Source organism: Lissotriton helveticus, chromosome 1_1 (assembly GCF_964261635.1).
Source record: "Lissotriton helveticus chromosome 1_1, aLisHel1.1, whole genome shotgun sequence".
In the NCBI taxonomy this organism is placed as follows: Eukaryota; Metazoa; Chordata; class Amphibia; order Caudata; family Salamandridae; genus Lissotriton; species Lissotriton helveticus.
The window spans coordinates 87,792,089-87,936,267 of NC_136057.1; the positions used below are offsets into that span (position 1 = coordinate 87,792,089).

Here is a 144,179-nt window from a genome sequence, read left to right on the forward strand (position 1 = left end):
TGGTATGAGTATTTTAGATCCCAAAATTGTGTCGCAAACCGCCAGAGTTACTGCTCCCGCAATGAATCTTCACCGGATATTCGATCAATCCAGGGGCTGTTTGCCAATTCAAACACAGCTGTAACAATGGACAGAAACGTTTTAAAGACAGCATTGTACGCACTTTATAGCGTGGAAAGACTAGAAAGGGAATTGAATAAACAAACGGTCGCAAAATTTATATCCATTGAGTACCCGGAGCATTGTCTACCAAGTTATATTGCACTACCGATGTCCCAATGGGAGAGAGGCCTCCTATTCCGTCTAAGAGCTGGGAAAGTAAGATATTTGCTTTGATTTCCCTATGGGTATACCGCAAAACTTGACTCCCTGCCATGTCCATGTGATATTCACAACCGTCAAACACTTTTACACTTTTTATTCTTTAGTAAATAATATATGAAGTATGCACGATGGTTGTTAATTCCGTATTTTAAAAAATTGTCACCTATTAATTTAACAGACGCTCTTGACTGCATATTTAAATTGGACAATGTTGAATTGATCTTGCGCATTGACACCTTTTTGAGAGTAGCTACGGGTGCACAGAAATCTATGTGCGATCTATGAAGTCGTTCGTATTGTACTGTTCAGGATGTATGACATTACAACGCATGCTTTTACTTCGCATGCTTTTACAACGCATAACATTACAACGCATAGTGCTTTGGGGCGCTGTATAGTGAATAGTTTAATTTACTATTCCAACTCCAGTCTCCGTGAATAGTAGGCAAGGTGTTGGACAGTAAATTAAACCTATTCCCTATCCTAGAGCGCCCCCCAGCGCAATGCGTTGTAATGGTTTGCGTTGTAAAAGTTGCATCATAAAGGCACTGCGTGGTAAAAGTTGCATTGTATAGGATGTTTCCCATTCACAATATGCGCTTTACCTAGGTTTACTGTATTTTGCTACATTATGGATTGGACATTGCTATCTATTTATATTTCTAATGTTTTTTTATCCTGTACATGTGTTACTTTTATGGATACGTTGCTATCCGAATAAAGTCTTTTGGATTGGGATTGGATTAGCTACTTTCAGTCCTCTCACTCTTGAATGGGATTAGAAGTGTTTCTTTAAGTTAGCTGCTGCGTATGGCTTTCCCTGACAGTGCTCTGTGGATAACTCATGTTCCTGCAGCTAGCAGATACTTAATTTCCAAGTTCAGGAGCACTCTGAGAGGCACAGCGACAAGAGCTGGCTCACAACCTTGTGTGTATTAAGTTCATGTGCAGGTCAGTAGTGTAACAAAACTTGAGCCCACTCCCCCCCTAGCAAAAAACATGGACGCCCTCCTTCCCCTAGACTGTCAGGACCTCTCGGGCCAGAATTAATTAAATGAACGATGTCAAGTATTCATATTGTAACCTCGAACTTCATATTGTTTTGTATTATCATGCTTCACATTCTGATCATGGCAAAGTGTAATATTGTTTTGAACCTTCTTTGTCTAAACAATATAGCAATGTAACTTGCTTTTTATGCGCAGACTTTCATTCACTGCTCTGGGTAAAAGCAGCTTGTTCTGCTAATCCTTCCCTAACTTTCCAGAAGTGTCGGAGGTAGACAGGCTCACTGAGTCATTCTTGGTTACTGAGTGAGTCGGTTAAATTTTTGCAACATTTCTTCCGTGAGTCTGTTTATTCTTGAAATGCATTGTGACAAGAGGCTCAGATAAGATGTTTATGTATTTGTAAGGTGCATAGCTTCCCTTAGGCTTCCCAACGCTAAGAGAAACATAACTATGGTGATTAAGTCAAGTTGCCTGAGATCTGGAGTTTTTAGGGAAAGAGCAATGTTTTGACTCTTTTCCTGAATGCTAATTCGTTGGTTATCATGCGCATGTCCCTGGGTAATGTGTTGCACATTTTAGGAACCAAGTGCTTGAAGGACCTTCCTCCCCATCTTGCTCTTTTTATTCTGCCCTGTTGCGTAAGAAGAACCTCTAATGACCTTAGGGTCATACCCGGTGTATAGTGCGTAACCAATTTTTTGATTACGACCGGTCCTCTGTCATTCATGGCTCTGTGGGCGATACACAGTGCCTTGAACTAGATACTCGTCTGGACTGGAAGCCAGTGAAGTGTCTTCAGGGCTGCCCTGGCTGACTGCTATTTCGGGATTTGTAGCAGGGTTCTTGCTGCGGCATTCTGCACTACCTGCAACTGGTTAATGACGTATTTTGGTGCGCCCAGATACAGCGAGTTCCCGTAGTCCAACTGTGACACGATTAATGCTTGGATCACAATTCTACAAGATTGTTCAGGCAGGATGGGGAGAATTTTACAAAGCATATGGAGTAAGCCGAAACATTTGCCTGAAAGTTTCTTTGCTTGGGTCTCCATGCTTAAATGTTTGTCTAGCCAGATTCCCAGGTTGTTGATGGCAGTCTTGGGGGTTGGTGGTTCTCCCAACTGAGTAGGCCAGCTTATAGGATTCCTGGGGACTGTTTTGTTTCCCAGGAACATAAGTTCAGTTTTATCCCCATTCAATTAAAGGAACCATTTACACATCCATCCAGCTATTCGTGTCATGCAAGGCCCTAGGTTGTTGTGTAGGGAGTGGGGGTCGTTCGTCACTGATAATACAAGTTGTGTATCGTCCATGTACGACACTATGGATAGACCAAATTCTTGTACTATCCCTGTAAGAGGTTGCATGTAAATGTTAAAAAGTGTGGGGCTCAGTGCAGAGCCCTGTGGGACTTTGCACGGTAGTTGGAGGGTATCGGATATATAGTTCCCTTCCAGCAACTGGAATGATCTGTCTTTCAGAAATGAAGTGAGCCACTTTATTGCTGTGCCTGTGATACCTTCTTCCTTTAGCCTATTGATCAATGCGCAAGGGTCCACCGTATCAAATGCGGCGCTCAGATCCAGGAGCAGGATGGCCGCAGTGCACCCCTGGTCTAACACTTTTTTAGTTCCTCAGTTACCACCAACAGAGCTGACTCTGTGCTATGTTGGGGACGGATACCCATCTGTGCTTGGATCATCTCCCTATGATATTGTCTAATACCTGCCTTATATTGACTTTTGATGGAGGGATCATAGTTTTTTCTCCACAACCTTTCCATTCTTTTACATGATTGTTTTGTCAGAATTAATTGCTCATTGAACCATGGGGCTTTAATCCTAACATCAAGTTTATTTTGTCTGGTTTTCTGTGGGTGTTGGGCTGCAACTTTGTTGAGCCAGTCAGCCCAATTCTTGTTGTCCTCTTCTACGTCATCTGTCAGGCTTGGTCCTCTAATTCAATCCTTACGTTGTCAGGTAGGGATTTGGGCCATTTATTCTTAATCCCGGTTACTTTGTGACTGGTGTGTCGAGCCTGTGGATTTTCCAGTATAAACGGGATGAAATAATGATCCGACCAGGGCATTGGTATAGGGATCCCTACTTTTAGCTTAGGGTCATTTGAAACAAGCATTGGCATAAGCAATAGGTCTCGCCTTTGGGACCTTATAAGTGTTTAGCCATGCACAAGTTGATGCTGTTGCACCAAGGATATTGTGCTGCATTTCTAAATACTTACAAGGTTCCAAAAGCGAGACCTATTGGCTATGTCAATGCTTGTTTAGTGTTGCACTGGTGTTTCCTTTAGTGCAGTGCTATACACCGTATTTTAAAATGGGGTTAATACATATAATCAAATAAACGTTGCCTGTGAAAGATCGTTTCCTACTGTTTTTGTAGTGTTGCTCTGGTGTTTCCTTTCTAATTATAAAAAAATGTTTTTGTGTCAAGGATCAGAGCGGCAGTGGAAATATACAGTGAATCATGCCCTCTAATAGTGGGTGTAAAAATGGCATCAATGTTGTGCATTGACATGCTGAAGGCACCATCTATGCATGTTTGTAATTCTGAGGAGATATGATATTATTCTATTCTGACTCGTGTTACAGGCGAACCCTAGTACGAGTCTACACTAACTGTTCATTGCTCATTTTAAACTAATAAAGATTTTGAATTGGAGGATTCTGAGACTAAGACTTAGACTGCCACGGACGAGACCTCTCTGGTTGTTTACTGGGAAGCAGGAGCAAATCTTGCAACAATACCTGAACTCCAGACAGTCATCTTCAAAAGTCTGAGTATAAAACAAGCTTGCAAAAACTATTTTCTTTACCGGTGCTTGTTGTTTTCCTAGATATTCATGTATGCATGCGTATCTGTGGTGGCTGTCCTTAAGTGGCATTTTGTTAACTATTCAAAAGTGCACTCAAAGAGAGCTCTGGCTTTATGCTTGCGCATCCACGGAGCCATTGTTGAATGAACAGGTTTTGATTAAGTAAAGCACATTCAAATATTGTCCCTGTAGATGTGCGTGCATCAGTGGTAGGAGCGATCTTTGATGAGATGTGTTAACCCTATCCATGCTGATGACGGAACCGCTCCGTCATCAGCCGCGGTGGCGCTGTGCTGATGACAGAGCGGTTCCGTCATGGCCCGGCCGCAGCGCCTGCGTGGCGCTTTCTATTAAGCGGGCGGGGCCATGACGGAACCGCTCCGTCATGAGCACAGCTCAACCGGGGCTGGTGACGGAGCGGTTCCGTCACCAGCATGCGCCCGCCCTACGGCCCCCCGCCCCCTTAGCACTGCAGCGGAACAGCCGCCGTAGCGATGTGGTTAAAGCAAGTGCCATTTGAAGATGCAAGTAGTGCATGCATGCACTTGCGGCACGTTAGAATGTCAGCGTGCGTGTGCACGCAGTCAGCTCTTTTTGGAAGCACATACTCGGGCTTGTGCCGCACCCCTGCTTGCTCCCGCAATGCGGATGCTGCCACAAGCACAAGTATGTGCTTCCAAAAAGAGCAAAGCAATGGCTAAAGGTCCTTCTATGCAGCGCATGCGCACTGCGTATGCGAGACCTAAAAATGGCATCTAGTATGTTACACGTTACATGGGTGCTTGTGTTTATCAGTTGTTTTAGTTGCATGGCCTCCATGTCATGAATTATTCTAACTGCTGTGGTAATATAAGGTTCATCCAGATGGAAGTTAAAGTCCCCCAATAATGTAATGGAGCTCTTGCTGGCCACCATATCTGCTATTAAGCTGGAAAATTCCTCTAGGACTGGAGTGGGGGATCCTGGGGGGTCTATAGAGCAGTGTCCCTGAAAACGAGTTATTAGCCGATGTTTTAGGCTGAATTGTACAGTTTCACTGTTGGTGGTGGCAACGGACGATATCATGCATTCATAGTTGTTTTTGCAAATGATTGCTACCCCGCCTCCCGTTTTTCCCATCCTATATTGTCTTTGGATAAGGAAATCCGGAGTTAGTCCTTGGATTATGTCAGGGGCGGACCAGTCTTTCAACCACGCTTCAGTAACGAAGAGAATGTCAAGTTTTTCATTCTCTATTAGCATTATGATTTCTGTGGTGTGTGCTGGCAAGGTTCTACTGTTAATAAGTCCCATTTCCCATTGCTCATTCCTTGTGGGCCTATCTAGTTGTAGTGGCCCTTCAATCTTGCCTGAGTTAAACTTAGTCTGGCAGACAGGGCATGACATCTTCTTCCCTATCAAGCTTGTTGGTGCTAAAGTCATCTCACAATGGGCTCTACCCGAGTATCTCAATGAGAGTAATACTGCTCTATCATATGTGATGAGCTTACCGTTTTCTGGGACGAATCCGGGATGGTTCCTACCCCTTGACCGTGTCCGGACGCAGGCGGGCTAGCCTTAGGCGCGCCAGCAGTGTGCCGCTGCGCGTCCGTGCTGTGGGCACCATAAGTAGGCTTTTGCTTAACTACTAGAGCGCTGACTTGTCCCTCACTCCCCACGAGGGCGAGTCCTCTCAGCTGTGCTCACTGGTCCTGCCCCGCCCAGCTCCCATTCTACTATTCAGCGTAAGTCGGGCTTCCCCACAGTGAGTAAGCATTCAATTCAATTTCAGTTTAAAAAAAACATTTGTTTCAAAAAGCTTTAAATTTAAAATGCGATTGCCATAGAAGCGTTCAAAGTAATTTTAAAAGCGATACATTCAATCATTCAATATACTCTGGTTTAAAAGACTGTGCAAAGAAGCAAGTTCTCAGTTAGTACTCTCTGGTACCGTGTGTCATACCTGTGTCAGTTCTCTGATTCTTCCTGTTTCTCTTGTTAAGCCATGGCAGCTTCTTGAGCTGTGCAGGGTGTGAGCATCTTGAAGGGCAGCCCCAGCTCTACCCCTCCCACTTCCCCCAAAGGACGCGCGATGGCTTAGCAAGAGAAACAGGAAGAATCTGATCTGGGCCTCTTGTCACCATACATTAGGAATAAACAGACTCGCTGAAGAAATGTTGCAAAAATGTAACAGACTCGTTCAGTAACCAAGAATGACTTAGCGAGCCTGTCTGCTCTGAGACTTCTGGAAAGTTAAGGAAGGATTAGCAGAATGAGTAGGTTTTACTCCCATGGGACAACCGAGAGCAAAGGAGATACAGCGGCCACTGCTCTACCCCGCCCCCTTATTGAAGAACATGGAAATACATATGTAGCTGGGACCATTGCCAGGGAGGATCTAGATCAGTGATACTCAAAGTACGGCCCGGGGGCCAGATAAGGCCCTCCAGGTCATTACGTGCGGACCCCCGGTCAGCAACAGCACTGGACTGCCGTTTACTTGACATGAAAAAGAAACGTACATATACAGCAAACACTTATTTAAAGGTCAATTGCAGTTAGGAAAAGGAGGTTACTAGGCCTTTAACTTTAGGAACACCTTAATTCTTAAGGGCATCCACGAGATATACATGCTTTGTTTCCCTATGGCGACTTTACACCCCGCTGGCATCAGTGCGGCCGTCGGTCACACCATAGACCAAACTTTGCGGCCCCCGGGAAAATGTTTATGAGTACCTGTGACCTAGATCAACAAAAGGCGGAAGTAGTTAGACTCGAGAACATAACAGAAGCATGCATCTCTAAAAGGCACCAATAAAAACAAGCATTGGCATAGCCAATAGGTCTCGCCTTTGGGACCTTATAAGTGTTTAGTCTTGCAACAGTTGATGTTGTTGCACCAAGGATATTGTGCTGGATAACTAAACACTTATAAGGTCCCAGAGGTGAGACCTACTGGCTATGCCAATGCTTGTTTACCTGATGGGCATTGGCTGACCGCTACCTGGTGACTGAGGCCCTAGTGAGGTTGAGACATATTTGGGGTTGTTTTAGCCTCATCAGATGATGCTGTGCAGGCCCAGGTGCAATGAGGCGCATCGGTGCTGCCTGGTGACTGAGGCCCTAGTGAGGTTGAGACATATTTGGGGTTGTTTTAGCCTCATCAGATGATGCTGTGCAGGCCCAGGTGCAATGAGGCGCAGTCGGTGCTGCCTGGGAGTGTGTTCTTTCACTTTCGATTGGCGGGGCGGCCCCCCTGTACTCTGGTGAAAGCCACAAACGGGATTCTGGGTTCGAGTCTCGGTAACGACGCCAATAACCCCCTGTGATTCTGGGCAAATCACTTAATCTCCCCGTGCCTAAAAAAAAAAAAATGAAAGTGTGTCTGATGAAGCAAAGCTTCGCATATTTTGCGGCTTGCCGAAATCAAGAACCTCGTTTATGTGTAATAAGGTAACAAAAGTGTATGTTTTACTAACATTTATTTTGTTTAGGCAAAGTTCCCGAAGCTTGCCTATGTGTATTTCTAATGAATTAATCCGTGTCCCTAAAAATGGCCGCCGCTTGTATTTTAGTTACTGCGCATGCGTCAGCCACACTCACGTGTCCTGACGCGTCTGCAGAAGTGGAGGGAAAGTTATGCGCATGCGTAATTCATAGCTGTGCTTATCATGTGGTACTGCTCGTGCCACTGCTCTTGTGTCCGTATCAATGTAGCTAACATTTAGATGCAATAAGTTTATTTCTTGATGATGAGTTAAAAGTACAAACCCTGTGATGTGTTTTCATAATGACATTATTATGTATTAATTTGTTTTCGCTTACTTTTCATGTACCGCGGGAAATGGGGGTCTGAGTGAGAGGAGAGCCATATTGGAGGTCCCTTCTGCGCCTGTGCGACATTCGGCAGCACGAGGGACCTTGGCTGATGGAACATAGCCAGTTGGCAGTGATGGGCGAGATGCTCCTGAGAAAGTCACCTCTGCCCTGCGAGAACAGCGAATGTGGCTCCTCATATGATACATTGTTAAATTGTCATTGTGTTTCTGCACAGTTTCTCCTGGGAACCCCAAACCTGCTAGGCGGTACCCAAATATGTTAATGAAGGCTTCAAATCGTGTATTGTGATTGGTGTGTTACCCAAACCCTACCTTAGGACCAATCGAAATTGAGGGATTCTGACACTTTGCAACATTGGGGGGTGGTACACTGTCCCCAAACTGTATATCTACCCTGGGTTCACCTAGTGAACCGTCCGACTTGTCTGGTTTAGCTGACCTGTCACTGACCCAACGCACTCAATAGGTGACTGAAGATACAGAGCGCTGCGGAGCACTCTGTCCGAATTTGACTATAGACTAAGGTTCTACTGAACCTTAAAGTGCTGGCAAGGCACTTAGCTGGGAGTTCGCTGACCCAATCGGGGTCTTGATCGATAGCTGCAGAGCGGGTGGAGCGCAGGCGTTGCTTCCGAACTGTGGGTTCCGGTCCTGTCCTGAAGAGGGTCCTGTCCTGAGGGTTTGCTGTCCTGTCCTGAGGGTCCTGTCCTGATTCCTATTCCGAGGGTATCCTGTCCTATCCTGGGTGTCCATTCTGCACCTGCTGTCCTTTGAGGGGTATCCTTCCTTGAGGGTTTCCTGTCCTTAACTGACCCGTGGCCAGGGTTTGGTTTCCACACCTTCCTAGGTAAATATTGCTCTGAACCTCTTGAAATTCTTGCACCTTCTGAATTTCTAACTTTTGCTTTAATAAAGTTCAACATTGCATATGTGATATTTTCCATGCCTTTCTGCAACTATTGAAAGTCATTTATAATTTTTGCAAAGTTATTCCTATGCCTTCTCATTTGTTAGAAATTATATTTTGCATAGCAGTGTGTCATTTCCTGATATGGTCTAGAACTTCGTTGCCTAGATTGTTCAAAGGCCCCTTCACCTTAAGTGAAGCGTGTTATTCATTATAAGCTCTCCTATAGTCACCCACACTTAGTCTATCCCTGTCTAGATAATACTGACTTGCATAGTATTTTCTCGCTACATTTTATTTAGTACCTTGATGATTACTCTGTCATTATTTCTTCATGCTTATGTGATTTACGTTATCTTGGTTATTGATTGCCTTATTTTACTGTACCTCATGCAAGAAATTATTGAACTTTAGATAAACATTTTAAAACTTCCAGTTGTCCGTGGTCATTTAAACAGTATTTGAATGTTATTGTTTGGGTTTGTATTTTGCTGCCTTTCTTTTACAGCTAGCTCCCTGATTCATTGTGGTCATTAGGCACCCACATCGGTGGATGGTAAGTCGGGTGCACCAAAATTTGGTAGCAGGGAACACACACACACTCAACCTGGTAGAGCTCGTGAAGTCACCCGATCGATGTATATGGTGATTTGGAAAGTATATGGGCCCTGAAGCCGGAAACGGCGAAAACTATTGGCCGGGTGGCCTCGCGCGCTCTATCAGTTTTCTGGTAGCTAGAGGATGGTTAGGGACTAGTTGAGAGTAAGGCAGGGATTAGTTGGACTAGTTAAGTCGGAAGCTGCTATTATATTAATGCTGCTATAAGAGCGGCTGTTGTGAGGGAACTGATCACTCTCTTGTGAATACGCTGCTGAAACTCATGAATTTTTGTATTTGTTATTATTCTTGTTCTTATATTGTTATATGTACTAATCCATGCATTTGTAAATCGAATTGTTAAGTGTTGTCCGAACTCCCCGGGGAATTGAAAGGGCAAGTGGTGAATAGAATCCATTGTCCTGAGGTCACAGGTTCGAGGAAAGTTAGGTGCAGGTTAGGATAACCGGGAAGCACTAACTAGGGTTTTCTGAATACATGTGTGAATAAATGACAGTAACGGGGTTCATTGGCAAAATTCCCATAGTGGCGTAACCTAGTAAGGGTCACATCGGAAGAGTAGCAGGTTCCTCGGAGCTAGCGTGAAAGCAGAGGGGTCCGCTGAGAAACCTTAAACTCGGAATATATCCCGGAAAGAAGTGGATGAGTTTAGGGGAATAACAGGTTCACCGATGCTAGAGTGAAGGGTAGGCGGAAGAGATCTGCCCGCAGCGAGTGAAAAGTAAATGGAAGTAGTTTACTTGCAGTAAAACAATTCTTTCTCTGTCTAGACACTTGAGCACTGTGGCGAATGTGTATTTGTTGTAAAATAACCAAGCACTGAGCACTTTAAAAGAAAGAAAGTTTCCGTTACCTTGTGAAGGGAGGGAGTCAGTCGCGAAGCGCCTCTGACGTCACTCTGTGCCGCGCTGGGATTGGTAGAAGCAGCGGGCGGGTAGCGGAGCTGAAATTGTAAAGGAGGGGTGAGCGCCGGAGCGTGGGAACTGTCTCACGATGGGGTCGCGCACCTATTGGCGGAGCTTATTTTGTGTCGCGCACCCATTGGTTGCACGAATTTCTGAAGCGCGTTCTGATTGGAGGTAGTTTGTAAACAAAGTTAGCGCAGAAGTCGTATGTGGCACTCGCAGACTACAGAGACTCGACCTGATCCAAGGCATCTAGGGTTTGAAAGGGATCAGTGGAAGGCTAACAGATACGATATTATGTACGGAACCAAGAGAAAAATGTCCCTTGTAAGTAAGGTGAAAAATTATTTTAAAACGGACAAACCGATTAAATCTAGAGAAGGTGTTCTTGTCCCAGCACCCAATACTCCCGCCTCATTCATGATGTTTGACCGAGGGTACAATACCTGTGTGTGGCTGGAGAATTGGGTGAAGTACACAAAAGATGACGGAGTATTGGCTTTTCCGTTAGATGGTACTTTCAATGGTAGGATCTTATTTAATTTAAGAACCCGAATGAATGAACTGCATCCCAGACCAAGACTAACGCAGTATGAGGCATTAGAGGAATGGGAGATTGAGGCTTTTGAAAGAGAAAGACCCCGAATGGACAAGGGTTTGACCAAGTGGTACCCCAGGCAGAAACAGGAATCCAGGGATAAAAGGATGAAACAGTGGAGACAGAGCATGATTGTTGAGGGTCTGTTTCCCATGATGCCGGCATGTCATAACATTGGAGCGGGTGAAAAAAGTACTGAAAAAAGTAAGCATTGGGGGGCCCTGGGGGATTCAGATGATGACCTAATAGATGACATCTGTACCAGAAGTCCGCCACCTTACAATGAGGGAACCCGACCTTCCAGTGTAGGAGATGTTCCCCGACGCCACTTCCTAAAGGAAGAAGACAGGTCCCTGGGACTGGGAGGGGGTGGTCAAGTATTGCCCTATCCTGAAAAACCCGAACTGACGGAAACAAGGGATATATATCCCAAAGTGCCCGCAAGTCAGGAAGAAAAATATTCACGTACGAAAACCTTTTTTCCCAGAACCTTGTATGAAAGCGAAGAGAAACCCTCGAATTCAGGACTGCCTTTTGTTCAACCTCCATATGGGGAAGAGCGCAGGTCCTTTAATACTGGAACTTTATTCCCGAAACCAAATTATGGGGGAGGACCAAGTGAAACGCATCCTACAGCCCCGAGTTTTACTCCTCCATTGACCCCCCAGATATTACATGACACAACTCTAAGAAGGGTACTAGTGGAAAAGGAGCAAGAGGCTCTAGCTAGACAAAGAACAGAAATAATTCAGAAAATTTCTCAGTTAAATACCAGTCCTGAGGCATTGACTATTCCAGTAACTATTGGACCGGTGGTCCCGTTATACGGAAATGGTCAGGGAAATCCGAATACTCCAGTTATGACCCCAGTCATGGCAACCCCGAGACAGGAACCGATCATCATAGATGATCAGTCCAGTGAGTGCGAGTCTGAAGTTGCGTTCTTGGAATTACCAAACAAACAGACTGGAAAGGGAATACAGCAGAGGCATAACCCTTTTAATACAAAAGAAATTAAATTAGAGACAGCAACAGGTACTAGGAATGTCTCTCTGGTAACTCCGGATGAAATTGAGAGTTGGAGTCGTGAATTAGAGAAACAGACTCCGCAAACAAAACCTTTAGACCTCTACAAGCTGAGGGTCGAAATAGAAGAATTAATGGCAGGAAATGTGGGGTTGGATCGATTGAATACCTACTCTGAAGAAGAATTGTCGTTCATATGTAAAAGCTTTACAAGGAACACCAGAGTGCTCCACGAAAAACTGACCGAAACAGCAGTTAGTATGGGGGTAGATATCTCAAAATCCAAGCCCTTACAGAAACCGTACAGAGCAGACTTCTCAGACAAAGATATAGAACACCTGAATGTGGCAGGGAAGAAGTTGCAGATTAAAGAATTAATGGGGGTACTGCAGAAATGGGGAGATGTGGAAAGATGGAGAAGCAGGTGGGCGAAAAAGAGGGAAGAGGTTCGCTCCCGACAAGTGACTCCCGAGTTTGCTTTAAGAGAGGTAGAAAAACCTGAGCAGCTATGCCCCATGCGCGAAGTTCCAGGAGGGAAATATGTGCATGTTCCCTGGTCTAGGCAGGATATTGTGTCCTTCACGAACGATTTTCCAAAATTACGAGAGAAACCAGTTGACTGGTACAGGCAGGTGGAAAGATTCGTGAAGGTACAGAAATGTCTGTGGAAAGACCTGGATGGGTTTTTCGACATTGTGGTTCCAGTAGATTTATGGACCCAGTGTAAAATAGCCATAGATTGGCCCAGTGAAGAGTATCCCAGAAACAAGGAAACAGGGGAGCCATCAAAGGATGTCATGCGAAAATATGAGCAGGTAATTCAGCACTTGAAAGAAAAGGTGCCCGCAAAGGAAACTGATTGGACAAAAATAGATAGAACAACACAGGAAAGGGACGAGACAGTGCACTCCTTCTATGAGAGGTTATTGCAGGTATTTAAAACATACAGTGGTATTGACAACATCGACCTGAAGGATATGACGCACTTTATTTACAGGTTTGTAAATGGTTTAAGACCTGAAATTTGTCAGTGGATAAAAGACAATAAAATCTGTTGGCATACTAAGAAAATGGATGAGGTCCTGCGGTACGCTAAGTACTGCGAGGACGAGATGGCAGAAAAGAAAAAGGCCCTTAAGGAGAAGGTTATGTGGGCTCAGGTGAAGCTCGCAGAACAACAGGAAAAACAATTGAGTAACATGGTTAAAAATGCTGAGAACAAAAGTCCTGGGGGAGGGGGTGGAGGAAAGCCCCGGCCCAAATTTAGCAGGGAAGAGGCTATGAAAAAATTTCCCTGCCATCAGTGCGGCGAAATTGGACACTGGCGAAACGAGTGTCCCCAATTAGTCGATGTTAATGAGAAAACTCCTGATTTAACTCCACAGACGCAGAAAGAAAGACCAAGAAAGACTCAACCCCAGGTAAAAACAGTTCAGGTGCCTCGAGCACCCAAGCAGGTATACAGGGGAAGACAGGCAGAAAATGAAGAGATAGAGGTTTGGGAATGCGGGGAGAACAGAAATACAGCAACTTCGCAGTATCTGCTGAATGATACCTTCCTTTGTAATGATCAGGACTGACGGGGCCTGAGAGGGGAGGACGAGGAGTGCGTACTTGGCGCTTCCTTGCCGGTAGACCAGTCTGGACCATATATTGAAGGAAAGGTTGACGGAAATGATGTCACCTTTCTGTTGGACACTGGCGCTACCCGTTCTACTGTAAGAACAGTGGACGTTCCAAACCTACCCCTCTCGGGAGAAAATATCCAAGTAGTAGGTGTATCTAATCAATTGATTAGTACTCCTGTTACCGAACCAATGGAGATTTCAATTGGAAATTTTAAACAGATGCATAGATTTGTCGTCTGTGACACCAGTCCAGTAAATCTACTGGGACGTGATTTGCTGTGCAAAATGAACTGTACCATCTTTTGCACACCAAAAGGTGTTGAAATACAGACCCCAGATGAAGACGGCATTTATAAATTATTGTTGCTTAGACCTGACTCAGAAATTAAAAGATTGACCCTGCAGGACTTGCCCCAAGAACTACAGGATGCACGGTAGTTGGAGGGTATCGGATATATAGTTCCCTTCCAGCAACTGGAATGATCTGTCTTTCAGAAATGAAGTGAGCCACTTTATTGCTGTGCCTGTGATACCTTCTTCCTTTAGCCTATTGATCAATGCGCAATGGTCCACCGTATCAAATGCGGCGCTCAGATCCAGGAGCAGGATGGCCGCAGTGCACCCCTGGTCTAACACTTTTTTAGTTCCTCAGTTACCACCAACAGAGCTGACTCTGTGCTATGTTGGGGACGGATACCCATCTGTGCTTGGATCATCTCCCTATGATATTGTCTAATACCTGCCTTATATTGACTTTTGATGGAGGGATCATAGTTTTTTCTCCACAACCTTTCCATTCTTTTACATGATTGTTTTGTCAGAATTAATTGCTCATTGAACCATGGGGCTTTAATCCTAACATCAAGTTTATTTTGTCTGGTTTTCTGTGGGTGTTGGGCTGCAACTTTGTTGAGCCAGTCAGCCCAATTCTTGTTGTCCTCTTCTACGTCATCTGTCAGGCTTGGTCCTCTAATTCAATCCTTACGTTGTCAGGTAGGGATTTGGGCCATTTATTCTTAATCCCGGTTACTTTGTGACTGGTGTGTCGAGCCTGTGGATTTTCCAGTATAAACGGGATGAAATAATGATCCGACCAGGGCATTGGTATAGGGATCCCTACTTTTAGCTTAGGGTCATTTGAAACAAGCATTGGCATAAGCAATAGGTCTCGCCTTTGGGACCTTATAAGTGTTTAGCCATGCACAAGTTGATGCTGTTGCACCAAGGATATTGTGCTGCATTTCTAAATACTTACAAGGTTCCAAAAGCGAGACCTATTGGCTATGTCAATGCTTGTTTAGTGTTGCACTGGTGTTTCCTTTAGTGCAGTGCTATACACCGTATTTTAAAATGGGGTTAATACATATAATCAAATAAACGTTGCCTGTGAAAGATCGTTTCCTACTGTTTTTGTAGTGTTGCTCTGGTGTTTCCTTTCTAATTATAAAAAAATGTTTTTGTGTCAAGGATCAGAGCGGCAGTGGAAATATACAGTGAATCATGCCCTCTAATAGTGGGTGTAAAAATGGCATCAATGTTGTGCATTGACATGCTGAAGGCACCATCTATGCATGTTTGTAATTCTGAGGAGATATGATATTATTCTATTCTGACTCGTGTTACAGGCGAACCCTAGTACGAGTCTACACTAACTGTTCATTGCTCATTTTAAACTAATAAAGATTTTGAATTGGAGGATTCTGAGACTAAGACTTAGACTGCCACGGACGAGACCTCTCTGGTTGTTTACTGGGAAGCAGGAGCAAATCTTGCAACAATACCTGAACTCCAGACAGTCATCTTCAAAAGTCTGAGTATAAAACAAGCTTGCAAAAACTATTTTCTTTACCGGTGCTTGTTGTTTTCCTAGATATTCATGTATGCATGCGTATCTGTGGTGGCTGTCCTTAAGTGGCATTTTGTTAACTATTCAAAAGTGCACTCAAAGAGAGCTCTGGCTTTATGCTTGCGCATCCACGGAGCCATTGTTGAATGAACAGGTTTTGATTAAGTAAAGCACATTCAAATATTGTCCCTGTAGATGTGCGTGCATCAGTGGTAGGAGCGATCTTTGATGAGATGTGTTAACCCTATCCATGCTGATGACGGAACCGCTCCGTCATCAGCCGCGGTGGCGCTGTGCTGATGACAGAGCGGTTCCGTCATGGCCCGGCCGCAGCGCCTGCGTGGCGCTTTCTATTAAGCGGGCGGGGCCATGACGGAACCGCTCCGTCATGAGCACAGCTCAACCGGGGCTGGTGACGGAGCGGTTCCGTCACCAGCATGCGCCCGCCCTACGGCCCCCCGCCCCCTTAGCACTGCAGCGGAACAGCCGCCGTAGCGATGTGGTTAAAGCAAGTGCCATTTGAAGATGCAAGTAGTGCATGCATGCACTTGCGGCACGTTAGAATGTCAGCGTGCGTGTGCACGCAGTCAGCTCTTTTTGGAAGCACATACTCGGGCTTGTGCCGCACCCCTGCTTGCTCCCGCAATGCGGATGCTGCCACAAGCACAAGTATGTGCTTCCAAAAAGAGCAAAGCAATGGCTAAAGGTCCTTCTATGCAGCGCATGCGCACTGCGTATGCGAGACCTAAAAATGGCATCTAGTATGTTACACGTTACATGGGTGCTTGTGTTTATCAGTTGTTTTAGTTGCATGGCCTCCATGTCATGAATTATTCTAACTGCTGTGGTAATATAAGGTTCATCCAGATGGAAGTTAAAGTCCCCCAATAATGTAATGGAGCTCTTGCTGGCCACCATATCTGCTATTAAGCTGGAAAATTCCTCTAGGACTGGAGTGGGGGATCCTGGGGGGTCTATAGAGCAGTGTCCCTGAAAACGAGTTATTAGCCGATGTTTTAGGCTGAATTGTACAGTTTCACTGTTGGTGGTGGCAACGGACGATATCATGCATTCATAGTTGTTTTTGCAAATGATTGCTACCCCGCCTCCCGTTTTTCCCATCCTATATTGTCTTTGGATAAGGAAATCCGGAGTTAGTCCTTGGATTATGTCAGGGGCGGACCAGTCTTTCAACCACGCTTCAGTAACGAAGAGAATGTCAAGTTTTTCATTCTCTATTAGCATTATGATTTCTGTGGTGTGTGCTGGCAAGGTTCTACTGTTAATAAGTCCCATTTCCCATTGCTCATTCCTTGTGGGCCTATCTAGTTGTAGTGGCCCTTCAATCTTGCCTGAGTTAAACTTAGTCTGGCAGACAGGGCATGACATCTTCTTCCCTATCAAGCTTGTTGGTGCTAAAGTCATCTCACAATGGGCTCTACCCGAGTATCTCAATGAGAGTAATACTGCTCTATCATATGTGATGAGCTTACCGTTTTCTGGGACGAATCCGGGATGGTTCCTACCCCTTGACCGTGTCCGGACGCAGGCGGGCTAGCCTTAGGCGCGCCAGCAGTGTGCCGCTGCGCGTCCGTGCTGTGGGCACCATAAGTAGGCTTTTGCTTAACTACTAGAGCGCTGACTTGTCCCTCACTCCCCACGAGGGCGAGTCCTCTCAGCTGTGCTCACTGGTCCTGCCCCGCCCAGCTCCCGTTCTACTATTCAGCGTAAGTCGGGCTTCCCCACAGTGAGTAAGCATTCAATTCAATTTCAGTTTAAAAAAAACATTTGTTTCAAAAAGCTTTAAATTTAAAATGCGATTGCCATAGAAGCGTTCAAAGTAATTTTAAAAGCGATACATTCAATCATTCAATATACTCTGGTTTAAAAGACTGTGCAAAGAAGCAAGTTCTCAGTTAGTACTCTCTGGTACCGTGTGTCATACCTGTGTCAGTTCTCTGATTCTTCCTGTTTCTCTTGTTAAGCCATGGCAGCTTCTTGAGCTGTGCAGGGTGTGAGCATCTTGAAGGGCAGCCCCAGCTCTACCCCTCCCACTTCCCCCAAAGGACGCGCGATGGCTTAGCAAGAGAAACAGGAAGAATCTGATCTGGGCCTCTTGTCACCATACATTAGGAATAAACAGACTCGCTGAAGAAATGTTGCAAAAATGTAACAGACTCGTTCAGTAACCAAGAATGACTTAGCGAGCCTGTCTGCTCTGAGACTTCTGGAAAGTTAAGGAAGGATTAGCAGAATGAGTAGGTTTTACTCCCATGGGACAACCGAGAGCAAAGGAGATACAGCGGCCACTGCTCTACCCCGCCCCCTTATTGAAGAACATGGAAATACATATGTAGCTGGGACCATTGCCAGGGAGGATCTAGATCAGTGATACTCAAAGTACGGCCCGGGGGCCAGATAAGGCCCTCCAGGTCATTACGTGCGGACCCCCGGTCAGCAACAGCACTGGACTGCCGTTTACTTGACATGAAAAAGAAACGTACATATACAGCAAACACTTATTTAAAGGTCAATTGCAGTTAGGAAAAGGAGGTTACTAGGCCTTTAACTTTAGGAACACCTTAATTCTTAAAGGCATCCACGAGATATACATGCTTTGTTTCCCTATGGCGACTTTACACCCCGCTGGCATCAGTGCGGCCGTCGGTCACACCATAGACCAAACTTTGCGGCCCCCGGGAAAATGTTTATGAGTACCTGTGACCTAGATCAACAAAAGGCGGAAGTAGTTATACTCGAGAACATAACAGAAGCATGCATCTCTAAAAGGCACCAATAAAAACAAGCATTGGCATAGCCAATAGGTCTCGCCTTTGGGACCTTATAAGTGTTTAGTCTTGCAACAGTTGATGTTGTTGCACCAAGGATATTGTGCTGGATAACTAAACACTTATAAGGTCCCAGAGGTGAGACCTACTGGCTATGCCAATGCTTGTTTACCTGATGGGCATTGGCTGACCGCTACCTGGTGACTGAGGCCCTAGTGAGGTTGAGACATATTTGGGGTTGTTTTAGCCTCATCAGATGATGCTGTGCAGGCCCAGGTGCAATGAGGCGCATCGGTGCTGCCTGGTGACTGAGGCCCTAGTGAGGTTGAGACATATTTGGGGTTGTTTTAGCCTCATCAGATGATGCTGTGCAGGCCCAGGTGCAATGAGGCGCAGTCGGTGCTGCCTGGGAGTGTGTTCTTTCACTTTCGATTGGCGGGGCGGCCCCCCTGTACTCTGGTGAAAGCCACAAACGGGATTCTGGGTTCGAGTCTCGGTAACGACGCCAATAACCCCCTGTGATTCTGGGCAAATCACTTAATCTCCCCGTGCCTAAAAAAAAAAAAATGAAAGTGTGTCTGATGAAGCAAAGCTTCGCATATTTTGCGGCTTGCCGAAATCAAGAACCTCGTTTATGTGTAATAAGGTAACAAAAGTGTATGTTTTACTAACATTTATTTTGTTTAGGCAAAGTTCCCGAAGCTTGCCTATGTGTATTTCTAATGAATTAATCCGTGTCCCTAAAAATGGCCGCCGCTTGTATTTTAGTTACTGCGCATGCGTCAGCCACACTCACGTGTCCTGACGCGTCTGCAGAAGTGGAGGGAAAGTTATGCGCATGCGTAATTCATAGCTGTGCTTATCATGTGGTACTGCTCGTGCCACTGCTCTTGTGTCCGTATCAATGTAGCTAACATTTAGATGCAATAAGTTTATTTCTTGATGATGAGTTAAAAGTACAAACCCTGTGATGTGTTTTCATAATGACATTATTATGTATTAATTTGTTTTCGCTTACTTTTCATGTACCGCGGGAAATGGGGGTCTGAGTGAGAGGAGAGCCATATTGGAGGTCCCTTCTGCGCCTGTGCGACATTCGGCAGCACGAGGGACCTTGGCTGATGGAACATAGCCAGTTGGCAGTGATGGGCGAGATGCTCCTGAGAAAGTCACCTCTGCCCTGCGAGAACAGCGAATGTGGCTCCTCATATGATACATTGTTAAATTGTCATTGTGTTTCTGCACAGTTTCTCCTGGGAACCCCAAACCTGCTAGGCGGTACCCAAATATGTTAATGAAGGCTTCAAATCGTGTATTGTGATTGGTGTGTTACCCAAACCCTACCTTAGGACCAATCGAAATTGAGGGATTCTGACACTTTGCAACATTGGGGGGTGGTACACTGTCCCCAAACTGTATATCTACCCTGGGTTCACCTAGTGAACCGTCCGACTTGTCTGGTTTAGCTGACCTGTCACTGACCCAACGCACTCAATAGGTGACTGAAGATACAGAGCGCTGCGGAGCACTCTGTCCGAATTTGACTATAGACTAAGGTTCTACTGAACCTTAAAGTGCTGGCAAGGCACTTAGCTGGGAGTTCGCTGACCCAATCGGGGTCTTGATCGATAGCTGCAGAGCGGGTGGAGCGCAGGCGTTGCTTCCGAACTGTGGGTTCCGGTCCTGTCCTGAAGAGGGTCCTGTCCTGAGGGTTTGCTGTCCTGTCCTGAGGGTCCTGTCCTGATTCCTATTCCGAGGGTATCCTGTCCTATCCTGGGTGTCCATTCTGCACCTGCTGTCCTTTGAGGGGTATCCTTCCTTGAGGGTTTCCTGTCCTTAACTGACCCGTGGCCAGGGTTTGGTTTCCACACCTTCCTAGGTAAATATTGCTCTGAACCTCTTGAAATTCTTGCACCTTCTGAATTTCTAACTTTTGCTTTAATAAAGTTCAACATTGCATATGTGATATTTTCCATGCCTTTCTGCAACTATTGAAAGTCATTTATAATTTTTGCAAAGTTATTCCTATGCCTTCTCATTTGTTAGAAATTATATTTTGCATAGCAGTGTGTCATTTCCTGATATGGTCTAGAACTTCGTTGCCTAGATTGTTCAAAGGCCCCTTCACCTTAAGTGAAGCGTGTTATTCATTATAAGCTCTCCTATAGTCACCCACACTTAGTCTATCCCTGTCTAGATAATACTGACTTGCATAGTATTTTCTCGCTACATTTTATTTAGTACCTTGATGATTACTCTGTCATTATTTCTTCATGCTTATGTGATTTACGTTATCTTGGTTATTGATTGCCTTATTTTACTGTACCTCATGCAAGAAATTATTGAACTTTAGATAAACATTTTAAAACTTCCAGTTGTCCGTGGTCATTTAAACAGTATTTGAATGTTATTGTTTGGGTTTGTATTTTGCTGCCTTTCTTTTACAGCTAGCTCCCTGATTCATTGTGGTCATTAGGCACCCACATCGGTGGATGGTAAGTCGGGTGCACCGAAATTTGGTAGCAGGGAACACACACACACTCAACCTGGTAGAGCTCGTGAAGTCACCCGATCGATGTATATGGTGATTTGGAAAGTATATGGGCCCTGAAGCCGGAAACGGCGAAAACTATTGGCCGGGTGGCCTCGCGCGCTCTATCAGTTTTCTGGTAGCTAGAGGATGGTTAGGGACTAGTTGAGAGTAAGGCAGGGATTAGTTGGACTAGTTAAGTCGGAAGCTGCTATTATATTAATGCTGCTATAAGAGCGGCTGTTCTGAGGGAACTGATCACTCTCTTGTGAATACGCTGCTGAAACTCATGAATTTTTGTATTTGTTATTATTCTTGTTCTTATATTGTTATATGTACTAATCCATGCATTTGTAAATCGAATTGTTAAGTGTTGTCCGAACTCCCCGGGGAATTGAAAGGGCAAGTGGTGAATAGAATCCATTGTCCTGAGGTCACAGGTTCGAGGAAAGTTAGGTGCAGGTTAGGATAACCGGGAAGCACTAACTAGGGTTTTCTGAATACATGTGTGAATAAATGACAGTAACGGGGTTCATTGGCAAAATTCCCATAGTGGCGTAACCTAGTAAGGGTCACATCGGAAGAGTAGCAGGTTCCTCGGAGCTAGCGTGAAAGCAGAGGGGTCCGCTGAGAAACCTTAAACTCGGAATATATCCCGGAAAGAAGTGGATGAGTTTAGGGGAATAACAGGTTCACCGATGCTAGAGTGAAGGGTAGGCGGAAGAGATCTGCCCGCAGCGAGTGAAAAGTAAATGGAAGTAGTTTACTTGCAGTAAAACAATTCTTTCTCTGTCTAGACACTTGAGCACTGTGGCGAATGTGTATTTGTTGTAAAATAACCAAGCACTGAGCACTTTAAAAGAAAGAAAGTTTCCGTTACCTTGTGAAGGGAGGGAGTCAGTCGCGAAGCGCCTCTGACGTCACTCTGTGCCGCGCTGGGATTGGTAGAAGCAGCGGGCGGGTAGCGGAGCTGAAATTGTAAAGGAGGGGTGAGCGCCGGAGCGTGGGAACTGTCTCACGATGGGGTCGCGCACCTATTGGCGGAGCTTATTTTGTGTCGCGCACCCATTGGTTGCACGAATTTCTGAAGCGCGTTCTGATTGGAGGTAGTTTGTAAACAAAGTTAGCGCAGAAGTCGTATGTGGCACTCGCAGACTACAGAGACTCGACCTGATCCAAGGCATCTAGGGTTTGAAAGGGATCAGTGGAAGGCTAACAGATACGATATTATGTACGGAACCAAGAGAAAAATGTCCCTTGTAAGTAAGGTGAAAAATTATTTTAAAACGGACAAACCGATTAAATCTAGAGAAGGTGTTCTTGTCCCAGCACCCAATACTCCCGCCTCATTCATGATGTTTGACCGAGGGTACAATACCTGTGTGTGGCTGGAGAATTGGGTGAAGTACACAAAAGATGACGGAGTATTGGCTTTTCCGTTAGATGGTACTTTCAATGGTAGGATCTTATTTAATTTAAGAACCCGAATGAATGAACTGCATCCCAGACCAAGACTAACGCAGTATGAGGCATTAGAGGAATGGGAGATTGAGGCTTTTGAAAGAGAAAGACCCCGAATGGACAAGGGTTTGACCAAGTGGTACCCCAGGCAGAAACAGGAATCCAGGGATAAAAGGATGAAACAGTGGAGACAGAGCATGATTGTTGAGGGTCTGTTTCCCATGATGCCGGCATGTCATAACATTGGAGCGGGTGAAAAAAGTACTGAAAAAAGTAAGCATTGGGGGGCCCTGGGGGATTCAGATGATGACCTAATAGATGACATCTGTACCAGAAGTCCGCCACCTTACAATGAGGGAACCCGACCTTCCAGTGTAGGAGATGTTCCCCGACGCCACTTCCTAAAGGAAGAAGACAGGTCCCTGGGACTGGGAGGGGGTGGTCAAGTATTGCCCTATCCTGAAAAACCCGAACTGACGGAAACAAGGGATATATATCCCAAAGTGCCCGCAAGTCAGGAAGAAAAATATTCACGTACGAAAACCTTTTTTCCCAGAACCTTGTATGAAAGCGAAGAGAAACCCTCGAATTCAGGACTGCCTTTTGTTCAACCTCCATATGGGGAAGAGCGCAGGTCCTTTAATACTGGAACTTTATTCCCGAAACCAAATTATGGGGGAGGACCAAGTGAAACGCATCCTACAGCCCCGAGTTTTACTCCTCCATTGACCCCCCAGATATTACATGACACAACTCTAAGAAGGGTACTAGTGGAAAAGGAGCAAGAGGCTCTAGCTAGACAAAGAACAGAAATAATTCAGAAAATTTCTCAGTTAAATACCAGTCCTGAGGCATTGACTATTCCAGTAACTATTGGACCGGTGGTCCCGTTATACGGAAATGGTCAGGGAAATCCGATTACTCCAGTTATGACCCCAGTCATGGCAACCCCGAGACAGGAACCGATCATCATAGATGATCAGTCCAGTGAGTGCGAGTCTGAAGTTGCGTTCTTGGAATTACCAAACAAACAGACTGGAAAGGGAATACAGCAGAGGCATAACCCTTTTAATACAAAAGAAATTAAATTAGAGACAGCAACAGGTACTAGGAATGTCTCTCTGGTAACTCCGGATGAAATTGAGAGTTGGAGTCGTGAATTAGAGAAACAGACTCCGCAAACAAAACCTTTAGACCTCTACAAGCTGAGGGTCGAAATAGAAGAATTAATGGCAGGAAATGTGGGGTTGGATCGATTGAATACCTACTCTGAAGAAGAATTGTCGTTCATATGTAAAAGCTTTACAAGGAACACCAGAGTGCTCCACGAAAAACTGACCGAAACAGCAGTTAGTATGGGGGTAGATATCTCAAAATCCAAGCCCTTACAGAAACCGTACAGAGCAGACTTCTCAGACAAAGATATAGAACACCTGAATGTGGCAGGGAAGAAGTTGCAGATTAAAGAATTAATGGGGGTACTGCAGAAATGGGGAGATGTGGAAAGATGGAGAAGCAGGTGGGCGAAAAAGAGGGAAGAGGTTCGCTCCCGACAAGTGACTCCCGAGTTTGCTTTAAGAGAGGTAGAAAAACCTGAGCAGCTATGCCCCATGCGCGAAGTTCCAGGAGGGAAATATGTGCATGTTCCCTGGTCTAGGCAGGATATTGTGTCCTTCACGAACGATTTTCCAAAATTACGAGAGAAACCAGTTGACTGGTACAGGCAGGTGGAAAGATTCGTGAAGGTACAGAAATGTCTGTGGAAAGACCTGGATGGGTTTTTCGACATTGTGGTTCCAGTAGATTTATGGACCCAGTGTAAAATAGCCATAGATTGGCCCAGTGAAGAGTATCCCAGAAACAAGGAAACAGGGGAGCCATCAAAGGATGTCATGCGAAAATATGAGCAGGTAATTCAGCACTTGAAAGAAAAGGTGCCCGCAAAGGAAACTGATTGGACAAAAATAGATAGAACAACACAGGAAAGGGACGAGACAGTGCACTCCTTCTATGAGAGGTTATTGCAGGTATTTAAAACATACAGTGGTATTGACAACATCGACCTGAAGGATATGACGCACTTTATTTACAGGTTTGTAAATGGTTTAAGACCTGAAATTTGTCAGTGGATAAAAGACAATAAAATCTGTTGGCATACTAAGAAAATGGATGAGGTCCTGCGGTACGCTAAGTACTGCGAGGACGAGATGGCAGAAAAGAAAAAGGCCCTTAAGGAGAAGGTTATGTGGGCTCAGGTGAAGCTCGCAGAACAACAGGAAAAACAATTGAGTAACATGGTTAAAAATGCTGAGAACAAAAGTCCTGGGGGAGGGGGTGGAGGAAAGCCCCGGCCCAAATTTAGCAGGGAAGAGGCTATGAAAAAATTTCCCTGCCATCAGTGCGGCGAAATTGGACACTGGCGAAACGAGTGTCCCCAATTAGTCGATGTTAATGAGAAAACTCCTGATTTAACTCCACAGACGCAGAAAGAAAGACCAAGAAAGACTCAACCCCAGGTAAAAACAGTTCAGGTGCCTCGAGCACCCAAGCAGGTATACAGGGGAAGACAGGCAGAAAATGAAGAGATAGAGGTTTGGGAAAGCGGGGAGAACAGAAATACAGCAACTTCGCAGTATCTGCTGAATGATACCTTCCTTTGTAATGATCAGGACTGACGGGGCCTGAGAGGGGAGGACGAGGAGTGCGTACTTGGCGCTTCCTTGCCGGTAGACCAGTCTGGACCATATATTGAAGGAAAGGTTGACGGAAATGATGTCACCTTTCTGTTGGACACTGGCGCTACCCGTTCTACTGTAAGAACAGTGGACGTTCCAAACCTACCCCTCTCGGGAGAAAATATCCAAGTAGTAGGTGTATCTAATCAATTGATTAGTACTCCTGTTACCGAACCAATGGAGATTTCAATTGGAAATTTTAAACAGATGCATAGATTTGTCGTCTGTGACACCAGTCCAGTAAATCTACTGGGACGTGATTTGCTGTGCAAAATGAACTGTACCATCTTTTGCACACCAAAAGGTGTTGAAATACAGACCCCAGATGAAGACGGCATTTATAAATTATTGTTGCTTAGACCTGACTCAGAAATTAAAAGATTGACCCTGCAGGACTTGCCCCAAGAACTACAGGAAGCCGTAAAGCCAGAGGTGTGGGATTTCACTGGAAAGGATGTGGGGTTGATGAAAGATGTGGACCCCATACAAATAGCCATCAAGGACAATGCAGTATATCCTAACACTAGGCCCTACCGAATGAATGCTGAGGTGAAAGCAGGTGTCACTCTGGAAATACAAAAATTATTGGAAGGAAACATCATACAGGAAGTGATGAGCAGCCCATGCAACTCACCGATTATGGGCATCAAAAAGCCTAGTGGCAAGTATAGGGTAGTGCAGGACCTGAGAAAGGTTAACAAAATTGTAGTTCCTTGCTGCCCTATTGTCCCAAACCCTGCAGTGATATTATACCAGATTCCTTGGGATGCTGAATGGTTCACTGTGATTGATTTGTGTCATGCCTTCTTTTCGATACCCCTGCACCCCGACAGCAAATTTCTTTTCTCATTTGCTTTTGAGGGTCACGTATATTGTTGGAACAGGGTCCCTCAGGGGTATACAGAGAGCCCCTCTATCTTTAATCAGATCTTGAAAAAATGTCTAGAGACTTTGATCTTACCTGGGAACTCTGTGTTAGTGCAGTACATAGACGACCTTCTACTGGCGTCTAAAAGTCACCGGGACTGTGTGGTTGACACCATTGCCCTCCTAAATCATCTGTGTGAGAAAGGGCATAAAGTAGCCCCTGACAAACTACAGTTCTGTGTGAAATCTGTAAAATATCTGGGACACCAAATAGAAAAGGGTGTCAGAAAAGTCACATCAGAAAGAGTGAGAATAATTCAAAAAATGCAGTTGCCCCGTACTCAAAAAGATGTCAGAATGTTCCTGGGTGTATTAGGGTACTGCAGGCAGTGGATTCTGGGATTTGCAGCCTTAGCCAGGCCCTTGATAAAAATGACCACGAGAGGAATGCCAGATGTTGTACAGTGGGACGATGAAAGTCTAATGGCTTTCACAAGATTGAAGAACTGTCTGTGTACCGCCCCTGCGTTGGGAATGCCAGATTATTCCAAAGAGGTTGCCCTTTTCTGTGACACTCGCGATAATTGCGCATTGTCTGTCCTGACTCAAGAACATGGCACGACCAGAAGGCCTGTGGCTTATTTCTCTGCCACACTGGACCCAGTAGCTGCTGGGTTACCAGGCTGTCTGAAAGCAGTAGCTGCTACCTGTGCAAGTTTGGAACAGAGTGAGTCCATTGTCATGGGACATCCTGTGACCGTGTATGTTTCACATGGAGTGGTAATTCTATTGACCAGAACTAAAACACAGTATCTCACCCCTAGTCGGCTGACTAAATACGAGAGGATTCTTGTGGGTGCAGCAAATGTAAGCATTGTTAGGTGCGGTATTCTGAACCCTGCCACCTTACTCCCCGACCCCTTGGAAATGGAAGGTGGGGATGATGATGAACATGATTGTATTGACCTAACAGAGTTCAGTACCAAGCCACGCCCAGACATAAAAGAAGTACCATTGCCTGAGCATGATAAAGAACTATTTGTGGATGGTTCCTGTCTAAGACATGAATTAGGAGGCTTGAGTGCTGCTTATGCAGTAGTGTCTTTCACAAAAATTGAACAAGCAGGTTACCTATATAACATCAAGTCTGCACAAGTAGCCGAATTGATAGCCATGATAAAGGCTTGCAAAATTGGGAAGGACTTACGCATAACAGTGTATACTGACAGTCAGTACTGTTATGGCGTTGTGCATGACTTTGGCCAATTATGGCTACAGAGGGAATTCATGACTTCCTCAGGTACTCCCATTCGGAATGCAAAGGTTGTTCATGACCTTTTAGAGGCCATCCAGTTGCCCAAAGAACTGGCAGTGGTAAAATGTACTGCTCATCAAAGGAGCATGGACAGAGTATCACTGGGAAACGATTATGCTGGCTCAATGGTGTGCCAAAGATCGGTATATTGTAAATCCAAAACGAGGGGGGCCAGGAACCAGCTGCCAGCTTCAGGTGTTTGAGGAAGTGCCTACATGGGATGAGGTGAGAGAGTGGCAGGAGTCGGCTCCTTGGCAAGAAAGAGAGAAATGGAAGGAGGATGGGTGTAGACCGAGACGTGTGGATGGTGTGATTTTGGGCCCAACTGGTATGCCTGTGTTACCCCGACACTTGCTTGGCACAATGGCAAGATTAATACATGAAGGATCACACATTGGTAGGGATGCCATGATTCTGGTATTTCAACAGACTTGGTACAGTAAAAAGTTCAGGAAGGTAGCAGAGTCCCTCTGCCAGAGGTGCCTGTCATGTCAACAGATGAACCCAGGCAAGAGGACAATGGTTGAACTGAGCAAGATTGGGAGATCAGGGGGTCCCTTTATAAGGATACAGGTTGATTTCATCACCATGCCCCGTTGTGAAGGGAAACGATATGTCCTTGTCATTGTTTGCGTATTTTCAAAATGGGTAGAAGCTTACCCTACTCCTCAAAGTGACGCACTGACAGTAGCGAAGTGTTTACTAAAAGAACTGATACCTAGGTTCGGAATACCATGCATTATTGAATCAGATAAGGGTGGACATTTCCAGAATGACATACTGGCTGAACTCTGTAAGGCCTTCGGAATAAGGCAGAAACTCCATTGTGCATACCACCCAGAGGCTTCTGGAATAGTGGAACAAGTAAATGGAACTATCAAAAACAGACTAGCAAAGCTGACAGATGCTACTGGCATGACCTGGGTGAAGGCCCTGCCCCTGGTCCTGATGGGACTGAGAAGTGTTCCAGACCGCAAGACAGGCCTAAGTCCCCATGAAATCATTATGGGAAGAGTGATGAGACAAGCATGGGTGCCAGGAAGCAAACTGTTGAGTATTACTGATGATTTGGTGCTTGAATACTGCAGAAGATTGGGTGACCAAGTGCGTTCTATCTCTCGCCAGATTGGAGACGACGGCATCCTCAATCCAACGACTCCTCTCCACAGCTTGGTTCCAGGAGATTGGGTCAAAATAAAGAAGCACACTCGATCAAGCTGTCTGGCACCAAGGTGGGGAAAGAAACGCCAAGTAATCCTGGTGACAACCACTGCAGTGAAGGTCGCAGGTGTTCCTCAGTGGATCCACGCTGGACACACCCAGAAGGTATTGCCAGACAAAGGATTTGAAGAAGAAGGGCAACCAGCAGAGGACCCTGAAGGAGCCAGACCAGAAGCAACTGACAACGAGCAGCCCAGCACCAGTCAGGTTGCAGGAACAGCAGACGTTGGCCCAGGAGTAGTTGACTACGAACTGCCAAGAATCCAGCCTGCTGAAGAGGTCCAGGAAACTGAGCCAGGAGTAGCTGAAGACGAGCTGCCAAGCATATGGCCAGAAGAATGGATACCGATGATTGATCTGACCGAAGATCCTATCAGAACAAGAGAACGACTTAGTGAAGGTAGAGAGTGGACTAGTCAGGAAAAGCAAGGCACAGGCGAAGAACCTCAGCCGCTTGAGATTCAAATCAAAACTGAGGAAGGAGAAGGTCAGACAGGGACAGAGCAGGTATTCGATACACCACCGCGAACACCTGATGCAGATAAGGGAGAGACTAGAAACAGAGTGATAGTTCGAGCAGAAGAAGATCAAGAGATCGAAGTGCTTGAACAGGATCAGAAAGGGTTAGAAGAACGGGTTCAGGAAACAGAAACAGAAATAAAGACAATCGAAAGCCAAAAACAAAATATTCCTGAACAAGGCCAGATTAGCAACCAGGCAGAAGAATTTGATGCTAGCCCTGGAACTAGCCAGATAAGGGAAGTAGGAGAAGAACGTGGAGAAGAATTACCACAAGATAGAGAGAACAAGAGAATAAGAAAAGAAAGTGAAGTCCAAGTACCGACTAAGAGACTAAAGAAAAGAAACAACCTTGAGCCTAGGTTTGTAAAAAGATTGAGACTAAGGATAAAGACTGTGGAAGAAAAACGTGCAGAAGCAAGAAGAAGTGCTCGAATAGCAGAGCAAGAAGAAGACTCTTCCAAAAGAAGGAGTGAGCGAATAAAAAGACAAAACAAAAAGTACAAGTCTCCTGAATGGACACTGGTTTTGGAAGAACTTGAAGATCTTGATATAACTGACGTGAGCGACGGAGAGCCTGTCCCAGAGTACTCAGCTGAAGAGGAAGACGAACCACCGTGAATTTGCACAAAGTAAGCTAGTTGTGTAAAAAAGCTAAAAAGAGGGGTGAGAACACTCCTTCTGAGCTAAAATGTCTGATTCAACAGTGAATGGTAGACCTAGTTGCAGCCGTTTTAAGACGTGTTGCAAGGTGTGTATATGTAGTGTAGTAGTACTGATAGTTATTTGGATAGGATTAACAATTTTCATTCCCTTTGCTGTAAGTAAAGATACTAACATTGTCCCTACTGAAGTTGTAAATACTGACAATGAGGAGCTAACAACACAGAGTGTAGAAAGACATGAGAGAGCATTGAGACAAACTAAACGAGACTTAGAAGCATCAGATGAGGGAGGACTACATTATCATGGAATGAAGAACAGGACACATTTAAATGTTTTCGCAAACTTGTTAATACACTATGTAGAGACTATGGAAATTGAAGATTGCTATGTCTGCATGAAGCTACCTACTTCGGTGGCTGAAGGCGTGACATACCATCATCTGCCATTGACATATGGAATTTCCTGTAGCATTTTAGCTAGTTTATTTTACAAAAGGGGACCGTTACAGTATTATTACTCTAACAATGACGTGATCTTTTCTGAACTTCCTATACGTGGGAACTTGAATCCTGTACATACCAAAACTGACACCATAAGATATATGGGAGACTACTTTCTGACTATAGGTAACATTGACATAGCAGACGCACACAGAGATAACTTGACTTGTTCTTTGCGTGAGCAGGAAAAGATGTTCCTGAACATGGCAGAGAAAAGGAGAATTAAAATTCAGAAGAAGGCTAATGACGAAAGTCAGAAAAAGCCAAAGTGGGCAGAGAACATGGAAGGCACCTCATCTGGTGGAGCGGGTCCTGCTCTGTTGCTGGATTTTGAAAAGAAAGGCAAGCTATGTCTTCACCGCGAGAAGACTAGCTATTATAATAATGTTTTCATTGGTTCCAGTGAATGCGAACATAATTACAAGGTAATTGGAGGTTGGGGTTTCAAAAATGGGTCAGAGCCTGTGTTTCCTGGAATTTATTATATTTGTGGGGACAAGGCTTATTTCAAATTGCCGGATCACTGGTATGGAAGCTGCTACTTTGGCATTGTTTTCCCGAAAATATACCATGTGAATGGAAAAGCTGGAAGCAATGAAGATACTAATGGCTTAGTGCGTAGTAAAAGAGAGAGTATAGGTGAAATTATGGGTAGTATTTTCAGTGCACTGATACCTGGAGTGGGAGTGGTTCTGAACACTCACAGAATTTGCAAATTGTCTACTATAGTAGATGTGCTGTCTACTGAAACAGCTCATGGATTTCTGCTGGTCAATACCGAAATGGTTGCGATCAGATCAATGGTTTTACAAAATCGACTTGCTCTTGACACCTTATTAGCGAAAGAGGGCGGAGTCTGCCGGATGTTGAAGGCGCAACATTGTTGCACTTATATTCCGGATAAAAGTGTACAGATCAAAAGATATGTGAAAAACATTACTAATTTGGCAAAGGAACTCAAACCACTCGAGGTTGATAGTGCCTGGAAGAGACTGGTAGATGGTCTCTCAAATGTAGGTCATTGGCTTGCTAGCATAGGTAAAAGCTTATTATTCAAAATTCTGATGCCAATTGGTATTATAGGTCTTATTATACTTTCCATTTTCTTATGCTGTAAATACCGCAAGCGCACCAAAAAGCACGAGGTAAATGCAAGAGGAGTGAAACGAAGTGTGGATGAGATTGAATTAGAGGAAGTGAATGATCAAATATACAAAAAGGTGAAGACTTCTCACCCGGCTAAAACTGAAAGAGAAAAGTTAGAACGGTTGCTGGAAGAAATAGAACTTTATAAAGTGTGAAAGAAAGTTGGCATCTGGTTCCATTATAATTTGTGATGATAGTAGATATCATCAAAGAGGGGATTGATGAAGCAAAGCTTCGCATATTTTGCGGCTTGCCGAAATCAAGAACCTCGTTTATGTGTAATAAGGTAACAAAAGTGTATGTTTTACTAACATTTATTTTGTTTAGGCAAAGTTCCCGAAGCTTGCCTATGTGTATTTCTAATGAATTAATCCGTGTCCCTAAAAATGGCCGCCGCTTGTATTTTAGTTACTGCGCATGCGTCAGCCACACTCACGTGTCCTGACGCGTCTGCAGAAGTGGAGGGAAAGTTATGCGCATGCGTAATTCATAGCTGTGCTTATCATGTGGTACTGCTCGTGCCACTGCTCTTGTGTCCGTATCAATGTAGCTAACATTTAGATGCAATAAGTTTATTTCTTGATGATGAGTTAAAAGTACAAACCCTGTGATGTGTTTTCATAATGACATTATTATGTATTAATTTGTTTTCGCTTACTTTTCATGTACCGCGGGAAATGGGGGTCTGAGTGAGAGGAGAGCCATATTGGAGGTCCCTTCTGCGCCTGTGCGACATTCGGCAGCACGAGGGACCTTGGCTGATGGAACATAGCCAGTTGGCAGTGATGGGCGAGATGCTCCTGAGAAAGTCACCTCTGCCCTGCGAGAACAGCGAATGTGGCTCCTCATATGATACATTGTTAAATTGTCATTGTGTTTCTGCACAGTTTCTCCTGGGAACCCCAAACCTGCTAGGCGGTACCCAAATATGTTAATGAAGGCTTCAAATCGTGTATTGTGATTGGTGTGTTACCCAAACCCTACCTTAGGACCAATCGAAATTGAGGGATTCTGACACTTTGCAACATTGGGGGGTGGTACACTGTCCCCAAACTGTATATCTACCCTGGGTTCACCTAGTGAACCGTCCGACTTGTCTGGTTTAGCTGACCTGTCACTGACCCAACGCACTCAATAGGTGACTGAAGATACAGAGCGCTGCGGAGCACTCTGTCCGAATTTGACTATAGACTAAGGTTCTACTGAACCTTAAAGTGCTGGCAAGGCACTTAGCTGGGAGTTCGCTGACCCAATCGGGGTCTTGATCGATAGCTGCAGAGCGGGTGGAGCGCAGGCGTTGCTTCCGAACTGTGGGTTCCGGTCCTGTCCTGAAGAGGGTCCTGTCCTGAGGGTTTGCTGTCCTGTCCTGAGGGTCCTGTCCTGATTCCTATTCCGAGGGTATCCTGTCCTATCCTGGGTGTCCATTCTGCACCTGCTGTCCTTTGAGGGGTATCCTTCCTTGAGGGTTTCCTGTCCTTAACTGACCCGTGGCCAGGGTTTGGTTTCCACACCTTCCTAGGTAAATATTGCTCTGAACCTCTTGAAATTCTTGCACCTTCTGAATTTCTAACTTTTGCTTTAATAAAGTTCAACATTGCATATGTGATATTTTCCATGCCTTTCTGCAACTATTGAAAGTCATTTATAATTTTTGCAAAGTTATTCCTATGCCTTCTCATTTGTTAGAAATTATATTTTGCATAGCAGTGTGTCATTTCCTGATATGGTCTAGAACTTCGTTGCCTAGATTGTTCAAAGGCCCCTTCACCTTAAGTGAAGCGTGTTATTCATTATAAGCTCTCCTATAGTCACCCACACTTAGTCTATCCCTGTCTAGATAATACTGACTTGCATAGTATTTTCTCGCTACATTTTATTTAGTACCTTGATGATTACTCTGTCATTATTTCTTCATGCTTATGTGATTTACGTTATCTTGGTTATTGATTGCCTTATTTTACTGTACCTCATGCAAGAAATTATTGAACTTTAGATAAACATTTTAAAACTTCCAGTTGTCCGTGGTCATTTAAACAGTATTTGAATGTTATTGTTTGGGTTTGTATTTTGCTGCCTTTCTTTTACAGCTAGCTCCCTGATTCATTGTGGTCATTAGGCACCCACATCGGTGGATGGTAAGTCGGGTGCACCGAAATTTGGTAGCAGGGAACACACACACACTCAACCTGGTAGAGCTCGTGAAGTCACCCGATCGATGTATATGGTGATTTGGAAAGTATATGGGCCCTGAAGCCGGAAACGGCGAAAACTATTGGCCGGGTGGCCTCGCGCGCTCTATCATGTCCTCATGTAACGTAACTGGTGCTATGTAAAGCGCTCTGATAACTGATTCAGTTCGGTTCTAGTTCGCGCTATATAAAACTCCCCCCAAAAAAAAAAGTCGATCTTCTCATCACACAGACTTGTCACTGTAAAGATGACCCAACAGGCAGGTAAGTTGTAAAGTCTTTATTGTAGTAAAGTCCTAACACCATGGTACGTCTCACTGCAGTCACCACTCTGAAGTAACTGTCATCTCTAAACTGTCAACCTGCCGGTGGTCAGGTGGAACACCCTGACGTCACAATGCACCGGCAGGTCGCGCGTGCAAAGAACGTCGCGTGCATGCAATACATTAGATGAAGCCACACGTTTAATAAACATAACAGTCACCGTTTGCTGAGGCTTCCAAAAGAGCGACCCAACTCCAGCAGTGAGGGCCAATGAGCATTGTTGATACAAAATAATGATCGATCGATGCAACAACAACAACAACAGATGAATCCCGTACAGCAGGCTCAAGACCCTCCAGCACCCGACAGTCTTTGTATCGCTTGACCTCACCTGGTCCTGTGGTCCCTGCTGGGGTCGGGCCTCCTCCTGTTGAGCCTGAGGCCAGGACTGAACCATGAGCGCGGGGTAACTCCACCAAGGAGCACGAGGCGCCTCGCGCAACAGCACACGCTGAGATTTAAGTGCAAAGCCCCTCGGTTCGGCTCCTCTGGGGGGGGGTGTCTCTCCTCTGCGCAGGCGCAGTGACACTGTCACAGGGCACAGGTCTGCACTCCAAACAAGGTCCTAACTCAGCGATAGAAAGTAGTGTCTTCGCTCCGCACATGCGCAGCAGTGACGAGCGGCCCTGCGCGTGCGCAGCCGTGAGACGCAATGTTTTGTTCGCGCTTGTGGCTCGGCGTGAGCGTGCGCGTCCTCCGGGGCCAATAACACACCGGGAAACACTCCTCACAGGCAGCCGGGCCCCCGGACTCAGCGGGGCTGCCCCCATCCCTCCCCCAGACCCTGCTGCCCCCACTAAGCGGTGCACAAGGAGAGGTGAGGCACTTTAATCCCCGTTCCAAGCTCCATTGGTACTGTACTCTTTGCGCGTGCTGGAGACAGTGTCTGTTTTCCGCGCATGCGCAGTTGCACGGCGCGTGAGACTGACCATTCTAAGCCTGGCTGCAGTCATCCCTGATTCTAAGGTGCATTGGTGTACTACCCTTGAGCGCAGGCGCAGTTGCACGGTGCGTGAGACTGTTCATTCTAAGCCTGGCTGCAGTCATCCCCGTTTCTAAGGTGCATTTGTCGCTTTGTATCTGGGACATTTAAACAGCCACTGGGGCTGGGAGAAGTTTGGAGCTGCTGCTCCCAGGCTCCCAGTGTGGCCATGGGACGGGCGGGGGGAGCATTGAAGTGTTGAAGAAGCTGAGTCAGTCATCGGTCACTACTTGTACAGACCCTCCGAGGGATCATAAGAGGGTCAGTAATTTGATGGTTTTGCAGATTAAGTTTTCTGAGGAAACCAAAGCCCCCTGCAAGATGCCGCATTTGTCATACACCAGCAGAGCTTCCAGGGTTATTGATTGCTATGTGTGAAATGTTCTTTATTTCAGTGTAATTGTTAGTGACATTTAAACCACTATGAGTGTCACTTTCTCACAAGCAAAATCAAGCAATGAAGACGAGGGAAACATACAATTATAAGAAATGACAACCTAGTGCCCTTGTAATCTGTTCGGTCAGCGGTCAAAGACTCTCCGCATCAGGCAAGCCTCAGGAGAGTGAGACTGAGGCACACATAAGTTACAGTCAGCCAGGCTCACTGCTGCTCTCAAGCCTGTTAATACTGGACGAACGCTCAATCAACAGTGGAGTCACTAAGACAGGTGGTAATTCAATTCAGTTGTATGACTTTGGCCATTGCAGAAGAGCACTCGCCTTGTTGTCAGCTGTACGTATATTATTATATCCAGGGCCGGCTTGTTTGTTTGCTGGACCCCCAATGACCACCTTTTCTGCGGATTCCCTTACTACCACCCCTTTAACAGTCCCCTCAATTCTCCACAACCACTGCAGCTCGGATGCATTTAACTAGGGTTATAGCGCCACTCATACCAGTGTAGGGTGTTAGAGCACTTTACATCACACACATACACTCATTCAAAATGTGTAAATCAGTGTATAGAAATGTTACTTAAGACAGAGAACTACAAGCATCCATACTGATAGACAGTATAGTTTAGGAGGACTTGGTCTGGAGAAGCAACAAACTCATAATTCAACATCTTACTCTGTGGTTGGGGGGTTTTCTTTAATAATAACTCCAGTCCTGTCAAGTATCACGAAACGGGTGTGACACTCATGCATTTCAGTGCGGTGTTCCGCATCACCGCACTGAAATGCATTGTCACGCATTTTGCCGAATCTCGCCAGCTCTCGCCACTGGCGGCACCTGTGTACGTCTCCTGCTTCTCTCCGAGTCCGAGAGCGTGCTGCAGCCTGTGCCAGCACTGAGCAGGTACTCTAGTTCATTATTAGCCTCAAGTCACAATCACTTGCGAGAATACGGATGTGAAGGTAACCTGCCGTCAGGCCCGAGGAAGTACTGTAGCACACTACTGTGAGGCAGAAAGGCGGGCCACTCAAATCTAGTGGGAGTCCTCGCGTTGGTAGGGGCTGGCGTGCTGCACTGTCTCATGCGCAGCTGTGCACCGGCCACAAATAAAACCGCGCTGGCCGTCGGCATTGCCGAGAGGAGCCCTGGCGGGGACTGTCAGTGACCCCCCATGACTCGCTCACTCGCCGCCGGCGCCCGCCGTACCGCTAGAAGATGCATTAATGATTGCGGGTGTTGCAGGCGGCGCAAACTAAACTGCGGCCAAGTCGGGACGACTCACAGCAGCCACTGGGTCGGCAAGACTGATGCTGTCCCTTCCGGCAGAGTGCATGGTGCTCCAGAGCAGTCAGTGCTGCAGCTGAGCTGTGCGGCCACAGCAGGGGGTCCCTGTGTGCCCGTGGCCTCCAGACGGACCGGGAAACCTTTCTAAAGTTGACCACTTCAAGTAAGTTATAATATTATTATACTAACTACATCACGGCCGCCATGCTCCGGTGAGCTACCGGTGGTAAAAACAGTCAGCTTTTGGGCATATGCCATATGGGGTGGCCCAGGAAGGGCTGCACTCAGAGGAGGCTCGGGGGAACCTGGAGAATAACGGCGGGAGTGGGGTGAGCCAGTAGAAGCGGCACCCGCCATTAAAGCTGAGGAAGAAGCAGGCGCACGAGCAAGAATTCACGTCAGGGACGCACCCCTGTCCTGGGGTGCGTAACCCTAACACTAACTCCACCATAGCCTGATTGCCCGCTTCCTGCCTGCAGTGCTGCCCGGGCCAGCAACCTCAGAGACACAATGGGGCACTATATAGGTCTGTGGGGCCGAGGGGATATCAGGAAGTGCTGGTTCGAAATTCACCAAGAAATAGGCATAACCACTTAATGAGCAATCTAGAGCTGCGTATGGCCTGGGAGCACGGACTTAAGCTGAAGTGGGAGCATGCCCATGCAAGACATGTTTATTCCCTGCAGTTTCCTGACTGAACCGTAAACCGTTTGTGTGTGTTACTTATTGTCTGTCTGTTATTATTGTTAGTTTTAAATCCTCCACTTCTTCTAGGTGCTGTGGGCGTATTCTGTCTTCTCTTGAAGGGGCTGTCTGTATCTAGGAAAGGGGTTGGGCGTAAGGAGCAAAAACGCAAACCACAGCGCTACCAGTTGCTTTTTGCCTGAACTTCATTTATTGCCCTGCCTCATATTAATGTTTTATTTGGAATTAATATTTCCCAACAAGATTATGATACCCTTTTGTTGACTGTATTTATTTTATTTGAGAACTTTTTATAGCGCTGTGTTGCAAGCTAAAATGCATCTGGGAACTTTTTAGTCTAATTTGGAAAACCTGGAAATTTGACAAACCATTGGTCTGCAGAGCTGTACAGCTCTCCACTACCATATATTCTATCTTTTTGAGACTATTAAAGCAGTGGGTGGGGCAGGTAGGTGCGCTGCTTGGTGCAATCGCAGTCTCACACAGAGCCAGTTACTGATGGGATTTCTCAGCGGCACTAGTGCAGCGGTATAAGATCTTTATAGTTTCTGGTTGCACAAATGGGTGTCATTTCTGATGTTTATGTTGCCCTCATGTTCACTGCTTGAGTTTTTGCTTGTGAGAAAGTGTCACTCATAGTCATTGAATGTCACCTATAATTACACTGAATTTCTGAAAATGTCCCACGTAGCAATCTGAAACCTTGGCAGCTATGGAACTGTTTATTTTTTTTATCGAAATGACCCCTTTCTGCAACATTATAATAATGAAAGACTGAGGGAGGATCATAGCGCCCTTATCTGTACCTTCCAGTTTATTTCCAGCTCTTTTATGACAGTTATTAGTTCCCTGTTCTAAACTGGGATTTTAACTTTTACACTTCAAGTAAAAAATGACCTCTCTAACTAAAGCACTGACCTATTTTCCATATATGCCTCCCTGATCCGCATGGATCGCGTATTTTGCAGTAGGTATATTAATCTGCTGTGCTACTTTGTAATGAGTCAAAACTTCCACTGGAGAAAATGATCGTACTCCAAGAAGAACATTAATCAGAGTTATTGTGCCATTTTTATTGTTGTATGAACATTTCAGGAGGAAATGAAAGCGACAGCAGGTGCTTCTTAAACTTAAATACTTACAAACATGGTGATCACTACTTGTAGTTATCATTAAGATATTTGCTCAGAATAGACCGTAATCGTGCTCCATTGACCAAGTGCTGCCATCCACAGTTACCGTCTAAGAGCTCGAGCCTTGTAAACACTAGAGTAAAAGTCTCATACATTAATGGATATTTAGATATGGCTCTGAAGGCGCCCGAGGGTATCTTCCAGAGGCCAAGAGACCAGAAAAGAGGAACTCTGAGGAAAAAGCAGAGACTAGACAATTCAAAATTTTCAAACATACGTGACAAGAATTTTCAATTCTATTAAGGACAAGGAGGTGAGGATTATGCTTTCTCATTTCTTTAATGAAATGCTCAGCAGCCAATAAAAATAACCAAAAACTACATTTCCCATGAACATTAGGGAATGACCATAGAGACTACAGTATAAAAGGTCCCAACATTAGTCCTTCTTCCTCTTTCTTTGTTGGGTAAACAGTTCAAGGTCAAAATACAATCCAATGTAGAATAACAAGAACAACTCCAAACACGCCGCAGAAATCCAAAGGATCTGGAAGCAGGCAGTAGAAGAACTCTGGGTCCATGAACCAGGAGAAAGACGAAACTCAGGAGGAAGTCGGCAAACTCTACTTCGGGTCTGAACCTGAAAGAGATACAGAGCCGTAACATCCAAAAAAATGCCAGAGAGTCAAAAGCAATCCAGTGGGGGGGGGGGGGGGGGGGGGGGGAAGAACAAGGAATAAGAGATTTGCAATAACATCAAAACAGATTACAGAATATAACAATGCAAATCAAATACAATGGGTGGGATAATCCTCGCCTCCTTGTCCTTAATAGAATTGAAAATTCTTGTCACGTATGTTTGCAAATTTTGAATTCTATGTCAGGACAGGAGGCTCCGATTATGCTTGTTCAAAGCTGTTCCACCACCACAGAAGGAATACTATCAATTGGTTTGTAATAAAACGTTTTGAAAACTGAATCAGAAGACCAATCTGCGGCCTTCATAATGTCAAAAAGAGTAACACCCATGGAAAAAGCTTTAGAAGCCATAGCTCCACGCGCAGAATGTGCACCAAACACAGATACATCAATGCCCGCTTCGGACATAAGCCAACGCACCCAGCGCGCCAGAGTAGCTGGAGTGACAGGGCAAAATGGTTTCTGTAAGGCAATTAACAATTGACCCTGCATGTCTAAACGTAAAGAAGCAGTACTTACCTCATAATCCTTAAGGCATTGCACAACACAAAGGTTGGGATGTGCGGGAAAAGATGGATAAGTAATGAAAGTAGTATTAGACTTAGTCCGTCTGGAAAGGCGAAAAGAAACACCCTCAGGCGGGAAACTGCGACCCGCAAGATCTAAAGCGCGGACATCCGACACACGTTTACAAGATAGAAGGCACAGCAACATGGTCAACTTAGCGGACAATTGTTTACGGGACAAAAACGGATTGGAAGGCCAGGCCTCCAAGAACCGTAGGACAATGGAAACATCCCATAGAGAGACATACTTAGGAGTGGGAGGCTTCGAGAGATGAATACCTTTAAGCAATTTGGAAATGAAGGGGTGCTCACCAGCAGGCTTGCCATCGATCTGGATGTGGCCAGCTGAAATAGCGGAACGAAAAGTATTGACTGTCCTATAAGCCAGACCTGAAGAGGCCAGGGACGCCAAAAAGTTAATGATCAAACAGATATCCGCTGAAACGGGATCAACTTCCCGTTGAGCACACCAATCACACCACCGCTTCCAAGCACCTTTGTATCGTTTGTGAGTATTGGGAGACCATGCCTCACTAATGAATTTGGAAGCGTCGCTAGAAATGCCCGGGTTCGTCCAGCGATCCCCGAGATCCGCCACGCCAGCAGCTGGAGAGAGCCTGACAGAATTAGGGGATGCAGATCTTCGAGAGGATCCAGCAAAAGATTCCACTTCTGGGGAAGAAGGAGAGGAGGCTCGCAACACATTTCCAGGAGAACCGGGAACCACGCTTGAGCCCTCCAGAGCGGAGCAATCAGAATCAGATCCGCTCGAAACCGTTTGGTGTAAGAACTCTGGGGAGCATCATGAATGGGGGAAACGCATAGCACAGAGTCGACGGCCAAACCTGGAGAAAGGCATCCATGGCTAGAGCCAACGGATCCGGTCTCCAACTGTAAAATTGCGGAAGTTGCGTGTTGAGGCGAGAGGCAAACAGTTCTATGCGACACTGACCCCAACGCCGAAGAATGGAACGGAACACTTGAGGGTGAAGCCTCCAGTCGCTGAAATCCCGAAGATGTCTGGAGTGCCAATCCGCAATCTGATTGTTGCGACCCGGAAGATACTCCGCAATAACAGTGATCCTCTGCTGCAGGCAAAAATGCCAAAAATCCTTGGCTATCTCCGCCAACACCTTGGACCGAGTCCCGCCCAGCTTGTTGCCATAGCGGACTGCGGACACGTTGTCCATCCGGAGAAGAATGCAGCAACTGCTTTGAAGGGGAGAGAAACACTTGATCGCAAAGGAACCCGCTAGGAGTTCCAGACAGTTTATGTGGAGAGACAACTCCTGAGGGGACCAACGACCCCCCCGTCGAGACAGGTCTGCAACGGGCTCCCCAACCCCATCGACTGGCATCGGATTCTAGCACCGAATAGGGCTCGACCATTCCAGGCCTCCATGTGGTCTAGCCACCATTGCATCTCCCACCTCACTTCCTCCGACAGAGCAATCTGGTCCGAGTACCCGAGACCTTTCCGGAGATGTTGGATCTTTAGACGCTGCATTGCCTGTAATGTAGAGGACCCGGAAAGATCGCCTGAATGGAAGACGCTAACAGACCGACCACACGTGCCAACGACCTGAATGACACAGTCTGTCTGGAAATAATAGATGTCAATTCCCTCTTGATGTAACGAATCATTTGGCCGGGCAAGAGGAGTTGGCAAGCAACGGAGTCTATCTTGAATCCCAGAAAATCTATAGATTGAGTGGGAGTCAAAACCGATTTCGGAATGTTGATCAGAAACCCGAGAGACTGCAAAAGACCGATGGACCACTCCAGATGTTGCAGAAGCCGGAGCGGACAATCTGCCATAAGGAGAATATCGTCCAAATAAATAATCAGTCTGACACCCCGAGCTCGCAGATGCTCCACAACTGGTCTCAGTAGTTTCGTGAAGCACCATGGTGCCGACGAAAGGCCGAACGGGAGAACCTGATACTCGTACCAAACTCCTTGCCACTGAAACAGATACGCGTCCTTGAGATCCAGGCGGACCATCCAGTCCCCTTCGCGAATGAGATCCCGCAAGAGATGGATGCCCTCCATCTTGAAGTGCCGGTAGACCACTCCGCCGTTGAAGTCTTTCAGGTTGAGAACTAGGCGAGATCCGCCTCCTTTCTTCTCGACCAGAAAGACTGAGCTGGCAAACCCCGTCGGATGACGGTCGGTTGGAAGAATCGCCCCTTTTTGGAGAAGAACATTTATTTCCTCGGAGAGGCAAGCCCGATCTTGATGGGAAAAACTTAAACAAGGGGGAGGACGGGTCTGATGCATAGGGTGATAGAACTCTATCTTGAACTCTTGTACGGTTTCTAGCACCCATGCATCGTTGGAGATCATGCGCCAGTTGTCAAGGAAAAACTGTATTCTGCCCCCCAAAATCACATCACAAGCATGAATCAGGCTCACCTGCAGAGTTGGAGTCCTGGTAATGGCCCTGTTGTCCTCCGGAACGGCCTTTGCCATATTGTCCTTTTCCTTTACGGGAATGGTAGAAGTTCGCTCTGGTGGAGTAGCCGGAGTCGTGTCCACCACCACGCTGAGAGGAAGCACCTCGCTGGGACTGTTGTTGCGACCCATGGCCGAATGAGCGTCCACGATTTCGTCCGGCCCTGGCAAAAACCGGACGCATAGCCCGGCGTAAGGAAGCCTGCGCCTTGTCAATGCCACTGAATGGGAGACAAACTTTGTAAGTTCCTTCAAGAAAGGTTGTCCGAATAAAAGACCTTGTGCATCAGGACCAGACTCAGAGCTGGCAAGCTCCGCAAGTTTCGGGTCCAACTTTAACAGAATGGAGCGACGCCGTTCAGCTGAAACTGCACAATTTGCGTTACCTAATTGGCAGATAGCCCTCTGCGCCCATTCTATCAGCTCGTCAGGATCAACAAGAGCCGAAGCCTCCTTTGCTTGAAAGCCCAGATCCAAAACTTTAGTCAGAGGACCAAGCATATCCAGTAACTTGTCTTGGCAAGACCTCCAAGACCGGTCAAGCCCCTTTTTCGGATCTTTCGCATATTTCTTTAAGTAGGTGACCATCATGGGGTCAACTTCCGGGGTTTCCGCTAAATGATCCGCGAGATCAGGCCTCGGGCACTCAGAGCGGAGTCTGGCTCTAACCGCGGCATCAAATGGTTGACGGATATGAGCCTGAACATAAGCTGCAACAGCAGGCGAGGGCAACCATGAAGAAGAATTAGGGTGGACTATATCTGCCGGCTCAAAATTCAAAACCGACGGACGTTCAGGGGCGTCAACAAAATGCTCCTTGCGAGCAAGCTTTCTGGGCGGGGGAGAGTCCCGTTCCGAAACAGAAGTATGACCATCATCCGAAATGTCGGTGTCCTGAGGCGCAGAAGACTTCGAAGCCTCAGCCGCCAAAGTTTTCGCCAATTTCTGGAAGTCAGATTTGTGGGGATTAGAAGGTGATTTAGAGGTTTTCTTGGTCGAAGGCAACCAACCCTGTTGCCGCGCATATTGATTTAAATGACGCTTAAGTGGGTTAATGGCACAAACTAATGCCCTATTAACAGAATGTTGGACACCCTTGTCCAATTCCTCCACCAAATTATGCTCCAAGGAATCTTCCTCCTCATCCCCATAATAATAGTCATCATCTGCGTCGTAGTATTCAGCCATGATACACAAGTGTATACAAATAGTGCCCACAAGATGACTATAGAAATAAAATATGGAGTGTCAAGGACACAATGCAAGGGGGAGTGTGAGAACCCCACAGCAGGCCAAAAGCAGGTTGAAACAAGCATTTGCAATGCAATAGGTCTCGCATTAGGAAATTTTGAGCTAATGGTATTGTAAATGACACATTTTTTATTTCTGTGTTGGTTTTGAAAATAGCTAAATTAATAGCTTTGTCATTTACAATGCCAATAATTATAACTTTCGCAAATGTGACACCTATAGCATTTGTAATGCAATATGTGTTGTATTTACGTGTCTTAGATGTATTGCTATTACAAATAACAATGGCTTTTAACTTTTTTTAAATAATGTATACTTAAATAAAAGTTATTGTAATTTATAATAGCAATAGCTTAAACTTTTGTATATAACTTTTGTGAAGATTGTGTTAAGTGTATTTTATTGTGACGAAAATCCAAGAACAGAAGTGAAATATTAACATCTTTTTTTGACATTTGTAATGAAGTTTGAGACATTGAGAGAACATATTTGAACCAGTTGATAGATAGAGTGAGGGCGATAGATAGATAGTGAGGGCTATAGATAGATAGATAGATAGATAGAGTGAGGGCGATAGATAGAGGGCGATAGAGGGAGTGCGATAGATAGAGGGAGTGCGATAGATAGAGGGAGTGCGATAGATAGAGGGAGTGCGATAGACAGAGGAAGTGCGATAGATAGAGTGAGGGCGATAGAGTGAGGGCGATAGATAGAGTGAGGGCGATAGATAGATAGATAGAGGGTGATAGATAGACAGATATAGTGAGGGCGATAGATAGAGTGAGTGCGATAGATAGACAGATAGAGAGAGGATGATAGAGTGAGGGCGATAGATAGATAGAGTGAGGGCGATAGATAGAGTGAGGGCGATAGAGGCGATAGATAGAGGGAGTGCGATAGATAGAGGGAGTGCGATAGAGGGAGTGCGATAGATAGAGGAAGTGCGATAGATAGAGGAAGTGCGATAGATAGTGAGGGCGATAGAGTGAGGGCGATAGATAGATAGAGGGTGATAGATAGACAGATATAGTGAGGGTGATAGATAGATAGAGCGAGTGCGATAGATAGACAGATAGATAGAGAGAGGGTGATAGAGTGAGGGCGATAGATAGATAGAGTGAGGGCGATAGATATATAGAGAGATAGAGTGAGTGCAATAGATATACAGAGAAATAGAGTGAGTGCAATAGATAGATAGATTGTTGTGTGTGGGGTTGAGTGTGGCTGAGTGTGGTTGTGTGCTTGTGGTTGTGTGTAGTTGTGTGGGTGTTGTGTGTGTGTGGGTGGGGGGTTGTGTGTGTGGGGTGGTATGTGTGTGGGGTTGTATGTGGGGGGGGTTGTGTGTGTGTGGGGTTGTGTGTGTGAGGTTGTGTGTGTGTGAGGTTGTGTGTGTGTGAGGGTGCATGTGGGGTTGCGTGTGTGGGGTTGTGTGCGTGTGTGGGGTGTTGTGTGTGGGGGGTGTTGTGTGTGGGGTGTTGTGTGTGTGTGAGGGGTTGTGTGTGTGTGGGGAGGGGTGTGGGGGGGTTGTGTGTGTGTGGGGGGAGGGGTGTGGGGGGTTGTGTGTAGGGTGGGTGTGGGGTTGTGTGTGGGGGGGTGGGGTGGTGTGGTGTGGGTTTGTGTGGGGTGTTGTGTGTGGGGGGGGTGGTGTAGGTGTGTGTGGGGTGTTGTGTGTGGGGGGGTGGGGGTTTGGGTGAGGGGGTGGGTGTGTGTGTGTGTGGCGTTGTGTGTGGGGTGTTGTGTGTTACTGGGCATTCCACTTTATGTGTGTGTGCCTCGGAGACTCCCTCTGCCAAAAGTGACCGGATTGGGGAACAGGGTAAACAACGGTATTAAAGCGCTGTCTGAAACAGAACGGTATTGAAGCGCTGTATGAAATTGAATGTTGTTTATCTGGAGAGCAACCACAAACCGGTAAAACGATGCACTTGTTACGAGTAGACAAGTGGTGGAAGGGAAGAACTGATATAAGTGCACTAAAATCTTAAGTTACCAACTGTGACATGAAAGTGAAGCCGATTAGAATATATAAAGAGGGCTTTATGAAAGAAATCTGTTAACATTAAGTTTCACAGTACTCAGTTTTTTCTTATTATTATAAATAATTATAGACGAAAACAATGTGTTTTCCATTTTGTGTTTTTTTTACAGGACAGGTACATAAGATTATTAGTCCTTTGAGTGACTCCCCAGGATGTCTGTCTTAGGTACTGATGATAATCTACGGTGCCATGATCCGCCGTTTACAAGCATCCAAATTAATTTGTCACTATACCCACAATTCGTAAGACTACCTTTTAAATCTCAATATCTGGACCCTGGGCAGCCCTGTGCATACATTTGGCGTACAGCTGAGGAATGCTACTGGATCGCTGTCCCTAGGGATGGTTGTTGAAAAGACATCCGGCCATTTGGGTGCCTTTGCATGCCGTGCATTTGCAAGCAAAGGAGTCACTGGCAAAACAGCATGTTCAAAAATACATCGACTGGGCACATTTCACGAGTTTGGATGTCTCTGAATCCATGTATGTTGTGGTGGCAGTCACAACCGTGCATGTCGCACACAACTCATGAATTCAGCAGAAGCTGTATACATTCCTAAGGGCAGTTAAATGGATATAATCCACCGATCTATTGAAACGCGCTTGTGGTACTCGAGTAAGCACAAAGAGGAGTCTAAATAATGCAAAACACGAGGAAATTAATTTTAATCTTAAAACACATATATCCTGCAACAAAAGCCTTTAAATTAGAAAGCTCTGAATAATTATCTTGTGCGCTGTAGTAATATCCGGTCTAGACTTATTGCATGCAGGTAAACAGGTCGATGTTATTTTTTGTGCATGTGCGTAGGCATGACAGACATGTCTGTGGGCAGGCGCTACATTCAGAACGGAGAAAAGCAGCCGAAGCTCTAAGCAGGAGGCAGCACATGATTAATTGTTGGGACAGATGGCGAGTTACTATACCTGCAGAGAGCTTGCGCACACAGCCAAACCAGACAAACACATCACATCCCGGGCATGCCGGCAAGTATCTACTTTTCACAATGCAATGGAGGGAAGGATCACCCCTCAAAGAGGTTACAGGCCAAGGCAACATTCCTGAATGCCTCACTTCCTAGGGCGTGGGAGAGTGGGGTGAGAAAATACAAAGCACATCACCGTGCCGCAGCTCCTCACAAACTGCTGGGCTGGGAGACTGGAGTCCGCGGAAGCTCCTAACACTCCGGGCACCACACTCCCAGCAGAGCCGATCGCTCCGCAATCAGCCGCAGCCAACACATCAGTAATAGGTATATTGGGTATTATAATAAATATTATGGAATGTAAACCACAATGCTCGAACAGTGGGCATGGAGGAGGGGAATGTGAAAATACACGGAATGCTCACAAAGGCCACCCGAGCTCAACTCGTTAACCGGCAGCTGGAATGGGTGGAGAATTAAAGGCAGCCTATTTTTTGTGGTGGGAGGGAGGACCTCCTACGGGGGGATCGAGTTTTGAAGATAAAAGCACAGCGCTCATAAAATAGGTACGCGCTGAATAGGGAGATCGAGTTTTGAAGATGAAAGCACAGCACTCATGAAATGGGCACTGCGCTAAATAGTGTAAATGAAATTGGCACCGCAATTAAAAAAATACATAAATAAATAAATCCCGCCTTCGGGTAAAGTCCGCGCTATATAAAAATGCATAAATAACGAAATAAATAAATACCGCAAATCACCGCCGTCACTCTGCCGGCCTGCGACCAGGAAGTCAGGCAGGCCGGCGCGACAACCGGAAACAGGAAGTAGGAGGGCGGGAGCCTACCCCGCCTCCCACGGAAGAGCCGCGATTGGAGCCGTGTCGGAAACAGGAAGTAGGAGGGCGGGAGCCTACCCCGCCTCCCACGGAAGAGCCGCGATTGGAGCCGTGTTTGGAGCACCGGAGCAGGCAGGAGCCTACCCTGCGCCCCGGTGCCGAAGGAGAGAAGAAGAGTCCTGCTGCCGGGCCCTGCAGCTGAGGAGAGCCGCCGCACGAAGGAAGCCGGTGAGCGGGTTGCGGGGGGGGGGAAGCATGTGTGCGCGCGCGCGCGCGAATGCGGGGGGGGGCGGGCTGTGTATGTGTGCGTGCGTGCGTGTGTGTATGTGTCTTGGAGTGCGTGTGTGTGACTGTGGGGGAGGGGGGTGTGTGTGTGTGAGCGAGTGTCTGTGTGCCATGTGCCTGTATGTGTGCCGTGTGCCTGTATGTGTGCTGTGTGCCTGTATGTGTGTGCCTGCGTGTGCATGCGCTCGCCTGTGTGTGCGTGCGTGCATGCCGAGGGGTGGGAGCTGCCTGCGTCTGTGTGAGCAAGGGCTGAGTTACTCTGCGCATGCGCGGGTCAGACGCGCGCTCCCGCGGTGAAAACTGCAAAGGGAACGCTCGTGACAGATTGGTGTCCACATTCCCATTAACAGGCAACATTAGGTCTGAGAGCAGACACTCTCAATGCTCACGCATTGAGAGTACGTCTGCTCGACCTAAAAACCAGTCTCTACAGATATTAAAGTGTGGAGGGAGATAAGCCTGCCAAGCCAAAACACACTCTAGGCAGAGCCTATGCAAGAAATCACTACCGAAGCCCTTTCCCAGACTCCAGCGTCACACGGGGTTAAATTTCAGCAGGCTGTGGGCATGGCGTGAAGAACACGACCTTTTCAACTCAACCGGCGCTGAAGAAACGAAAAGCCGGAAATGAAGCAGCGCGCATGCGCTACACTGCCGCCTGAGAAATTCCGCCGGCTCGAGAGCGCTCGCGCTCTCCGCGTGAGCCAGTAACCCCTACTCCCACTCCACAATCGTTCCTGGGCAACACACCGGCGCCCGGACACCAACGGAGGGGCACACACGCTCCTGGAAAGGAAAGGCAACCGAACAGGCAATATCAAAAACCGAAGCGCAATACAGAACGGCCGGAGCCGTAGCGTTACACAGAGGCGGCAAACACAGCGCGCAGCACAATGCAAAGACTTGAACACAAGTAAGTGCAATAAATGTAACTAAGATAGCAAGTACACAGAATATACAAGGCAAACAGATAAAGTCACTTAACTGGCTGCGGAGCAGCAAATAAAGAGGAAGAAGGACTAATGTTGGGACCTTTTATACTGTAGTCTCTATGGTCATTCCCTAATGTTCATGGGAAATGTAGTTTTTGGTTATTTTTATTGGCTGCTGAGCATTTCATTAAAGAAAGGAGAAAGCATAATCGGAGCCTCCTGTCCTGACATAGAATTCAAAGCTTTATCGGACACACGAGCTGTTCGCTTGAAGCTGGTACTGTTAGATATGTGCGTTTCTAAACAAAAGTGTTTGCTCCGATGATACCAGGCATGTTTAGTAAAGTAGCAATGATTACCCCAACACTATCCAGGACATTTGGTAAAAAATTCTTATCACTAAATAAGACACCCCTTGCAGGCAGAGGCTCTAAATTATGGGAGCCTCAACATTTGTTATGCGTCCAGGAATTGCCTTCCGCATATACTTACTTAATTATGCAGTGATGGCCGAGAGAGTACAGCTGCATTTTCCATGTCGGCCTCGCTTGTCTGATGCCTGACTGCCCGAGCTTGCTTGGACCAGCTCAGTGTCAGCTGAGAGCTACAGACAGGGGTGCCGATCCGGTGCCCCCCGTGGTGTCGTCCATGGGGGTCGGACTCATGCTTAATTGCAGAACCACAGCAGTCCTCATTTCACAGTGAGCGGGCTCAGTGGAGAATTAACTGCTGCCCGCCCGGTGTCTACCAATGATTTGCGGAAGTAGCTGTGACGTCAGGAAAGTGCAGAATGTGCACGGCTGCGCGGTGATTATTTCAACAATCGAATGCATGATGTGGGCTTACCCAGGCCGCCCTCTAAGTGTGTGGAGCTGCACATGCTGCGCGGCCGGCTGCTATACCTTATTAGTAATTAAACAGGCCAGGGCTCGACCGCAGCCCTTGACAGCTGAGGACCACAAGCCCTAATATGCGTAACCTCGTATTTCAGTGCGGTGATGCGGATCACCACACTGAAATGCGTTAGAATCCCGCCTGATGCGTGATACTTGGCAGAACTGCACCGGATACTCCTGCAGTGCAATTAGGATGATGATACTAAGATATGGGCTGGATATGTGCCTATACCTGCGTAAAATTAGTGTAATTTAAGCAATACATATTCGAAGGGCACAAATGTGTGTTTGTCGACATGGCCAAACATACTATTAAGTGGACTAATAATTACTGTATTGAGTTAGTCTTTCTCTTAACTATAATACACTTGCACCGATTATATGGGGCCCCGGACTGAAAGCTGGATATTTCCGGTTATCATACCAGATTTGGGCACACATACTCATCCAAAATGTCGGAGTTTACTAAACCGGCGAATCGGGTGAAACGGTCTAGCTATTGCACGGTTGGCACTCTTTTACAGTGCTTCTGGCATCCGGCTCTGAACTCTCGACCATACTGAGTTGCCGGGTGACGAGTGAGGATCACGGAGGATGCCGCATACAGGTTAGAAGTGACGCCGGTTAGAGTTAACTCGCACCACGCGCCCTTTTTCTTCCTATATATAGCTGTTTGCTCGGATACTAATGGTAGTCCCCGTTTGTCCTTTGTATTTGCCTTGTAGCATCCAAGCACGGACTATAATACAGTTTGCGAAGCAGCACGCTTACCAAACCATGCTTTTTGAAAATAGAAGGATCTTTACAGCACGCACACATATCGCGCGCTGATTTTGGGGTAAGCCTCATTTCTGCTTCTAATCAATACACACAGTGTAAATAGGGAAGGTGAAACCCTCTGTAGACTAATGATTTTCCGAGCACGTAATTAAAGCCACAAACCCCAACACTAGAAGTTGATGTATGTCACCGGATATGAGCACTTACCATATACTCACATAATAGTTGCTATACAAGTAGGATGCAAGGGCTAAATTTACACTTGTATAATAATGATAGTACCCATCATCTTTGTACAGAGAATTTAACAAGATTGACGTTCAAGATTACGTTTATTACCCAGCCGATCTTAGGCTGGGTTGGAACTATAACCAGCCAGAAGGTATGTTTCTTACCTCCTGGTACTAAATAAATTCACAATCTTGGGATAATGAGCAGTTACTAAATATGGTCACATCTGGCTACCCTCTTTGGGCATACAAAGAGAAGTTGTACTTTACAAGGTAGGCCTGAGCTTTTCTGCTCAGTGTGTGTTTGGGATAGGACACAGATGAGTGTATTCTCACTGACGTATATTATTAAGTATAGTAATGCGCTTGACCCTTCCTACACTTTCCACCACGAGCACCATGGTTTTTCTTTGTGATGTTCTTGATCTGTTGCTTATAGTTCAACCTTTAACCCTTTAACCCAGGATATTTGGGGCTTTTGTCTCTTCCTGTCCCTCACCCTTTTTTCCCCCATCTACTACCTCCAAGTGCTGGTTGGATTTGTGATGTTGTATCACAACTTTGGAAATGTCATAGCATGGATTCTGCTAAAGTGATTTTAATGTAACAATGCCCGAGGAATTGCGGGATTACGTGATGTTTTCTGTTTTTCTTTCCCAGCCCTGAGGAAGTCGTGGGCCCTACCCCATACGACGAAACACTTGTTGGCTGGATTCTGAGCAAGATACTAACATTAAAAGCATCTTGTCTAACTATTGTGCTCATTCTGTAACTTGAAAGTAATTTAACTTGAAAAAAATCTGTACTTTGGTGTGATAGGCCTTTACGTGTGCTTTTGAGATCTGCGGATCTATTTTAGGGGATTTTGGATGATTGCCCCTCCCTAAGCACCCAATAAAACGAATAATCTCCAGTAACCCAATATTGCCGAAAGATCTGAGAGTGCCATAATCCATCCTGGATAAAATCATCCCAGCTTTTCTCATAGAAAGTAGTAGTCTACCTTTGTGTGTGGAAATGGTAGGTCATTCACCAAAGATTCAAGCCACAGGCTTTGATTCCAGCAGTGCTCTTTCAATGACGAGGCTTCTAATTTGTTACTGTGTCAAATCCATTGGGTCTGGGAACGAAACTAGAATATCTGCAAGAAATGTGAAATACATTGATTGCAACTGCTGTATGTATTCAGAAATTGCTGCTGCCCATCGGAATTAAGACACACATGTACATCAAATAATGCGGCTGGTGATACTAATGTTTCTGCGGAGAGATTGGACTTTTGTTGTCTATTGGCAGTTTTAACTGACCAACATGGCTAGTAGCTCTGATTGTAAATTATTCAGCTCCAAAGAATGCGTACCAGGCTTTTATCACAGAAATGACTATTTTATGAGGATTATAGCAATGAGTTACTGGTTTTGTCATAGAGATCCTTTTGCTATTCGTGCAATGTCTGGTGCACTACAGCACCTAGCACTGAGCTGGGAGAGTGGAGGGTCAGGTGCTGTATATTCAGAAATAACATGGGTTTAAAACCACCTGCTGACGAATTCCTTGTGTGTCCAAGAGTTCTCAGGCAACAATAAAAATGTAAAGATGCCTCCTGTGAATAATGTTCCTGCTGGAGAGAGAGAGGCATTTTGTCTAGTGCCTGTTTTTCCTCATCATGAAGTAGCGGAAAGGGTTAATGTGACTATTGCAAAGAACGTGTACTATGCAGACCACTTAACGGCATTTTATATGGCTAGCTCAATGAGTTACAGCTTGTCACAGAGGTCCTTTTGTTACTTGCATTTCATTAGTTACAATCCTAAAATGGCACAGTTAGGTATGCACTGTCTTCAAGAACCTGCATTCAAACTGTGTGTTATAGGTTAGAACATTCTTTTCTCCCCCAGTCTTTCATTATCCTAATGTTGCTAAAAAGGGTTAGTTTGCGTAGATGAGCATTCTTTTTACTTATGCCAATTACTGTTTTAAATCCTGAGTTTATGCTTCTCCAGACCATACATTCTTAAAATATACTGCATACTAGTATCTATGACGTGATTCCTACAACTTGCAATCCTCACCGTCACATGTAACATTTCCTATAGACTACATTTACACAGATATGATTCATTGTCTCTGTATAATGTGTGGGTGATGTATCGATCTCTGACACTCTACACTGTTATGATCAGCTCTATAAAACAAATAAAACGTATATGAGAAGGTAAGTACCCTTTCATTTTCATAACTTAATTTTGATAGCGAGAAAGTGTCACTCTAAGTGTCACACATTTGGTCGTTGGAAGTCATTCATAAGTACACTGAAACTATGAAAATGTCACACATAAGCAATCTGAAACCTTGGCAGCTATGGAGATTTAGTGTGCCTCAGTCACATAAATGCACGTTTTGCATCAGAGAGTGATTGACACTGCCAGGATTCTGTTCCAGTGTTAGCCAGCTAGGTGTTCGCTTGGGAACATTTAGGGGATGCTACTACTATTATGATAGTAGTATACCAGGGGTGTTAGCGTCTTCCTTGTGGCTTTATGTAGCTCATACAGTCCTAATCTCCCTGATGTACGTACTGTACTATGCAAAGGGAGACCAACTTGGCCCATCAAAAGAGGTTGGAGTAGCAAAGATCATTCATGGTAATGAATTAATAGTTTAAAATGTAATTTTAGAGTAGGAATCTAGGAATAGGTTATTTGATTTAAAATAATCAATACTGTGTCTGTCAAACTGTTTTTTGTAAAGAGAGTACCACCAATCATTGTTCTTTTTATCTTTATTCCTTTCATAAGTACCCAAGGGCAAGAGGGAACCTTAATAAGCAGCTGCCACCACCACCAGCGCCGCGGAACGTTTGAAGACAACCACAACCAGGTCGACTCCCACCACCAGCTCTGCAGCCTTGGCAGATGGTTCTGCCGACCCCAGTAAATCGTGTTTATTATTATTTCTAACATGTAACTATTCCCACTAGTAAAAGTATGGCCTTGTACATTTATACTATTTACTTTTCTTCAACTTTACTATCTAAGGTTTTTTATCCCTTCATTTTCCAGTGTTTTTCTATCTTGTGCGGCTGACTTTCTCCTGTCTGTAACTTATTTTCTGGTCCCCTGTTAGGTTTTGCATGGACATCGATTCACCAAAATGCCAGGGGTATCAGAAGTGACATCACACAGCCTTTGACCTTAATGAATCATAATTTCAAAAAGGGGGTGGTGATGGACAGAGTATCTGAGTTAATCAGAACACTCCTACCCAGTCAACAGATCAGGGCTTGATCCATCACCGTTTTTTTAGCTCACTGCACCATCCCAGTTCAGAACCTGGCTATATGCAAATTAGTCTGTCCCTGGCCCAGTGCATCATGGGAACAGGGCAGACCAAACTACCAAGCCAATTCTTCACTGGAAAGGAAACAAGCTTCCAGGGACCGGTTTCTGGCATTACAGCCGTCTTCGGCCCAGCTTGCTTGAATCCTGATGGTGCAGTGAGCAAGGTACTCACATCTGAGCATACCCTTCCACACTTATGGTGGCCAAAATAATTTCAAAAAGGGGGTGGTGATGGACAGAGTATCTGAGTTAATCAGAACACTCCTACCCAGTCAACAGATCAGGGCTTGATCCATCACCGTTTTTTAGCGCACTGCACCATCCCAGTTCAGAATCTGGCTATATGCAAATTAGTCTGTCCCTGGCCCAGTGCATCATGGGAACAGGGCAGACCAAACTACCAAGCCAATTCTTCACTGGAAAGGAAACAAGCTTCCGGGGACCGGTTTCTGGCATTACAGCCGTCTTCGGCCCGGCTTGCTTGAATCCTGATGGTGCAGTGAGCAAGGGACTCACATCTGAGCATACCCTTCCACACTTATGGTGGCCAAAATAATTTCAAAAAGGGGGTGGTGATGGACAGATTATCTGAGTTAATCAGAACACTCCTACCCAGTCAACAGATCAGGGCTTGATCCATCACCGTTTTTTAGTTCACTGCACCATCCCAGTTCAGAACCTGGCTATATGCAAATTAGTCTGTCCCTGGCCCAGTGCATCATGGGAACAGGGCAGACGAAACTACCAAGGCAATTCTTCACTGGAAAGGAAACAAGCTTCCGGGGACCGGTTTCTGGCATTACAGCCGTCTTCGGCCGGCTTGCTTGAATCCTGATGGTGCAGTGAGCAAGCGACTCACATCTGAGCAATCGTTTTTGGCCACTATAGGTGTGGCAGGGTATACTCAGACATGAGTCCCTTGCTCACTGCTCCATCAGGATTCAAGCAAGCCGGGCCGACGACGGCTGTAATGCCAGAAACCGGTCCCCGGAAGCTTGTCTCCTTTCTGGTGAAGAATTGGCTTGGTAGTTTGGTCTGCCCTGTTCCCATGATGCACTGGGCCAGGGACAGACTAATTTGCATATAGCCAGGTTCTGAGCTGGGATGGGGCAGTGAGCTAAATAATGGTGATGGATCAAGCCCTGATCTTTGGACTGGGTAAGAGTGGTCTGCTTAATTCAGACACTCTGTTCATCACCACCCCCTTTTCTGAATCGTTTTTGGCCACTATAGGTGTGGCAGGGTATACTCAGACATGAGTCCCTTGCTCACTGCTCCATCAGGATTCAAGCAAGCCGGGCCGACGACGGCTGTAATGCCAGAAACCGGTCCCCGGAAGCTTGTCTCCTTTCTGGTGAAGAATTGGCTTGGTAGTTTGGTCTGCCCTGTTCCCATGATGCACTGGGCCAGGGACAGACTAATTTGCATATAGCCAGGTTCTGAGCTGGGATGGGGCAGTGAGCTAAATAACGGTAATGGATCAAGCCCTGATCTTTGGACTGGGTAAGAGTGGTCTGCTTAATTCAGACACTCTGTTCATCACCACCCCCTTTTCTTAATGAATCATAGCATTTGTAAAGCGCACTACTTACTCGGGTTTATAGACGAGGGTTCCTCTGAGAGTGGTATTGGGGTCGGTGTGGATCTGGAAGTGGAGATGTTCGGTGGTGCTGAGGGCTTCGTCGGTGTTGGGTGATTCCTCCTCCTACTCCGTTGGTGCAGTCCCTGCTGGTGATCTTGTAGCCTTCTGGGATGGCTATGGCGATGTCGGGTGTCGAGGAGGGGTTCAGCTAGGTCTCCGTCAGGAAGGTGACGTCTGGGGTGGTTGAGTCGAGTAGGTCTCAGAGTTCAACGGCATGTTTGCGGACAGAGCGGGTGTTGAGAATCAGAGGAAGTTATATCATATGACCTTTAATCCTGAGTCTTTCCAGGAGGTGAAGTCATATAACCTTAATCCTTAGGACATCACAAGCATTGACATCACTAACTTTCTATAATAACTGCATCATTATTATGAAGATACAAGTTAAACAAATGTCTGTTTTAATTTCCACCTGTATTATGGTGCTGATATGATCTTCGAAAGTAGTGGGCATTTGATCATGGCTGCCCCGCTCCCATATCCCACTGTTGTGCTCCCATATGCAAAGACTTACCTCCAATGTGCAGTAATCATATCTACAAAAGCATCAGCGAACACATACAGAGGAAAAACCCTTTAAGTGCAGCTAGTCAATCATCAGTCTTAAAAAGGCATCAGCAAACACACACGGGGGAAAAACCATACCATTGTAATGAATGTGGAAGTAGTTTTCATGACTCTTCCGCATTAAGGATTCATCAGCAAAATCACACAGGGGAAAAGCCTTTCCAGTGCAGTGATTGTGTGAAAAGCTTTAGTCAGCTATCAATCCTGCAGAGTCATCAGAGAACACACAGGGGCAAAACCATTCCATTGCAGTGAATGCGGAAGTAGTTTTAGTAACTGCTAAAACCTAAGGATGCATCAGAGGACACACACGGGGGAAAGCCATACAAGTGCACTGAACGCAGGAAAGGCTTTAGTCGCTCATCAGTTCTACACCACCATAAGCAAAAACGCACCTTCATTGAACACACATGGAAATAATCCAAGAGATGCAGAGAATCTGGCAAGACCCTAAACACATCAACAATAATACTGACCCATTTGTGGACACACACAGGAACATAAAAGTGCAGTTAGTGTGATGGAAGACTTGACTAGAAGGAAAGAAATAAAACGGAGATATTTGTGGTATTATGAAAGTGTCTATTCTCAGCAAATGTTCATTTCTCTACATGGAGGAACAACCAAGAAGTACCAGGAAGCTTATTGGGAGACTAGCATAATGTGGAATAAAAGAAAAGAAACATTGTATCTTTTCGAGTGAAACAGCCAGAAAGAAAAGCATCCAAGCGCAACTGATCACGCCACTGGTTAAAGCAACACTATGAACAATACTTGGACTCATGGGTATTTTCAGCGAAATTTATGGATTAGTGATAAAACCCGATAAGCCATGAACCCAAAACAAATGTACTCCCATGGAATGCTCATCCAAAAGTCAAAGATAGTTCCTAATAGTGAACAGTGTAGTATACACGTCATCCAATCTGAAGGATGGGAAAGAGGCTTTACTCCAGGGGAGTGACAAGCACAAGAAGAGCCAACACAGGCTGACGCACAACATGCAAAATAGGCAAGCTACTGACAACATTTATCAAACAATATCCTAGGATAAAAGCTAGATATGAGCATAGTTTTTGTTCTCTGCACTAAATAATACAAACAACCACTTACTTAGTACATGCCGTTCACTCGTGTCTCTCTTTAATGAAGAGTGCTGTTACCATCAAATTTCCTGATACTCATTGTACGAAACATAGATGGAAGAAAGGCTGAGTCAGTCATACCGAGCTGACTGGTGTTCTGCCAGTTTATATTTCTATAAACCCTACCTTGGGAAGGCAAGAATAACACTATTACGCTATAAACTCTAAAGTAGAAAATCACTTGTGGGAGGGAGGCAGCAACTTGAGTCAGTCACACGTAATAAGAGAGGCACATATTTCCCCTATTGGAATTTATATCATAAGACAAACATATATGTTCAAAATCTGACTCAATGCCGATGAATATAAAAGATATTTGAAAACTGTAGACTGTATGAAGTGCTTTTTTAGTGTCATCACTGCCAGACGTGCATGGGCATGTGGCATTATTAAGAAATCGTTTTGGTGTAATAGTGGAGGAAGAAGGTGTTAGACAGATGCTGATAACAAAACATATAACAAATCGAAATTGATCAGCATGTGGGGGCCATCGGTATATGTATTACACTGAAAGCTGGACTACCTGATCAGGATTTTAGTTTTTTGTCCTCATCTTGCCAACTCTCTTGCTATGGTTGATCTTACCCCACAAATGTCCGGGAGGGGACGGAGTACATCTCTGCAGAAGAATACTGCTGGTTCCACTTCCAACTCCTTTACGAAAAGGGGACCACAACACAGGAGAGGCCAGGACCCACATCATGTTTGGCTTAATCATTGTACCCACTGATGTTTTCTCTCCAATTTACCAACATTGTCCAGATCTTATCCTGACTCCTTGGGTCACAGGCCATATCAGACTGGCTCGTATAGATGAGAATTTTGAGGCACTCAGAAAAAGATGGGGGACTTTCAGACTTCCAAAACCTACATATCTCCCGCCTCGCCACCAAAACCACATAGAAAATAAACTTGGGAACAGCAGAATGTATTTGTACATCTTCCTCTTGCTTGAGTCCAAAGAAAACAAGACGAGGGCTTACCTTAATCTGTTTACCTATTACTTCCCCAAGAAAATCACACACCGAGGTCCAGTAAGAAGCGATCTTCAGACACAACATAAAGATGCAGATCATCTGCTGATGGAAGCATACACCTTGGGAAGTTGTAGATATTACCTGTGACCTTTGATAGCTTCGCTGGGGACCAATAAACTCTATGGGTGGAAAACCGATGATTACGTTTAAGCTAGGTGGGTTTTACCAGAGTCCAGCGACATTTGCTTCAAATGTCCATCCCCAAGCTCCTTTGCACATAAATTTGAGATTTCAATCTCGATCTTTTCATCCGCCTCCATCAAGGTCCAATACCAGAAGGAGACTTCCTTTTCCCATCGGTCGACTCTCATGACCTGATCGAACTTAGAGTGGTAGAGTGAGGGCGGTAGAGTGAGGGCGGTATAGTGGTAGAGTGAGGGTGGTAAAGGGGTAGAGTGAGGGCGGTAGAGTGAGGGCGGTAGAGTGGTAGAGTGAGGGCAGTAGAGTGGTAAAGTGAGGGCGGTAGAGTGAGGGTGGTAGAGTGGTAGAGAGGGCGGTAGAGTGAGGGTGGTAGAGTGGTAGAGGGAGGGCGATAGAGTGAGGACGGTAGAGTGGTAGAGTGAGGGCAGTAGAGTGGTAGAGTGAGGGCGGTAGCGTGAGGGCGGTAGAGTGGTAGAGGGAGGGCGGTAGAGTGAGGGCGGTAGAGTGGTTGAGTGAGGGCGGTAGAGTGAGTGTGGTAGAGTGGTAGAGTGAGGGCGGTAGAGTGGTAGATTGAGGGCGGTAGAGTAGTAGAGTGAGGGCGGTACAGTGGTAGAGAGGGCGGTAGAGTGAGGGCAGTAGAGTGAGGGTAGTATAGTGGCAGAGTGAGGGCTGTAGAGTGAGGGCGGTAGAGTGGTAGGGGGAGGGCGGTAGAGTAAAGGCAGTAGAGTGGTAGAGTGAGGGCGGTAGAGTGAGTGTGGTAGAGTGGTAGAGTGAGGGCAGTAGAGTGGTAGAGTGAGGGCGGTAGAGTGGTAGAGTGAGGGCGGTAGAGTGAGGGTGTGAGGGCGGTAGAGTGAGGGCGGTAGAGTGGTAGAGTGAGGATGGTAGAGTGAGGGCAGTAGCTTGAGGGCGGTAGAGTTGTAGAGTGAGGGCGGAAGAGTGAGGGCGAGATGGTGGTAGAGTGAGGGCAGTAGAGTGGTAGAGTGAGGGCGGTAGAGTGGTAGAGTGAGGGCGGTAGAGTGAGGGTGTGAGGGCGGTAGAGTGAGGGCGGTAGAGTGGTAGAGTGAGGATGGTAGAGTGAGGGCAGTAGCTTGAGGGCGGTAGAGTTGTAGAGTGAGGGCGGAAGAGTGAGGGCGAGATGGTGGTAGAGTGAGGGCAGTAGAGTGAGGGCGTTAGCGTGGTGAGGGTGTGTGAGGGTGAGGGAGTGTGTGAGGGTGAGGGTGTGTGTGAGGGTGAGGGTGTGTGTGAGGGTGATGGGGTGTGTGAGGGTGTGTGTGAGGGTGAGTGGGTGTGGTGGTGTGAGGGGGTGGGGGTGTGAGGGTAAACGGGTGTGAGGGTGTGGGTGAACGGGCACTATCAGGGGAGCAGAAGGCAAGAGAATGAGTACAATCAGGGGAGCAGAAGGCAAGAGAACGGGCACAATCAGGGGAGCAGAAGGCAAGCAAACGAGTGCAATCAGGGGAGCAGAAGGCATGAGAACGGGCACAATCAGGGGAGCAGAAGGCAAGAAAAACTAGTGCAATCAGGGGAGCAGAAGGTAAGAAGAAGGAGTGCAATCAGGGGAGAAGAGGCAAGAAGAACGAGTGCAATCAGGGGAGCAGAAGGCAAGAGAACGGGCACAATCAGGGGAGCAGAAGACAAGAAAAACGAGTGCAATCAGGGGAGCTGAAGGCAAGAGAACGAGTACAATCTGGGGAGCAGAAGGCATGAGAACGGGCACAATCAGGGGAGCAGAAAGCAAGAAAAAGGAGTGCAATCAGGGGAGCAGAAGGCAAGAAGAACGAGTGCAATCAGGGGAGCAGAGGCAAAAAGAACGAATGCAATCAGGGGAGCAGAAGGCAAGAGAACGGGCACTATCGGGAGCAGAAGGCAAGAAAAACGAGTGCAATCAGGGGAGCAGGAGGCAAGAGAACGAGTACAATTAGGGGAGCAGAAGGCAAGAGAACAGGCACAATCAGGAGAGCAGAAGGCAAGAAAAATGAGTGCAATCAGGGGAGCAGAAGGCAAGAGAACGGGCACAATCAGGGGGGCAGAGGCAAGAAAAACGAGTACAATCAGGTGAGCAGAAGGCAAGAAAAAGAAACTGTCTCTCACCACTGCGGTTTTGTGTTTTAAACACAACTAGTACATAGATTGCACGACCAGAGTATTCCTAATGCAGACTGCATAAATGAAACCAGCGGCACCGGTCGCTTTTGTAACACAAGCTCTTGGCATTGCTGTGGGGGGGGCGGGGAGGGAGCGCATTGCTTTGAAGTCTGATGGCGGGGGAGCAGCTTGGGAGGCAGCATTCCATTGCGGTGCGAGGCTGATGGGTTTGACGTGCACGCGCGTCTCACGCGATTGGTTCACATGAACTGGACGTAATCTGCGCTTGGTCAAGAGTTTGTTTCGCCTACTATATACTGTCGCTGTTAATCCCTGCGGGATATAATAGCGAGACCTAACAATGTACATATGCAAGCATATAAAAACTGTATATAGCGTTTTCCTACTATGTTTCCCGTATGTGTGTGTCTGTTGGTCTCTGTGTTTCTGTCTCCCATTCCCTGTAGGGAAAGTATGTAGCTCCCCGTTGTAGAAGAGTCGGTCAAGAAGGAGCACACTGCATTGAATAATTTCTTGGTATGCACTTTTTATTAGTATTACAGGAAGTCACAATGATTGATTGTCTCTGTTATATTCTTCAGTCCCTTAGGTGTGCCTTGGCCGCCGCCGTCCCTCGGACAGAAGGAAAAGACTCAGGTAAGTGTTTTTGCTTTATGGTTTAGTCAAGGGAGGATGTGAGGGATAAATAATAACTATGCATAAATGTGAAGGGAGGGTGTAGAGCACAGCTTTCCAAATTTTTCTTGTTGGTGACACACCCTTTTGTGAAAATATTTTCAGGAACACGATAACACGAGAAAGCGCAGCGAGCGAGCCCGAACCACCTATGGTGGGTTCGGGCCCCACACATACACACCCCACCCCACACACCCCACACACACCACCCCACAGACACACCACCCCACACACACCCCCCACACACACACATACCCACACACACAACCCCACACACCCAACACCAACCCCACACACACAACCCCCACACACACCCCCCCACACACACACCCCCCACACACCCCCTCCACACCCCTCCCCACACACACACCCCCACACACACACCCCACCCAGAGAGACTTGAGGGGCACTGTTAAAGGGTACTAGTGAGCGAATCAGTGGCAGAGGTGGCCTTTCCCTCCATCTGTCTCCCTCCATCGGTCTCCTTCCCTCCCTCTCTGTCTCAATCCCTCTCTGTCTCAATCCCTCTCTGTCTCACTCCTTCTCTGTCTCCCTCCCTCTCTGTCTTCCTCCCTCTGTCTCACTCCCTCTCCCTCAGACTGTCTCCCTCCTCTGTCTCCCTCCCTCCCTCCCTGTCTTACTCCCTCCCTGTCTCACTCCATCTCTGTCTCATTCCCTCTCTGTCTCATTCCCTCTCTGTCTCACTCCCTCTCTGTCTCACTCCCTCTCTGTCTCACTCCCTCTCTCTCACTCCCTCTCTGTCTCAATCCCTCTCTGTCTCACTCCCTCTCTGTCTCACTCCCTCTCCCTCCGACTGTCTCCCTCCCTCTCTGTCTCACTCCCTCTCTGTCTCACTCCCTCTCTCTCACTCCCTCTCTGTCTCAATCCCTCTCTGTCTCACTCCCTCTCTGTCTCACTCCCACTCCCTCCGACTGTCTCCCTCCCTCTCTGTCTCACTCCCTCTCTGTCTCACTCCCTCTCCCGCCGACCGTCTCCCTCCCTCTGTATCTCCCTCCCTCTCTATCTCCCTCCCTCTCTGTCCCCCTCCCTCCCTCTCTGTCTCCCTCCCTGTGTCCCTCCCTCTCTGTCTCCCTTCCTCTCTGTCTCCCTTCCTCTCTGTCTCCCTCCCTCTCTCTCTATCTCTCCCTCCCTCTCCCTCTGTCTCTGCCTCTGTCTCACTCTGTCTCTCCCTCCGTCTCCATCTGTCTCTCCCTCCGTCTCCCTCTGTCTCACTCTCTCTGTTTCACTCTCTGTCTCCCTCCCTGCCTATCTCACTCCCTTCCTCTCTGTCTCACTCTCTCTCTCTCTGTCTCTCTCTATCCCTCTCCCCCGACCAACATATTCTGTGGGTTCCATAAGGGTCTGTGACAAAGAGGAAAAAATGTTGCTTTCATTCTTAAATCTTTTTTATATTTTCCTGTATTGGTGGTGCCCAGGTGCGCAGCGCCCCTACCCACTCCCTCCCCCGCACTCCTCCATGCCCAAGGCTCACACGGGCATTCTCCATTGAACTGAATTGTTTATGTTTTTGTTTTCGTAAGGTTACAAACCGCAGCGTGCAGTATCATGTAAATGTGTAGCTTCTATAGGGCTTCTTGGCAGCTTTTCTTCCCAATGCACCGCGATCCAGGGGCTGCCCCAAACCCCAGTCCAACCCCCTGGACCCAATAACCCACCGTATTCACTCATTGAAGAGCCCTTTGCCAAATGGACTATCCACAAATGAAGACCATTTAACGTGCTAATAAGGCTTTGTTGTTATCCATATAAGAGCCCCTGCAGCGCCACTCTGCCTGTTGCTGGAAGGCCCGCGGGGGTGATCTAAACAGCATACTAAAACCGGGACATTTGGATGTTTTACCCGGACGCTGTTGTAAAACCCGGACATTTCTCTTCTTTGCAGAAAAGTGTCGGGACACTGGGACACTCCGCCAAAAAACGGTGGTCACCCTATTTCAGCACCCCCTCCCCCCGCCCCGTCGTGTGTGGCAGCCCGGGACCGCTCACAGCCGCACCCGAGCACTTCACAGGTCTTTAAGACCTTGTGCATGTTAATAGGGCTTTGTTGTTGCTTCGCCCCTTCTAAGAGCCCCTGCAGCTCGACTCTGCCGATGCGACACACCTGCATATGGGTCGCGCCACATAGTTTGGAAAGCTGTAGTGTAGAGGTTGGAGCAATCAAAAGAAAAAGAGTAGCCAATGATTTCTGCTCTTGTCTCTGTTTCCGTCTCACTTATTTCCTTTTCCCTTGGTCCTTCTCACCCCTCAGCCTTCCCTCCCGTCCCTCTCTTACTCAGCCCCTTTCCAAAAGCCCTGTAGACGCCCACGCACCTGGAAGAGCCACGTCACTCCGGGGCCCTGGCATGGTGACTCTGCGTCCTTCAGTGAGGTCTGGTCTTCTGCTTCGGCTTTCCCTCCTCCGCCAGGTTCGGGTGTTCTGCCCGCCGACAAGCTGTTACATATACAAGGGGGTCCCAGTACAGATAACAGACAAACAATTGAATACTAAATGAAAATACAACTAAACTGAAGTCTTATCACACTTGTTTTTACTCACAGTGTGATAACATAGCAAAGGATTACACAAATTACAAAACCAATAAAGGCATTTCATAATCATCATAGAAAAATGTGTGCCCCAAGGGAAGAGGGGAGAAGGGGAGGCAGTGCAGGGTGAAGGTAAAATATAGCATATATATTAACTCCTATCTAAAGAATAAACATTTCTTCATAGTTTATAAAACAGTCCGTAATAGCCCTGGCTTCAAATGTGAGCCAGTTATGAAGAAAGACATCAACTGTTCATGACCATTTAGTTAGACAACATGCTCAAAAAGCTCCTGCATGTATCAGGTTAACTGTTAGCGTAAGCCGTTGTTGAGGTGAAAACAAAAGTCGACGTTTCGACCCCAATATGAAGGTAGGCGGCAGTTACAGCCTTAAAGCGCAGACAAGCTGTGACCTCCCCTGAGTTCCGGTTCGCTCTCTCGTAAAGCTGTTAGTCCTTCTCTGTCTTTCCGGTCTTCCCCCGCTGGTTTCTCCGCCTTGCGTTCCCATGCCGCGTGTAGCTGGACCAACTACTGACCAACCTGACACGCTCTCCGCCCCCGCCTTCTTCAAGTGTGTATCCTCTGATGTCCGTCCTCAGCTCCGGCTTAAAAGGGCCGCCTGCCGATTTCCCTCTCTCCACTTCTTGATGACAGCAAAGCGGACAACTGGTAAAAGGGGACTGTGAATATAGGAGGGGAGGAATATATGAAGGGATGGCATGGCACTCCTTATCCTCTATCCAATCATCTACCACAGGGGCTACCTGACACATCCCACCCCCAGACGTTTCCCGTTCGGGGAAATGAGGGATGCGTGAAAAAAATCAGCAACTTGGTATGCAGAGTATAAAAGATGACAATGCTAAAACTAGTGCCCATCCTGGAATAAAAGAAGTCACACCTAAAAATAGCTTATCCTAAAAACCCACTTTCTAAAAACAAGATACCAAAAAAAAGGAGAATCTTAGGAGCTTCAGGTGATGTCCCTAGTGTCTGATTACCGGTGTTTGTTTAGGTTTACAGGAGTCCAGAGGTTACATAGCAAACCTTGTCAATGCATGCTGTGTATTTTTCATTCATTATTGTAGTATTTATGTAATCCACTCATCCGTGCCAGAAGGGAGACGTATTTGGCTACAGTTGTTTATATAGCTCTAGACTAGATCAGGTCTGTGTCTCCTGCTCCACAGCTTGTACCCGTAAAAGTGCATCAATGTCTCCTTCCCTTGGGAGCAAATCCACTTGTATTCCAGTTTAAGCATATTTATTGAAGGTTTCACTGAAATATGGGATATTTGCTACCAAACATCTCAGCATAATAAACCTGTGCTGATTGCATTGTCCGATTTATTAAAAATTGCACACAGAGTGCCCCTTAGAGGGGTCCCCTAAGATCTACCAATCCTTAGTGTGGTCATCGACTGGCCTGAGCCAGTCTGCTACCACAAGACAGTGTTCTGTCCTCATGTATAGAGTGCCTGTGCACTTTGAGGTCGAGAACAATCCCTTTCCTGGGTGGAGGTATTCACACCTCCCCCCGGTCAGGAAGAGCCATCTGTGGCAGGGATTTTCAAAGGACTTGCCGCCTTTGTAATGCGACCCCAGCCTCTCCTGTTAGAGGGAGCAAGCGATCTTCCTGTCCTCACCCCCTTTTTGGCGGAAGGACAGGTGGGAAACCTTAGATAGAATAGGAGGTGTGCCCCCCGTCCCCTCTGCCAACTCCACCCCTCAGGTGCTGAAGGCGAGGTGAAGTACACTTTGTAGTGCCCACCATCTTGAAGATGGTGGGACTTATCCAATCAGGGCTAGGACTATGTCCCCTTCCCACAGGAGGTGGGCATGATGAGAGGGTGGAGATACCCCTGGAAAGTGGCCCTTGTAACACCCTTTAAATCAAGATTTTAGGTGGCATCCTCAGACCCTGAATTTCAGTTCCTGGCGACCTAAGAAGAGCCGGGCACTGCAGCCTTCCAAATTTTGAAATATGTCAGGGCCCTGGTTCGTTCCCCTTGAGTACAGCTGTTTCAAAAGTCAAACTCTTGCTGTAGATAGGAAACCAGTATTAGGGTTTTTCCTCTCCAAAAAGGATCCCAACTTTGTAAAGACAATGAGTGCTAGAAGTAGTCACTCAGAAGAGCTGATACAGGTGAAGGAAATCGACCTCACACCATATGTCTTTAAATATAAAATAGCTCAGAGGCATGGGTAAAACCTACAGGTTCAGGACTGGGTCAAACCCTACCAAAGCAAAGCTCTAGGATCTTTTGGCAGAATATGACCAGAGGATGACTTTGATCTTACAGATCAAAATACTGACAGTGGGAGTGACCGTGTGACACCCCAAGACAAAGAAGTCTCTCCAGACGAAGAGCTTGCTCTGCAAAGACTAGCCAGGAGGGCAGCTTTAGAAGCCCAACTCCTAGCTACAGAAGAGAGAGAAAGGAGTTTGGCCTAGGACCCATCTTTGGTAGCATCACAATCATAAATAAGGAGAAAGTAGATTCCTTAGACCCTTGGCTCAGTGGACAGACCGAGGCAACGACGGAAAGTGCGTGGTCTCCTTTTTCCTGAGCGAGCGCCAGGTGAGGTGAGGTTGTTCCTCCCTGCAATGTCGGGAGAGCGTTGGGAACAATAGACCTGACTACTGGTAGGTCTCCACATCATATTCTTTATCACAAAATGTGGTAAGTGTTGTAGTAGTGCGTATCCTAGGTCCTGATGAAAGCCCGGTTGGGCTGAAACATGTCGACCATTTAATAACTGTGATACATAGTAATACTGTCATACTATAGTCACTCTGCTTTTAACCATGCCGTTTTGATGGTCGCGTCTAATAAAGAATTTTCTTAGACATTAAAACAGGCATTTTTATTTCACAAAAATTTTTTTTGTTTACACGTTTTTGAGCACTGCAACTTACCCTTTCAGCCTTTCACAACACTCATTGTCTGGTTGACAGTTTTTCAATTCACAATCCGTTCCTAGTAGACCTTAATGAATACTCTAAGGTTCAAACTAGCGGACACTGTGATTTTCTGCAAAACCCAGATGATGAGGTTCTGCCAACTGGTGGGCTGATGGGTTTCTTTCTCTCCTCTGCAGATCACCATCTGTAGATCTCTCTCTCTTCTTCTCTCCTCTGTGTTTTTGTTGACCAATTGGCATTCTAGAGCTCGAGTACCACAATTGGGTACCGAGCCCTGGAAACAAATAAAGACCCTTGATACCTTTCGTGTTTTTGTATTTTGTAGATTCCTTAGACCCTAAAAACCCCAAAGGGATTGACCCAACATTATTTGAGGGTGATATCACCAAGTGGTTCATTGCTTTGAGCGGGCCTGTCTTAGCAGGCAGGTCCACAGGAAACCGTGGAGTGCTATCCTGTGGGAAATGTTCTCAGAAAAGTGCAGGGATAGACTCCTGACACTCAGTGAGAAAGAGGCTGAATCCTATGACCTCATGAAGGGTACCCTAAGTGAGGGCTTTGGATTCAGTACGGAGTATAGCACCAGTTTCAGGGAGGCTCGAAAAACCCAAAGCCAGGCCAGGGTAGATTTTGTAGACTATTCACTGAAATCAGTCGGAGGCTGGTTAGTAAGTAAGAATGTGCATGCTTTTGAAGGGCTTTATCATTTGATAATGAAGGAGCATCTTTTAAGTAATTGTTACCAAGGGAAGCTACATCAATTCCTGGTAGACCTTGGTCTACTTTCTCCTCAAGAGTTGGGGAAGAAGGCAGACCACTGGGTCAAAACAAGGGTGACCAAGACTCCTGCTGGTGGGGGAGACCAAAAGAAAGAGGCCAGAAATCGACCCTAGGGAAATGGGGTAACCCGAAAAAGAAAGATTCTTCTTCAGGCCCCTAAAAACCTGTTCAAGAGAGTGGGCCCAGAGACTCTTGACAGCCAAAGGGTGCGTACCAGGGTAAGAACTGGGATCCTAAGATGGGCTTGGTGCCATGGCTTTAGGTCTCTTGGGCACTGAGCTTGAGACTCTGGCTGTAAAAACAAGAAATATACCTCTGGTCCACCTGCAGTACCTGCAGCTGCCAATCTCCAGATGGGATCTCAGGACAGCAATGGCCAGGCCAAGGAGCTCTCTTAGGCGACTGAAGTAGGGATGAGGCCTTAGCCACCTTAGCTGCCTGGCCCACTAACATGCACATGGGGTTAGAGTGGAGGCCTTGAGAGACACTGGCGCCAGCATCACCATGGTGACTGAGCAGATAGTTTCCTTAAGACAGCATCTGCCTGGAAGGACCTTTCCAGTCATCAATGCTGAAAATGTGACAAAAACCCATCCCGCAGGCGAGGGTGTCTTTTGATTGTATGCATGTATGTATGTATAAATGATTTTGTTACGCGCACTGTTACTGGGGAGTATCCTGGTGCGGTGGGAAAGGAGAAGAAAGAAAAAGCAAGGATCAACTTATGAGCTGCTACTGAATAAGTGGGTTTTTAGATTTTTTTTAAATGACCATCAGACGTTTGGTCAGATAGGCTGGAATGCCGCTGAACAGGGAGTTCGCATAGTCCAGCCTTGCTAGAATGAGTGCACGGGCAACAGTCTCCCTCGCCTCTCTAGGGAGTAGTGGGAAAAATTTCCTGAGCATTCTCAAGGTAGCAAAACATGTTCCGGTCAATTTTTTTATATGGTCCTCAAATTTTAGGTCCTCTCCAAACCAGATCCCAAGGTTTTTCGCAGGGCCACCCATCACCTTAGGACATAGAACATTCGGGGGCCACAATGAACGTTTAAAACTAGGAGGGAAAGACCCGTAAAAGAGGACCTCCGATTTGTCCTCATTACATTTTAGTTGGGCCAGAGTTAACCAGCGGAAAACTGAGGATAGGCAGAGATGGACCTTTGCTATGTCCAGATGATCGTCAGGCCAGGTGAAAAGTAGCTGCGTATCATCCGCATATCCTATAATCTTAGCCCCGTACTGTTCCGCAAGACACACCAAAGGGGTGATATAAATGTTGAACAGTAGGGGGCTAAGAGTGGATCCCTGTGGGACCCCCGTAAGGAGTGGTTTTAAATCAGAGGCATGAGGCGGCATCCAGACCTGTTGTGTCCTCCCCGAAAGAAATTAGGACACCCAGGCCAGGACATTACCGCCAATGCCGATGGTCGATAATCTGGCGGTGAGGAGCGCATGGGGGATGGTATCGAAGGCGGCAGAGAGATCCAGTAAGATCAGGACTGCTCTGCCGCCCCCGTCCAGGCACTCCCGAATCGACTCCGTCATCTCTACCAGTGCCGTTTCAGTGCTGTATGCAGCTCTGAAGCCTGATTGGGCTGGGTGCAGGGCATTGGAGGACTCTACGAATCTTTCTAATTGTTGAAAGACTATTTTCTCACAGATTTTTGTCAGGGCAGGGAGAAGAGAAATAGGCCGGTAGTTACCGGGAACCGTGGCATCGAGGCCTTGTTTCTTTCTAAGCCGCAAAAGCTTAGCCTGTTTCCATTCAGCAGGGACCACTGCCGAAGAAAGAGAAAGGTTCACGATCTGGGTAACACCACCACAGACATTGCTGGCCACTTCTGACAGAACCCGAGCCGGGCACGGATCGGCGGGAGAGCCTGATTTAAGGCATTCAAGAAGAGGCAAAACATCACACTCTGCTACCAGCGCAAAATTAGTAAACTGTTGGGTATCAGAGGGATGAGACCTAATAGAGATGTTCGTCCCTGAGTCCCCAATCGGTGACGCAGAGGTAAGGTCCTGCTGAATCTTAGCTATCTTGTCTATAAAAAAATTAGACAGAACTTCACACCATTCCCCAGAGGATGGAAGAGTGGTGGTTTCTGCAACAGGGGACACGAAACTTTTAACAATAGAGAAGATTTCTCTACTGTTATTTTCCGCTTTGGCTATTCTCCCCGCATAGTAGAGTCCTTTGGCAGTTTTAATGGCGGCATAATATTTCTTTTGGGCAGTGCGCAGGGCAGCCTTTGCGTCAGAACTATACTCGCACCTCCAGATTCGCTCCAATTTTTTACACCCCAGTTTTTGCTCCCTCAGCTCAGGGGAAAACCATGGCTGAGAGGGGCTGTGTCGAAATCTGGGTGCGGTCGCATGTTTGATGGATGCATTCGCTGCCTGTCGCACCCACCCTTTGAAATCATCAACCGCCTTATCCAACTCGGATGTGAATGGCAGGTGAGTTTTTGACAGTTCCTGGCTGAACACAGCCAGGTTGATTTTCTGAGGGTGTTTGACGGGGAGTGGCAGAACTGATCTACCCCCGTTATCCACCTCCCATGAGAACCTGACGAGGTCGTGATCCGACCAAGTGACCTTTTCAGGGCCTGCCATTTTAATAGGGAAGTTAGAGCACACCAAGTCTAAAAGATGACCACCTGCATGAGTTGGAGACAACACCCATTGCTTGAGCTGTGACAAATCCAGAACCTCTTCCAGTCTGCGCGATTCCAGAGCGCCAATGTTGTCAGCGGGAATATTAAAATCGCCGACCAGAAGAAATCTGGGATAGTTCAGAGCCCGGGGCACTGTACACTCCTCCAGCGTCTCAATAAAGTGAATGGCAGGGCCTGGGGGCCTGTATACCAGGGACCCCCCCAGCGTGAAGTGGGGACAAATAATAAGGGAAAAATGAAGAACTTCACCCTCCACCCCCACCGCTAATTGCTCGGAGGTAAAATGCACTCTTCTTTAAATATAACTGCTCCCCTACCCAGGGGTCTATCCACTCTGGCAATCTTGAAACCTCTAGGGACTGCCATCTCAATGGTCGGAGCACACGAGGCATTAAGCCATGTCTCTGTGATGAATAGTAAATCGAGCTGACCCTCCGTCAGAACCTCGAATATGTCAGCTGCGTGTTTCACCACCGATCTAGCGTTGATTAGGCCAGCTCTAACAGTAGTAGTGCGGTCCGTACCGACGCCTGGGCGTGAAGGTAATGTGAGCTGGGTAAAAAAGCCACAGCTCGGACAAGCCGTCCCAATGTGCTCTGGTCCCCTCCGCGGACGGCAACTATGCTCGGCAGGAGGAGCCAGTTTCAAAAGATCGGTGCGGGAATAGGTAAGCCTATGTGACCCAGCTCGGTCAGCTAGGAAAGAGGCAGTAAGGCTAGCCCTGGGCCCGTCCGAGGCACGGACGGGCACAGACGGGCCCTCCTTTGGCGCTCCTTCGGCGCGCAGACGGCGCGCCCGCTGCGCGAGACCGCAGCCGCTCTGGGACACATCGTTATTTGAAGCCCAGGCCCCTCCCCGAGCTGGACCACTAACTCGAGTCCAGCCGGGGTCCGGGACTGCCCAAGATGGCGCCCGACCTAGCCCTCCACGTCAATCGGCACAGGAAAGCCGCGGTGGAACGGGGCCCAGGGGGACCGGTAAGCAGCGCACACAGCGGTACATAAATGTGGTTTTTAAAAATACATACTACACAATTCTTAAATCAATTGGAAGTTAAAAGTAGGATTTTTAAAAATGGGTCGAATAAATGTAGCAGCGTGAGGCGAGTAGCAGAAGCGATCACTCGCAGTCTGCTTCAGCAATCCCAAGCGCGATCGATTGGGGAGGAGTTGCTGGCAACGAAGAGGTAGCAGTCTCTTCATCCATACTAGTTGATTGTTTTCTTGGCAATGATTTGGAGTCCTTAGCATGGGCTGAGCCAGAACTGAGGATCCGTGCAGAAATGCTTGGAATCTCACACTGGGTGTGTGTGTGAAAACCATAGCACAGAGCAGAGCCCGGGTGTAAAAGAGGTGCTGAAGTCTGGAATAATGCCCCAGTCCTCCAAGAGAAAAGGCAGGAAAACTGGAGAACCAGCTTCTAGGCAGACACCAGACCGTTCGCCTCAGGAGGAAGAAGGGTCAGCCCCAGAGACAACTGAGCCTCAGGAGCTGAAGTTTTACCAGGATGAGCTTTTGGCCCTGGGGCGACCCTCTAGGGAAGATCTGTGCCAGGGACAGAAAACCTGTCCCACTCTTGAAAACCTGTGACTACAAGCTGCAGCACAGGAAGGAGTTGATGGCAGTGGTGCCCACAGGACGTATTGGGAGGAATCCTTTACACTGAGGACAAAGACCCCAAACCTAGTGCCACTAGGAGAGTGGTAGAGCCTCGGGCGTTCGGGGAGTTCCTGCGCCTCCATTTGTGCATTATAAGCAGCCACATATATGACTTATTCTGTCCAGACTCTTTGAGATTATCAAAGAACTGACTGTGCTTCTCGGCTTTCCATGATAAAACTTCGGGTCAGAGTTGTATATGACGTATTGTTTGGCGTCTGTGCAGCCACACCTACTTTAAGATCAGTGAAAGCAGCCACAAAGCATATCTGGATGAGAGTCTTTAAGGTAAGTACCTCTCAGAAGCTCTTGTTAAGCCATCTTCCCTTCAGTGGGGCAAACTTGTTTGTATCTTTCCTAGAGGACCCGGTTAGGGCATCCCACTAGCTGGACACCTTGATCGGACCAGAACTAAAAGCCAGGGATGCACCAGAAGATGAAGGAGACTTGTAACTCCTGTCCCATCTGTCAAGTCAGTAGCACGACAGGTGGGCACCCAAAGGCCCTCTTAATCCCGCTTCCAGTTGTTGGCGTTCCCTTTGAAAGGGCAATGATTGACATTGTTGGTCCCATTGACCCCCCCCCTACAGCACACACAACCTATTGGGAGGAGGGAATCCTTTACACTGAGGACAAGACCCCAAACCTAGTGCCTCTGGGGTTTGGGGTCAATGTAATGACTTTATTTAGTTTTTTCAGAACTTTATTTTTATTTTGTCAACATACAACTGGCAGTCAGAGTATACATAGACATATCATACCAATATGTTATACATGAGTAGGTGAATCAAGAGGCAGTCAATAATTACACATGCACTAATCTGCTTTCCCATTCTCCAGGTGATCAATAAGTGTCCCATTCCCCTAATTGGGAATGTACCTTATAATTATCATGTGGAGACACCTTTCTGTTCATCCCCAGTTTCGTAGTGTTCTGCCTCATCAGTTTCAGAGCCAGAGTCTGTCTGTTGTCTCTCGGGAAGCAGGAGCTAGGAGTTATCTCTATGAGCACGGCAAGTGTTTAGTGTATCCTCAAATTTGTCATCCTTTCTGCTAAGGCGCATATGTGTCTCCTCAGCTAGGCCCAGTCGAGTGCATCTCTATGCCAGAGCGCAATCGTTGGGGCATGCTGGGACAGCCATGTGATTGCAATTCTACGTCATGCCAGTACCATAGGCGACTGACCAAATTTATAGGTTATTTTGCGCCCTTCTGGCATCTAAAGAGGCCTAATAAACAGCATTTGGGTGTCAGCTCAATACTTAGTTGTGTGGCATGCACCATTTCTTCCAACAGCTAGTTGCCAGAAGGAGTGTATTGCATCGCAGGGCCATGGTTAATGTAAGAAATCAGCCCCCACTGTGTTGCATCGCAGGCATATATCTGGGCAAGACACGACCATTCGATAAAGGTCTTGTGGCGTTAAGTAGGTTCTTCGCAGAAAATTATAATGTATCAGTTGAAAATGGGCCTTACTAGAAACCATCCATGTTAGTTCACAGGACCGCTGCCAGTCTTGATCTTCCATTGGAATGCCAAAGTCTAAATCGAAGGCCTCTCGGGTCCGTGTGTAGTGTGTAGTGTTTACTGTACAGTTTAAAATGCAGCCCTTTGGGGGTGCGAGGGGTCGTGGCTCCTCCTTTTCCTTTCAGGGAGGTTACAACCAATACCAGCAGTACCATCCCTATCCAGGCCAACCGTGTTACTCCGCCTCCCTGCAACAGCAGTCGTTTCGACAGCCGCAGGCTGCCTCTTACGAGCAGTACAGAGGGAAATCCTCCTGCTGAGGTAGAGATTCCTCAAAAAAGCAGTTACAACTGCCAACTGTCAACCGCTCTTCCCATCAATCTGACCAAAGTTGGAGGGCGGATCTCCCATTTCTTCTCCAATTGGTCCGCAATAACTACAGATCAATGGGTTTTGGGCATAGTGTTCAGAGGTCACACTCTGGAATTTGTGAAATTCCCTCCAAATTCTCCCCCCAGAGGTCCTCCTCCTGCCCGTCGGAAGGAACTTTTATGCCAAATCAATCTCATGTTAAGGAAAGGAGCGATCAAAGTGTACCGAATCTTCAAAGGGATGCAGGCTTCTATTCAAGATTCTTCCAAATCAAGGGAACATCGGGGGAGTGGCGTCCCATTCTGGACCTTGGTTCCCTCAAAAAGATTCTCAAGAAGCGGGTCTTTCTTTCCCTGTCCCCTTTTCCTCTCAGTGGTCTGATCCTGATCTCCTAACTGAGTCTGGAACGCATCCTAGCGCGGAGACGCACTGTTTTAGTGTATTCAGGCGCTTAATAAATGTTTTTATTATTATTATTATTAAGAAGCAAACTTTCCGGATGTTGTCTCTCCTAGAAGTGCTTCAATTACTATCTCAAGGGGATTACAAGCCAACACCGGACCTTCAAGATGCCTATTTTCATGGCCCTATTCTACCCAGACACAGAAAATTCCTGCGCTTCAGAGTGGCTGGCAGAGATTTCCTTCCATCTGGCCTTCGCTCTGCTCCCGAATGTTCACCAAAGTCTTGGCGCCGGCGGCAGCACATCTTGGTCAAGCTGGTGTCCAAATATTTTGCTACCTCGACGACTGCCTTATAAAGGCACAGTCATTCGCAGTCGCAACTAGATACACTCATTCATGCCTGTCTCTGTGTCTTTCCATCAATCTGGAGAAGTCTCAGTTCATCCCCTCTCAAGTGAGGACCTTCTTGGGGGCCATCATAGACACACAGCAAACAAGGGCTTTTGTCTCAAACAAAAGACAACCTCGGATTTCCAAACTGGCAACTCTCCTGCGCACATAAAAGTATGGTTCTGTTCGACAATTCAAATCGCTTCTGGGGATGCTGTCTTCCTGTAGTCCCCTAACTCCCAACTGTCGCCTCAAAATGGGACCCCGACTGGAGGAACTTGACAACCAATTGCAACAAGTCTCAGGGTCCTGCGATGATGTCATCAACATCACGTCTCAGATACGAAGACCATTGCTATGGTGGCCTCGCATACCAAACATCTCAGCAGTTCATTTGTAGTGGACACTCCAAGTTTCATCCTCACGACAGATGCCTCCCTCGAATGGTGGGTAGCGCATCTTCAAGCCCTCACAGTCAAGGGGAAATGGGACACCCACCTATGAACTTGGCATATAAACCTTTTGGAATTACTGGCGATATTCCCGGCTCTGAAGTCCTTTTGCACCCTTATTCTAGGAGCTTCAGTGTTGCATTATGTGACCAAACAAGGGGGCACGAGATTCACTTTGCTACAGGTTCAGCAAATTTGGGATTTGGTGATTCAACATCAGATCACTTTAACAGCCGTCCATGTTCCGGGGGTGTCCAACGTTCTAGTGGACTCCCTGAGCAGGTCGCTCTCGTCAAACCACTAGTGGGAACTTCATCAGCCGACGCTGGCCTGCATCTTATAGCTTTGTGGACACCCCAATCTGGATTTATTCGCAACCAACCTGAACCACAAATGCCCATTCTATGCAAGTTGGCTTCCTCACTCATAATTGTGCGAGAATGCGTTTTTGATGAACTGGTCAAATATATATGCTTACGCTTTTCCACCGATTCCTCTAGTCCCAAGGGTACTTTGGAAAATGCGGAAATAACCCTGCCGCATTCTTCTCATAGCCTCCAGATGGCCTCGCCAGTTCTGGTTTACGGACCTCCTCCTTCTGTCGGAGTGCAATCCAATTTGGCTGCGCCCAATTTCGAATCTTCTTACTATAAACTATGGCCTGATCTGCCATCCGGATCCAACTGGCGCCTGAGCACTATGAGTTTGCTCATTTGATTATTCCTCTGGACTGCAGGGTGGTCCTCACTAATGCTAGAGCACCGTCCACTATCAAAACTTACAACCTCAAGTGGAAATGGTTCTATCTTTGGTTTTTAGAAAGATTCAAGCTTGAAAAGACCTATTTCAAAAATAGGTAGGTTTTTACCGACACCACCGCTTTCCGGAAACGACAGTGAAGGGGTTAAGGATTGAACGATTTACTACTCGAGTGCCATGATATAAGACCACCAACGGTTGGGCGCCATGTCGCAGGGTTTCTGTTCTCACACAGAACTGTGCACAGAGGATTGGAACCTCGGCGAATTAGGGTGACCCAAACTAACCTCAGTACCCAAAAAAAACCTTACCGAGCTAGCTACAGTGTCTCATTGTTCATAACAAAACTCCCAATGCTTAGACAAACCAGAACATGAACTTACAATACCTCAGGTTACGTGGAACACATGAGCACTCTTTTGTTATACAATCATTTCAAACCAGAACGTGGAGTAATGAGGAAACGTGCACATTTGAAATATTTATTTACTAATGCCGTTGTCTCAAACGCAGTATCTTAGATAATACAAGGAAACATATTATCAGTAGCAAAGTTATCAGCATAGTTACTAGTCCATAGAAAGCAAACGGTGACAGCATGCTATTATGCTGAAATGAATAAGTGCTAACCACACATAATTCTCACCCTCACTAATTGGTATATTATATTAATATATAAGAAGGTCTCTTTGGGTTTTAGCAGGGCGGGCCCATACCTCAAGATCCTAGTATGAAGGGATCACATCTGTCTCCACCAGCTCTCTGCATGCGAACAGCATCAAGTGTGTGTATGTGCTCTGAACATTGCAATATAAAACACGCCTAAAGCCAGAATTTGGCAGGAGCTGCACTTATGTTATGTCTATGGAGGTGCGGAGATCAGTTCTCACAACAAACTGTGTCGTGTTATCCTTGTAGCTTCAGCACTCACTGTACAGACATTATTTATTAAGCAACGCTGATTTGAAAGCAATAACATATTATTCTCAAGTAAACTACTAGGTTGAAAGCTACATCAACAATTATGTAACGTGTGCAGAAGCAGGAAAAGGAAAAAATGGCGTTTAAACATTAAATGAGCCTACGCTAACTTAACACAGTATTTAGAATAGCAGTAGCTATATGACGGCTTCAAATCCAAATTTTTCAGTTTAACTCTTAGAAGACAGAGATTCTACACTGTGCAGTAGGTAGAATCCCTCCTACACTTCTGCTTGAGTTTTGGCAAACATCCCCTGCTACTCCATTGGCTCCCAGTAGCATGGTACGTAATCTGGGAGTCATGGTTGACAACAAATTGACATTAGAAAACTGTCAACAAAACAGCTGGAAGTGAGCATTTTGAAAAATCCTTCCGATGTTCTCTTAACAGAACAGAGCGCTGATAGTCCGGAGCACCATCCTCAGTAAGCCGGACTATTGTAATGCCCTGTTACTAGAATCCCCGCAATATCTGATTGAGAGATTGCATGGTGGCCAAACTGGTACTAGTGCAACCACGCCGCTCCTCCGCCTCCCGGGCACTCTCAGATTTACACTGGCTGCCAGTCTCGCAGAGTATACGATTTAAGGCACTATGTATAGTATTTAAGGCTCCACATGGTCACAGGCCCAAATCTCTGCAGGAGAAACTGACATGGTATGTCCCTCCACGAGCACTGCACTCCTCATCCGCTAATATGGTGAGGGTGCCTAGAGTTAGGAAAGCCAAATCAGGAAGTAGGGCCTTCAGTGCGGCAGCGTCCCGCCTTTGGAATACGCTTCCATTTGATACGAGACAAATAGACAACATCCTGCACTTTAGAAAAAGGTTAAAAATCTGGCACTACCCTCGAGTATGATCCTTGGCATCCTGCTAACTCCTTCCTGGCAGGGGACACAGTCTCTCGGGCCCTAAGCTAGTCGCCTGTATCACAGCGCCTGGTTACCCGTAGGGGGTCAGTTGCGCTTTACAAATAATGATAAAATAAATGTTCACCCTGTTCACTCTACACCAGAGCAGCTTCTGCCTTTTTTCTTACAATTAGCAATATCAGGCCTCTCTCACTCTACCCTGAAGGTTTTTCTGGCTGCAATTTCCAGATTCCGGCAGGATGGCTCCAATTCTCTTTATTCTTCAAGAATTATTCAACATTTTTTCAAAGGCTTATTTCAGATGTTCCCTCCAATTCGACGCCCGCCTCCTCCTTGGCATCTGAACATTGTGTTGGCACAACTCATGAAGTCCCCATTCGTAGGGCTGATCTTAAATTCATCTCCTGGAAGACATCACTGCTTTTAGCTCTTACTTCGAGTCAGCGAGATACAAGCTTTTACTATCAAACCACCTTTTCTTCAATTCACCAAAGACGCTGTGGCGCTCCGCATTAATCCGGCCTTAATTCCTAAAGTTCCATCTGATTTCCACCTGAATGAGCCTGTCATCTTAAAGACTTTTTCCCTAATCCACAGTTGCCAGCAGAAAAGACTTTACATTCTCTAGATGTTAAGAGATGTTTGACATTTTATTTGCAAAGAACAACCAGCATCCGTAAAACTGATCAGCTCTTCATAACCTACGGCAGGATGCGTAAAGAACCTCCAGTTGCTAAACAGACTCTTGCACGTTGGATATCTAGAGCAATTTCCTTTTGCAATCAGCAAGCAGGCAAGACACTTCATGCAACGATTAAAGCGCTCCATACTAGAGCAGTCTCCTCTTCTACTTCTCTCTTTGCGGGTGTGCCTCTTCATCAGATTTGCAGAGCTGCGACCAAGTACTACTGTCTGGAAGCTGCCAACAATGCTGACACAGCTGTGGGGCAAGCGGTACTACGTAATCTTTTTAAGTAAGGTGAGCCTCTGTTTCTTACCTCCTCCTGCACACATTGTATATATGTATATATTTCTGCTTTTGCAGATGTGCCCATGTTTACTGCTGTACTGTAATATACGTATATGTATTCTCTCGTACTCCGTTTACGATTTACTTATGGTTTACCATGCACAATTCTCGAATTACTGCTATCTACTCTGATTCAAGCATGTGAATCTATGAAAGATACCCCAATACTGGAGAAGAACATAAGTTACTTACCGGAAAACTGTGGTGCTCCAGTATTGGTATCTTTCATAGATTCACGTGTGACCCATCCACCTCCCCTCAAAGGCTCCCCTCTTCTCCTTGGCTCTTATGCCACACTTGTGCTAAAAAATCGGAGACCCTGAGCCTCTGATGAGAAGGTTCCAGAGGGTGCTGTTGCCTTATTGGCTGGAGTTTGGACCATATCTAATGACTTGGACAAGTTATTAAAGTGACAAGTTTTTTCCTGTTAACTTCTATGTTACAATACTTCCTATTGCTCTTTTAGCTATGCTTTTGCTAGGCTATTGCTATATTGCTATTCATTCTATGTACCGTGGGACTCCCACTTCGGCGACGGGGATTCAAGCATGTGAATCTATCAAAGATACCAATACTGGAGAACCACAGTTTACAGGTAAGTAACTTATGTTCATTTTCCTGATCTTCCCGAGCTGAAAAAAGCAGGTAGAGACCAACATCCCAATCTGGGATTTCACAGACCGATCGCAGCAATTGTGATGCCAAGTCTTCCAAGTCGGCGTTCCTCAAGGCTCCTCGCTCAGCCCAACCCTCTTCAACGTCTACATGAGCCCCCTCGCAGCCAACACAACCTCAACATCATCTCATACGCCGACGACACCCAGCTGATCTTCTCCCTCACCAACGACCCCGTCACCGCCAGAGCCAACCTACACAAAGGGATGACAGACGTAGCCAAGTGGATGATGAACAGCCGCCTGAAACTGAACTCGGACAAGACGGAAGTCCTCATCCTGGGATCTTCACCCTCCGCCTGGGACGACTCCTGGTGGCCCCCCGCCCTAGGCAGCGCACCCAAACCAACGGACCACACACGCAACCTGGGCTTCATCCTAGACTCCTCCCTCTCCATGACCAAACAGGTCAACGCCGTCTCCTCGTCGTGCTTCAACATCCTGCGCATGCTATGTAAGATCTTCCGGTGGATCCCCACCGAGACGAGGAAGACGGTCACCCAGGCCCTCGTCACCAGCCGTCTGGACTACGGCAACTCCCTCTACGCCAGAACAACCGCCAAACTCCAGAAAAGACTCCAGCGGATTCAGAACGCCTCAGCACGACTCATCCTGGACATCCCCCGCCGCAACCACATCTCCGGACACCTGAGAGATCTGCACTGGCTCCCGGTCAACAAGAGAATCACCTTCCGTCTCCTCACCCACACACACAAAGCCCTACACAACCAAGGCCCAGGATACCTCAACAGCCGCCTCAACTTCTACGTTCCCACACGCCAGCTTTGATCGACCGGCCACGCCCTCGCCGCCGTCCCCCGCATCCGAAGAGCCACCACAGGGGGAAGGGCCTTCTCCTACCTGGCCGCCAAGACTTGGAACTCCCTCGCGACCCACCTTCGCCTGATCCAGGGCCACCTTGCCTTCAGGAAGCAGCTCAAGACCTGGTTGTTCGAGCAGTAGCAGAACCCCACCCCCCCCCAAAGCGCCTTGAGACCCTCCGGGTGAGTAGCGCGCTATATAAATGCTTTGATTGATTGATTGATTGATTGATTTTAGTTGATCTAGGTGGCAGGGGTGGGTTTTCCAGCTCAGTCGGCCAAAAATTAGAGTTCTAGGACCCACCAATTAGGATCATTTCAGTTTTGTCTGGGTTTAAATGCAGGTGGTTGCTTTTCATCCAGCTATCAATATGTCACATGGTAGTTTGAAAGTTACTAATGGAGGCTGCAGACTTGTCGATTTCCAAGAAAAGTTGATGATCGTCTGCCTAGTTGAACGTTCATACCTTTCTTTAGCCTAAGGATTGAATTAGAGGATACAGATACAGATTGAAAAAGTGTGGTGACAGGGAGGAACCCTGCGGCACCCCACAAGTCAATTTGACTTTAGAGGTAAAGAATTGGGCACAGCGTACAGCTTGAGTGCGATCCTCTTGGAAAGACGTAAGCCACTTAAGGCCCTGTAACCCTGCATTACTCACATTGTCCACCAAGAGGACGATGAAGACTCTGTAGAGGAAGGTTAGTCTCATCTCTTTCATTTGTGGGGGAAGGGTGTCATGAATACACGTGCCTCTTTTGGAAATTGTTAGCCCCCACTTGTTGCCTGGAAAATATTGTGGGTTCGACTGGAAGTGCGCAGAGTTCCTGCCAACCAGGTCCCTTGTGCCAGATCTCATTCCCTGAACTGTTCCCGTCATTTCCACAATTGGCACCCCTTTAGCTCACATATAAGTTCCTAGTAAAAGGTACCCCTGGTACTAAGTGCCTTGTGGTTAAAGAGGGTCCCTAAGGGCTGCAGCACAAATTATGCCACCCTAAGGGGCCCCTCACCTAGCACATGCACACTGCCACAGCAGCCTGAGTGTCTTGGTACAGACAAAACTGAAGAGCTAACCTGTGTGCCATACCCATGAACACTGCTAGAGGGGTGTCTTACCCATATCTCAGGCAGTGAGTTAAAGTTCACAGATTTTTATAGTGCGGCTCATCACCCGTGAGGGTATCCGGACGCTGTCTATGGTCACGGGGTGATAATGTGATTTGCCCAGAATCACAGGATGTTGCGCTGAAGCAGACACTCAAACCCAGATCCCCAGTTCCCGAGTCGGCAGCTCTGGATGCTGCACCACATCCTCTCCCCCCTGTGAGGGCATATCTGCATGAAATGCCCCTGATGCCCCTGCAATATCCTAGTCGATTCCTGGATATTGTAAGTGACCAGGGAAGTCATAGTAAGTACATAGGCTGGACACTCGTCATTATGAGTTCCCGGGCTCCATGATGGCTTCACTGAAATATGTGATGTTTGGCACCAAGCATCTCAACATAAACTTGCACTGATTCCAGTGTAGATTTTATTAAAATGTGCACACAGAGGGCCCCTTAAAGGGGTCCCCTGAAACCTACAAATCCTTAGTGTGGTCATTGACTGGCCTGAGCCAGCCTGCTACCACCGGAGTGTGTTCTGACCTCAGGGGAGAGTGCCTGCGCACTCTGAGGCTGAGAACAATGCCTTTCCTGGGTGGAGGTGTTCACGTCTCCATGGACAGGAAGAGCCATCCGCGGTGGGGAGCTTCAGAGGTCTTGCCCCCTTTGTAATGCGACCCCAGCCTCTCCTGTTCGAAGGCGCTGGCCTCCGTCGCGTCCTCACCCCCTTTTTGGCGGCAGGACAGGTGGGAAACCCTTGATAGAAGAGGAGATGTGCCCCCCTCTGCCAACTCCTCCCCACGGGTGCTGGAGGCTAGGTCAAGTACACTTTTCAGTGCCCACCATCTTGAAGATGGTGGGACTTGTTCAGTTAGGGCTAGGACTGTGTCCTCTCACAGAAGGCGGGCATGTTAGAGGACCTAGACAGCCCGGCAAAGGGCCCATTGGACACTACCTGTCACTTCCTTGTAACACCCTTAAATCTAGTTTTTAGGTGGCATCCCCAGTCCATGAACTTTGTTCCTGACCACCTAGTTCCCCCAAGCCGCTGTTACTTACCTGTAAACAGCCTCTGTCCGATTGCCCCAGTCCCTCTTCATTTGTATTGGGTTTCCAAACTTGAACTTGTACTTGCACCTGGGCGCCCACGTGCCGCTGGTGGTGCACTGTTGGTTCTGAACTGAACCTTGTACAATACGAACCTTAACTTCTGAAGAATGGTCTTGTAAGTAGATGTTGCCTATACGTATGTTGAATGTTTTCTTCACCCCATAGGTTAACATTGCAAAGTCTGAAAATTGCACTAATTGTCCACTTTTTATATTAAACAGTATTTCTATTGCAAAACGTATTTATTCAAGATGAAATTCTGTGGTTCCGCAAAATAAATCTAACCAAGTATCATTCTTAAATTGGTCTCAGATTTATTCAATGAGTGTGTGTCATTTATTGCCACTGTGTGTACAACAGTGTGTGTCATTTATTGCACCTGTGTGTACAACAAATGCTTAAAACTACCCTCACATATGTCGCACTGCTCCCCCACACTACCACAAAAGAGCATTAGTATTATCTGCTTTAGCCTCTGTAAAACCTCTGGGGATCCACTGGACTCTCTGCACACTCTACCTCTTTTTGGTATAGTATAGTGAGAGCCGACTCCCCAAGCTCAAGTACTCACACACACTCAGACATAGACAGACAGCCACAGACACACACACTCTCTCTGTCTCTCTCTCTCTCTCTCACACACATTCTCACACATACCCTCCGTACCTCACATAAGAAACATATATTTAACTTCTAAATGACACATTCAACTAGGACCATTAGTAAATAGGTTCTTGCAGAATTCAAAAGCTCCTACTTGTAAGGATATCTGTGCAGTCATCCCATGACAGGAAAGAAGAAATGCAAATGAAAAAAATGCTTTAGGAGTCTAAGCATTCTTAAATTAAGAAATGAATGAAAGATAAGCCATGAATAGAGAGAAACAGACAAAGAAATAAGAAAGAAAAAAAAGAGTAAAATAAAGATAATAAAAACAAGGGAATAGAAAGTACGAAAGAAAGAAATGAGGCTCCCATATATTATATTCAGTGGTACTTGTAATACGGCGGCCAGGATATCCGTCACGTTTGTGTCTGAGTAACCCGGCCAGCGAACTCTAAATCAGGCTCTTGACACTTTGCAATGTTGCTGCTGTTAACTGTGCACCATTACTTCCTCAGAAGTCACGGGCAAGAGGCTCCTGGTCGCCTGTCACATACTTTTTATAATTACAAGGATGTGACAACACCACATAACACCGCATAAACAACAAGTGCAAATTAAACCGCAGGGTTCAAATAAACCCACACACACACCGTAAGATTACGCTGTACTAAACACACAAGCCTCAATAACAGGTAACTGATACAAAGACTGATGGACATAATGAAGCAGACCTAGAGATACATGCATAGCACAGACAAGATAAAGGTCTTGATTTAGAGTTTGGTGAGCAGGGTACTCCTTCACAAGCGTGGTGGAGTATCCCGTCCAACAAACGGATGGTCTGCCTGTAAATAGATCGGACAGCCCTTCCTCTCTAGATCAGGCTGTCTAATGTATTTTTCTCTTATTCTGGACCAACAGAGAATACCTGGCAGTCGTGGTGAGAATTTCTTTTTAAATGAATCCCACTTCCTTGGAGAAAATTAATCAGGGAGAAAGTTCCAAGGGTGTGAGAGGGATGTATGACGGTACCACGCGTACTTTTACAACGCGTACCGTTACAACGCTACTTTTACCACAACAAGTCGTTCCAACGACTTGCGTGGAGGGGCGCTGGATAGTAAATTTTTTAATTTACTATTCCAACTCCAGTCCCCGTGGACTCTAGGGAAAGGAGTTGGATAGTAAATTAAACTATTTACTATCCTGGAGCGCCCCCCAGCGCAAGTCGTTGTAACGACTTGCGTGGTAAAAGTAGCGTGGTAACAGTACCGCGTTGTAAAAAATGCGTGGTAACCGTTGTATACCGTGTGAGAGTGATTAGTTATTGATTTTTAAAAACAAACTCCAGCTTTGGAAGCTTGTTGTTGAAAAACACAAAAGTTGGTGAATGACTGCCTGAAACATCCCTAAGGGATCCAGAGAATTGTAGATCAACTTCCTATAGATGGTTGAGATTGCTTTTTCGGTTGGGGATTAGTTAGCAGCTGGTCCTCCAGTGGGGATGCATCAGGCAACTTCCCCCCTTCCCAGATGTGACCTTGCAGAGTGTGGCCACCTGCAAATGTCAGAACCGTTTTTAGACACCTAATTCATACTTTTGTTGTAGGATCGTGAAGGACACAAACGCCTGTCCCCTCCACACATCGCCCGTCCGCTGTAAGCTAATCAATCCCCATTTTGTGAAGCCCTGCAATCCTCCCACTGCACTTAAGAGATCACCACCATACAGTGGAATAATTTCAGTCAGCTTACCTTCTCAGCCTAAACACTTGGTAGCCTCTCTCCACACCCTTACCACTGTTTCGGTATGAGCAGGTAGAGTGCACTCATACTTTCTTCAATACAGCACCGGGGTGAGGTAACCTCTGTTGCTCATGGCCAATTTAACTACCCGGTAAGCAGGATCCTCACGGTCCGCAAAAACCCAGTTGTTGACAGCCACCATCTGCGTTGCCCAGTAATACGTGAGAATGCTCCGGACCGCCAGTCTACCTTAATAAACTCCCCTCTGCACCTTACTCAGCATGAAGTGCCACCATCCCACAACAGCAGCCGAAGTTCTCAGTCTACCTTTTGAAAGAAAATGTCTGGTGAGATCTTAAAGGACGTTTTATTGCACGATGTACAGGAGGCCCTAGAGGGTCATCACTTTAAAAAGGGCCACCCGGCCCAGTAAGTAAAGCGGGAGTGCCGGCAAGTGTGGGGCATCCCAGCAAAGCTGGTCTAATTTCGGAAGTATGTTCCTGCCTGTGGCTCTCTTGTAATAAACACGCCCAAATATTTAAAGCCATGTAGTTCCACCCGAACTGTGCACCTAGAGTGCAGCCGCAGGGTCCCTGCCACCAGCAGGAATGTTAAGGACTTCTTCCAATTGATCTTATATCCTGAATAATCTCCAAGTATGTGAAAAATGTGTATGATTTGTTCACTCGAGAAGGCTGATTACGTGTTCTACAGCAAAACGTCAGCGTAGAGGGAGAGTCTCTCATCCCACTCCTGATCAACTGGAATACCCCATATGAGAGGTCCTGGCGAACCTACGCATGTATGAAGAGCATAGGAGACAAGGAACATCCCTGTCGGACGGCAAAGACTTGGGTGACTGTATTATTGACGTGCATGCGCGCTAGAGGGGCTACATACAAGAGCTCCATTAAGTTGTCGGAGATTTAAGCGCATTCCCTGGTGTGGCATAAAGCCCGATTGATCAGGATGACCCACTGTTGCAATTACTGTCCGCAGGCAGATCGCTAGGGCGTTCGCAAGGACCTTAGTCTCAAAATTAAACAGGGAGGTAGGTCTATAAGTCCCACATTTTTGGGATGACCGCCACCTCAGACGTTCTTTGGTCCTCTGGGAGACACCCTTATTTTCAGGCAGTCTTAAACCTCCTCTGGAGGCACTCCCTGGTTTTATCGATCATGCTTTTATATAATTCCAAGGGTAGCTCATCAGGCCCCATCGCTTGCCCTGTTTGCAAGGTTCCTACTTTCTTATTTATTTAGTCTACTGTCAGGTCTTGATCTAGTGTGTCTCGGTCCTCATTCGTTAGCATTGGCAGGGTCAGGTCTTTCAGGAAGTCTCTCCCAGTATTTCCGTCCCCTTGTTGTCAGTGTCCTCAAGGATCCAGTTCCTTCCTTTGTCTTGTCTCTCTAACCATGTAAGCAACTCATTGGCTTTATCACCAACATCAGAGAGACATTTCTGGGTAGCCAGCGCATGAGTGCACGCTATTTTCCATTAGTGCACTTAATGTGTGCTGCTTCAGTTGATGGTGTAATGGGAGAGAAACTGATTCAACAAAACACTGAGGGTGGAGGGTGCTAGGGGAAAGTTTACCGACCTAAACTGCTATGACCCCTAATTACTTAACTACACCAACAACAAATAGCAGAAAGTCAAAAAAATTATATATATAACTTAAGTATGTATCTGTGTGTAAACCTTAATACATAGAAAGGTAGTAAGTGAGATCTTGCCTGTGGAACATCATCCAAATGTGCGAGTTCCCATCAGTCAACTCACGAGACCGCCCTTCATCATTTGGGGACCGTCACGTTTAGAAGGTCGAATATCCACAATAGATTGGCAGATGTTATAAGCCTAATCTATATTGAACGTGTCAAGAGGAAAGCGTGTCTGTGGATGACTGAGTAACAGTGCAAAAGAAATAAGTGGGAGTGAATCAGTAAACAGTAAAGCAGGTGGTCTCCCGCTGCTCCTTCAGTCTGTCTCCCCAACAGACAGCCCAGAGGGACGTCCGGGGTACCGACGGAGAGAGCGGTTCTCCAGGTACCTGAGCTGCAGCCAGGTGAGGTGGGGCTATTCCTTCCTGCTAATAAGTCAGGAAGATGGTAACAGATCATGTTTAAGGTGATATTAATTCCTCTTTTTTTAGCAGTAGCATTCAATGGTCCTGAAGAAGCAGCGGGAGACCACCTGGCTCCGGTAGTCTGCAAAAACATGTCGACCTAAGATACTTCCTAGTAGTTATTTTGTTACACTACTACTGCACTGTATTTAGATCTTGGGACTGAAGGGGTACAGAATAAATGGTTTTTCCCCTGTCACTACCCAATCTTAAAATTCTTTTGCTTTACTGTTCAATAGTTGGTGGAAAGACACTAGTCTCTAGCACATGAGCGGTGCTGCTTGTGTCTATTGCGCATGAGCGGGGGTGAGACACTAGTTATTAGTGCAGGGGCGCGGTAGAGTATGTGTTGTGTTGAAGTATGCAATCTGCCACTATCAATAGTGCGGGCATGGAATTTCAAGGAGGTGCATTAGGTCGGGCATAGTGTAATGCATCATCAAAAGTGTAATGGCACTGGTGGTACCATTATTGTGATTATCGCAAATAATTGGGGGTGGTGTCGCTAAAATATATATGCATGAGATACAAAGTGTGATGGGGCGTAAGTAAACACTCTTACGCTTAGATTTTGCAGCCAATGCCTCCAGGAGTGAAGCGGTAAGGGGTTGACCCTGTAGGGAAATAATGTTGGCCACTGGGAGTTAGAGACCTGTAAGGTTCACCAGCACTATCAGTGCAAACCAACTTGCTTTCCTGGACCTAAATATAGCAGTCAAAGATGGCAGACTCACCACAACAACCTACTATAAACCCACGGCCAGAAACTCTTTACTCCACTTCACAAGCTTCCGCCCACGCCCACTAAGGGAGAACCTTCCCTTCGGGCAATTCTTACATATACGCAGGAATTGCAGTGATATAGCAGACTATAAAAAACAGTCCGCTGAACTATCCAAGAAACTGGGGGCCCGGGGCTACCCACCAGCCATCATCTCCAAAACCAGGAAGAGGGCCAGGAACCAGAATAGAGAGGCCCTCCTTGAAACCACAGCTAAAGAGGAGCAGGAACAACCTATCACCTGCGTCACTACGTACAACACAGCCTCCAATGAGGTAGCCAAACTCATTAAGAAGAACTGGAAGATCTTGAATTCTGGCCAGAGGCAGTGGGACATACCCCGTTTTGCTTACAAGAGAAGCAATAACTTGAAGGACCAACTACTTAACACCCGTCCCAAAACGCATAACACACAAGAACCGAACACCATTCTGAATGCATGGGGCCTACCAAAAGTAACTTGACACTACCCCTGCAATGATTGCAGTGTGTGTCACTTAACCACCCACACCAAAACTCTAACCCTAGAACCTAACAAGGTGTGGACACAACGCAGCCACACCAACTGTAATTCACGTAATGTGATTTACCGTCTCACCTGCTCCTATGGTCTCCGCTATATCGGCATGACCACCCGCAAAATACCCACTAGGGTCACTGAGCACAGAAGCACCATTAGGTGTAAGAAAAACATCAGTAAATTAACCAACCACTTCATCACCCATGGCCATACCCCAAATGACCTCACATGGACAGTCATCAAACAAATCCCTGAGCAGGCATTAGACAATGAAAGAAGACTGATGAGCAAAGAACAGCGTTGGATCTATCGCCTTTCCTCACACATCAATGGCCTGAACGATGCGATCCCTTGGAACTCAGTCACATGCTGACGTAAACCTCTATACAGAGGTCTTTACTAGTACCCATTCAACCCAGTTGACCTATGAACTCCCACTCAACTGAGACTACCACCCCTAATCGTGCCCAACTTATATCGGGTTGTGACTAGTTGCCATACCCAGCCATAGCCTCCCGCTCCTACAGCAACCTATGATGATTCATTACACTATGCCCGACCTAATGCACCTCCTTGAAATTCCATGCCCGCACTATTGATAGTGGCAGATTGCATACTTCAACACAACACATACTCTACCGCGCACCTGCACTAATAACTAGTGTCTCACCCCCGCTCATGCGCAATAGACACAAGCAGCACCGCGCATGTGCTAGAGACTAGTGTCTTTCCACCAACTAGTGTCTCACCCCCGCTCATGCGCAATAGACACAAGCAGCACCGCGCATGTGCTAGTGTCTTTCCACCGTCCATGAGCAGACAGCTAGGAACACACCCGGGGTAGTCTGTCTACTCTTACTCCCAGCTACAGGTGCAGATAGTTAATCCAATTAGCAAGCATATAAAAACGAACAAGAAACTCCAGCTCTTTCTACCGGAGCACAAGGACGGTGCAACAGGTACAAGGCAGGCTCTGACCAGAAAAGCTGCGAGTATGACAACCTCCAAGCAACAATCTCTGGGTAAGCGTTTTTCCCTCCTTAGACGTCTCTAACTCCCAGTGGCCAACATTATTTCCCTACAGGGTCAACCCCTTACCGCTTCACTCCGGGAAGCATTGGCTGCAAAATCTAAGCGTAAGAGTGTTTACTTACGCCCCATCACACTTTGTATCTCATGCATATGTGTGATACCCGTGTTTTAGCGACACCACCCCCAATTATTTGCGATAATCACAATAATGGTACCACCAGTGCCATTACACTTTTTCCGACTGTAGTCTATCCACTGAGCACTGTAGATTCGGCATTCTATGTATATGACTATGTGGCGAAGACGCCTATTTGACTCTCCTCTTCTTACATGTTTTGTCTATGTCTTCAATGTTGTCGGTACAGGCATATATGAGAAGGGAATCCCCCCTCTCACACTTAGAGAAACACCTTAGTGAGTGTAACAGATAGCCTAGATTACACTCCTTTTGAACCTGCACTACACTCTATTTTACAAAGGTCCTGAGGAAAGCCAGATTTAGTTTAAGGCACTGGCTGAAACATGTCGACCAACTGATGGATGTAGGAGGTAGTAACTCGCCTCCCTTAAACATCCCCAAGCCTTATTTTAACCGCTGACGGGGGCCCAGTTATTAAAATTTTATTTACCCTCGGGTACTGGGACCCTCGCCAAGCCGTTTTAACTCACACTTCATTTTACACCTCACACTGCACTCTCAGTAAAATACCAGCTCCGCTGTAATCAGGCGTCGCAGCACACCCGGGGCACATTAGGTGTCACTGGGTGGGCCCGATGATGAAGCATGTCACCAACCAGGTTGGTGGGTGAGGGCTTCATGAACTCACCAACGAGGTGCCTATGACAAATCTAATCAGAGTCCTATCAATATTGGTCATATTAAAACTTGGAATTGACCATAAGTAATTTTGCCATTGTATTTCAACATCTCTATCGTAAGACCATAGCATATTCATGTTATAATCACCGGTAATAATAATCTCAGGTTGGGTGCCATTGTCCAGTTGCTGCAATATCATAATGATCAAATTGGTCGCCATTGTTCTTCGTAATTATATATGTTGATTACTACAAGAGATTTAATTACTCCACTTCACAAGCTTCCGCCCACGCCCACTAAGGGAGAACCTTCCCTTCGGGCAATTCTTACGTATACTTTCCATTTTTAGCTCAGTTGATATAAAAATAGCCAAACCCCCACACTGTCTGCCATAGTTACTTGTTGTCTAAGCTAATGAGTAATAACCCTATACCCTTCCAATCTAAAAAGAACTAAAGCCCAAGTGTCTTGTAAACAAATGATTTGAAAATAGCACAGAGTAGCGAGTTGGTTATTCTGAATCTTTGCTTGAACCCCATTTATATTCCACGAACATAATCTGACCCTTTTAGTCATAATTGTTGGCCCCCTTAAAAAAACTTCAGATTGTAGATGTCAATCCTGCCTGACATTATGGAGGGCTGCTGTTAGCAAACCTAATTTGACAATGTCAAATAATAGGTCTACTTTTTTTACCTCTAATAATTTTAAAAGATGCCCGTTGGTCATACCTGTGGGTTTTTTAATATTGAGTATTTCTTATTATTATCGGTTCTCATTGGTTATGATTTTGTAATTTTGTTAAAACAAAAGGGCTAGGATAGGAAAGTTGCAGGGGAGTTGTTATTTTTATTCCCCAGTCTTGAAAGAGATTATGTTCTTGCATAATAAGGCTGGCGGCAGTAGATGATGTCCAAGTTACTAATGTTGATTTGCAATTATTGTTCTTGATGTGTGGAATTCAACTGATTCTATGTCGGTACATTTAATTTTCTTTAATGAGGGTACTGCATTTTAATATGTGCCCACGAGTCATGATATCATTATTACCCCTAGATTTATATTCCAGCGTAGAAATTACCTGCACCACTCCTTCTTTTTGATCTGAGTTATTTAATTTAATTTGTTGCAGGCTATTTTCACCTTGAGCATGCTCAATTAACCTTCCATTATGATTATTAACAGTTTGAGACCATGATTGTCGATGTTTATGTAACTGCTTCGTTTTGGTTCCCAGATCTTGTGGTAATTTAAGTTCCTTCCAGGTTTTTAACAAATCTCTCTTCGTTTCATCCCCTCTGATACTCTCACTCTTTGCTCTATTTGTTTCCAATTGTCATGGCTTATTCTCCACCTATTTATTACATTCCTCCACTTGCAGCATTTCTAAGGACTGAATTTTCCCATACTCTATCATTTTTATACTATCAGCTTGCTTGTTTAGGAATTTATTTTTCATAACTGCTTGTACCTCCGATAGCTCTTTATTAAATAGAGGGTAAAAGGGTTTTGTTGGAGACATTTGTTTACCCTCACCTTCACAATATGATATTTGGTCATGGTTGTTTCCAGTGTTCAATCTCACTATATCTGATGCATTTGTATTTTTTTAATACTTTTAGAAGCTTTATTTCTTGCTTTCCATTGTTTTTTCCTCTGACTTTTTGATAGTTAAACTTCCGGAGCTGCGTCTGTCATTGTTGATTGTGTCGAGCATAGGTTTATCACTTCTTGATCTTTTGTTTTATCATCTATTTTATCTTTAACAACAACAGTATTGTCTTTACATTTTATTGTATCTTTAGAGGGGCAGTCGGTCTTGATGGGTTAAATTCCCACATTAGGAAAATTCCCTTTTACATCGTCAATTATTGTTTTTAAAATATCCGGAATGGTAGCCAGTTTGTTAATTAGTGGGGTACAACTACACACTGCATACGTAGATATTGGCTGAGATTGTGCCCTTTCTATTAGATTATTTTATGTTGTTATCTTCTGCTCAGTTCCGGCAACAGAGAATGCCGTAGCACTCAAGAGATCTATTTGGACCTCCTTTTTGTTGGACCTATATGTTAAAGCTTCCAGAGTTAATTGCGAGGTTTTGAAGAATAAATCCCAAATTGCTCCTGCGTTCCCACTTCCTGGTACCTGAGTACCTGGGTTATGGTGTTGCCAATTTATGAATGATAGGTCCTTATACTCCTCTTTTTGTGGTCCTTGAAAATCATCTCCCTCGTCACAAGAATTAATGAATTGTGGACTACTATTCAAAACGTCTTTTTGATGCGGAGTACTCCAACGCTGCAGAGTTTCTGGGTTGCTGTTGTATTCGTCCTTATTAATTTGAGATCCCTTATTTTTATTACATTTCGGCTGGTCCTGTTTTTAACTGAATTTATCTTAGACAGAGTAAGATCCGAGTTCAGTGGGGTATTGGCTTCCCTTATGATTTTCACCCCACCATTTAGTTCATTTGGAGCTTCTTGCTCTTGTTGATTTATTTGTCCCAAATTAGATGGTTCCCCTATCCCGTTAGCTGTTCTGATTTTTACTTGCACTTCTATTGGCATTGGATGCCTAGTTGGTAGTAATTGCTGAGTATCTCCCATTGTTAGATTTGTGCATTTTGCATCCTCTTGTTGTGAACGACCAGTAAGTGGAATAGTTAACATTTCTAGGTCCGTTATTTGACCCCAATGGTTGACTTGGTCCTTAGTTGAATTTGACATTCGTTCGACTTCAGCTTCAGACTCAGGGTGGCCTGGTTCACTTACTCCTTGCTTAAGGGATATAATATTTTTTCTACTCAGTAGTTTAATCGGAGTTTGAAGATCACATGGGTTAGTTAGCAATGTTAGCATAGCACCAGTTGGATCTTTCATAAAATCAAACTTTGATGGCGACTTTCCTAGTTTCCCAAATGTATGGACCTTAGATGATTTAAAGGACTATACGTCACCCGTCTGTTTTATTTTAAACATATCTAATATTAGTGTTTGTTGTATCTTTATTTTCCTTTTGATAGGAGGGAAAGGTGGCCGCTCTTTTCCTAACCTCATAATACACCCTCTAAGGTGAAGAAGTCTTGCTTCTTTCAGAGAATCAAACGGGCCAGTGACAAGACCAAATGGTGCTTTGATTGGACAAAAACACCTCCTAACACCTCCAAGGGAAAACACCCCCAAATCACACCTCAGTACAGAATCCGCCGGTGCTGCTGGTTACTTATTTAATTAACTAATTCATTAATCAATTGATTAATATCCGGGCACCGGGTAGGGCTGTAGTCTAGGCATGCAGAGTAATTCAGGGGTCGAGGGGTGCTTCAAGAGGATCAAAGTCTATTGTCACTTTCCCCTTTGCATTATTCCCAGATTTTGTATTACAGACTTATTATAGACTGAAATGGCTCAGCGACTTACGGACCGATCAACCTTAACTACTCGCCACATGCCACACACCTCTTGCCACTTGTCACTCACCACTCACTGTTCATTGCTTGTTCGTTGCTATTCATCGCTGTCAAGAGTACAAGGGAGAATGCTGGCAATCCTTCAGGAGCAAGAGCAGGATCCAGAGCCAGTCCCACTACAGATGGCAGATGTAGGCACTCCCCTCCACTCCTCGGCTCAGCTCTGCTCTGCTCAATGCTTAGTAAATAATTAAAATCAGGCGGCAGGCCAAGGCTCCTCTGTGCCCTCTGTGCTCCTCTGTTCTCCTCTGTGCCTCTGTGCCCTGCAGCAGCCGCCGCACCAGCAGCACCGCAGGCCAAGGCTCCTTTGACCCCTGCAGCGGCGGCCGCACGAGTAGCACTAGCAGCGCCTTAGCACCGCGTTGCTGGCAGCAGCTGTTCCTGCCCCCACAGCAGATCTGTAGAACTTAAAGCGCCCGTATAACAGGACGCGGGTGAAGCGGGAGAAACCTTCGGGAGCGGGAACTGGTCACAAAACAAACCAGGGCAGTCGTCCCAGGCTCTGCTCCGCTTGCTCGTCAACTCCTCCTCGGCTCGGCCCCTCAGCTCTACTCGGTATGCTCTGCACTCAATGCTGAATCACAGGCCAACAACAACTGTGAACACCAACAGAGGGAAGAATTGCGTGTTTCCCCCAGTTACTAAAAAAAACAGCATAAGTCTTGGCTGCTTCTGCTGCACCCAGCGTCTTATGCATCTTTGCAGTCTAATTTTTCTGTCTGGAAAAAAATTGTGTCCTGGTCCAGGTGCAGAAAAACCTAACAACTGATAACCAGGTGGAATAAAATGAACACATGAAAGTACGCCTTAATTTCATTGCCCTGCATTCACACTCTGGACCATAGTTGAGGGATAGGTCTAGGCATAGTCCTCGCAGCACACAATAGATTTGCTTGAGGCAGAGGCCAAATCTCAAGTCAGGATACCAGATACAAGTAGGTCGTAACTCAGGGCGGGGGAAAACGCCTGTTGTCCGTGGAGGACTCATTCCCTTCCCAGAAATCTGCATTACAAATTAATTAATAGTATATATTTTTTTAATATCTGTTTGGTGCCAGTCCATATGACTTTAATATCTGCCTTTGGGATTTTATGTTACAACTCCATAGGGTACATGTATCCTTTGTGAGCTTAATAAAATGTTGAAAATTCTAGAAATCCCCACTCTTCCATCCAAGTACTCTCATGCTACCATTCTACACTCTGCTCTGTCTGAAAAACAGCTCAACATTTTCAAAATTCTGCATTGATTTGGCTTGTAAATTATATTTTTGGAAATGTACATGTATTAACTATTTAATTTTAATACTATAGGTGATTGAAATTACGGACGAAGAAAGCAAGATTTAGCACTAAGCAACTGAATGTCAGCACCACAAGAAGGATTATTTTGAAAAACTGAAGGACATCCAGCATTCTACGTTTAAACAATTTCGAAAAATCTAAGTGTGGCGAGGAAAGTACTACACCTGTAAGTGAAGTTTCTAATTTTGCATTTCATTAACCCAGAGCAAAGCCATATCTGTGCACACAGCATCAGAAATAATGTAGAAAGACCACTTCAGCATCCTCATCTGAAATATTATCAGAAAGACAAATCGCCTCAGCATGACAGAATAACGTTCCTCTAAAGCACCATGTAATTCTAGAGAGGAAGCACACACTGCATACATTTTTTTTTACAACTAAAGGTTTCTTCTGGATACCATCAAAGAAAAGACGCTGAAAGAAGACTCCGAAGCTGACACGTTAACAACCAAAAGATTAGAAAATCACCTTTGTTCAACAACCGTTTTTAACCAGTTACGCAAGTTTGAGACTAACTGCCTCGAGATATGACACCTCGACCCACTCTACTCACTCTGGCGAAAACCTTAAAAATTCACCATTTTATTGTTTTCATGACCATCTCAGATTGTTTCCTTTTTATTGTGTACTGTTTGGTAATTCTATGTAAATCGCCTCAACATTATCTGTTGTGTAGGAGTGATATGTAAAACTGTTAAGTATAAAAATGGATTAAAGGAGCACCGTTGCGCTATAGCTAATGTAAATAAAGCCTCGTCTTCAGGACTACAAACCTTAACCTTACACCAAACATAGAAAGGGTAGAAGGAACTGATATTCTGCGACTAATGATCCACAATAGTACTCTGCACGTTCAAACGCCCTCAGTTACTGCCATTACGTCAGTACAAAACGGACCTTATCAGTTTAATCATTAAATATCAAACCAACACCTTATTACTGCATTGCTAAGAACCTATACAAATAGATTTGAGAAAAACTTCAGTCACAAATTAAGTTGCTGCCAGAGAGGCTAAAGACTATTATCTGCTAGAAAAATTTCAACAGGTGTTACAGGACTGCTTCCAGACATAGTTTGCTCAATTCAAGTGTTAAGAAAATTACACACAATTTTTAGAGATAAGTGCTGAACATTATCTAAACAAGCCCGAAGTTGGGGAAAAAAGTTACCTGTGCCCAAAAAGATACAGCCATAAATCTTATCTCACAGAATTTGACAGAATGCACACAGGGGGAAACCACTCTCAGTGCAAAGTATGCCAAAAAAGTTTCAGGCGTAAGTCTTATCTCACTGAGCATATGAGAATCCACACTGGGGAAAACCACTCTCCGTGCAAAGTATGCCACAAACGTTTCAGGCGTAAGTCTTATCTCACTGAGCATATGAGAATCCACACTGGGGAAAAACCTTTTCAGTGCTCTGAATGTCAGAAAAGGTTTAGAATCAAACTGAGTCTATACCGACATGCAATAACCCACTCTGTGGAAAAACCTTACCAGTGCGCTGAATGCCTGAAAAGTTTCAACCGTAAATCTTATTTAACTGAACATATGAGAATCCACTCTGAGGCACACCCTTATCAGTGCTCTGAATGCCAGAAAAGGTTTTGTAACAAGTGGAGTCTATCTCGACATACAATAACCCACTCTGTGGACAAACCTTATCAGTGCCTGGAATGCCAGAAATGTTTCAAAGACAAAAGCAGTCTCACTCAGCATACAAGATACCACTCTAAGGCTAAGGAAAAACGTTATCAGTGCTCTGAATGCCAGAAATGTTTCAGTGATCAAAGCACTCTCACTCTGCATACAAGAACCCACACTGGGGAAAAACCTCATCAATGCACAGAATGCCAGAAATGTTTCATATACAAAAACAGTCTCACTCAGCATAGAAGAACCCACACTGGGGATAAACCTTTTCAGTGCTCTGAATGCCAGAAATGTTTCAGTTTCAAAAGCAGACTCATTGAACATACAAGGACCCACACTGGGGAAAAACCTTATCAGTGCTCTGAATGCCCAAAACATTTCAAACTTAAACCACTTCTGACTGCACATGTGAGATTCCACACAGGGGAAAAACCTTATCAGTGCTCTGAATGCCAGAAATGTTTCAGTTTCAAAAGCAGACTCATTGAACATATAAGAACCCACACTGGGGAAAAACCTTATCAGTGCTCTGAATGCCTAAAACATTTCAAACTTAAATCACTTCTGACTGCACATGTGAGATTCCACACAGGGGAAAAACCTTATCAGTGCTCTGAATGCCAGAGATGTTTCAGTAGAAAAAGTAGTCTCACAAAGCACATAAGAATCCACACTGGGGAAAAACCTTATCAGTGCTCTGAATGCCAGAAATGTTTCAGTCAAAAAGGCTGTCTCACTCTGCATACAAGAACCCACACTGGGGAAAAACCTTACCAGTGCGCCGAATGCCCGAAAAGTTTCAACCTTAAATCTTATTTAACTGAACATATGAGAATCCACTCTGAGGCAAACCCTTATCAGTGCTCCGAATGCCAGAAAAGGTTTTGTAACAAACGGAGTCTATCTCGACATACAATAACCCACTCTGTGGACAAACCTTACCAGTGCGCTGAATGCTCGAAAAGTTTCAACCAAAAATCTTATTTAACTGAACATATGAGAATCCACTCTGGGGAAAACCCTTATCAGTGCTCTGAATGCCAGAAAAGGTTTTGTAACAAATGGAGCCTATCTCGACATACAATAACCCACTCTGTGGACAAACCTTATCAGTGCCTGGAATGCCAGAAATGTTTCAAAGACAAAAGCAGTCTCACTCAGCATACAAGATACCACCCTAAGGCTAAGGAAAAACGTTATCAGTGCTCTGAATGCCAGAAATGTTTCAGTGATCAAAGCACTCTCACTCTGCATACAAGAACCCACACTGGGGAAAAACCTCATCAATGCACAGAATGCCAGAAATGTTTCATATACAAAAACAGTCTCACTCAGCATAGAAGAACCCACACTGGGGATAAACCTTTTCAGTGCTCTGAATGCCAGAAATGTTTCAGTTTCAAAAGCAGACTCACTGAACATACAAGGACCCACACTGGGGAAAAACCTTATCAGTGCTCTGAATGCCCAAAACATTTCAAACTTAAACCACTTCTGACTGCACATGTGAGATTCCACACAGGGGAAAAACCTTATCAGTGCTCTGAATGCCAGAAATGTTTCAGTTTCAAAAGCAGACTCACTGAACATACAAAGACCCACACTGGGGAAAAACCTTATCAGTGCTCTGAATGCCCAAAACATTTCAAACTTAAATCACTTCTGACTGCACATGTGAGATTCCACACAGGGGAAAAACCTTATCAGTGCTCTGAATGCCAGAGATTTTTCAGTAGAAAAAGTAGTCTCACACAGCACATAAGAATCCACACTGGGGAAAAACCTTATCAGTGCTCTGAATGCCAGAAATGTTTCAGTCAAAAAGGCTGTCTTACTCTGCATACAAGAACCCACACTGGGGAAAAACCTTATCAGTGCTCTGAATGCCAGGAATGTTTCAAACTTAAATCACTTCTGACTGCACATGTGAGATTCCACACAGGGGAAAAACCTTATCAGTGCTCTGAATGCCAGAGATTTTTCAGTAGAAAAAGTAGTCTCACACAGCACATAAGAATCCACACTGGGGAAAAACCTTATCAGTGCTCTGAATGCCAGAAATGTTTCAGTCAAAAAGGCTGTCTTACTCTGCATACAAGAACCCACACTGGGGAAAAACCTTATCAGTGCTCTGAATGCCAGGAATGTTTCAGTGCAAAAATCAATTTCACTCACCATATAAGAACCCACACTGGGGAAAAACCTTATCAGTGCTCTGAATGCCAGGAATGTTTCAGTGAAAAAATCCATCTCACACTGCATATTAAAACCCACACTGGGTAAAAACCTTATCCATGCTCTCAATGTCAGAGATATTTAAAAAAAAAAAGCAGTCTCACTCAGCATATAAGAACCCACACTGGTGAAAAACCTTATCAGTGCTCTGAATGCCAGATATGTTTCAGTAATAAAAGCCGTCTCACTATGCATATAAGAACCCACACTGGAGAAAACCCTTATCAGTGCTCCGAATGCCAGATATGTTTCAGTGTAAAAAGCAGTCTCACTCAGCATATAAGAACCCACACTGGGGAAAAACCTTATCAGTGCTCCGAATGCCAAAAATGTTTCAGCCTTAAATCTCATCTCACTGAACATGTGAGAATCCACACTGGAGAAAAAACATTATCAGTGTTCTAAATGTTAGAAAAGATTCAGAGGTAGAGATGGTTACAAGCACCATAAGAAAACACACCATCAAAAATAATTCAGTGCTATGAATGCCAGAAAAGTATCAATTTTAAACACAATCTCACTCTACATGAGCAGACGCACACAGGGAAAGAACATTACCAATGCTGTTAATGCCAGATATTCCTATTTGATAGGCTACAGCCTCACTAAGCGACTCCATACTGATGAAAACCCTTATGAGTGCTCTGAATTCCAGAAAAGCTGCAGAGAAAAACGTGATCTCACCATGAGAAACTCCACACTGGAGAAAATCCTTATGCCATAAAAGCTTGTATCTGAAAGACAGTGTTATGCCTCATGAGAAATCCCACTCTGGGGAAATACCTTATGAGTGCTCGAAATGCAAGCAAAGTTTTGGTTACAAATTACTTCTCACTTGTCATGAGCGAACTCACATGGGGGAAAAATGCCTTATGTGTGTTCTGAATGTCAGATAAGGTTTAGTCTTGAATACAATGTCATTTCACATGAGGGAATTCACACTGGACTAAAGCCATATACAGGAGGGGAAAGCCAGAAACATTTTACTGAGAAAGGAGATCTCACTACACATGAGAAATGCATCCACACCAGGTGAAAAGTAAGGCGTAGCTTGAGTTGCAGAAAAGCTTCTCACAACCTAACTTTACATGAGAGAGCACATATTGTAGTTGCAATAGGATTCATCAAGAAACTCTTGCAGGATAACTTAGGCTGCCCTCATGCAACCTCCCCAAACAATTTCAGGCCTGGAAATATTTTTAATTGCAATTGAATCCACAATTTGAGTATCTGAAAGTTACAAAACTCTCAAGGTCTTTACTTTACACAGAGAAGTGTTAGTGCTTGCAAAAATCAAATAATTGCCAAAAAAATCACAAGAATAATTTGATTTGATTTGATTTTGATCTCCTGGTGTTTGTCCCGCCCTGTAAAAATAATCGCGAATGGCACCATGTTCAGCACAAGAGGGTGCAGCTGCTTCTTCAATGCGAAAGAAGTTTTCTCAACGCGAGTGGTTGTGACCTGCCGCGACCACATGCATTGAGAAATCCGACGATCTGCTTTGAGAAATCGCCCCAGGAGGTTGATTTTGTTCACCAACTAGACTACGGCGAGCGCAAGCAAGGAAAAATCTCATTAGGAGGTGGATTTTCCCTGCTCAGGCACATGACGTTGAAGAGCGCGTAGAAAAAAACCTCGCTACGCTCCTTGGAGCAGAGTTTTTAGGAACTATGCGAGCTCCAAGGAGTACAGATAACTCGGCGAGCAGAGTTCACCACCCAGAATGAGATAATATACGACAGCAGGAAAACATAACAAACCAGTTACTTGCCTTCGATAATGCTCTTTCTGGTGGATACTCCTTTACCTGCAGATTCCTTACCGTGTGAATATTCCCAACACGCCAGACTGGATCCTCAAACCTTAAAGCAGTCCTGCTGCACGCAGTAGGAGATATCATGCAGCTCAGTGTCGACGTCATTCTGCTCCAGAAGTGACAAGCGTAGAACCTTACCTGGTTAGCTGGCTGAATCCACGAGGCTCCTTGGGTGAATACTGTTGTGGGGGACCGGACTGCCTTCCCAGTGCCCGTTTCATCTGCAAAACGGAACGGCAGTGCAACCGGCCAGACGAACGCCGCGAGGGCAGGGACTACAATCCCCAGGTGCCCCGACGGCCAAGGCGCACGCCTGACGTCATCGCAGCGCCGGGAGCGCTTGAAAGCTGAGGAGCGCCGAGCGCTCATTGGGAACCTTACCTGGTTAGCTGGCTGAATTCCACGAGGCTCCTTGGGGGAATACTGTTGTGGGGGGACCGGACTGCCTTCCCAGGGCCCGTTTCATCTGCAAAACAGAACGGCAGTGCAACCGGCCAGACGAACGCCGCGAAGGCAGGGACTACAATCCCCAGGTGCTCCGGCGGCCACTGCGCACGCCGGACGTCATCGCAGCGCCCGGAGCGCTTGAAAGCTGAGGAACGCCTCCCGCCTCGTGGGACGCGCGCGGGACTAGCCGGGCTAAGCCCGGGCAAAGGGCGGGCCCTCTGTGGCCCTCAGAGGCCAAAAGAGGCCTGGCTGGGCCACCCCATTTGACTGTGGACATTGAGAAAAACTGAGTAAGTTAATTATATATGGACACGATAGCTTATTGTGTGGTTCTTGCCTACTGGACTACGCACCGGCTAGGTGGGTTTCCTGTGTGTCCTGTTCTGTTACTTGGCCATATATAGAAACATCACTCGTATTATGACTACTAAAGGGGTCCCTAAAACTATCATCTCCGAGGGGGGATCGCTCAAGGGGACAATAGACCACTATTTAACAAGGCAACATCTGCTATTGAACGTGAAATAGTGAGAGCCGAACAACGCCTATCTGTAGAAAGTAAATCTAATAAACGATCTTCCCTGGTGTTAATCGAATCTTCACAATCTCCATCTGCATTAGGGGATGGAAATGAGATTAGCAATATTTCATGTACCCCACTAGAACGACACTATGGGCCAACCAGGGATCTAAGTTGTGAGTTAACCACGGGAAACACAGGGGCTGAGCCCAATGTACAATGTATATCAGACTTAAGTCTTCCGAGTACTGCTCTCAACTCACCTATTAAAGACAATACGAAATCTCCTACACATGCTCAGGTTCCTTTAGCTAAAAGGAAGCGTAAAGGTGCCAAACATAGGGGGAGATTAGCGAAACAACAAAAATTGTATTCAAGTCCCCCAACGGCAACAAACAGCCCCCTTACATCACCAAAGGTTTGTCCAATACCACGAGTATCTACCCCACCATCAGACCTATTCGCCCAGATTGAACATTTGGTTAAATCTTTAATACTACCATTGGTAGAACGGGTGAAGAGAATAGGGGAAAAGGTGGGGAGTATAGAGGAAATCACAAAGGCAAACGCCATACTCATTAAGAAAATGACAGGAAACAAGCAAACTAAGAAGCCAATTGAAACCACTGTGGCCAAAAGCATTGGGCCAGGGAATATTGCTTAAAATCAACCGGTAGCCCTGGAAACATCTTCCCTAAATACCCAGGATTCAAAATCAATCCAAAAACCTCCAATAACCAAGAATGTTGCACCTATGGTAGGGCAGATTAAAACAAGTATCAACCTAGATGGGACGGGTGGTAATCAGGGCAGGGTAAACACCAGAATAAACTGTATTGATTTACCTCCGGAGACGGCACCTTATGTTAGTATCCTCTCGGGGGTTCCTGAGCTCATAAATGGGAAAACTGAAGGACAGGAATTACAAAATAAAATAGCCTTTTGGTTAAGTAAAAACAGACCTCTCCCAGCTAATATTGATGGGAGAATTTTGAATGCCAGAAGGGTGGGATGGCTAGGACACATGCCAAAAGATATAGCAAGTGACTTGATCACAGTAAATTTTAGGGACAAACATGTTATCCCTTACCTCCGAAGCTGGCAACCCCAAATAGGAGATAGCTCTATAGTAACCTGGGAATTAGGTGATTTCTACCCCAGAGCACCATACCTGCGATCGGTACATCCTCGATTAGAAAACAACCATTACGGTGGCAGCACAGGTCTTGTACCAGGTAGTTATAATATACCAATATATAATCGGTTTGACTTACTTTCAGGCCTTGAACTGGTGGACTGACTTCCTAGGGACAATGCTATTATTTGTATGTACCCTACACCACAGGACAGTGATTTAATTAAGTCAAATAATGAAGAAATTGTACTGTGTGAAGGAAATACAGCTACTAACTGTGTAGTCCCCATGTCCCCAGAGAGTTTTAGTATTAACGAAGGGGAATGTAAAATGAATAATAGAGATGTTAAAGTAACCCTCCAGGGAGATCCTGGAGGGCACGAATGTCAGGCCGAAAGGAGTAAAATGGGTAATCTGTTATGGGCTGAGCCAACAGATGGGGCTATTTCTTCCACAAGACCCAATAGTACCATAAAAAAAAAGGAACATTGTAACTTTATGTTTTGGTTCGTGGCAGGACTAAAATCAAAAATTAAAAACCCTATCTGGGAAAATGTAGTAAATAAATATGATATCTTGGCCTTACATGAAACCTGGTTAACAGAGCCAGTTCATATAAATGGATATAAAACCCTGTTTACACCGGCTTTGGGGGGAAGATATGGGAGGGCAAAGGGTGGCCTGAGCATGCATCTTTCTAACCAGCTTAACTATGAGAGAGTACAGTTACTCTCAAAAAGCAGCTTCTATCATCTGGTAAGGATAGATCTTAAGAAGGCGGTTAGTTTGATTATTATAAATTTTTATAATAACATCCCGAATAGCGATATTGTTATTACTATAAAAACGCTGAGGGATGACCTAAAACATGAAATTGACACCAATAAGAAAGAAGTAATAATTATTTGGGGAGGATTTTAATTATGCTCTTTGAAAAAGGGGTCAACAAGGCATTTGTGGTCTTATGCTTGAACAAGACATTAGTCTTACCCATTTTGAACACTGTGTGTGGGGGGACCTCTTAAATGAAATACTGTTTACCTATGATATGGGATATGCTAATGAAATTGCTCAAATTTCATCCCCCTTTGTCCCGACATTTATTGAAAGGGGAGCATTGTCTGTTATTGACTTCATTATATCCGTAAATAGGTATGGTCGGCAAATTAAAAGATTCAAGACTCTTGATTTGCCAATGAGTGACCACCGGCCACTAACATTAGAGATTGAAAATCCATTTCAGGAGCTAAATGGTGAAGGGTCCTCTAGCCAGATAGTCCCTGATGTGATGCTTGGGAGGCAAAACGGCTACACATTTAAATGGAGTAAGGTGACCCCAGAACAATTTACAAGGAATCTGGTGATTAAATGTCTAGAAAGTTTTATGATCTGTCTGGATGAGCACACAGACAGTAAGCGTATTATTGAACATTTTAACTATAATAATTAGCGTCTGCTATCAGGGATAGCTTATGGGTTGAGTCCAAAAAACGGGTAAAAGGTAATAGGAGATGGTTTGATACTTCATGCACTAAGGCCCTCTCCAACCTTAAAAACGCACTACATGGGAACCCTCGAGACCTGTCATTGGTGAGAGGCTTAAGGAAAAAATATAACGATGCATTGAAAAACAGGAAAAATATTATAAAACGGGAGGCCTGGGATGCCCTCTGTGAAGCGTCGCTAACTAAAGACCCATCTGCGTTTTGGAAGGCGGTAAATGCCCCCTTTCTTTATGATAACACTAATAGAAATAGCGATTTCTGAGGATGTTTGGGTCGACCATTTTTCCAAACTCTATAGTGACCCACATGGTACGCACCAATTACTGCTCCCCATAATTAGGGAAAAAAGGTCACCGGATTCGAAATTGGTTGTAACCATGGAAGAAGTCATGGCGAGTCTGAAAACAACCAAGAGCGGAAAAGCCCCAGGCCCAGATGGGATACCAGCAGACTTGTTTAAAGAAAATAGCGAGATTTGGGGGCCTATGCTGGCACAGCTTTTTAATGCCGCTCTGGAGAGGGGACTAAATGCCTCCTGGTTCACCTCGGTAATTGTGCCAATATTTAAGAAGGGAGATAGGCAAAATTGTGCATCCTACCGACCCATTTCCCTTTTGGACTCGTCCATGAAGATCCTTGGCAGAATTATTTTAGCGAGACTTCAAAACTGGGCAGAAGAAAACGGGATAATAAGTGACCTGCAATACGGTTTTCAGAAGGGAATAGGTACAGTTGAACAAGGATTACATTTATTTATTTTGCACCAAAAATATACCAGGGTTAAGGGGGAACGCTTATATTTTACAATTGTCGATCTTACATCGGCATTTGACTGCGTGTCCCATAGTAAACTTTGGGCATTATTAGAAAGGTTAGGGGTGGAAAAAACTATTATTTGCTTCTTAAGGGAACTATACTCAGGGGCCACAGCATTTGTCCGTTATGGGAAGGGTGGAGAATGTACAAGATCCTTTGGGATGGGCCTTGGGGTACGCCAAGGGTGCGTCCTGGCCCCATTTCTGTTCTTGATTTATATAAATGGTCTTGAGCAGCTTCTGCTGCAGGAGTGCAGGGATATGCCCATGGTTGGTAAGAGATCTGTCCCTGCACTCCTGTATGCAGACACCGCGGTTTTAATGGCTCGGACGCCCCTGGCGTTACAGAACCTCACAACATCATTTAATAAATTTATGTCAAACCTGGATCTAAAAATTTATTGTACAAAAACGTTTTCCATGAACTGTGGTACTAGAGGTAAGCAAAGAAGGAAAATATTTACATAAATAATACTCCCTTGGAATCTACCCCTACCTTTCCTTATTTAGGTATCCTGTTCCATGAGACTGGCACATGGGCAAGTGCGGTAAAAGCGAGAACACTCTTGTTCTCAAAAACAATAATGGCTTTAAAAAATGTTATTAAAAAAATGGGGAAAAAAACAATTAGGGAAATTTTAACTATTTATAATGCTACTTGTATATCAGTTGTTCTTTATGGATCAGGCTTCTGGGGATATGCCAGTATAAAAACAATTCAATTGGCCGAAAATATGTTTTTGAGACACATTTTAACTGTTCCTGAGAGTGTCTTGACTTATATTTGTCATGCAGAGCTCGGCCAGCCACATATCACAGACACAATTAGAACACAGCCTATCCTCCTCTGGCATAGGGTATGGACTACTAATGAGTGTGGCCTAAATCGCGCTATTCTTTGGGATGTCTTAAAATTAGAAAAAGTGTTCAAGTGGCTCGATTATGTTAAATCTTTCCTAGCTGAAATTGATTGCAACCGATACTACGATGATCCTCTCACAATGGTTAACATACCCAGAAAAGCATTGAAAAAACTCTGTATGGAACATCTTCAGGAGAAAAGAATAAAAGAGGAAGTAAAGAAAAAGACTGTTTCTCTACATCAAGTGATATCGTCTAGGGACAAACTACAGCCATATTTAACCTTATATATGATTAATTATGAGGTTTATCCTGACGCGTTTTATATTAAACATTGTTTTTAGACTCTTGACTTTCCCTGTTACAAATTCTTGGTTTTATGATTTAATTCTGTGCCCATGTGATGATTCTTCAGCCCAGTCTGATATCCACGTATTATTTTTCTGTACATTTTATACATTGCCTCGCAGGAAACTTATCATCCCTATGCTTAAGGAAATGAATTTAAATCGATGCCGCCCAGCGTTTTTAGAACTACAGAGATTAGATACAGTTTTAACGGTTGCAACAGTCTCAGAATTTTTAAAACATGTTTTTATATTGCGGAATTCAATTGGCATGGATGAATTTTAACTGTCTCTTTTTGTTGAATATTGTTTTATATGGTAAATTATGCATATTACTTCTTTGTAAATGAAATTTCATGTTGTACGCTTTCATGGTTACTGTCAATTAACCGAATAAAGTATTTGAACTTGAACTTGGCAAGCGTAGATGCATAGAAGAACTTCCCATGCGCACTGTGAACAACTACAGAGGTCTATGAGTTCATTATCTCAGAGGTCTGTATCACATATGCAGGCCCTGGGCAGATATTACTTCACCATTTTTATCATGATTAGAATTCAGAGGAGGCCTTTTCATTTCCAAAAATTCTAATTGTATTCTCAGCAGCAAGTGTATATATAAATCGTTGAGTGATGACTGCGCAGTGCTCAAGATGAAAGTGATATGATGATAAAATAGTCAGATCCACATTTTGTTGACAAAAACAGGGCTGTAAATTGCTTATGTACAATCCAAGTTAAGCAAAGGCGATTCTTAGATGACATAATTTATATGAAATAGTCAGTTTAGTCAATGTTTCAACCATTCCAGTTAATTACCGTGGACTCATAAGGATGGTAGATCACCGTCTCTCCCATATGCTTCTCACACTATATTCAATACAACCCAGTAAGGATTCTTCTGTATCTCGGGGCAGCGTACCTGGGAGCCAGTGAATCCTCGGCTCGCTGTCAAACAAGTTCAAGTCTGACACTTCCTGATGAGACCATCGTCATTGACTGCCTTGTCTGTGAGAAGCTGCACCAGGCCTCCTGTGATGGTGGGCCGGAAGACCTTTACCGCCAAGTGAAATGCTCGCAACTCCAACAGCTTGATGTGGAGTTGGGTCTCTGCTGGGGATGAGGGTTCCCTAATCTGTCTCCCATATGGCCTTCCCATCCCAGAAGTGATACATCCGTTGCCACTGTTAAGTCTGGGTGGAATAGGGAGATGGGTCTGCCATTGGCATAATCTAATTGACTGGAGAATATGTTGGATACTGCCTACAATAGGGTGAGTCATTGTCTGGAAGGACACAAAGAGGTTTTGAGGCTGCACCAGTTGTAGAGGCAGGTCACTCAGTGGCATGATGTCCTGGGCGTTGCCTTTGTGTGCCATGGCCATGAAAGAACTAAGAGACCTGTTGGGTTTGCAGAGCAGGGTCTGGCGCTGGCAGAGTTGCAAAACCCTACTGTAGCCAAAAGGGGAAGAGATTTCTGTTGAAATTGCGTGGCGGAGGCAGACAGACCCAAGGAATCTGTCTGGGGCCTAGTCCGCTTTCTTGCTTAAAAGGTGAGAGCCCTCGAATAGCTTGTCCATTAACGATGCTCGGGTATCTTTAGAGAAGCATATAGACCTAATCCAGGCAATGCACCGAAGTTCCACACTCATGTCAATCGCCTGACCAAAGCAATTGGCTGTGTCCAAGTCACAACATATTACAAACTTCACTGCCACATATCTATCCTGAATAGCTCGTGTTCACCGGCAGAGTTTAGGCCACTGTTTCCCACAGGGCATGATTATATTTGGGAGCATTGTCATTCAGACCCTCCAGGATATAGCGATGTGCAAAAAAAAATCGCCAGTTTTGTAACAAGCCTGCACTTTTCATAAAAATGCTAGTGAATGCAACCTCGTCCTTGCGTTGATCCAGCGCTCGCCAATGAGCCAATAAAAGGAGGAGTCTCAGCAGCAGGCAAGTGATGTGTGCTTTGTTTATTTACTCCTTACCGGCCTGCCTGCTGTTTTGCATTCATCTGAAGAGCTTCGGACTCCACCACCTGCTGCCTGACCGGAAGACCTTCCTGGCTGCAGCCTGGACACTTCTGCAGCCAGAGGAGAGAACAGACTACATCGGAGAACAGGGCACCAAAAGGAAGATCAGGTAGGTTATTCTGGCATGCTGCAGCAGTGTGCATCTGTCTCCTCCACTCCTACAGCTTGCCCGTTCTTCCTTATCCTCGCCCAGGGCTGTGGGTGCCCTAGGCAAGGAAATGGAAGGGGGCATGGGCCACCCAGTGTGGTGGCCCCTGCCCCGTCCACTGCTTGAAAAAAACAACTGGTTGAGCCCTCTGGCCTTTCTTTGGTGGCTCCCACTCACCTTCTCTCATCCAACTTTCCCTCACTTGTGTTTTGGTGCTGGGGGTCCAGTGTTTTCAGGATACAAAGAAAAGTGTTGAGGGTTGTGTTTGGCAATAGGGACAATGGTAGGGTAGGGGTCAGTTTGGGTGGGGGTGGCAGGATTGAGGGCAGTGTTATGGCAGAAGCAGACAGTGTAGCCATGTAGTGTTTTGAGGGTAGGTGACAGTGTGGGTGAGTAGTTTTAGGGCAAGCAGAAAGGGCTAGTGTTTAGTGGGAACTGATGATGGCAATGATAAAGGGAAAGGGGCTATGGTTTTCAAGGTTAGTGTGGTGAGGTTGGTAGCAGTGCTGTGGGGTAGGGTGACATGGAAAAGGGCTAGGCTATTCTAAATTCTTTTTTTTCTTGTGTAGAGTATTGGATGGTATATTCTGTTGGTTCTAGAGCTCTTGGGCTGTTTGGTAACTACAATATACTCTTGCTGCTTCAAGGCTCCGGTCGGTCTGGAGTTCAGTACACCTCTGGGAAACTCAGAACCTTGTGGGCTGGATCCATATTTTTGAACTCCCACTTGAAAAGGGTGGAGGTAACATGTGCGCCCATCTCCCTTTCACAATTTGCATCATGCCTATCCTATCTATCCTAGACAATCGTTGAAAGTGTAAAAACGAGCCCCCTTTCACAGGACTGGCCCACGGAAACTCTTTGTTTTGTAGCACATTTCTGTTTTTTTTTGCATTTTTCAAATTATTTGATTTTGGGGATATTAAGTGTTTGCAACGGGGGTCTTCAACCTTTTCTGTGGCAAGAGGCACTTCTGATCAGTGATAATCTTGAGCTACTTAAGGCTAAACATCTTGCACATTGTTACCAGACAGTTTGTCAAGTAGGGCCTTTTAGATTGAAGACTAACCATCTGTCTGCACCTTCCGCGCCATGGTACTCCTATGATCTCAAGAAATGTAAAAGAAAATGTAGGCACCAACAGCAATGTTAGAGGAAGAGTTACAGCCTGTTGTTCAACACAGTTAAATCACTTTCATCCTTTGATTTTAAAAATGTAGCAACTCCCAGCCGAAAAGCTGTGATGAACTAACCTAATTCTTTTTTTTAAAGTAAATAAAATATTCCTGAATTTTAAGGTAACACCAGATAATCTTTAGGGACAGATACAGTGGAGTAACATACGGTGAATAAACTAACTTACCATTTCCTGGTAACGTGTACATTCACCCCACTTTCTGAAGAGAAAGTCTCTTATCTTATCAACACTATGAAATTTGGAGCCCTGCAGATTCTTGCCCAACATTCAGTTTCAGCTACCATTTCTGCTTATCTTACTTTGTTATTAAAATGGTGCTCAAGTCCGGCTTTTTTCCAGATGCTTGGAAAAAGGCATCGATTTTGCCACTTCTAAAGACTTTCCCTCGATCCCTGTGTGGGATGACAGCACCCACTGAAGAATGCACCAATGTGTAGTCTGGGACAGTCCACCTTCCCTGTAATTCTGAACTGGGCCTTTAAATACGGTACTATTTTGTGTGCCTATTTAATTCAGGTAAACAAAGAATGTGGTACTACTTGTATACTAAGGTAGGGCAAGGAAGATTGAATTTCTAAGGTGGCGGAAATGTTTTTGTCAAAGTGCTTTATGCCCTCAACACCCTCCCATACCCTGAACATAATAAGATTACGTAGATTACACCTCTGCGTGCCTAATGCTGCCATTTGCATTTCAAGACCAGTGATTAATGTGGCTCTATCAAGTTCAAAGCCATTAGGCATTCCCGACCTGTCTGATACTTGCATATGGAAAAGATGGGTCATTTGGAACCTAAAGATAGATAAACATATTCATAGGTCACGATTTAAGTCTGTATCTAAAATAAAACTGTACATTAGGAGAGGTGAGAAGTGAGAAGTTAAAAGACAGCCGCTTATCGAGCTGCATTTGTTAGTAGGCCTCCCTATATTATGAGATCTATTCCTGCTTCAGTCTTTAATTGCAATGAATACTGTAATACCCAGGCATGAAGTCATTGTCGAGCTGTTTAAATATCCACCTGTCTCCCCACCTCTTCCCCACTGCATCCTTAACCAGTGGCCTAGCCAGTGTGCCCTGGGCCCTAAAGCAAGAAAGGAAATGTGACCACTGCCCTCTGTTTGGACTGTGGAAAACAGCAATAATCATTGTTCTGTGGGCCCCTCAGGCCTCTGTTTGAACTGTGACAAACAGCAGTTATCAGGGGTCAGTGGGCCTTTAAGGCATGTGGGACCTGGTGCCACTGCACCTGCTGCACCAATCGGAAGCTAAGCCCCTGCCCTTAACAGCTTCTATTCTAGCCCCACTGGAGAACCGAAACAGCCAAGTACTGATCTGGCCAGATATGCAGGCATGCAGCCGCCTCTTCCACTGAAGGGATTTAAGGCGCATGAAAGCAACATGCAGGAAACAACAATTATCTGAGGCAAAGTCAACCAACACCTCGTCTGTTCAAACCTGAATCCATTTAAAACCAGGGACGAAAAAACGGTTAATCGTCATCCCTTGCTTATCAGAAGGGTAAAATAGATTCATCTAACATTACAGTGTACCACATAAAAAATTGTGATTCTGTTTACAAATTAAAACTAGCATGCATATAGAAAGGGCAGCCTTTGGCCAAAATAGTCAGTTTCCCTACCCATACTTCTAACACATCTTATACAAAAAATGCTAACTACATTGTCATCCTGCAATAGTCATTATCGCCTACTCATAAGCAAATGCCACTTTGAATTGTCATTCACTCAAAGCTTTCAAAAATAAGTTGATCTAAAAGCATATTGAATTTTTTGACATTATGTACTCTTACCCAAATTTTGAGCATCAATTTTATGACACACCATAGAAAAAAGGAGTTGTTTATATATACTAAACCTCCAGAAACTTTTAATTAACCAGTTATAAAGTCACGTCTAGCTTAGTTAGTTTTTAGTCTTCTTTTTTTTAATAGAAATTATTTCACATCTAGATTTAGACCAAGGATCAATTCCACCCATGGCTTTTAAAATCTATTTATCAATGATCTCTATTAGTGTTATCGCAACTAAAACTGTAATAGAACTGTTCTTAGAGATGGACCTTCAAGTATTATGCTCAGTCAATTTATTGAAAAAACCATGGAGTTAATATCTGAATAGATTAGATCCACAAGCATTGCCTGACCACTGTATTTTACATCAATAGATTACTTATCAGCACATTTTCTCTAAGTACAATTCACTCATCTTCTATTTTTTGTGGAGCTCGTGCTGGGTCTGTTTGAACTCTTTTAAAATATGACATTTAAATGTCCAAAAGTTCAGGAATTCTAGTTTCTAGCCTGGTCAAACCTTAATGAATGCTACACCAAAATATGCCCTTCTGTTCCTACATTTTATTGTGCACCATGATTCAGAAATGGCATGTGTTTGCTTTCGGAGGTAAAATTCTAAACATATTTATTGTTGTTGCCAATCGAAACATTATCACTATTTGCGAAGATAACAACAATTTGCCTTGTGATGCTTGCTGTAATAGGAAGTGTTTAATCAAAAAGTGGATTGAATTCAGGTTTAGGAGACAATTTTACAAAAGTGTATGGATTTTGTATATATTTAAAATTGTTGATCTCCAAAATGGCCTGAATCAATCAATTAAATTGAAATTCAGGTTTATCATTTGAATCCTATTGTTGGAAAATATGTGATTTTGAACCCCATGAGGTGGTTCCTTTCCAGAAAGCATTCAGGTTGTAATCATGAGTCAAATAATGCAGAGGAGGTTAAAATATTCAAATTGAATTCTAATTACATATGAAATGTTAATTGTTCAATATATGTCTCTTAGGGCCAGATGTAGGTAGGGTTTTTACCGGTCGGTAACGGCCGAATTCGGACGTTACCGACCGGTAAAAGGAATTTGAGATGTAGGGGGCAGAATCGGTAAATTTACCGTTCGGTAAATTTACCGATCGGTAATTTTACCGAATCTGTAAATATACCGGTCGGTAAATTTACCGACCGGTAATTTTACAGAATCTGTAAAATCGATATGTAGGTGGGACTCTTATGAGTCCCACAAGGCCTAAGAAATCGGTATTTTACCATCAAATTCAATTTGATGGTGAAATACCGATTCAGGTGTGCATGCACATGTGTGCATGCACACCTGTGCCATATGACAGGCAGACCTGCCCTTAGGGCAGGTATGCCTGCCATATGGCCCCCGAACCTTTTTTGGGGGTGCTAGAGGGTGTCAAAGTGACACCCCCTGCACCCTTGCCAAAAATCGGTATTTACCGATCGGTAAATACCGACCGGTAATGCCCCATTCATTCCTATGGGCTTCAAAGCCCATAGGAATGAATGGAGCATTATCGGTCGGTATTTACCGAATCGGTAAATACCGACTTTTAAAGAATCGGTAAATCCACATCTAGATTTACCTACATCTCGGTACTTCATATTTACCGACTCTTAAATACCGAATCGGTAAAATTCGGTATTTAAGAGTCGGTAAATATGATTTACCTACATCTGGCCCTAGGTGTCTTAATGTGAGGACTTTATTGCTTAAGCAAAATAATTAGTATTTATTTTTCTATATGTAGGAAGTATTCCATTAATGAAATCACTGTATCCCACCTTCTTTGTTTCCTTTCCTGTTCTTTATGAACGTTTCTATTGTTAAACTTTAAAGATTGCCCAAAATTAGGAATTGTGCTCTAGATAACTTTGCTGTGTTACAGTATGTTGATTTTTATGTACTACTTTCGTCTATTATGTGTATGGTAACTGATGTTTTGTTTTGCTTTAATAATCAGCTTATGTTTATTAGGTTTTATTGTTCAATAAAATGTTTCAAACACAACAAATGGTAGTTGATATGTATTTACAACTGCAGCATTTTTATTGTATGGTCAGTTTCAAGGGGGCCAAAAATATGGTCTGCGGGATGACGGAGGACCACATTGGCATCATCAGGGGGAGGTTTGGGCAGGTGATTGGGGGTATATGTAAGGTTGGAAGTAGGGGGAACAAAGCATGTACATTGTGTGGACTGTGACTCCTGCAGTTATTGTGAGGGATACCATGCTCCCCTGTAAATGAATCCCCTAGGGATTATTATCAACAAACTTTATTCGGTTTTATAAAAGAAAAACATCTTCCAAGTTACAGATTGACAAATATATTTATGTCCAAGTTAATCAGAACACAAGATAAAAATTCATGAATTACAGTACAGAAGTTAATCGCAGCTTGACCTGAACAGTGACCCGTAAAAAGTTAAGCGTATGCAAAACAGTGTCATTAGAAAGCAGTTTTAAAGCTGGTCTCACCCTCCTAAAACCCGCTTTTTTGAGAATGGGAATAATAAATAACTTTCTAGGGACAGCAGAAAAACTACAAAACATTAAAAAAGTGCATCATGTCCTGAGGAGACTCACTGTTGCAGCCACAGGGCATGAGGCACAGGCCTCTGTGGGAGCCACGAGGGTGTGCCATGAGGTAATGGAAGAGGTTGAGCCGAAACAGGGTCAATAGAAAACGATTATGGATGCGTTTAAGCCCTAGAAGATAAGGTTCGGTGGTTGGTACAGTTTTTAAGACAATGTACTTACTCACACTAGGCTTACACAGCTAATTTCCCTCTCTTTCACAGCAGCTTATTCTTAAAAAACAATCTTTGACCAGAGAAAGGTCCCTCTTACATATGCACTCAGGTTTAGCAAATAGTTTCTACCTACCCTGGAGAGACCAACTCTTATATACTGGAGCCATCGGATGCTTGAGACACGGTCAAGTGAAAGTCATTCCCGTAGGACATCTTTGCAAGTGTATTTTCTTAACCCCTTGGCTGCGGGGCATATTCCCCTCCTGTGCTGGGGGAGGGGAGGGGCACGCACAGTGCCCCGGTGCTCATGACAAGCTCAGCTCGTCATAAGCCACGGTTCTTGTGTACGAGCTGAGCTTGTCACGGCCATGCCCGTTTCAATAGAACGCTCAGCACAGCAGGGGAATAATCCCTGCGTGTGAGCATTCTAACGGCCGTGACGAGCTCAGCTCGTCATGAGCACACAGGAACCGTGGCTCATGATGAGCTGAGCTTGTCATGAGCATGGGAGGGGTTAATAAGCCCAAATATTAAGCCACAAAGACAGGGGAAGGAAAGCCAGTACATCTGAGAGGAAAGAAATTCCCAACTCTTCGTGCACAACATAAAATGGGTTGCTTTGTGGGACAGAATGGGCACGTCGCAGGAAAGAGTTTTCAGCACTTTGCACTGCCCCTACCCCAATGTGACCGCATATCTCACTCCCATAACTAACCTTTGAGATATATTTGGCTTCAAATATCTTCAAAAGAGCCCCTATTGGCTTCCCTTCCACTCTGCTGGCAAAGTTAAGAACAGCTGCAAAAGCTTTCACTATATCCCCTTTCTTGCAAGTCAGCAAAGGGCATCAACTCAAGGAATCGTTACACAACTCCTAAATAGGAGAAAACATTGGTCTTCAGTATTGACGAAAGGTGAACTGCTTAGCTTTACGAGGTCCCACCTGCAAAAATGAACGAATTGGAATGATTAAACGTAAGGTTCAAGTCCTTCAGAAGTTGTAGGCCCATAGTTGTCCTCGCCCAAGGACTGCGTCGTCCGCGTAAAGGAGGACTGGCAGGCTACGCTTGCCTACCTGGGGACAATCAGCATTTGTGCTTTGCAACATCTACATGAAGTCATTACCGGTACTGATCATTCAATTTCACCTCACGAGCTATAACTATGCCGACGACACACAAATACTCCAACTGGAACACCCCAAAGACATTGGAAAATCCCAAATTTCCAGTTGTCTCAGAGCTGTGGATCAGTGGATGACTTGGAGCCATCTCAAATTGAATGCTTCCAAAATGGAAATATGCAAATGTGGCAATTGGAAACTGTTGGACCTGGCCCTTTTGGCAGGTTCACCTCGAAACTTTTTGCTTTTTCCTAGCCCATTTCTGTAACCTGGTGTTGGTGATTTTAGGCCTCTGTGCACTTTTTCACTGTGGTCCAGTGTAAAGTGCGTGCGCTCTCTGTGTATGTGTGGTGAGTGACCTGCCCTCCTATAGGAATGCATGGGGAATATGTGTGACCATGGTAGTTCCTGATGTGTGGGGAGTGCAGGGTCGAGTTTGGTATGTGCGAACTCATGAGATTGAATGCTGCGTAATGATGTATGCGGCATGAATGTGTCTAGTGTGGAAGTGCCACTTCTAGACATGGGTGTGCGTGGGTAGTGAGTGTGCTGACACGTGATTGGATGGAGCCGGGCTCCAGGAGTCTGGATGGGTCTGCCCAGTGGTGAGTGTTGAGATTAGCATGCTGATGTGAGGGGAGGGGTGCACCTGGGTCCTGAATAGGGCTGGGCTTTCCCCACACAATGCTGGCTCCGCCCCCTGTGGTGCGACTGATGATCCTAGCCTGACTAGTGAATGGGAGGGGTGTCTGAGTTCATCAAGGGGGCTCCCAAACCAGCTGCGCCTGGTTTTTCCCCCACCCTGCACCTTTAGACAAAGGAATTCCCTGTATAAAAAGGGGCTGTGTCCCCTTACAAAATGTTCTTGTTCTTAACTTGAATCCTACCAGGGGCGTGCTGCTGCTTGGGCCCAGGGGAAGGCTTGCCTCACTGGGCCCTGCCCTGCCCCTGGATGTCTGGAAGACTTTCCCTGGATAGGAGCTGTAGGTGCTCCCTCTCTTTGTCCCTGGGCTGGTGTGTCTCTATCGCTGGGGAGCACTTTTAATTTCCTATAGCACTTGGAAGCGCTTTATTTGGTCCTCTAGCGCTAGAAGCGCTTTATTTTCCGATAGCGCTTAGGAGCGCTGTGTGCCAGGAATTCACCGCCGGCCCCGGGGATTACCGAGGAGACGCTGTGACCGCGCTGCCATTGGCGGCCCTCCGAGGCAGGAAGCCAGGCAAATTCAGGGAAGATGTGGGCGGGGCCTGAATGAGGCAACTTCAGCTTCCCCCTGCCTGGGGGAAGCCTTCGCTACGTTGCCGGTCTCCCATGCGAAGGAGGGAGACCGGAGATGTGCCCAGAGATGCTGGCTGCCCCCGCCGCAACCAGAGGAAGAGTGTTGCGGCCTGTCGCGGGGCTCCCGTGTGCTGAGGGAGCCCCGCGGTGCCCGGAGGAGCCTGGACCGATGTGCCGAGAACAGCCCTGCTGCTGCGATGAGAAGGACCCTCCCCCCCGCAGGTAGCCCGGTGAGTGAGAGAGGGCTGGGGAGGGTCTCCGGGCGGCCGAGTGGTGATGCCTTGTTAAAGCCCCGTAGGTTGGGGGCATTTAGAGCGGCCCCGGAAGGCTGTGGGCCGCTCCCACGCTAGCACATTGAGAGGGGACATTCTGGGTGGCCCCGGATGGCAGTGGACCGCCCCCACGTTTTATCTGTGACGTCCCGAGCTCGAGGCTCCAACGTTGGGACCCATTTTTGTTCAAGAGCCCCAGTGGGGGTCCCCACGGCCAGTGGTTCTGATGCCTGGTTGATGAGGGGCATGATTGTTTAATGAGCCAGTGTGCTCCCCGCGGCATATGTTGGATGTCTAGAGCCTATGCGTGGCTCCAGTTCGGGGGCACTTTTAGTTGGCTAGAGAGCCTGTGTGGCTCTGATTGGCCTATATGTATTAAAAAAGCCTAGGGGGCCCCCCATATGTATGTGCAGAGCCTAGAAGGCTCCCAGTTGGCGGAGGTTTGGTCCCTGAGGGCTAGTGAGAGCCCTGTCGCAGTTCTGCTTCACAGCTGCCCAGCAAGTAGTGGGCAGCTGCACCGTTTAGGCGCAATGTGAGAGAGAGAGTCCTTGAGAGGGACAGAGATGACACAGTGGTGCCAGGCCTGCTACAGCTGCGCAGCACTTAGTGCCAGCTGCAACGTTTAGGCCCTGTTGTTGTTCCCACCTGCCCAACAATTAGTGGGCAGCTGCAACGTTTAGGTTTGCACCGGTGGCGCACCCCTGACTGGCACTGCATTGGCAGCGCGCCCTGACATTCTGAACACAGGGCTTTTTGAGTCCCCTTGTTGGATGGCCAGTGGGCTGGTATGTGGGTAGGGCGCAAGGCCCTAATGTGATTTCTGCGCATTGTGATTTTGCTATATTTTTGATAGTAATTGCCTAAGGTGATGTTTTGCGCAATTGTGTTTTCTTACACCTCTGAATGTGTTGGTTATACATCGTGTGTTTTTCCTGTGTTGCACCTCTGAATGTTTTAGGCATCATGTGTTTTCCTTCCCTTCACCTCTGAATGTTGTGATGCATCATGTGTAATGTGTTCTTGCCTATACCCCTAAATGTATGGTGATACTAAGGTGGTTGTTCTTTCTAGTACAGATATGCTAGTGAAGCCCAGGTTCCCTGCGTAATATTCTCCTCTTAGGGTTGCGTAGGTGGTACTTACCTGTTACCAGTAGTTACTGGTTGTGTGCTAAAGTGATTATTATTCTATGATCTACAAAGTGCTATTTCTAACAGTATTTCTAGTTCTAAAAGGGTTGATTCTGACAGTGGCCCATGTGGCCCTGTCCTGTAAATAATCCATTGTGAATATTGCCCGTGCCAGTTGGCACAATGTACATCTGTGATTACTATCTGATGTGATTTGACAATACAAAAGTTATTTTTATATAACCTTCTGTGGAGTTCCTTTTGTGGTGTGCCTAGGACGTTGTTGCTGTTGTGTGCGTGCGCAAATGCTTTACACATTACCTCCGGGATAAGCCTGTCTGCTCGTGCCAAGCTACCAAGGGGGTGAGCAGGGGTTACCTTGGCGTGTGACTCCCTTGCCCTGACTAGAATGGTGGTTTCTGCCTGGCTTTGGCGTAAGCCTTAGCTAACCAGAAATCCCAGTTCTAACAGAAACATTATGACCCGCTTGCCACCTGGCCTGATGAACTGGGATCACCGCCTAAAGTATCGAAGGAAGTTAGAAACCTCGGAATGACCATGGACTCCAAGTTATCAAAGAATGCCCAAGTGGACAAACTAGCAAGATCAAGCTTTGTCACTATAACAACACTGCAAAAAAATTTCCCTCATTTGGGATTTCCACACAAGGTCCAAGCTACGATCTCCCTTGTTCTGTCCAAACTCGATTACTCCAATAGCCTCTACCACGGATCACATTTAACGACCATGAAAAGACTACAATGGATTCAGAACTCGGCTGCCAGACTACTCTTGCATATCAAACCGGGAGACCACATCTCACCTGCCTTGAAAGCCCTGCATTGGTAACCGGTTGCCAGAAGATCCACATTCAAGCTACTCTGTATCACCCACAAAGCACTATATGGAATGGGACCGCTCTTCATCAGGAAGAAAATCACCAAACACATTCAACAAAGGAACCTCCACTCTAAAGGGGCATCTTGCTTCAAAATCTGAAGATACCAGAAAAAAACATTAGTGGCACATCCTTCTCTGTTCAAGCAGCCAAACTATGGAACTCTTTACCCCCCAACATAAGATTCACTGACAACCACCTTATCTTCAGAAAACTACTCAAGAATTGGCTCTTCCCCACAAAAGCACCATACACAAACAGGCATTTACAGCATATCTCACTGTAAATAAGCATTTATTTCACCATAGATATGTACCTATCTTTGTGTATTGCTTTGGATGAACATGTACAATAATTATGTTGTTAATAAAGAAATGTAAAAATCATCTTTGGTCTACATGTACTTGCTTCCATTGTGCATCTATGTACCTTCCATGTTCTTGGATCTGTGTGATATTTACTTTTCTCCTGAAAAGCATATCCAATGCACTACCCTATTTCTCATCATGTACCTCTATCAATATCTTTAATCTACATATACTTACCTCCTTTATGCATCTATATACTTTCAATGTACTTATGGATCTATACATTTATCACTTTCTTCTAATTAAGTATTTCCAATGCACTACCCTATTTCTCAGCATATACCTCTCTCAAGATATCTTCTAGCCCAACTATCTGTCTCATCTCGACTACTATTTCCAATGCGCTACCCTATCTCTCACCCTATACTGCTATCAATATATCCCCTACATCCACTCTCTCATTTATCCCAAACCCCATACCACTACTATGATCCCCAAAATAACCCTTTCTAGACTCTCTCCTACTCTACCCCTCCCTGCATCATCTGACATCTTTTACTATACCGATTCCCAAAGCAAACCTTTCTAAACTCTTCCCACTGATCTTCCCCTCCAAAAACCCCTCCTACTGCTATGACCTAAAAAAAATCCTTGACTATCCCACCACTATCCTTGTCAATCAAAATAACAGACTAACATGTTCACTTCTCAAATTCCATATTCCACTATACTAATTCACCACTAATCCTTTATGGGTTCCTGAGTAGCGTGCTACTTGCCAATGAAGCGTTTCAACACCCCATCAGGGTTAGAAACGTTATATAAATGCAAACCTTTTTTTCCTTTTCTACTCCTCCCCAACCCTTCTCAATCCAAATAACTGACTAACATAGCCACCACTCAAATTAATTTGCTGTTTCACCATACTAATTCAACACTAATCCTTATGGGTTCCGGAGTAGCATCCTACTCACCAAAAAAGCACTTCAAAACCCCATCAGGGGTAGCAAGCGCTATATAAATACAAACCTCTTTCCCTCTTCTATCCCGCTGCCTACCCTTCTCTATCCGAATAAATGACTGACATATCCACCACTCAAATTAATTTCATGTTTCACCATACTAATTCAATGCTAATCCTTATGGGTTCCAGAGTAGTGTGCTACTCGCCAAAAAAGCGCTTTAAAACCCCATTAGGGGTAGCAAGCGCTATATAAATTAAAACCTCTTTCCCTCTTTTATCCCCCCACCTACCCTCCTCTATCCAAATAACTGAATAATGTATGCACCACTCAAATTACTTCATATTTCACTATACTAATTTTCAACACTAATCCTTTATGGGTTCCAGAATAGCGTGCTAGTCGCCAGAAAAGCGCTTCCACACCCATCAGGGGTAAAAGGCGCTAAATGAATGCAAACCTTTCTTCCCCTTCTATCCCTCCACTATCCTTCTCACTCCTAGAAACCCTAACCGAATAGCATCAGTGTCACATTAGCTCTTCGTCCTACAGCAAAGTAACCAATGATTAGACAACCCAGAACATGCGACTTAGGTTACTCTCAAGAATCAAGAACACTCTTTTTTTTCTTATTCTCATACCAGTCCACAACACGGGTAAGAAAGAGACACAGTAAAGTTTAAAAAGTTTATTTTAACAACGTGCTCTAAGATGCAGTATTTTTGCAAGCATAAACAGGGATATGAATAAAAATAATACAAGCAGCATTGTTACAATTCCATAAAACACAAAAGGGGAACTCATATTATAATGATGGTGGGAACAGGTCCTATAGTGCCTTGTATGCCACACCCCCTAGTGAGGAACTATGTTTTATAAAATAGAGAAGGTCTCTTAGGCTTGTTTGGTGGACCACATACCTCCAAGTGTTTCAAATCATGTATGCAGTGTTCACGTTTTTTAGGTCTCGCATTGAGCGGGAGCGTGACTATAGGGGCTTAAACAGACTTTAACTAACTGGCGATTTGATGCTGTGCCCGTGCGCTTTTAGGTCAATGCGCAAGCGCATTGACCTAAAATGCGCGTGCACAGCATCAAATCGTCAGCCATCTGTTGCCCAGCTTGGTGCCGCTCCACCCCCTGCGGCATCAAAGGCTTTCACGGCCGGCCGGCCGTGCTTTCAGTTTGCTGCTCCACCCCCTGCGGCATCAAAGGCTTTCACGGCCGGCCGGCCGTGCTTTCAGTTTCAGGAGCGCTTCATTGCTTTCACGGCCGGCCTCCGGCCGTGACTCGCATTTCTCCTTCCTTCCAGCGCTGCCTTGTTAACTTTACTGCGATAACTTGTAGTTCCTGAATAATACCATGTTGAGTGATTTTTTCAAATCATTTTAATCAAAGCAAATTGCAAAATATTATTTGACCCGTAGCTGCTATTGTTACGCATGGCAACATTCAAACGCTGTAAGAGACATTACAGCCAGTTACCCATAATTTTCAAAAACATATTCATAATTTTTAATGTAAGTTGGAGCTTTACATTAATTCATTTTACTAGGCGGGTCAGTAAGTTACTCTAGCGAGTTACTTGTCAGAAGCCCGGCAGTGTCCTTCTTCCATTATCATGATTAAAAACGTCCTACGGGTTCGAGTGAACTTGTCCTTTTCGTCCGCCCCTGCCGCTACTTGTTTCAAAGACATCCCTTAATCCGTTGGTAAATTCACAGTAATGGCAGTAGCCTGCTTTTGGTTGTGAAATGTGTCATCCATGGCTGGTCATGTACTACCTAGACCAGTGTATTTAAATAGCTGCCAAGTTGTGAGGCAACTTAACTTTGGCATATCCATTGTTTCTGTCTGGTTAGTGGCTATTAAATGTCTTATGTTTGACACTTAGAGTGATACCGAACAGAGAACAACAGCTAAACCGTAGTGAGACAAACTTAACAAATTACCATTCCATATTGTGTTAAAAAAAATAAGCATTGGCATAGCCAATAGGTCTCGCCTTTGGGACCGTATAAGTGTTTAGCCATGCAACAGTTGATGTTGCAGGAAGGATATTGTGCTGCATAACTAAATACTTATAAGGTTCCAAAGGCGACACCTATTGGCTATGCCAATGCTTGTATTTCACTCACCGACCTTGCCGTGATTGCATGCCCCACTTCCCAGCAGCCTACCACTTCCTTTCGGACTTTTTCAAGCAGACAAGGGACCTGCTGACCCTGAACCCAGTACCCCTGCACTCAGACATACACACTGCTCAAACAACCGCACACTCACACACGAAAGCATAGCATGTACCCCAAACAAACCACTTCACACACAGGAAAGCATAGCATGTACCCCAAACAAACCACTTCACACACAGGAAAGCATAGCATGTATCCCAAACAAACCACTTCTGCACAGACAGAGCGCACACAAGCACACAGTACTTCCTTTTACTATTCTCACACAGAACACAGGTTTAGACACTCAGAGATGACGTACAGCTCTTTCTCTCTTAGACACACAAAGCACACAGGTACTTTCGCTCAACCCCTCAAGTACGCTATATGCGCACACTTACCTTCCCTCTCCCAGCACTCTGCATCGTATCTGCTCACATAAGATAGAGGACAAAAGCCCCCCTGCTCCTACTCCTCGCAAGGCACAGATGTAGGAAACAGTGCTTCTGCTCTTCTTTGGCACACGCAGCAGAGGTAAAATTAAGCCCAGGATCACACGTTTTTATTTTCACTCACCGACCTTGCCATGATTGCATGCCCTATTTCCCAGCAGCATACCACTTCCTTTCAGACTTTTTCAGGCAGACAAGGGACCTGATTTTGATGGTTATCTCGAGGTTTTTTTTTTCTATACTAGCCAGAATGGTAAAATACTTGTCTGGAAGCAACCCTACCTGATGGATTGATGGTATTTATCACACCCGTTCAAATCTGATACCCAGGAGCCAAGCAGCTTTGACCTGCTGAAATCTACACTGGAGGGGGTAGGGGCTAGGGGAGGGGTCGTGTGGTCTTTAAACCAACCAGTAATTACAGGGTTTGTTGAAATCCAACCCACTTGTAAATGCAATCTCTGTGCGGCCTAAACAGAGTTTTAAAATTTCGAAGATTTGGCTTACCAAGCGCCTGGGGAGCAGAGGCGGCTCCGTGGTCTCTGCGTCGGAAAGAGAACAAGACCGCACGCTCAGCGTCTCCTTCCTCTGTGTACGTCGCTGTACTGTACTGTGTCACTGAATGCAAGCATTTGCCCTAATATACCAGTGACGAAACGTCATGTAAGTTGGCTTGGGTACGGCACTGTCCCAAAAAGATGAAAGAGGAGAGGAAAACCCCATCTATATATGGCTGCATGCTATTTCCCCAAGAAAAGAACGATGCTACAGTGGAGAAAGAAGCCTTAGCTATTAAATGCACTTCAATACTACTTGGAAGGACAGGAAATTGCCCTATATACATACCATGCTCCTCTTGAATGGCTGGCTCATAACAAGGGTAGAAACCCTTTCATACTAAGATGGTTCCTGGTCCTTCAGCCTTTTCATTTTAAAACGCAAAACCGTAAGAGAAGGGGGAGAACAAGAGAAAGACACCAGCATGGAGGAGAGACAGGAGGGAGACCAGCAAAACAAAGAGACCTCAGAAAAGAAGCCTCGAGTCAGTGCCACACTGGAGGAGAAGAATCGGCAGGACCGCAGCAAGGCAGAAGAGATCCACTATGTGTGGTTCGCCACTGATTGGTAGACGTTGCCAGAGATACTGCTGCAGCCCACAGCAGCTCAGGAGAGCTCTGAGCAAGATGGGGCGCATCATTGTGGGTAGGAGGAGTACCTGCATGAAGGGGAAAGGAGAAAAACAGGAGGTCCATGCATGTGTCTTAGAAAGTGCCAGTATACAAGTAGGGGGAGGATAATATGAAATTCTCCCTTAAGTTGAGCACAGGAACTGAGAGATCCAAAGCTTCCATTTCTTTTCTCTTTATTTCCTTCTCTACCTTCTCCTTTTGCACTTATCTGTGAACTTCTTAATAACCTTGGGCCCTCCCTCCGGTCCACCATGACGCTCCTACCAGAGAGAAAAGAGACACAGAGTGTTTGGAATCCTTCATCGTGGGTGACCTGGTGACGGGAGAAAATAGTAATAGAATAGAGTAGCTTACACCTCGCATTGTCCCTATTTATTTTGGAGGAGACTGCCAGTGGCACCATTCTTCAAGAAACCTGTGGAGAGAAAAAGGAAAGCATTGCTACACCTGTCAAGACCAAGAAGCTGCAGCCCCCACTCCTTACCCTTTGGAAGTGTGTTTATCTATATTATTGATTCATAAAACTTTAGCAATACCCAAATAAAAGGCAAAATTCACCAAAGAACCAAGTCATCAAAGCCATAATCTCATGAATGACCAAATGAAAGGAGAACCACAACAGGTATATATAAAAAATATATGTATTTATTCTAAACACATCCCTCTAGTCTCTTTATGAGGCTAGAGGCAAAAGTACAATACAGTAACTTACCCCTTTAGTACTGGACAGTTTGAGAGTCAAGACCAACGGGAGCACCAAAGTACTCGTGTTACCTCACCCAGGGAAGCCGGGTGCATAGGTGTCTTTTCGTGTCGGGTTTCGTCATCGTTTCCTATGGAGAGCTGCAAAGAAGTGCTGCAGGCGACCAGATGAAAAGTGTCCGGATGGATCCAAGGGTGGATCGAAGATCGGAAGAACCTGAAAGTAGAGGGGACAGGGTATGGGCCACTTGCCAGTGACCAGGGAGGCAACAAGAAGAAGCCAGCCGATGTTGGGTAATTTCAGGTTCAGGAGGTGAAGCTTAACTCTTTAGCCACAAGGACCAGGAGGCATCAACGACAACCAGGATCTGGATTAGAGCTGTCCCACATCGGATGTCGAGTGTTGCGGTGTCGGTATCCTGATTGGACCCAACAAACCTTGGCAACAGCAACCCACGCAGAATTAAAAGATTGGCTTCAGAGCAGACCAGCAAGGTCTGAGGTACTCACCCTTTGGAGGCTGGGTCATTCACAGCGATGAGTCCAGGATGGACCCCAGATTGCGTGTGTGGTCGGTGGGAGTCGGTGCAGCTCCCAGTGTGGCCGGCCATCAGGAGTCGTCCGAGGAGGATGGGGTGCAGCTGAGGATGAGGACCTCCATCTTGTCCGAGTTCAGTTTCAGGTGGCTGTTCTTCATCCATTCGGCGACGGCCTTTATTCCTTCGTGGAGGTTGGTTTTGGCGGTGGTGGGGGTCTTGGTGAGGGAGAGGATCAGCTGGGTGTCATATGAGAGGATGTTGAGGTTGTGCGATCGGGCCATGTGGGCGAGCAGTGCCATGTAGACATTGAAGAGTGTTGGGCTGAGGGATGATCCTTGGGGTTCGCCGCAGATGATCTTGGTAGCTTTAGATTGGAACGGAGGGAGCGGACACTTTGGGTTCTGCCGGTGAGGAAGGAGGTGGTCCAGTCCAGGGCTTTGTCATAGATCCCTGCGTTGTGGAGGCGTGTGCGTAGGGTGTGATGGCTGACGGTGTTAAAGGCAGCCGAAAGGTCCAGGAGGATGAGGGCCGTGGTTTTTCTGTTGTCCAGTAGGGTCCTGATGTCATTGGTGGCAGTGATGAGGGCAGTTTTGGTGCTGTGGTTGCTGCGGAATCCGGATTAGGATGGGTCCAGGATGTTGTTTTCCTCGAGGAAGAGGGTCAGTTGCCTGTTGACAATCTTCTTGATGACTTTCGTCAGGAAATGGGCCGGAAGTTTTTGAGGTCCTTAGGGTTCGTCTTGGGTTTCATGAGTAGGGTGTTGATCTCGGCGTGCTTCCAGCTGTCTGGGAAGGTGGCGGTCTTGAAGGAGTTGTTGATGATCTTGCGGAGATGGGGTGTGATGGTGGAGCTTGCTTTGTTGAAGATGTGGTGCGGGCAGGGGTCTGCTGGTGAGCCGGAGTGGATGATGTTCATGATTTTGATGGTGTCGTTGTCGTTGACATGGGTCCAAGGAAGCAGGGGATTAGTGTGGCTGGGGGCGGTGAGTCTAAGGTGTCGGTAGCTGTCGGGGTCTGGTTGTTGAAGCTGTCGTGGATGTCTGCGATCTTGCGGTGCAAGAAGGTGGCTAGGGAGTCGCAGAGGTCTTGCGATGGCAGGATGTCGTTGGAGCTGGGGTTGGATAGTTCCTTCACGATGTTGAAGAGATCTTTGCTGTTGTGTGCGTTGTTGTCAATGCCATCCTTGAAGAAAGTCCTTTTGGCAGTTCGGATGAGTTGGTGGTGTCTGCGGATGGCGCTCTTGTGGGCTGCATTGCTGTCCAGGGTCTGTTCGTGGTGCCATTTCATCTCGAGCCTTCGGCAGGTCTGTTTGGATGCCTGGAGGTCGACGGTGAACCTGATGGCTTTTCTGTCGGTGTGTCCGTTTGAAGGTTACTTGATCAAGGCGAGAGTGTTGGCACAGTCGTCAATCCTTTGCCTGAGGTTGCGGGCGCAATTGTCAGTGTCTGCGGCGTCAGTTGGTGGGTTTCGGGCAAGGGTGGCGATTAGCTGGTCTTCGGTGACTTTGCTGCGGCGGGGGTCGGTTGTGTGTGGTGGTACGTGGTGGGTTTCTCGAAGATGAAGTGGATGCATCGGTGGTTGGTCCAGTGGAGTTCGGTGGTGTGGCTGATGGTGACGTGGTTGCTGGCGGAGAAGATGCGGTTGAGCGTGTGTCCGGCAGAGTGGGTGGGAGTCATGACAAGCTGTTTGAGTCCGAGGTTGGCGAGGTTTTCGAGCATGGTGGTAAAGTTGCTGTCGTTGGTGCTCTTGAGGTGGAAGTTCAGAGCTCCGAGGAGGATGTAGTCTGGGGATGCAAGGGGGTGCGTGCTGACAAAGTCAGGGATGGAGTCGCTGCACTCTGGCCAGGGTCCGTGGGGTCTGTAGACAAGGGTTCCTCTGAGGGTGGTGTTGGGGTCGATGTGAATCTGGAAGTGCAGGTGTTCAGCGGCGCTGAGAGTGTTGTCGGTGCTGGTCGAGATTCTGATGGTGTTCCTGTGGACGATGGTGATTCCTCCTCCTGCTCTGTTGGTATGGTCCCTGCAGATGATATTGTAGCCATCCGAGATGGCTATGGCGATGTTGGGTGCCGAGGAGGGGTTCATCCAGGTCTCCATCAGGAAGGCGACTTCCAGGGAGGATGAGTTGAGTGGGTCCCAGAGTTCGATGGCATGCTTGCGGGCAGACCGGTGTTGAATAGTATGCATTTGAGGTGGTTGATTCCTACCCTGGTGGGCGAGGTGGAGGCTTGGAGGCTGGTGAAGCTGCAGCTCCAGCAGGCGAAGGGTCCTTGGGTGTGCTTCGGGGTGGCCAGGAAGTAGGTGTATGAACGGCCATCGTTGAGTGCGTGAAGGGTGTTGGCGTCATAGTGGCGGCGGGCGTTGTAGCGTTCGCGGGGTCCAGGGGGTCTGGTGCTGGGTGCGGTCCAGGTGCGGACGAGCATAGATGGGCTTGCATTCGGCACGCCTTTGGCGCGGCCACAATAAGAAGGGGAGGTGGGAGTGAGGAGCAGCTGGGATGCGGGAGCGGGATGAATGGGCGAGTGGGGAGGCGGGGCTGCAGCGGCGGGAAGGGGAGAGGAAGGCTGGAACGCTGGAGGGCTACAGAGCGAAAAACAGGCGGAAGTACAGAATACAAAGAAAATGAATACAACAGTGGGCACAAAATAATACAGAAGCAGAATACTAAAAAGTAATACGACAGTTTGGTAAGAGATACCGCAAAACGTAATACTACAACAGACAAATAACAGGCAAAAAGGAACAGAGCGAGCACACAGACACTTAGGGCTCACCACTGGGCCACCAGGGATAAGGCGCAGGTGGGAGCCTGCAGGTGGAGGAGGGCTGAGAACTCGCCGCAGCAGGGAGATCAGGGAGCAGGGACACGGGCACAGACAGGTAGAGCTGTGTGGCATGGGGTGCGACCTGCCTGGTTCAGGGTCAAGGGTTACTCCTTTATCTCACTCTTGATTCATGGCTGTTACAATTGGGGGTCTCTGGTTGGCACAGGTAGGCACTTGTGACAAGCAGGGACCCTCTCCTCTACTCAGGGCCAGGGAATTACCCTTTCAGAATAACCCCTGCTCACCCTTTGTGTTGCGTGGCGCGACCAGCCACGGTTAATCTTCAGGGCGCTAAGTCAGTTAAGCATTTATGACCACATACAGTAAATACAATGACCCACCACAAATGGACACCAGTCGTAGAAGTTGTATCAAAAATACATAGCTTTATATAAAAATACTTAGTTGCAGAATTATCACAAGACCATATAACGTTTTAAGAATGAGGCCACAAGATGTTATTAGGCAATAAGGTGAGAAAGAAGTCTTTCGAGTTCGTGATTCGGTACTTAATCAGCAAAGTTCAAGGGGTGGAACGCGATCCCCCACCTTCCTAAAGCGGGTCCTGGCCTGGTCGCACAGTTCGCGGCTGGCCAGGCGCTGCGAAGCGCGCTGGCGTACTCTGGGCGGGGCGAAGGCAGGGCGACCTACTGAGGCTAACTCGCTGTGCAGTACGAAGCGTACGGCGTGGTCTGCTTTAGAGCAGGGTATGAGTTGAAACAGTGCAGCGGGGAAAACAGAACGTTGCAGACCCCGAGTCCATGACTGGCACTGTACCTTGATTTGCGTGATGTAACATAGGCGCTTCAGTCCACAAGGCGGTCCTGGTGGGGAAGAGGCGTACTCTCTTAGTACGTGCGGCGGATGAAGCGTACTTTCCAATCTTTGGGGGCTTGATGCTTTCCACCAGGCAGGCGCGGCACAGGACCTCCAGTACGGATCATACTGGGGGTCTCTCCAGAGTGCGGCGCGGCCTTCTCAGATCTTGGAGTGCAAAAGCGCCAGGATGCCCTTTGGGTGACAGGATAACGCTATATAAGTATGCAAAATAAATAAATAAATAAATAAAAGCGGGGCAGCCGGATACGTTACGACGTACGGCGGCCATCCGAGGCTGGGGATCGCGCTCCGATCCGATTCTGGCGGGAGGGGTGAAGGGGCACACCAAGGGCTCCAGTAGCAGGCAAGCGACAGGGGAGCAAGCAGCCCGGCCCGACGGGTGGAGAGGGACTCGGTCAGAGCAGGGCTCTCAGCGGGCAAGGGCGGACAGGATCCTGAGTGTAACGGCCCTAGGAGGGGGCGAGGGCACCAAGTATAACAGCTCTGGAGGGAAGGAAGCACACGGCTGGCCAAAGACAAGCGAAAGCACAATGAACCCACTGGTCCTGGGGTTCAGTTCAGGGGGCAAGCTCAATCAAGCCCTTGGAGATAGTTTCAAGCACAATAAAGCGAAGTCTTCTCTGGCCTTTTCCTCTTCTTCCTCAGCAAGGCACCACTGCAGGCCAGTCCTTCAGCTTCTTCTTGGTCCTTCTAGTTGGGCAGAGGTTCGGTTTGGTAAAACTGGATCTGATTTCTTAGGAGCAGGACTCCTACTTTTATACTGAGTTTCTTTTGTCCTGGCAGACCAGGGGGGCCTTTGCTTAGCTCATTCCAGCTCTGGAGTACTTTGTTTTGGCAACTCTGGTTTATCCTTTCAGTGAGTGGGGCAGGCACATCAGACGCTCCACAGGAGGTGGAGCCAGCATTGTGATGACAAGTACAGTCAGGAGCACTCTGTTGACAGTCTTCCCTCTTCCTGGCCCAGGTGCAGGGCAGAGTCATCAGTCGCTCCCCAGGGGGTGGAGCCAGCATTGTGGTGGCAGAGCACAGCCCTATCCAGAGTCAAGGGGCACTCCCCCCCACCCATCCTGGTGTAATCCCTGCATTCACCACCTGTCATCCCTAGCCCTGTCACTCACACAAACCAGACAGCAAATACACATAAGAGCAGAGGCTGAAATGGTTAGGCAAGCAAATGCTAAATTTCTAAAAGTAGCTTTTGCAAACACAGGATATTAAAATACCCTTTACTAAAAGAAGTATTTTTATTATTCTGAGTTAAGGCATACTAAACTTGACTTTCTACCATGCTCCCTGAGTCTGTTGGGATTATATAGTGTACTAATTCCAGCAGCCCATTCTGGCCTATGGAGAGCAGGTAGCCTTACAATAGTGAAAAACAAAAACGGCTGTAATTCACTATTAGGACATGCCACACACATCAGGGCTTGTCCTACCTTATGCTGACAATGCACCCTGCCCTCGGGCCTCCCATAGGGGTGACTCACATGAAGTAAAGGGAAGGTTTGGAGGCTGGCAAATGTGTGCACTTGCCCAGCCAGCATGACAGTACCAGACTGCATGCAGGTTCTGCAATGGCAGACCTTAGGAACTGCAGGCCCACTAGCAGTATTTGTAATTTACAAGCCCTGGCACTCCTGGTGCACTTTACTGGGGACTGATAGTAAATCAAATGAGCCAATCATGGAAATCAATCACAGGTACACTTTACATTGGGAGCACTTGCACTGCGGCACGGATTGGCTGTGGTGCAGTGCCCTGAGCAGCTAACACCAGCAAAACATCTGAGGCACATCAGCAAAAAGTGGAAGGGAGACTAACGCCAAGGTGCCAGGTCTAACACGTGTCCCCTCCAGCTGAAATGTGGGGAGAACTACCCTACCCCAGGGAGTTCCTCATCACTAAGGCAGAAAAACCTGGACAGACCGTCAGCATTGGCGTGATCTGTGCCAGGGCGATGTTCCACTGTGAAGTCCATACCCTGTAGGGAAATGGACCACCTCAACAGCTTTGGGTTCTCACCCCTCATTTGCATCAACCATTTGAGGGGCCTGTGGTCTGTCTGAACTCGGAAGTGAGACCCAAACAAGTAGGGTTTTAGCTTCTTCAATGCCCAGACCACAGCAAATGCTTCTCGCTCAATTGCACTCCACCTTTGTTCCCGTAGAAGTAACCTCCTACTGATCAAGGCTTCAGGTTGGTCCCAGCCCTCCTCAGTCATCTGTGAAAGAACAGCCCCTACACCATGCTCTGAAGCGTCTGTCTGCACTAGGAATTCCTTGGAGAAATCAGGAGCCAGGAGCACGGGCACCGTGCACATGGCAGTCTTCAGGGTGTCAAAAGCTTTCTGACAGGTGTCAGTCCAGATCACTTTCTTGGGCTGCTTTTTCGAAGTCAGCTCTGTCAAGGGTGCAACAATGCTGCCATATCCCTTGACAAACCTCCTGTAGTACCCTGTGAGTCCTAGGAAGGCTCTCACCACAGTTTGGGTCTTGGGGGGCTCCCAAGCCAGGATGGTTTCAATCTTGGGTTGTAGGGGCGCCACCTTGCCGCTCCCCACTTGGTGCCCCAAGTACACCACTGAACCCTGCCCGATCTGACACTTGCTTGCCTTGATCGTGAGGCCTGCCTTGCGCAGTGCCATCAACACTTCCCAGAGGTGTTGCAAGTGTTCTTCCCATGTGCTGCTTTACACTGCAATGTCATCCAGGTAGGCGGCGCTGAACTCAGACAGCCCAGCCAACACCTGGTTGACCAATCTCTGGAAGGTGGCAGGGGCATTCTTCATCCCAAAGGGCATGAGCTGGAACTGGAAATGCCCATCTGGTGTGGAGAATGCTGACCTCTCTTTGGCCCCATCAGTTAAGGCGATCTGCCAGTACCCAGACGTCAAATCAAATGTGCTGAGGTACCGGGCAGCGCCTAACCGATCTATGAGCTCATCAGCTCTGGGGATGGGGTGCGCGTCAGTGTTCGTGACTGAATTGAGTCCTCTGTAGTCCACACAGAACCGGAGTTCGGGTGTGGCTCCCGGCGCTGCAGCCTTTAGGACCAAGACCACTGGGCTGGCCCAAGGACTGCTGGAGGACTCAACCACCCCTAGAGTAAGCATTTTGAAGACTTCCTCCTTGATGCAGGCTCTAACCCTGTCAGTTACTCTGTAAGCCTTGTGCTTCACAGGTAAGCTGTCTCCTGTATCCACATCATAGACACACCAATCTGTGACACTAGGAACCAGGGAGAACAGATCAGGAAACTGTCCCAGCAGTTGGCGGCAGTCACTCTGTTGCTCAGGGTCAGGGCGGGTGAGAGGTTAACTCCATCCACTGACCCGTCACGCTCTGAAGCTACAAAGAGGTCAGGAAGAGGCTCGGTCTCCGCATCCGTTCCATCATCGGTTGCCAAGTGCATGCCCACTTCGGACCTCTCCAAGTGGGGCTTAAGGCGGTTAACATGTAGGACCCTCAAGGGGTTCCTGGGAGATTGAAAGTCCACCAAGTAGGTGACAGGACTCTTGCACTCCACAACCTCAAATGGACCTGTCCACTTATTTTGAAGTGCACAAGGCTCCACTGGGGCCAAGACCCACACCTTCTTTCCAGGTTGAAGCTCTACCAGAGTGGCATTCTGGTCATACCACCCCTTCATCTCTTCCTGGCATGCTTCCAGATTTGCCTCAGCAAGTTGCCTGAATCGCCTGGTCTGGTTTCTCAAGGCCAGCATGTAACTGTATACATTCTGGGGAGGTTTCCTGGGAGATTGGTCCCAGCCTTCCTTTACCAAACTCAGAGGTCCTCTCAATGGGTGACCATACAGAAGCTCAAAGGGGCTGAACCCTAGAGACTTCTGTGGCACCTCGCGGTATGCGAAGAGAAGGCATGGCAAGAGGACGTCCCACTTACGCCTCATGGGTACTTTCAGACCCATAATCATGCCCTTCAGAGTTCAGTTGAATCTCTCAACCAACCCATTTTCTTGGGGATGGTAAGGTGTGGTGAACTTGGAGGTTACATCACACTCTTGCCAAAGGGATTTCATATACTTGGATATGAAATTGGTGCCCCTGTCAGACACCACCTCTAGAGGGAATCCCACTCGGGAGAAAATTCCCATCAGTGCCCGTCCCACCACGGGATGGCTTCAGGGTACCGGGTGGCATGGTCCACCAAGACCAGGATGAACCTGTTGCCCGTGGCTGTCTTGGGGTCCAGAGGCCCAACAATGTCAATTCCAACTCGCTGGAATGGTGTACTGACCACAGGGAAGGGCTGGAGCGGAGCCTTCTGCTTCCTCCCACTCTTCCCACTTGCCTGGCAAGTTTGACAGGTCCTGCAAGGAACATCTGATCTCTTGTGCATTTGGGGCCAATAAAAGTGGGTGACAAGCCTTTCAAAGGTCTTGTCCTGCTCCAAATGTCCTGCTAATGGAACGTCGTGAGCCAGCCCCAGTATGAAGGCTCTGAACTTCTGGGGCACCACCAGCGCACGGGCTGACCCAGGTACAGCAACCTTAGGCTCAGTATACAGGAGGTCGTTCTCCCAGTAAATGAAGTGAGTACCGGACTGACTACCATTGGCCTGTTCTGCAGCCTCCTGCCGCACACCCACGAGCGAGGGGCATTCTCTCTGCTCCCTGCAGAATTCCTCCCTGGAGCGGCCTCCGTCTAGCTGCCAATGGGTCAGCTCAGGCAGGTCCCCCAATTCGACTATCTGTTCCCTGGTAGGCTCCAGGGCATCCCCCTCAAGGTCTGCTTCCTCCTGGACCATGGGAACTTCAGGGGCCGGTCTCCTGCGCCACCTGCGCCCTCCCTCTAAGGCCGGTTCCTGGGCCTCTCCCTCAGGCTCCAGGACTTTTTCAACACCCCTACTGGCTGCCATTGACCGGGTGGTCACATATGCCCAGTCGTGTAGACCCACCAACCGCAGATGAGCCGTCTTCTCCACCTTTTCCCATGGGGAGCTCACCAAGTCATTCCCTAGCAAACAGTCTACAGGCATGGCAGTTCTCACAGCAACCTGCAGAGTACCAGAGACCCCCTCTCACTCAAAAGGAACCTGAGCCATTGGACAACGACTCTCTGAGTTGTCGGCGTTGACAACCCTACAGTAGGCATGGGGTACAACCTGCTCTTAAGACACCAGGTGGTGCCGGACTGCAGTCACACTGGCTCCTGTGTCTCTAAGAGCATCTACCTTCTTTCCATTGACGGTCACTACTTGCCCATATTTCTTAGTGTTAGAGGGTAAGTAGTTCTCAGGGACCATCATCTCGCTGTCTCCTAGTGAGACTAGGGTCACCTGACCAGGATCCCCACCCCCTTGGATTGCTACCTCCTCCCCAAAATTAACACTAGCCATTTGCTGGGGTGGAGCACCAGTGGGGGCGGGTTTTCCAAATAGGCGACACTTAGGATCAGTGGCAATGTGACCCTGGTCACCACACCTGTAACAGGTGATGGGCCCTCTCTGAACAGGTTTACCTGTCGGGCCCCATTCTGCTCCGGGGTGGGGGAGGCTGAGAACCCTTCTGCTGGTTCCCTTGGGGATTACTTTGGGGGCCTTTTTGGAACCCTTTCTGTTTACCCCTGTCTGCCGGGGACCCTGCCCACCTTTGGCTGAGTCTCCCACTGGACCCTTGTGGACCCTGGTGCTGAGCCAGTGGTCCGCCTCCTCAGCAAGCTTCCTTGGGTTAGTCAGCTAGCTATCTATCAGGTGCTGGCGGAGCTCAGGAAAACAATTACTAGACAAGTGCTACCATGCTATTAAATCAAGAAGCGCTTGAAAATCACTCACTTTGCTACCCTACACCCAACCATCCAGTGCTCTGCAGAAAAAGGACGCATGCTCCACATACGTACCCCCAGGAGTCTTAGTACACCCCATGAACCTCTGTCGATACATCTCAGGAGTTAACCCAAGACTGGTCACTAAGGCCTCCTTCTTGTGGGTGTAGGAATTGTAGACTTCAGAGGGCAAATCTAGCAGTGTGTCCCTTCCCTCGCTTAGGAACTTCCCCCACAACCCACTCCCCAATCTCTCTCAGGGACACAGTGGGAGGACATGGCTACCTCGTATGCCCGGAACCACTGTCCTATGTCATCCCCCTTGAAGTACTCCTTCACTACATCTTTAGGCATCTACTCCCTTGACTCTACCTGCACCGGCGTTGTGCTGCCACCAGGAGTAGTTGTGTCCAAACTTTTAGCTTTCAGCTCCAACTCCTTCAATCTCATGTCATGATCCATTTGTTGCTTTCTCTCTTCCATTGCCAATCTTTGTTTCTCCATATCCATTTGTCCATTTAATCTTGCCATCTCTATTTCATGGGCCCGGGTTGCTGCCCTGTCTGCCACTTCCTCTGGCGATAGGACTCTGCTGACATCGACAAGGCTTTCTGGTGGTTCCATTACCACCACATTCTGTGGATCCCTTGACTCGTTCCAGGACCTCAGCGCCTTGATGAAGTGGGGTTTCCTGTTGCATCCAGAGTGGGCAACTCTGAACTTCTTGCAGTAGCCTTTAAATTGCTCTACTGTGTACCCCTCCAGTCCTTGGTCTTCCCAATCTACGTAATTGATTCCAGAGATAATGGAGGGTGCTCTGTCAGCAGGGAGTGAGCCAGGCATGACTTCAGTAATTGGAGATCTCTTAGCAAAATTAAAGAAGACAATAAATCTGTTAATTAAAAGCACAGGTGCACCATAAATTAAACAGGTTTATCAATAAGAATTTTACAAATATGAATGTCCAGAAAGTCCGTTTTGTTTAGACGATTTATTTTTCAATACAGTGAGAATAGGACAGCCGACGCGTTTCGTCCCTGCCGGGACTTCTTTAGGGCTGTGTTTACAAAAGACAAAAAGATATACACATACAATTAAAAGCTGGAACATTGCAACACCCAGCCGAGTATACAATAGTCCCATGCATTAATTCTAGTTCATGATTCGGTACTTAATCAGCAAAGTTCAAGGGGTGGAATGCGATCCCCCACCTTCCAAAAGCGGGTTCTGGCCTGGTCGCACAGTTCGCGGATGGCCGGGCGCTGCGAAGCGCACTGGCGTACTCTGGGCAGGACGATGGCAGGGCAGCCTACTGAGGCTCACGCGCTGTGCGGTACGAAGTGTACGGCGTGGTCTGCTTTAGAGCGGGGTACGAGTTGAAACAGTGCAGCGGGGAAAACAGAACGTTGCAGACGCCGAGTCCGTGACTGGCAGTGTACCTTGATTTGCGTGATGCAACTTAGGTGCTTAAGTCCACACGGCGGTCCTGGTAGGGACGAGGCGTACTCTCTTAGTACGTGCCGGCGGGCGAAGAGTACTTTCGGATCTTTGGCGGCTTGATGCTTTCCACCAGGCAGGCGCGGCACAGGACCTCCAGTACGGATCGTACTGGGGGTCTCTCCAGAGTGTGGCGCGGCCTTCTCAGATCTTGGAGTGCAAAAGTGGGGCGGCCGTATACGTTACGACGTACGGGCGGCCGTCCGAGGCTGGGGATCGCGCTCAGATCCGATTCCTGCGGGAGGGGTGAAGGGGCACACCATGGGCTCCAGTAGCAGGCAGGCGACAGGGGAGCAAGCGGCCCGGCCCGATGGTAGAGAGGGACTCGGTCAGAGTGGGGCTCTCAGCGGACAAGGGCGGACAGGCTCCTGGGTGTCACGGCCCTAGGAGGGGGCGAGGGCACCAAGGATCACAGCTCCGGCGGGAAGGAAGCACACGGCTGGCCAAAGACGAGCAAAAGCACAATGAACCCACTGGTCCTGGGGTTCAGTTCAGGGGGCAAGCTCAATCAAGCCCTTGGAGATAGTTTGAAGCACAATAAAGCAAAGTCCTCTCTGGTCTTTTCCTCTCCTTCCTCAGCAAGGCACCACTGCAGGCCAGTCCTTCAGCTTCTTCTTGGTCCTTCTAGTTGGGCAGAGGTTTGTTGTGGTAAAACTGGATCTGATTTCTTAGGAGCAGGGCTCCTACTTTTATATGAGTTTCTTTTGTCCTGGCAGGCCAGGGGGGCCTTTGCATAGTACTTTGTTTTGGCAACTCTGGTCTATCCTTTCAGTGAGTGGGGCAGGCACATCAGAGGCCTCCGCAGGAGGTGGAGCCAGCATTGTGATGACAAGTACAGTCAGGAGCACTCTGTTGACAGTCTTCCCTCTTCCTGGCCCAGGTGCAGGGCAGAGTCATCAGCCACTCCCCAGGGGGCGGAGCCAGCATTGTGGTGGCAGAGCACAGCCCTATTCAGAGTCAAGGGGCACTCCCCCCACCCATCCTTGTGTAATCCATCCATTCAAAAACTGTCATCCCTAGCCCTGTCACTCACACAAACCAGACAGCAGATACACATCCTGGCAGAGGCGGGCTGAAATGGTTAGGCAAGCAAATGCTAAATTTCTAAAAGTAGCATTTGCAAACACAGGATATTAAAATAACCTTTACGGAAAACCGCATCAGATTTAAGGCCTTAAACTATATGTTTAAAATAAAAGCAGGCACTGCACCAAAATATCTTCAGGCACTAGTTCAGCCATACATTCCAAAAAGAAACTTACGGTCACTCTCAGCAGCAACGTATTGTGTGCCTAGATTCAAGCTCTCCAGAATGGGAGGGCGATCCTTCGCCCACCAAGGCCCATCCATATGGAACACATTACCGCTCCACATACGCAAAGAAGAGAGCTACCCCAAGTTCAGGAAAGAATTAAAAACCTGGTTGTTCGATCAATAATCGTTGAATGACCTAACTGATCGTTCCACTGTCTTTGCTGTGTAGTTTCTGGCGTCGGGAAACCCTTTTTGGGTAGCTGTTGCACCGTATAAGTTGATAAAATAAATAAATAAATAAATTACTTAAAGAAGTATTTTATTATTCTGAGTTCAGGCATACTAAACTTGACTTTCTACCATGCTCCCTGAGTCTGTTGGGATTATATAGTATAATAATTCCAGCAGCCCATTCTGGCCTATGGAGAGCAGGTAGCCTTACAATAGTGAAAAACAAAAATGGCTGTAATTCACTAGTAGGACATGCCACACCCATCAGGGCTTGTCCTACCTTATGCTTACAATGCACCCTGCCCTCGGGCCTACCATAGGGGTGACTCACATGAAGTAAAGGGAAGGTTTGGAGGCTGGCAAGTGTGTGCACTTGCCCAGCCAGCATGACAGTACCAGACTGCATGCAGGTTCTGCAATGGCAGACCTTAGGAACTGCAGGCCCACTAGCAGTATTTGTATTTACAAGCCCTGGCACTCCTGGTGCACTTTACTGGGAACTGATAGTAAATCAAATGAGCCAATCATGGAAATCAATCACAGGTACACTTTACATTGGCAGCACTTGCACTGCGGCACGGATTGGCCGTGGCGCAGTGCCCTGAGCAGCTAACACCAGCAAAACATCTGAGGCACATCAGCAAAAAGTGGAAGGGAGATTCTATCCAAGGTGCCTTTAATCCACCACCAGCCACTCTCTGCTCCTTTATCTCACTCTTGATTCCACCTCGTGGCTCTTTAATCCACCACCAGCCACTCCTGGCTCTTTAATCCATCCCCAGCCGATCTCAGCTCCTTTTTCTCACTCTTGATTCCACCTTCTGGCTCTTTAATCGACCACCAGCCACTCCTGGCTCCTTTATCTCACTTCCTGATTCCACCTCATGGCTCTTTAATCCACCCACAGACACTCGCGGCTCCTATATCCCACTCTTGATTCCATCTCGTGGCTCTTTAATCGACCACCAGCCACTCCCGGCTCCTTTATCTCACTCTTGATTCCAACTTGAGGCTCTTTAATCTACCCCCAGACACTCTCAGCTCCGTTATCTCACTCTTGATTCCACCTTGTGGCTCTTTAATCCACCCCAGACACTCTCAGCTCCGTTATCTCACTCTTGATTCCACCTCGTGGCTCTTTAATGTTATGTTATGTTATGTTATTGATTTTTATTATGCGCACAGCTGCTCCAGCGAAGGAGCGTCCTGGCGCACCTAATCCACCCCAGACACTCTCGGCTCCTTTATCTAACCCTTGATTCCACCTCGTGGCTCTTTAATCCATCCCAGACACTCTTGGCTCCTTTATCACACTCTTGATTCCACCTCGTGGCTCTTTAATCCACCCCAGATACTGTTGTCTCCTTTATCTCACTTGTGAATCCACCTCTTTGCTCTTTAATCCAGCACCAACACTCCTGACTCCTTTATCTCACTCTTGATTCCACCTCATGGCTCTTTAATCCACCCCCAGACACTCCCGTCTCCTTTATCTCACTCTTGATTCTACCTCAGGGCTCCTAAATCTACCCCAGACAATCTCGGCTCCTTTCTCTCACTCTTGATTCCACCTCATGGCTCTTTAATCCACCCCCAGACATTCTCGGCTCATTTATCTCATCTTGATTCCACCTCATGACTCTTTAATCCACCCCCAGACACTCTCGGCTCCTTTATCTCACACTTGATTCCACCTCATGGCTCTTTAATCCACCCCAGACACTCTCGGCTCCTTTATCTCACACTTGATTCCACCTCATGGCTCTTTAATCGACCACCAGCCACTCCTGGCTCCTTTATCTCACTTCCTGATTCCACCTCATGGCTCTTTAATCCACCCACAGACACTCGCGGCTCCTATATCCCACTCTTGATTCCACCTCGTGGCTCTTTAATCGACCACCAGCCACTCCCGGCTCCTTTATCTCACTCTTGGTTCCACTTTATGGCTCTTTAATCCACCCCAGACACTCTTGGCTCCTTTGTCTCACACTTGATTCCACCTCATGGCTCTTTAATCCACCACCAGCCACTCTCGGCTCCTTTATCTCACACTTGATTCCACCTCCTGGCTCTTTAGTCCACCCCTGACACTCTCTGCATCTTTATCTCACTCCTGTAGGTCCCTGCATTCTCCCTTTGGCACACTTTTTTCATCTTTTTCTTCCTCTTTCTTCCCGCGTATGTGTTTTTCACTCCCTTGTTATGGGTCAAAGTCTGATGAGGAAAAATAAGTGCCGGCCCCCAAAAGGAGAGTGCTGATGGGCCCCACCTGCGACCACCAGCTCAAATTAAGCTTTAATCGACAACTTACCCCTTGGTTGATAAATGAAAGAATTTAGGGCAATCGGGCGGGGTGAGGGAAAGAAGAAAAACAGACAGGAAGGAGAAGAATGAAAGGAAAGAAAACACAAAAAAGAGAATGCTGAGGAAGAGAATACGCTTGAGTCACTGCATGACCGCATCTCCTCTACCCATCACTGTGGACTTCAGATACTGCGAATGTCTGCGTCTTAGCTGTTGCTTCTTGCTCAAACGCTATGGTGGTCTCATGATCCTACGGGTGGGGTAATCTGGTCTGGCTCATGGTGGTCTCATGCTCCTATGGGTGGTCTGGCTCATGGTGGTCTCATGATCCTACGGGTGGTCTGGCTCATGGTGGTCTCATGATCCTATGGGTGGTCTGGATCATGGTGGTCTCATGCTCCTATGGGTGGTCTGGCTCATGGTGGTCTCATGATCCTACGGGTGGTCTGGCTCATCAATCAATCAATCAATGACATTTATAGAGCGCACTACATACCCGTAGGGTCTCAAGGCGCTGGGGGAGGGGGGGTGCCGCTACTGCTCGAACAGCCAGGTCTTCAGCTTCTTCCTGAAGGAGAGGTGGTCTTGGGTCAGGCGCAGGTCGGTTGGGAGGGAGTTCCAGGTCTTGGCGGCCAGGTAGGAGAAGGACCTTCCTCCTGTAGTCGCTCTTCGGATGCGGGGGACGGCGGCGAGGGCGTGGTTGGTTGATCGGAGGTGGCGTTTGGGAGCGTAGAAGTTGATTCGGCTGTTGAGGTAGCTCGGGCCTTGGTCGTGTAGGGCTTTGTGTGCGTGGGTGAGGAGGCGGAAGGTGATTCTTTTGTTGATGGGGAGCCAGTGAAGGTCTCTCAGGTGTCCGGAGATGTGGCTGGTTCGTGGGATGTCGAGGATGAGTCTGGCAGAGGCGTTTTGGATCCGCTGGAGTCTTTTCTGGAGTTTGGCGGTGGTACCGGCGTAGAGGGCGTTGCCGTAGTCCAGTCGGCTAGTGACGAGGGCCTGGGTGACGGTCTTCCTGGTCTCGGTGGGGATCCACCAGAAGATCTTCCGTAGCATGCGTAGGATGTTGAAGCACGCCGAGGAGACGTTGTTGACTTGCCTGGTCATGGAGAGGGAGGAGTCCAGGATGAAGCCCAGGTTGCGTGCATGGTCTGTCGGTTTGGGTGCGGTGCCCAGGGCGGGAGGCCACCAGGAGTCGTCCCAGGCGGAGGGTGAAGAGCCCAGGATGAGGACCTCCGTCTTGTCGGAGTTCAGTTTCAGGCGGCTGGTCGTCATCCACTCGGCTACCTCTTTCATCCCTTCGTGCAGGTCGGCTCTGGCGGCGGCTGAGTCGTTGGTCAGGGAGAGGATCAGCTGGGTGTCGTCGGCGTAGGAGATTATGCTGAGGTTGTGTTGGCGTGCGATGGCCGCGAGTGGGCTCATGTAGACGTTGAAGAGGGTGGGGCTCAGAGAGGATCCTGGAGGGACGCCGCAGATGACTTCGGATGCCTCTGACTTGTACGGTGGGAGGCGGACTCTCTGTGTTCTTCCGTCGAGGAAGGAGATGATCCATTCCAGCGCCTTGTCCTGGATTCCGACGTTGCTGAGGCGCTGTACTAGGGTGCGGTGGCAGACAGTGTCGAATGCCGCGGAGAGGTCTAGGAGGATGAGGGCCGCTGTTTCTCCGTTGTCCATCAGGGTTCGGATGTCATCGGTGGCGGCAATGAGGGCGGTCTCGGTGCTGTGATTGGCTCGGAAGCCGGTCTGTGAGGGGTCGAGGGATCCATTCGTCTCGGTGGTCTCATGATCCTACGGGTGGTCTGGCTCATGGTGGTCTCAGGATCCTACGGGTGGTCTGGTTCATGGTGGTCTCATGATCCTATGGGTGGTCTGGCTCATGGTGGTCTCATGATCCTATGGGTGGTCTGGCTCATGGTGGTCTCATGATTCTACGGGTGGTCTGGCTCATGGTGGTCTCATGATCCTACGGGTGGTCTGGCTCATGGTGGTCTCATGATTCTACGGGTGGTCTGGCTCTTTCTTTCAAACATCTTGTGTCAGTGTAAATGTGGCCAAAGAATGTGATCTCTTCTTTTCCTGGTTCACGCTTGACTGGATTCAGTCGATCCAACGCCGTCCTGCTGCTGGTCTCTCCTCCTCAGTCGGGGAGCCCAGAGACTCTGGGCCTCATTTATGAGGTTTTGGGTAGGGCCGCACCACAAGGAATCTTGCTGCACTGCTCTACGTCAGAACAAAAGGGCAGGAATGCGCCGTGTCTATGTGATACCTCACATTTCTGTCCTTGTCCCCAGCGCAGGCGCACAGTGGGCTGCCGTGCCCCAATACAGGCAGCCTTTCTCCATGGTGCAATGCAAGGGTGCCTGCGTTGCAGGGTTGATTGATTTTGTGCAGGAAGGGAGATCTTCCTGCACAAAGTCAATCACAAGAGGCGATTTCCTTTGTCTATGTGTGCTGTAGAATGCAGCACTAATAGAAAAAGGAAAGCACGGGGAGACATAAAAAAAAATCTCATTGTTGTGCCTCCCTAATGTCACCCCTGGGGTGGCGTTAGATTCTGACGTATTCCCAGGTTCACAATGTATCGTAAATCTGGGAATGCGTCAGGTTCCATGAGTGTTGTGTGGGAACACCCACAGTAACACCCACGGAACGCCCGTTTCATGCAGTGTTCTGCATGGAAGGGGCACATATTTATAAGGCCATGAAAAGCTTTACGTGGCCTTATAAATATGCAGAGGCACACTGCGCCACTGGAACATCAAAAAAGTGAAGTTCTTCTGGCACAAAAGTGCCAGTCTCTGGCTTCTACCTGAACCAGCATGGGACCTGGCGAGATGCCAACCATCTGGTCAGCTCTCAGCCTTTAGTTGGCTTCATATTGCCAACCACGAGGGGCATCTCCTTTTGGATTCTGGTGCAGAACATGTTAGCCCTGTGGGTCCCCCCTCAGGTTGACCGATTTGCAACTTGTGATAACGCCCATTGTCCACAATTGAGTGTCCTCCAGTTTACACTGGGAAATGTTAGGGGACACATTTCGGTTGAGGTGGAGTTTTCCGCTTCACTACACCTTTCTTCCCATATCCTTAATTCCTCCAGTTGTCAGGAAGATTCACCATGACTGGTGCGAAGCAATTCTTACCACCCATGACTGGTCAAAAGGCTGTTGTATGTGGACCATCTGCACCTCTCTTTGTGCCACCCTCTACATCTGCCTCTCAGAGTGGACCTTCTTTCTCAAGGTCCACTCTGAGAGGCAGATTGGAAAGTCTGGAGATCGAGAGGGGCAGGATACACACCTCACTCCAGAGCCTCCACCTTCTTGTCTGGAGACTGAGAGGGGCGGGACCCGCACCTACCCCTGCAGAGCCTCTACCTTCATGTCTGCAGATTGAGAGGGGCATCAGAGCTCCTTCCAGCTGCCAATGGAGGGGGTCAATATAATTTTATCTGCTCGTTGCCCTTCCACCTAGTCAGTCTATTCATAATGTGGACCCTTCGAAGGCTCTTCTTTCAGAAGGTTTCCATTGTGCTCTGTCGTTGGTCCTGCAGAGTTGTGCAGTGGCCGACGGATTCATTGCTGCCCTGTTCAGCATGCCTCATGCAATCTCCAATCATAGTCAGATTTTTGAAGGGACTGGAACATATCTGTGCATCTATTCCCTTTCTTATGCGTCAATGGACTTGTTTTCACATTTCTGAGCTCTTCCACAAATACCAGCTATGGTTACTGATCCTGTAAACCATAATTTATTGCTATTATTTTTATGATATACAACAAGCAAAAATGCTTCACTGTAGACTTATTATGAACTAAGACAGTTTACAAACCTTAGAAAAGTGTCCATAGTGCTTGTAGTGCCTGGAAGTCACTCGAGGAGTCGAGTCATACGTCTTCACTTTGTCTCGATGCACCCCTCACTTCTTTATTCACATGAGCAGCTGTCACATCTTGAGCACTTTATTTCACTATTATAGCTGACTTAATTTTGCTAAATTCTGTGAATAGATTGAATCAAGTGTGATTGTTCTATCGTTGTTTTTCAAATGTATTTTCCAAATTGTCGAAGTCATGTCAGCAAATGTTAAAACTGTACATTTCTGGTTAATAGACCGCTCATGGAGAGCGGCGGCATCCACACAGTCATCGAGTTGGTATTTTTCAGAAATCAGTCTACAGCGAAGCATTGCTACTTGTTATCTGCTGTTGCCCTAGGTTCCTGCTCTAGCAGTTTGGGCATACCTTTGTTCTCCCTATAGCATCACTTCGTTACGGCACATCAGTGAGTTACAGGCACTGAGTGTGCAGCCGCCATTCACATGCTTCTTCCTGGAGGAATTATTCCTCAGAACTGTATCGCCTCTCCTTCCCAAGGTGGTGACCTCTTTCCATCTGAGGTGATCTGTCACCCTTCCCACCTTCTACCTCCAAAGGAGGCGAAATCAGATCAGATCGGAATACGCTTTATTTGATTTAAGAAGATGTTAAACCATAAAAGCACAATACATAATAATAAAAGATGCATGTCATGTATATATACAAAATAAAAATTCAAACGAAATTTTAAGGAGTGGGACCATCCATTGTCAGCCGTTGTCTAACCACCCCTTTCAAGTATGTAACAATGTGATCAGTCACAGATCTGTCATTCAAATATTGCAGCTTTAGAAGCGCGGGCGGCATTGTCTCAAGCCATAACTCATTAAAATTGGTAAAATCAATTTTTTCCTGGGCATAGAGCAAAACTTGCAAAAAAACATAACATGAATTGTCGACTGAGCAGAGATGTTATCACACGGGCATAAACATAGGGTGCAGGACCAGTCATTAGTTTTTGGGA

At 46.5% G+C, this 144,179-nt stretch overlaps 1 protein-coding gene across 1 annotated transcript; it reads left to right on the forward strand.

Annotated features, from left to right (window-relative positions):
* The first annotated feature begins 34,490 nt into the window (after nucleotides 1–34,490).
* LOC144753448 (uncharacterized) lies at nucleotides 34,491–98,556 on the forward strand. Its single transcript, XM_078641158.1, has 4 exons — nucleotides 34,491–34,593; nucleotides 52,971–53,105; nucleotides 60,733–60,787; nucleotides 94,280–98,556. Exon 4 carries the CDS (start codon nucleotides 95,495–95,497, stop codon nucleotides 98,207–98,209), a length of 2,715 nt encoding a protein of 904 aa, XP_078497284.1. The 5' UTR covers nucleotides 34,491–34,593; nucleotides 52,971–53,105; nucleotides 60,733–60,787; nucleotides 94,280–95,494; the 3' UTR covers nucleotides 98,210–98,556.
* The last annotated feature ends 45,623 nt before the right edge of the window (nucleotides 98,557–144,179 follow it).

What these genes read in the sequence shown, in the direction of transcription:
- LOC144753448 (XM_078641158.1), top strand. Translation starts at nt 95,495, where the DNA reads ATGCACACAGGGGGAAACCACTCTCAGTGCAAAGTATGCCAAAAAAGT.